The following is a 142,048-nucleotide window of genomic DNA, read 5'->3' as shown; positions in this document are numbered from 1 at the left end:
GGCCAGAGGTTGAGAGGAAGAAAAGGGTCAAAAGTGAAAGCCAGGAACAGCAGCAAGGGTCACAATAGAGACCAAGGCTGGGGGAGGGAAAAAAAAATGGGGTATCTATTGCAGGGCTGGGGAAGTGATAAAGGAGGGGTGAGCTGGAGTGACCGTGGGAGGGTGAAAAGAAACGGTGGCCATTCTGCAAAATTGAAGCGGCTTTCTCGTGGTAGATGCCGTCGTCATCCTCTTTATGTAGATTTCAATGATGTTGGTTGGCACAAGTGGATCATTGCACCCAGCGGCTACGATGCCTTCTTCTGCCTTGGAGAGTGTCGCTATCCTTTGGCTGACCACATGAATGCCTCCAGCCATGCAGTGGTTCAAACTATGGTAAACTCTGTGAATGGAGCTGTGCCACGGGCCTGCTGTGTCCCCACTTCCCTCAGCCCCATTGCCCTGCTCTACCTGGATTCTCAGGACCGAGTTGTGCTGAAGAATTATCAGGACATGGTGGTGGAGAGTTGTGGCTGCTGGTAAAGGGCTGGAAAACCTAGACACAAGGACACTGATGCGTGGAATGGGAAGTGATGTGGCAGTGTGAAAGAATAGTCATGTGAAAGGCCAGATGGGAGAAGGGGGGGCAGAAAATCAGCCAGAAAACTGCAAACAGAGACTGGTGGAATCACATGTAGCAGCATAAGAAATATGAGTGGAAAGGAGGGAGATAAGGGAATGGATGTAGCAGCTAAATCATCATTATCAAGAGCAAGAGGTCAGACATAAAAGAGTGAGAGAAACCTAAAGACTGCCATATAACGCATTACAAATGAACAGAAAAGACAGGAAAGAGGCAGAACTGCTAGAAGAAAAGTTGTTGTTAACTTGCCTGAAATTACTTTACTTTTTCCATTTGGCAATGACGCAGCTTCAGATGATGAGCTGACAATCTGCTTGTTCTCACATCAGAAGCTAGTTTTCTGCTCATTGACCTCTGACAGAGTTGTCCAACAGGTGTATGCACATGCACATTGCTTCCATGAAAGACAGCTAACATTGTAAGCTGCCAAAAGTGTCTCTGTTGGCATACATTTTAAACTCTGGTGCAGCATTTAAAACAATTCTGTCTTTTTTGTGGACTAACTGATGATTGATAGAATTAACATTATGACTATGGCACCAGCATGGTATCAAGACAATATACGATAGTGTTGTTTCTGCAGTATTTGAACGAAGAGGAAGGGTTTGTCCGTTTTTATGAAAGGTAATATAATGTCAAACTGTCCCTTACAAGGAACCACTACATCACAAGCTATTTAAAACAACCACAATAATGCTAAGGACCTATTATGCTATTATTTGAATGTACTACTATCATTATTATTTAAGAAAAAGAGACTTTTTGTAAATTTTGTTTGCAGACGTGAAAAAAATCATGTAATGGTTGTCTTGTGATTATACAAAATTCCTCTGAATTCTAACTTAAAAGCCACATTATGTATTTAAAAGCAGCAATATGATGTATTTAATCTAGAAAATATTTAAGATACCTGCACTCATCAGAGAATACAGCAAACTTAGAGCCTGCCATCCACATGAAGTAAGCTATGGTAGCTTTATATCAATACAATGTTCAGTGTTTTGAATTAACAGCCTGTGTTACTTCCTGCCATATTATTGCTTACATTTTGGTGTAAAACACGTGGTAGCAGCCTTAAGTGGTATTACCTCTAGAAGCTCAACTAACACATCAACTGAAAACTGTATTGTAGCTGCTGAAGTGTGTAACAACAGGTGTCTGTGCTATAGTTGTGTCTGCATGTGGCAAGAAAACAAGGAAGACTGATATCAGAACTGGGACTTTAGTGCCTTTCGAACAGGGGCTTTAAAGTGTTCTCTGCTGAGCTTAGTAAATGTTTTTTAAGTGTTGTATTTTTCTCTCTAAATGGAAACATTTAAGCAGCAGCTTGTAAAATGTTTTGACCATATACCTCTAATAAACAGAGCAAACAGCACAACTGTCATGTGTCTTTTCTTCTGCCTGAACCATCCTATCCACTAGTCCTTCATAGAACATTTGTCTTGGCCTAGAACTCACTTGATGCCATGTTCAGAAGGATAAAGGGGCCAGAAAGTCCTACAGAGAACAAAGATCTACAGCTTTGTGTTTATAATACTTCAGCTGAGGAAGGATCTTCAGATTCTGAGATTGAAACAGCTGTGAAGTTTAAACAAAGGGGGAAGTATAGTCTTTCTGCTGCAAATCCTTTGGCAAAACCAGCGAACCACTGCTTCACCTCATACTGCCACCCATGAACTGTGCACACATGCAACTTCACCCGGAAATCATCAGCGGAGGCAGAAAAGAGATTTTGATGTAAGAAAAAAAGAGACAGAGAAGTAACAGTTTGCCCACTGTGTTATTCTTCAATGCAGGGGTCTTTGACCTCCACATTCCTGTGTGTTTGAGACGCAGACCCTGCCCTTCCAAAGTATTTCTACATTATCATTCTTTAGGTTTCATTTTAGTCTTTCTTATCACTTCAGATCTGGAAATACTCACCTAATTTAACAGATGGTTTGTTTCACAAAACCATCTGGTTCTGTTTAACAAACATTTTGTTGGAAACTGTGGGGGGAAGTTGGATGAGCTATCTTTATTATCATCATTAGTCTCCATTAATCTTGATCAAATTCAAAGCTAGTTGGGACAAGGGCAAAAACATCCCCAGGAAAATCTGTAAGAGATGTTGTTTTCTGTTCATTCAAAGCAGAAATACTCTCCTGTTCTGAAAACTGATGCCATCCACTTTAAATCTCTTGTAGCATTTAATATATTATATTGATGCACACGTCAGAGCTCAGCTAACACAGTATTACCAACATAGCTACTATGGCGATATATTTAGCGAGTTTTCTGGCCCCGCCATCGACTTTATTTTTTGTAATTAAATGCATTTTTCCAGACATTACTAGAATCAGCTTTAGGTGGCAGAAGTAAGTGGCTTCCATAACATTGAGTTTACAATATCAATGTCTGTGTATATTATTTGATTAAGTCGTCCAATAAAACCCATTTAAATAAAAACATATTTTTTTCTTTTTGGGGCAAATATTGATACGCCATTAAAATGTGTTAAATCAAAATTAATTCATTAATTAGATTATTTTTTTAATCAAGTCCACCCCTAAAATATACAGACTTTTTATTCAAGGGCTTGAACCATGTAACTAAACAGGTGTAATTTTATACACATCTGTGTATTAGAAATTATACCGTAATGATGCCAGGGTCTGATTATCCAAGAATGGACAACCAAGAACCTACTGAAAAAGTTGTTTGTGACATTTAAATACAAGTGCCTTGCCATCAAAGTGCAGCTAACTAATTAAGAACTGACATTCATCTCTTCATCGTGAGAAGCTGATTTTTCTTCTGAAATGACAGAAACATACTTTAATTACTGTAAGTGTATCAAAGACTTTGAACTTTCTTTGACTAATGTGAGTCTTGTAACTGCAGCTAGTTTGCCTTATCAGTAACAGAGGGACTGATCCAGCTAATTAATTAGCCAGAAATTTGGACAGATCTATATCTTTGATATTCGAAATAATATTATCTTGAAATCATACTATTGTTATTATATTTCCATACTGACATCAGTGGCCAGAAAGTTGCCTAATAAGTCCCACCTACTGGTGGAAAGTGAGACAGTGGGTCACATGCAGCATTCTTAATATAGAGTAAGTCTCCCTCGTCCCAGAAGGACCATGACATTAAGGGTCAAAGAAGATTTTAGGGTGTCCTGGAGTGTCTGGAAGTGGGAGGTCAACAATAGATAATTTAGGTTATGTGGGTTGTGGAGTCTTTGTGGGTTGGCTTTACTTTCTACAGGTGCTTGGAAGTTGGAGATTAGGTGGTCTTTGCTAAGCCATCTTTGCAGGGCTCATTGTTGCTCTGGAGGGAAAGCCTGCCACTGTATGGGGTGCTACTGTTGCCATAGGGGATCTGACTGGACTCCATAAATATTCAAGTAGGATGCAAATGTCAACATTACATCCACACGAATCCCAGGATGCAGGTTTTCAAAAAAGAACATTGCACATTGTAACAATGTGAGCTGCGTTATTAACTTCATATTTCATAATTTAAATATTATGATAGTATTTCCCATTCATTTCAGGTTATTCATTTAATTATAAATAATTTAATTGCACAAGATTAACATTTATGAATTTTTAGAAGCTTTTATTTTTCTTGTCAGGATACGGCCTTTCTCATTCTTAGCAGTCTTCTGTTCTTCTGTCCAAGTTTTCCTCCACACTAGCAAATTATCTTTAATGTGCACATTTGTCCGCTTTTTTGGTTATCCTAATGAGTACTACAGGTTCATACCTTTCACACCTACAGCATACTGAAGTAGTTGAACAGGCATGAAAATGGAAGTATGAAAAGACTTCCCATAGATGGGGCAATAAGGAGCACAGATGTCGGTCCAACTCCACACGATGTTGCACATACACATTTAGCGTGAAACAACTGTTCAGAGCATAAAGCTGAAACTATCTAAATTCACTTTCCCTGCATATTTCACCTCTCAACACCTGTCTCTTGCACACTGATATGTGTGTATGTAGGTGTGTTTGCATCTGCAAGAGGAGAAAACCAGAACAAAGTGAAGAGACAGCTTAAGACATGCACATAAGATGAGTCATATCATATCATATCCACAGATGGTATGTTTGGATTAGCGCCAACACATTTCATCTTGTGTGCTGTAGCACATCATTGTTCACTTGATAGTTGAGCAATAGCCTCTGGCCTTTTTCCTTCATGATCCTGCTCACTCTTTCACCTACAACCCATCGCTTATTTTGCTTTTCCCGACTCATCCACTACTCTCATCCTTCACCACCCTTTTTCTAAATCACAGATAATTAAACCTGTTTTTTATCTCACCTTATTTGTCAGCCACATGCTCATTCTAAACGGTTTTTACTTGCCAACCTTCTTCTTGTTCCAGGTGCTAGATTAGAAATGACTGTTAAATTCTCCATTCATCCCCTATGATGAAAGTAGTAAAATAATAAACCCTAATTGGTGAGTTCAGTTTACTATGTATACCACTATTTATTTAGAGTTTTCTTTTTCTTTAATTGTGTCACTGCTGGGTTAAAGTTTTTTTTAGATCAAAGTTTAACCTCTCACTCAGTGAAAGTCATATTTCTGTCACAATCATTTGTCTTCTAAACACATTTTCTTGCTCTTCTTCTGTCTTCAAGATGCTTGATGGTGATGCTGTAGAGCATGAACGTCGTAAGATCTATTTTAGGTCATTTTGAGCCACCCTAAAATGTTCTAAAGCCCTCTTAAAAAATCATAAATGTATTGATTTCACCCATCATTTTCTATACTGCTTAGTCCAATTCAGTGTCGCAGAAAAGCTGGAGCCTATCCTAACAATGAGCAGGTGAGAGGCAGGGTACACCCTGCATGTCGCCAGTCCATCGCAGATATTGATTTTCATATTAGCTGTAATGACTGCGGTGTCAGCTGTGTTCAGGGATGTCTGGAACGCAGCGTAGTGAAGTTTCCCATCTGAAATCCCAGCAGCCAAATCTGGTCCGTTTATCACCGCTCCAGGGGCTGTATTTATCAAGCGTCTTAAGAGTGCCATTTTAGTCCTAAATGCTGAGAAATTGTGGAATTTAGCCCTACTCTCAACTTAAGAATAAAAGCTATTTATCAATTTTGTCAAGTCTAAGAATCATTCTTACTCCTCCTACTCTGCCAGAGGTTTCCTAAGTGGTTAGGAGTTGCCTGTAGAACAGGGCTAATCAACTCAGTCCCACAAGGGCCACAGTCCAGCAGGTTGTTAATGTCGCTCTGCTCTAACTCACCGGACTCAGATTAATGAGTCATTGCAGATCTTCATAGGCTGTTGGATTCATATAATTTGAGTCGGGTGAGTTAGACCAGAAGGCTTAAGACGCATTTAGTTGGTTTGAAATTTCCTCCGATACGTTTCTTTTAATCACGGCCTGTAAGCATTTTGCTAAATTTCCCTTTTATGATGTATTTTCTTTGGTAAACTAATTCTACAACTAGGAGTATCTCCTCCTCTTTCCAGTTTGGTTTTTCTTTTTGATTCCATGTTGGTTTCAGCTATGTGGACTGTGACTACGGTAGAAATAGAGTAGATCAATTAATTGCACACCAGCTTCAAGTTAGTTGCCTAATTAATGAACTGGAAAGGGAAAGCAAGGTAAATGTGTTTGTAGCACATTTAAGCAACTAGGAAATTCAAGGTGCTTTACATGAAACATACATCAAGTAAAAGCAGCAAATGCAACATAGAAAGATTAAATACAATGAAAGCGTTACACAGGAAATAAAAGTAAACAAATTTTTTTTTTTTTTCTAAAAAAGGAGTTAATTTAGGAAATGTTTAATTTTGAGTTATTGCCAATGTAAATATTTTGTATAATTTTGTTGATTATTGTCAGAATATTTTTCTATTGCCCATTTAATGATTCACTGAGATGTCTCTCTAAGATATTTCGCTATTCTTAAAGAAATGGTTCCATTCAGCGATTGCTCAATTCAGTGTACTTGGAGGTGATGTCTGAAATTCCGTTTACGGCACATAGTACAATCAGAATCCCGTTCTGAGACTGAAACCTCAGTAAAAGTGTGAGTAAGACACTTGATGAGTAACTTTTAACTGCAGCTTTTAACAAGGAATTGTTTTACTCATGAGTGTTCTTAGGAGTAATTCTAATCATTTTAATAATAAATATGGCCCCAGGTTTTTATTCTCACCTTTCACTCCGACTGCAGCACCTGCATGTCACACCATGAGTCTGTGGATATACAAGGAGTCTTTTTAACAGTGAAAACTTGGTTGTTATTGATGCTCCCTGTTTTACAAGTAAAGACTTGCTAGCTCTGTTTAATCTTTTATGATTTTGAGTTCTGTTATTGGTGGTTACCTCTGAAAGTAGCGAGACCAGTTTTTTCTCTAGCTGTTATCATCAATGAAAAAGAAAAAAAAAAACTCCTTATCACTCCATCATTCCTTTCACCGTATGCAGACTGAGACAGGACAGGGACAGAAAGGACTGAGACATCTGCTGAAAAGGCGAGTCTGATGAATTTAACAGGAAATCTGACCAAAATGTGGAGTTCTATTATTCAAATAATATAAACAGCTAAAATTATGTTAAGCTGCCCATTAAAGAGGACATGCAGATGCAGAGACAAAGAAAGTGAAGCAGATGTTTGGAGAAAGAGAGCAAACAGATCCAGAGCTAGAAGAAGCAACTCCCTCCACCAGTGGGTCTGAATTAGGTAACAAAGCCACCGGACTAAACAGAGCATTTCATTAAATTCTGTGTCAATAACGAAGGTGAAGACCACCTAGGTTTGGAATTTATAAGTAATAAGTAAACAGTTTGATCCTTTTCTGTATTTTCATTGGTCAGATTTCACTATGAGCTCTAAAATAACTCTTGGGTTATTAAGTATTATTCTACATAAAAGTAAAACTACAGTATAAAGCAATTTTCTTGCTGAATCAGTTTGCAGAGAAGAGATGGTGACCTGTGACAGGATGCTCGGTGGCATTTAAATTTAGCATTTATATTATTATTTCCGTAAGAACTCAGCGGAAGAACTTCTCTCATGTCCCACACAGCTTTGTGTCTAAAATAACATTAGTGACTAGAGATCATTACAATAACTACTTTTCATCATTGCTTTTAACTAAATGTTGTCATGATTTCACCTCTGACTTTAAGGAGCAACTTTGAGGGCTAAGCCCCCCTTTCTTTACATCCTAGAGACATCCCTGCTGTAGAGCTTAAAGGCAATATGATGAGTCTTATCTTGTTATGTGTGATCTGTCAGTTTCAAACCAGCTGCATCCTTGACCTGGACAAACAGAAAAAGCTCAGTCCATAAATCATACAGAAGGAAAATTAGCAGCCGTGGATGACTACACACGGAACATGGTTGCACTTCTGACCAAGTGTCTGTGTTTGTCTTTGATATACAGTATGTCAGATAGCTTAGATAAAAAACTCTTGATACATGCATGTCATCTTTGAGCATTATTTGATTAATTCAACCAAAATACTTTAAATGAAAACAGTTCTTTTAAGCAGCTGAAAGAAGAATGTATGTTTAGTAAATGCCTAAATTATTTGTAATTCTTCTTTTTTTAAATCAGATTTTATTTTATTTTTTAACTCTATGGGCTTAGTCTATTTAGCCAACTTTGATAGTTGTGTTTGCCATCTAACTAAGTTTTATGTTTACTGTTTTTGTTTGTTTGTTTGTTTGTTTGTTTGTTCTTCTCTGCCCCACTACATTCCACAGTGCTACTTTGGGAGGAAGGATCTGGGTTTTAAAAGATTGCATTCTTCAACAAACCATGATGCTCCTGCCTTAAACTGAGCAAGTTTTGCTGCCTAAGACTAAGGAAACAGTGAGTGAGAACCAGCTAAAAGAAATTATTGTCTCACACAGGACTTTTGTGAGACAGGAACCAGTGTACAAAAGAACTGAACAAAGGAAGTTATACCTCCACTATGCTGCCAGCTCCCCAGTGATTGCTGTTTGATAACAGGACAAAACACCCATTCCTGCATATTGAAGGAAACACTCAAGAACACATAAAATAGCTAAATGAAAATTATCAACATTACATGTACGACAATGTCTTAATTTGGCAACTGGGATATTTCCAGTCTCAAAGCCTGGGAATCCCCCACAACTTTTCAACAAGCAAAACTGTAGTTACAATACCCATGTGATAAATTTGCTCAGATGTAGTTTGAAAGAAATGGCATTGATTTGTGTGAGGATGTTGAAAAATTATTTCAAAGGGGGTACAAAGATAAAAAAAAAAAAAGTTTGTGAACCACTGGTGTAACCCAGTGCCTGCAACTTTAAGAAAATGGGATGTGTACATGCTGAACAAGGAGAGTGTAGAATGATTGTTTCAGGAAGGATTTAAAGCTGTCAGACAATAAGCAAAAATGCCATTCTGATGGAGGCGTGCTAAATTTTCTTATGTTACCTCATGCATTAGACAGAAAATCTGACCACTAATAGGATTAAAGACGGGCTTTAACAAAAACTTCTCCCTTTATGAAAACTTCTTGTTAAAACAGATTTACCTGAATCAGCTGTGTCAACACACAAGCAGCAGATTAAGTCAAGAAAATATGTGCTGTTGTTGCACATACCAAATATTTAGTGTTTTATACCAGTAAGTGTCAAATGTGAGTGATGTCATTCAGGTGTGAGCTGCTTCATGGTTCACTGCAGTGTAGACGGATTGTTGGCAGAGTTGATGAGGACGGGCCTGCCATTCTTCCCACCCACGCTGACAGAGACGGGGGCAGCCGCAGACAAAGACAGCCTGGTTGTTCCCTGGTGTCCCCTCCAGACTGACAGCCAGCTTCCTCACTGAAACAGAAACGACCATTAAACCAAGTGCTGAGTCAACTGTGTAGCCCACCCACTGTACAAATAAAACATTTATTGGTGCACATTTTCTATTACTACCAGTAACAGCTTATACATTTTTCTATTAAGATATGATAATTAAACAGGTCTGGATTTTTGTGATAAAACTATTTGTGGAAACAAATTGTTCTGAAAACTTTTTTCACTAAAGATAAAAAAAAAATCCTTTATTGTTACAATTTTTTATGTATTTCTTGAAGAAAATACCCCTTTATTTGCATGTAAACTCCAAAAAAGTTGGAGCATTGTGTAAACCTTAAAATAAAAGCTGTGTGTAACAACTTATATAACACATAATACATTATGTTCACAACAGAACATAGAAAACTGTTGAAAGTTGGACATTTTGATATTTATTATGTGTCTGCTTATCTTGATTTAATGGCTTCAATAAGTCTTAAAAAAAAGTTGGAAATAGATAAACATTAGTCTGTAAGAATAAGCGTCGCAAAAAAAAAAAAAAGTAGAAGAAGAAATGTGTTAGGTATAATTAGGTTAACTGGCAACAGGTCAGCAACAAAACTAGGCCAAAAGAGCACTTTAGAGAGGTAGAGTCTCCCAGAAATGAAAAGGGGCAATGATTCAACAATCTGGAAAAAACTGTGTCTACAAATTGTGGGGCAATTTCAGAATAATGTGCACTGACCTAAAATTGTACAGACTTGGAATGTTCCATCAACTATATTACAAAAGTTCATCAAAAGATTCAAAGGATCTAGAGACATCTCCGTACAAGTGGGACAAAAATCAATAATGGATGCCCAAGATCTTTGAGCCCTCAGGTTTTCACTGGAAATCACAGTATGGGTTCAGGAACACTTCCAGAAACCACTGGCTATGGACACAGTTTGCCATGCTATCCATAAATGTAAGTTAAAGCTCTATCATAAAGAAGAAGCCATATGTGAATATGATTCAGAAATAACTTCTCTGGGTCAAATTAAATTTAAAATCAACTGAAGCAAAGTGAAAAATAGTTGCTTGGACAAAGGAATCAAAACTTGAAAATAATTTTGGAAGTCATGGAAGCAGAGGCGATCCATCCAGCTTGTTGTTCGTGCCTGTATCTCTGATAGTAACTGGCTGCATCACTGCCTATGGAACTGGCAGCTTGTACATCTGGATGACGAGTCTTTTAAACAAAATATTCTAAAATCCAGACTGTCTGTTTCAGGAAAGGCCGAGCATATTTCAGGAAGACAGCGGTAAACCACATACGGCATCTATTACAGCGGCTTGGCTACCTGCAGTCAAGCCCTTTCACCAGCCAAAACATTTGGTCCTTAACAAAATACAAAATGAGTTGCTATTACATTGCACAATATATCAAGAACAATAATATGTTAAATATAAAATCACTACAAATCACAAGAATTACAATAAATACATAAAGACCTAAAATTAAATGCCTCTGTCATCTGTTGGAATCAACTTGTATAACTCATACCAGAACGTATGTAGCTAAGAGACATAGCTACATAGTGTGCTGGTAGTTCTTTGTTTTTATTTTTATTTTAACAAAAGATAAATAAAAGCCAAAGTGACAGTGATATATCAGCAGCAGAGGATCCAGGGCATCATGTTTACTGCCAAGGCCAAAGACCTTTAAAGGGTAGAAAACATTCCCTTTTTGACATCAGAAAACAGTTTTCAATCACACTAACCCCCTTAAGAACACTAAACTGCAGCTTGATACATACAGTGTGTCACACAATAAAATGATAGCATCCCAAATCACTGTAGCAGATGTGAATGGATCTACCAGTTGTGTGCTGAAGCTGAGTTGGTGGTTGAGTCTGGAAGACATAAAACAGATAGCGAAGGTTTTGGGTTTCGCCTCAGAAATGCTTCAAAGAGACTCATGCTGAAACTGAATCAGCAAAAATAGACCTCTGGGTCACACAGTGAAGCAGGTGCAACACCAGGAAGGTCAGCCGGAAGCAGGCGAGTCACAAGCTAGAACACCAATCCCTGAAGTCAAGGGAGAGCCGCTCTGTCAAGCTGTCTGAGTCCATGTGTGTTTGAATGCAGAGATTGTATGAGGAACAGCTGTTTTCCCAAATTCACCTTTGCCAGACGTTTCTTACTGTAAATGTGAACTGCAGATATTATCTTAATCAAAAGTGATTCCAGTTTAAACAGTCTCATAACCAAGCATGTTCCCTTTTTTCCCTTCAGTTTCCTTTATGCATCCATTTCTTCATTGCAGGCCTTTTGTCATCTCCAATTTTCCTCCTCCCATTCCCTAAAGCTTAAGGATGAAAAATTAGATTTTTACAGGTGTTTCACAAATGCAGATGGAGTTGAAGCTCATATGGAAATCGCATTAATTTTTGTCACTCCAGTTTGCTATTGCTAACTTATTTTAGCAACACAACTTCATTTTTAAGGTCAGAAAAAGGAAAGTGTGCACTCTTTTGCTTTTAGTGTTTATCTATAAAGACAAAAAAAAACAATGAACTGCTTTTCACCATGTTCTCAAATTAAGTAAATATTATTTCAAATGAATACCAGTACATGATATGATGCAGTGTAATTATCTGAGAAAAACTTTCTACATTTTGCACACACCCTGTGTGTGTGTGTGTGTGTGTGTGTGTGTGTTTATTTACACACTAAAAACCCTAAGAGGTGCTCATGAAGACAAGTTAATGAATTATGTATTGTTACTGTTTGACAAAGTGCTGAGACTGGTGACAGTAACAAAAATACTCCCAACTACAATAAATATCACTAACAAGTACTATGGCACAACAGTGACAATTTACAAGTTTAATTACAAGTGAAAGTACTGAATAATATGAGTAATGAGAAAGAGGATATGAACGGATGATGAAGGCCTCCGATTAGACTAATCAAACCACCAATAGCATCTTATTTGTTGTGTTTTTGCTCATGTATGATTGACATGTAGTTTACTTTTAGAAAAAAGTAAGCCCTTTCAAATGTGTGTGAATGACATGGAAAGGTTCACAAAGTTGCATGCATTTATATGCATCACTATGAGATCATGAAATCATTTTAGCCCAGTCAGAAAAAATCTGACACGTCACTCATCTTCTGTCCTCTCAGACCTCCATCATTCAGATCACAAGGCTTAGACGAGTAGGAAGATAGCAACTCATTAACCTGCTGATGAGACAACTGACTAGGATGTGCCTGTGAAGAAAAAAAGTAAAAGGAAGGATCAAGTGAAGAAGGGAGGCAGAGATGGTAAGGAGAAGGAGAGAAGCTGGTTGACAGCTGTTGGTCTGTTTACTTGGAGGATATGACTCTTCTCCAGATGTTTAGCAGCACACTGAGTAAAAAGGAGCTAGAGAAGAGCAGGGGTGAAGGAGAGAGGATGGAACAAGGATGTGAGGGATCAGTGTTTTGGTTGCCAGGTTGGACTCAGTGTGGTGTATTTTACAGCTTGCTCATTTAAAATGATACATGGTTTGCAGCTGAATTCAAATAAAGTATCACAACAGAAAAGTAGGCCCAGAAAATGAAAACATGCTCAAGAATTTACTTTAATTTCTTAGACGGGCAAAATAATCAATCAAATAGGAAAATAAAAACTGTGGAAATAATTAAGAGCTCATGTCATCTTAAAGAATAATTTAAGTACTTTTTTCCTTCTGCTTCAATGTTTACCTCTAATCTTTTGCACCTTTTCCAGGTTTTGTGACCTAGAGATTTTTCTGGTATTGACCTCTTTGTTTGTTTCTTGCATGTCAGGAGGAAGAGGATTCAACCACAGGATTGTGTTGGCTGTTAAATTCTGTGGAATGAGAGTAGCTCCTGTAGATCTGCTGAATCAGAGGAAGCTGTCGATGTATTTCAGTGACGTTTATGTCAGACACAAAACCTCCTTTCTAACAGGCAGCAAGAGGAAGGAAGGCAGGAAAACCAACAGGGAAAATCGAGGAAGAAAGTGACAGGAGAGGGAAATAAGTTAAAGCACAAAGTGAGGCCTTAAAGTTATTGTAGTCTTGATCCTCCATCAGAGCCACCTGTGCAAAACTTCTGAGGTGTGAGAGTGTAAAAATGGAAGAACATTAAACTTGATTTTAAAAAAAACATGCATATACTTTTTATAAAAAGACAGAAAAAGGTCAGTCTCTATTGCTTTACCTTTCATCCATTCATATTGGCAGCTTTGTACAGAAATATTTTTCATTACATTTTTTTTTCTCTCTGTTCCTGACTCCTTTATTGCAACTGCACATGTGTCTGAGTCTGAAAACAGGACTGATAACAGGCACATGAATAACTAGGGCCCATCACTGAGCAGTGGCAGTACATGATGCTCCTGAGATGCATTAACACAGACTGGAGCCTTTCCAAACTCCTTCCAGAAAAAGTGAGAGGAGGAAAAAAAAGACAGAGACAGTTGGAAGGGAAGGAAAAAAGAAAGGGAGGGAAAAGGCCTGGCATAAAGATTAGATTAGTACTTTAAAACATCTGTGAACTCGTCCGGCCTAAGCTATTACCCCAAGATCTAAGCCAGATCTCACCATTTCTTTCCTCCACTCCTTTAACTCTGCAACTCATTTCTACTCACACAAGGGAGTGTGGATAGAGGTCATCCACTTTCTCTGCCTTCGGTCTTTTAGTCAAAAGATTAAGATAGTGTTATTATACTGGTTCTTTTATTTGTTTGTTTATTTTATCAGTATAAAAACGCTTTAAACTGTGTGAATGAACACTCACTGACAACATTTTGGGCTCAGAAGGGTCATTCTGGCTCACCTCAAATTGGTTGCTAATTTGTTCCTCCAACTTCTTAAAATAACTTCATCCCTGCTGCAGGTGTAGTGTAATGCATCACATCAAATCCATACACTGAATACAAAACACCAGTTACTGGTTTGTGAATACTTCTTCCAAAGCTTTGAGTTGAGATCCTGTTTCTTTAAAACAAACCGTTCTGAACTGGGAGCATCTTGCACAGGGACAGGATTGGCGTAGACTAGTAATTGGCAGCTGAAAACAAAAGGCCCCAATCAAGCCAACAGTAGCCAACATCTGTCTTATTGAATTTTTGTTGCGTTACTATTAGGATTGTTCTGCTGCTCTTTTTAACTGATTAAATATGTTGAATTGGGGTTGAATCTGTCACTGGACTAAAGATAGTGAAGACAGCCTGATAATTGTGACTCAGTCAGCTCAGGACTTACCAAACAGATGTTTGTGAAACATTCAGAGTATGTAAAGTGTTCAGTTTTTCCATTCTAAACACATCTTTTGTCTCCCAACTGTGTTTACATCACTTTATGCACCAATTGGGGAGGAAGTAAAAGTCAGTTGGAGGAAAAGGTTTCTTTAATTCTTTTCCCCTTCAGCAGTTCAGCAGTGGACTTGTTTCCAGCAGCACCAGCAGTAATTCCACGGGGAGGAAGGGCGGGAACAGCATCACGACAAAGCGATGGAAAGACTGATATATATATCCTATAATCTCCACTGGTGGGCTGCAGAAAAGCAATTATTCTGTCTGATAATTAAGAGATGAGCTGAAATTCTTGGGGGACCAGAGGAATGCTAATCCAAAACCACAAATTTGGATTTATTTTCACATGAATTGCAATATATCTTAAAAATGTTTCATTGGCACAACCAATGACCTTTAGAAATAATGTTTCTCGATTTATATAAATGATAAACCTACATATGTCCATAATTTGGCCCAATACTTTGCTGGTAAAATATGGATGCAATTTTAGTTTTCTATAACACACAAATATATTATTGAATGGCTAAATACATGTTTTATGGATATATCCATTGTGATGCTTGTAAGGATTTTAACATTCATGCTGACACTGCCCAGAGAAAGCAAAGAACTAAACCGTATAACTAGTCAAGAAAATCCTACCCAGAATTCCAGTCTGTGAAGTATTCACCACTATATTTGATTAATTTAATTAATTTAACAAAAATGAAGGACTGATTAGTAACTTTATTTTTACTTTATTCTATATTATGCATTTTATGTTCTCTGTAAAGCACTTTGACTTGCACAGTTGTTTAATTGTATTATGTAAATAAATTTGTCTTGCATTGCCTTGACAGGTTAAGAGTCAACTGAAGGTGTGCTGCAGCCTTTATTGACTAAACACACCTATGAGAACTTTGTCCCAACAGCTTCCTTCAATTATAGGACACCCTCCTTCTGATCCTCAGAACCCATTGCCCTGCATGTCTCAGATGTGATCCTACTCCAACACACCTGATTAGATTAATGAACTTTAATCAAGTTCTTTGCACGGCTGTTAATGAGCCATTCATTTCATTCAGGTGTGTCACCTCTAAAACATGCAGGGACGTGGGCCCTGAGGACCAGGACTGAGAAACACTGATCTAGACCAAGTCACAAATCTAATGACTTGAGTACTAAAGTTCACCTGTCTTAGCATCTCCTCCTCTTTATTCTGTCACCTGACAAAATAACATATTGATGCCTGCTAAGGAAACAAGTTTTTACTTAGTGACTATTATTATCACCATCATTAGTGACTAAATACCCTTTTCTTTCTGTCTTAAACTTTAACACTGACTCAAACTGAAATAACTATGATGCCCACCTTTCCTATCTTTGCTCCAGAAGTTCTGACTGACGATACAACCACTGTTAGCATCCCTCTGTCATTAGCTAGCTGCCAGAAGTGGTGCCTCTTCAACATAGTGAGTGACAGGAGGGACAGCAGATCCAATCAGAACTGTTTAAATTGGTTATTAGGTGGGATTTATAGCAGCAATGTTACTGGTATAGGGCACATGGATGGATCTCTGCCTGTTGCATAATGAAAAATGATAGGGAAAACTAAGTTGCTGGTAGTGTCACGTCCCTACCGTATCTACTCAATTCCACGCCCACGAAGGCCCATTTGTGAGTCTGAAAATAAAAGCATGCATTACATTTTACATACAGTTGATTCACAACCACTAGAGGCTGCATATTGTTTGTTTATTATATTCTGTATCATCCTTCATGCACATGGCTATTTTGTGAAATAGGATGAACTTGTATAAATTATTATAGTTTCAATGCATTTCTTGAGAATCTGAAGGAAAAAAAAGGTGAGAAAGTCCAAATTTGAACGTCTGAGGAATTTCTGAGTAATGCAAAAGTGTGAGAACTACACATGACTACTGAATTAACATCTGAGCAGATAAGCGCAATAACCAGATCAACATCCATTGGGGCAATGTGCCATATCCAACAAAAACAACATTATGACAATCAGCATTCTCCTTTAAGATGACAATGGAGCAAAGTCAAAACATAACTAAACACTTGAACTGAAACAACAAGAATATCTGTTTCAAAAACAGACATGTCAGCATTAATTTAATCATTTCTCATGTTTCCCTTTATCATGAAAAAAGAAATACAATGTGCTAAATGTCAGTCTGTACACCACACTTTGCAGGACTATGAGGAAAGTATGGGCTGGGGGTAAAAAAAGAGTAAACTCACACTTATTTCTAGATTTTACAGATGCCGAGAGCAGCCGTAATCATCTATAATTCTTTTTTTTAATCGCTATCTTGAGATGAGTTCATTCTAATGAGATGATTAAGTTGTGTGTGTTGAAAAGTGTGTGACACCTGATTTCATTAATCAAGTCCCCATGACAGCTGATAGGAGGGGCAACAGTCATGGTGTTTATGTGTAATTATGTGTAATTATGTGAATGAGTGTTTGGTAAAACTTAACCGTCAGACAAGTCACAATTTCAGCCTTTGTCAGATTTGATAGAAGTAAAATCGGACGTATTGATCAGTGATGGATGTTGCTTGATCTGATGTCAGCTTGCATCTGTTGCTGTACTGAAGCATCCCAGTACAGAACAGCTCTGTACTGGGATGCCTCTTGGACCCACCAGTTAAGGTTGAACATAATGGCTAAGCTCTTATTGAGTGTTTGTCTCTCTGTGTTGGTTCTGTGATGAACCAGGAGCAGCTCCGGCCCCTTCTCAACTCTGCATTTGAATAATCTGTTATCACAAGAAAACATACTTGTTCTTTCAAAAAATGAGATAAATTATCCCATTATCACGAGAAAATGGTGTTAAAAAAACATGTGAGCTCAGTTGCTTGCTTAATAATATCTACTATTACTAACACATTTTTTTACTGTATTTTCGCCATTATTTTACCCATACTTTTATTATCTGTATATGTGCTCTGTATTGTTCTATACTATGTGCAATGTATTTCTGTGTGCTTCAGGGACTGCAGATGGAAATTAGCTCATGGAGCTACAATCTGGTACAAAGCCTTTTTTTTTCCTCTGTGATTAATGCCGCTGTACTTGGTCCCTGTTCAATAAACTAAATAAGCTAAACTATCAAGCAGAAGATGGAGTTCATCTCCCATTATACCCAGTGTTTTCAAAACTTAGACTGCAGATGTCTTTTTATTTTTTACTATTATAAAATAGCATTAAATGTGTAAAACCTCTCTAACATAAATAAAACAAACTTTTATTGCAATGAATACAAAGAGAGAACTTACTATGTCTGACACAACGTTCAATTATGGTTTCGAAGTGCAGATGGTAGCTTGTGTCTAACTAATCCAGTACTAATGTTTTTGTTGAAACAGAATATTCCTCATGGCCTGTTATATGTCTACTTTAGTTCCTTTAGCAGTTGTATGTGGCTTCCCTGTTGTTAATATCTATTTTTCTCTGGTTGTACTGTAACATAAACTTCACTTTAAATCAAAATCTACCTTTTAACGGACAGCATTACTTTCAACCAGATGTCCAGCTGAGATCAGTGGTTAACTGGAAGCATGTACCTTCTTTAAACAAAAACAAGCTGCACATAGTTCGGCAGATTCCCAAAACTGGGCCTGAGTCAAGATCAAGTGTGTGTGTGAGTACAAGTGTGTGGGGATGCTATGTACCTCACATTTGGCAGATTGCAACAACAGCTAGTAGGAAGGAAGCAGAGAAAAGCCAGCCAAGAGGCCATGGAGCATTTCCATTTGAACACTTATGGGATATCAACAAAGCCTGTTGTAATAGTGAGTACTATAGCAGGTGTCCATATTATACTTATTTTGAAAGTTCCTAGCAATAGACATGTGGTGAAAATCACTTAAAGACTTTTACTTATCATGACATAGTATTATGTTTTAGTTGGAGGGAAAGAGAGAGAGACACATCCTGATTGTGGTTTGGTAACAGGATGGAAACACTAAAAACATGTCCTATAAACATCCCTCACACTCCATTTGAATTCATTTATTTAGGAAGCTGTTCAGGAACTCAGAGCTGGGAGGGTTGACTCCATTAAATCACCAACAATGGTAACAACAGCAGGAAGGGTGACTATAGCCATTATATCAACATATACAAAAGGAAAAAATGGTAAGAATATTAAGAAAACCAGCTATTGCAGAAAATAATTGTTTGAAAATGCTGCTGTTTATATTGGACTTATTAAAATCAGCTGTGCGCTATTCAAATGTCAGTCATAGAGGATGTTTGAAGCACTCACAATCCCATAATCTATAACATACTAAATAAAAATGAATAATCTCAACTAATTAATTTGCCAGGTCACATTTAAATCAACTATAATAATTCAATGACAAACTATCTAGATATTGACTGTTTTATCTCTATTGCTGTTTATTGAATTAACATATTGCATTGAGATGTTCGTAGGGTCTGTTAAATCAAATAGCCTTTCTTTCAGTCTTAGTGTGTGTAATCATTTTATACAAAGAGGGAACAAACACATGAAAGTTAAATTTGAGAAATAAAATAAATTATATAAATAAGGATGCTTTCGAGGAACCAGTGCTTTTATCTGCACTGATGTGTTATGTCAAATATTGCCTTCTCAGGAGCTGCTGTTTACTGTGCTCAACTTGCCATACCCATGCAGGAAGTAATCTCTTGTCATGATGAAAACCAAGCCTGCATGTTTCCCCCCTAAACTCATAGTGCTGGCTTCAGGTATCACTTATTTTAAGATTCAAAGTTTTACTGTGCATGGCTGACTTTGTTCTGTCAAAGAGTGCTGCAGGTTTAATTGTTCCTCTGCTATAAAAGGAAAAATAAATGTCAAAAACAATCAGTTTTAGCTATTTGTGATTTTGAAATATCACAGCTTCCTGCCAAGTTAATGTTTCTTCTTGCCTGGATCTGTCCGCCCATCCCTTTCCAGTCACACTCTCACCAAAGCAACAGCACCATAACATAAATCACTCAGTTTGTTTGTGACCAAAATGAGAAAAGCAAGCCTGAAGCTACACAAGGGCATCTGTTATACTCTCATAAAACACACAAATATCCACATGCACACACAAAAACTAATGCAAGCCTGAGAGCAACCTTTAGTTGTCAGCAGAGAGCCTAAAACCTGCAAGAGGGTCGTTTTAAGGCCAGGAGAGTAGAATATGAGGCACTGTGAGCTTATAATTAGTGAAAGGATGAACCTGAATGAAAGAAGAAATTTGACTAACTGCTGCTGTTGTGATGACAGCTTCACTAAAAACAGCACTGATAAAGACCCAGTAAGCTCACTTACTGAAAGTAAGCCTACTTTTTTATGCTGATAAATGAACTGAGTTGCAAACTTCAGATTTAATTTCAAGTACTTCATAAGTGTAAATCTTTACATTGAGCATACTTTCAAAAACTATGAAAACTTAAGTTTTCCTGCCCCAAAAAACAAGTGTCCCCCATACACACCACCACATTTTGGATTTTGTCAAAGATGTCTCCAAAAAAGACGTGGAAAAAAAAACATGAAAACATTCTGTTCTCCCCTAAATACCCAGTGATCTTGGATCAGGAAGTGATACAGTTTGTTTTATCCTGGCCAGCAACACAGTCAAGAAATCTTGAATTTGTTCATCAATTACATAGATGACCATTTTAAGAACCTGGCTTTGCAGGGAGACTAAAGCAAAAAGGTTAAGGCTGTTTCAGCGCAAACAGGACATGAGTCTGAAGCTCAAGTGGCAGCAAAACTCCTTTAAATAAATGTCATGTGTTGACATTAGGTATCTGATCGCTGTCCAAGTAGGCTATACATACAGGCATGGAGACTGCATCATTATTATGCTGTCAGCTTTTACATTCTGGGTCAGATTATGGAGCTGTGCACGTTACAGTTATTCCCTTCCCCGTTCCTTCTGTAAACCTCCAGGAATTCAACCAGAAAACTCTTTAGCCTAATCTTCTTGTTCATGGGAGGATGTGACCCCAAGAGAAAGTTCCTCCTCATTCTGAAATCCAAGCTATTTGGAGTTGTGATGGGTGCAAAGCTAATCTATAGGTAAGAATTAACCTGAAATGATCCTACCAGGTCCACTTTAATCACTTTTTTATCACTTATATTTGAAGAGGTTGTAACACAACTTTAAAATAAAGGTTTTTTTTTTCTCAGCTATATGCTATAGCCTGTGAACTGCTTTCTACATTAATGCCATGTAGATGGTTTTTTCCAGTACTCCAGCAAACAGCTGCCTTGAATAACTGCAGTCACTTTCAGAGCTTAGCTTCATGTGTGTGGCACCACTTCATTTCCAAGGCCATTCTGTTATTATAATGTTGACAATGGCACAACCTGTGAAAACTGTAATAAATTCCCTATATGTATTTGTTCCTATACTAAACAAATCCCTCGCTCCATGCAGTAAAATACCACAGTAATTTAGTTAATGTATAAACATAATGCCAGAGAGTCATGATCAGTTTAATGAGGGTTACATGGTTGTTTTTTACCAGACCTCAAAGAAAAGGACCAGTATGAACATCACTTTATTAGTTATTAATCATTTTAAAACATTTAACTGGAAGATTGCGGGTCTGCAGCCTAAAGCACATCAATGTTCTGCTCTCTGACTGACATCGTGTACTGGATGTGACAGAACAACTATGTAGTATCACAAAATATTAAAACAACCACAGAAGTCCCACTCTAACATCATCAATGGAGAACCAGCATAAATGACTGTCCACGCCATCAGGTGTGACTCTGGTCAATACTCAGAAGGCTCATTTGCATCTTCTTACAGAGAGCGAGAGGACAGACACTGGAAGTGTAACTGCTACTGTTACACTAAGATAAAATTTGATATTTTTCAGTGCGATTTAAACCAAACAGATTAAATGTTTATGGTAGATAAATCAAGTCATAAATTCCTAAGTGACAACATGGGAATTGTTACTGCCAAAAGGTAAATTCTAAAAAGTCTCAGCTGTGAAATATGCAGATTTTATTGGTGAACTGAGCTGTACAAATTGTCCAATAAAAAAAAAAGGTGACATCGTCTGGCAAAAGTTATTACATGTACAATTTTTGTAATCATAGCCAGAAACTGCTATTATAAAATGGACAGTAACCACAATGGCGAAGGTCCATCTCTTCTTTTTTTTCATGTCTGTCAGCTCTCATAAGCTGGAAATCTAACTAGCTAGAGCGACAGGAGGAACCACTGCCTTCCACTTCCTACGTGTCAGTTCTCAGGGAAATGGGAGGGCTGGGAACAGGAAACTCCAATAAACACATCACAGACAGACGGAAATGAATATTTAAAGAAATTATGTGTGTAAACGCCTCTTTGTGTGTGTGTGTGTGTGTGTGTGTGTGTGTGTGTGTGTGTGTGTGTGTGTGTGTGTGTGTTGTTTGATGAGGTACCAGGGGTGCAAGGAGGAGAGAGAGAGTGGACAGGAAGGGAATTACATATTAAACAAAGCTATACAGTTGAGATTAGTGTGACACAGAGCCAAAACAATTTAAGGCCACTAGAAAAAAAAGAGACAGAAAGGAAAGAGAGAAAAACAGATGGAGGAATTAAAAGTAGGAAGGGATGTGAATTTCACACAGGTGGGATGGACGGATGGGTGGTTGGTTGGGTGGATGATGGAAAATCTTTTGTCCTTCATTCTTCCTCTAATGACGTGGCATTAGATTTGCAGTGACTCTCCTCTGCTGGTCAGTCCCCACATGCAGGTGCTCAGAGCCACATCAAATTCAGCCCTGTTTAATATCTCCCAGGATTCACCCTGTTTTTAGAATGTTTAAAGGGGAAATGTTTTGGTTTTTTGGGTTTTTTTTTTACTGGAAAACCCTGTGGACATATGGTAGTCATGCCTATTGGCTTAAGATGAAGTGAAGATGTAACATAATCCAAATAATTAATGGTGTGTGGAAAGCAGAGGATGGTATAAGAGAATATTTTTCAATTTTGTCTCCTTTCAGTCCCACAGTCTGTTTCTGCCTCCCTTTGCATGATACTAAATAGTACACCAGGTCATTATAAGGTTCCTTTATTCCATCAACTTTTAGTATCACAGTTAGTACAAATTGTCCATTGAGTTTTTCTTGCTGGTTCCTTCCAGATTATCTCTCATTCTTATTAAATGAAAACTGATTTAAATATTCCAAATAAATGCTGCCAGATAAACACGATGAAATGAATCAATCTTCTGTTTGTGTTTTGTGATATTTAATAAGTTTAGATGACTTCTGTGACAATGCAGATCTCAGTATTCTGGTGTGGTCTGTATCTGCCGGTGAGGCTGTGGTGGGCATGCTTCTCCCTGGTGATCAAGATCTGCACCTGTTCTCAATCTCTTTGTCAGCAACAATTTATCTTCCTGGTCAACCTTCCACTTGTTCTCAGGTTGTTGGATCCTCATTGTAACTAAACCAGGCTGTTGAAATTGCTTGAAACTGTGACTCAGCTCTGTTTTATCTCAGTGTTTGTCTCTCCGTGTCCCTCAGGAAATCCACCCTGCCTGACAGCTCTAGTCACTCTGTCCGTCGGTTCAGCTCCAATCTGGTTCCTTGCAAATTCCAAGAAGCGCTCTATCTCTCTAACTTAATTCTGTGTCTGCATATAAATCTTAGTAACAGTATTCAGCCAGTCAAACAGCAAAATGACAATAATATATCATAGCTAACCTTTCTTACTATGAAACATCATCATTTCATTGTTTTATCCTATAACATCTGTGCCACAAATTGTTATCTAAAGTCAACTACAGGTTTTACTGCCTTTGTCATCGTTAGAATTAAGAATAAAAATAGAGTTAGGTGTAAAGAGTGTTATCAGTCAGAAAGATGGGAAATATAACCTACACAAGGTTGTCCACACTGACAAGCAGTGAAATACAAATAGGTTAACCCCTAAGTTGTCTAAAAACACAAGTGTCCCTGTACATCGTGGAAGGATGATTGAGCTGATAATTAGCTGTTGATTGGTTAAATAACATAAAATATTAACTTTTTATATATATAAAAAATGAACTTTCACATGGCTTCTCCTATTTTACTTCAAAACAAATGTATCTTTGAGTATCAATAAAGTTACCTCGACCTTGACTTTTTATGTTTGATTTTGTTGTTTCACTGAACAGCAATTAAACAGGATTAGTGGCTTTGCCTTGTTTTGGGTAGTTTATAGCAAATTTAAAAAACTTCATTTTACATTAAAGAAATAGAAGGAAATAACAAGTGTGGGTCTCTTCAATGTCAGCCTAAATCTCAACACCTTGCATGCAACTCTAAAGTTCTCTTCTCCAGAAGGGGCTTCATAGCAAACAGATTAGTGTTGTTACATTTGTAGATACTTACATAAGACACATAAACACAGATTTGACTCAGGAAATAACTTCGTCTCTCAAAGCAGTTTTCTTTTATTGAATGGGAGTGAGCCCAGATAGTTGCTGAAGCAGTCATGGAAAAATAATCACAGCCTCACAGGCAGTTTTCTCAGGAGACAACGAACTCTAAGCTCCGAAAGATGCTGGGACCATGGGACACCCGGCTTCACTGTCTGCCCATAAGGTTTCATAATTAAAGTGGATCCACTCAGTAAGTGACTCACTGTCCAGGTTCTGTAGACACCTTGCATTAATAGACTCTTTATTAACTTCAAATAGTAATAAGGGCAAGTCATTTTCAGCATATTTGTTCTGTTATTAAGGCTCAGTGTGATGTTAGAGTCACTGTCATTTAAGAATTTATGACTCAGAGAAAAGTGGAAGAAGACAAATGAGCTATCAACGGTTGAAAGAAATTATCATTAACAGTAAATATTCATGAAGATTTGGTCATGAAGTTTGGATTGTTGCCCATGAAATTAAAAGATCTAGATCACTTTCATAACATATGGTAGTAGTCAGTAACCCTTGGAGTATTTTGTAAAAGATTAATTACTTTCCGAAGATCAGGAACAGTCTCTTCTAGGTTGTCTCTGACATCTCTATAAAGCTGAGAAAAGGGGGAAAAAACACAATCCTCCTAAAAGCCACATATATAGATTTATTTCTCCTTTGGGAAATGAAGAAAGGATCTTTGTTTTACCTAAAGAAAGTTTGACGGCCATTATTATTTACCTGTCCATGTGCCAGGTCAAAAGATAGAGTCAAACACCTACCTCTAAAGTCAACAATCAGCTTCAGACTTGGAAAATACAAAGAATTCTAGTTAGGAGCTTTGGTGTCTGGTTTTGCTTTCAACACTTGAGTATGTTTGGCTCATTTCTCAGCTTCCTCTGCTCTTTCTTTCATCTCGTCTCTTTTCTCGGCAGCAGACTGCAAACTTCACTGTTAGTAGCTACTGTTGCTAATAAATATAGAGAGCCTTCAGCCTGTATCCAGACAAGGATCCTCAAGAGAACTCTGCAAAAACAAATGGTTTGTCTCAATGATGACAACTGACGTGATGAAAAAAACTGCAGTTTACAGTCACAAATGCTGATCTGGTCTCAGCTGAGTGGAAATAAATTTTGTTTAGAAGCAGCTCAGTGTGTGGGGGGGCATTATACTACACAGGTGAAAGTCAGGCTGCAGAGATATGTACTGGTAACAGCTTGTGACTCCTGTCCTGTCCTCCTAGTGTGAAGAGGATGTTGAGAGGTTAAACAGAATCACATCCAATCTGTCCAAGGACAACCTGTTGGGAAGGTCCCTGCTTAATTTGTCTTCCTGCTGCTATATGATTGGCTCTTTGCCACGCTTTAAAGTGAACCTGAACAGTCAAAATGTCTCTCTCTTTCACTTCATCTCTCATTGTCAGTACATAAGGGTAGAAGGCAATTTGTACAGTGAGTTGCCTCTAAATTTGGCAGTGAAGACACTGACAATGACAAGCAACCCACTGTTTTATTTAAGAGTAATACACATTTACATTTTTATGATTTTATTTAGGTGTTTTTTCACAGTATTTTTGTCAGTCCATGCAAGGCAAGGCAAATTTATTTGTATAGCACATTTCATGCACAAGGCAATTCAAAGTACTTTACATAAAACATAAAAACGTTACAGCAAGGTGCAGGGAAGAAAAAAAAAGAAAGAAAAACAAAGATTAAAAAAGATAAAATTGATTACATAAAAACAGCAGGAAAAAGCTCAGATAACGAAATAAAGTTAAGATTTCAGCGTAAAGAACCAAATGCAGATCTGGATTTTGCAGCAGAGAACAGGTGGGTCTTCGACCTTGATTTAAATAAACTAAGTGTTTCAGCTGATTTGAGGCTTTCTGGGAGTTTGTTCCAGACATGTGGAGCATAGAAGCTGAATGCAGCTTCTCCATGTCTGGTTTTGACTCTGGGAACTGATAAGAAACTGGATCCAGATGACCTGACGGTTCTGGTAGGTTCATACTGGGTCAAGACGTCTCTGATGTATTTTGGTCCTAATCCATTCAGAGCTTTATAGACCAGCAGCAGAACTTTAAAATCTATTCTCTGACGAACAGGCAGCCAGTGTAAAGACCTCAGAGCTGGATTGCATTTCCTCCAAGTCTGTTATCCTCTCTATATGATGCCCGATTTTAGCTTCTGTCTGCTTAAGGGTCATCTTAGGAGGCTGAGTTTCCTCTGATTGGTCAAGTGGCCCAAAGAAAATCAGGAAACTCTGAATATATATGTAATTTCTATATTATGTAGATCTAAAGTGTCGTCCTCTGATGCTCCTTTTTAACTAAAGTGATTCCAGCACTTAGAGCCAGTTCTTTCTGTTTCAGTTGTCAAAGCTCTGGGCCAAGCTGGTGCATCAGCTCCACCTTTCTGTTGATCCACAGTAAAGAAGTACTTAGGTTAGTGGCATGGACAACAGGTTGCTGAAATCAACAAGACCAACTAAAGCATTGTGACCATTGTGTTTGAAAAAAAATCCAAAACCCGTTTAATGAATCATAGGCCTAATCCAGGGATCTGCAACCTTTACAAACCAAAGAGCCATTTTTCCCCTTAAACCAACTAAATAAAACTTGTTTAGAGCCGCAAATGTAACGAGACCTTCTGAAAAAAGACAACAAAAATCTTTTATAAATATTTACTTTAGGAAATTTGTTGTCATTTTTTAAGAACCATGTTTTTATTTTTATTTTTATTTTTTAAAATAAAGAAAAACATAAAATGTTTGCAGAAAGAGGACAGACTTTCTTCAATGGGTTGTAGATATTTGTAGAACATAAAAACATTTGAAAAAAAAAGAAGCCCATAGTTTCCAACCTAATAACAAGAAAAATAGATTTAAAAACAAAATATTATTAGTACTTTAATGTCATTATGTTGTGGAAATTCAATGCAACAATTCAATGGGGAAAAAAAAGAAAAAATTGCTAAAAATCTGCATTTGTTACTATATTTATATTTAAAAACATTAGTTAGTTCTTTAGTATTTTAGCCATGTATGCAGAGTCATTGTGTAAGGTCCTGAGAGCCACTTGCGGCTCCAGAGCCTAAACTAAACTAAACTAAACTAAACTTTTTAAAAATGTATTGACAGTGTTTGCAACAGCACATATAACAGTTTGCAAAGTAATTCGACAAATAATATAATCTGTGGAGATAATTTATCATGTGCATGATGGTCCACTACAGATATTTAGAATACACTAGAGGGAGGTTCTTACAATATCCTGGAAAAGACATTTAACTGGATAGTGGAGTTACTCTATGATTGTCTTCTGGCTGTAGAAAATCAAACTGGTTCTGGCACCTGGTCTAAAATGGTATGTGAACTGCTGGCTGTATAGGTTTAAATTACCATTTGCTACATTACACAATTACAAAAGGCTGCTGACTATATTTCAGCTTTTGAATAATGTCGTTCCAGGAATCTGGGACATGAAGAATGTTCATTTATTCCTAAGCATTCAAGATTTCTGACTTGTGGGCATTTGATCATAGCTAACAGTAAAGTCAGCTGTTTATTATTACATCTTGAGTGTCAGTATCATCACATCTTGAGAAAAGTGGAAATGTCGTCATTAAAGCAACTGCAGCTATATGGCAGCAGAGTTATGCAATAATTGTTATTTTAAAGACATGTAAGAGTGACCTGAAGCAACTCAAATGGTGATATAATGTTAAATTGCAGCAGCTGCTCTATCTTACCAGTTTTATTTGAGAGCATACCAAAATAAACGGGGGCAGCATGAGACTGTTCCTTGCTAATCAACAAATAACCGACAAAAAGTCCTAAACACCAAACAGGCATTTCATGCACATCAGGATCACTGTTTACTGTGAAACTGAGAACTCCCTTAGATCTTGCATAAAGAACCTTTTCAGTCCGTTAACAGGCACAAAAGTGCTTTGCACACTCAATGAATAAATAAATAAATAAATAAATAAAATTGATATTCACTTTACAGGTTATGACTACAAGCTGTTTACAAAGTAATGTAGTTGAAAACTAGGAAATATTAGTGATTAGAAAAATTATACAAACACACACACACACATATATATATATATATAAACACCACCAGTGTAAACACCACCAGTGTGGACACATTTTTCAATTAGATTTAATGGGTAAACCTTTCAATCTTTCATTCTCTAAATCTTTAAATCTCTACTAAACCTCTTTTAGCCCCTATTTAATGCCTTCTATTTCCGGAAGAGATGTGAAGAAGCACTTCCTATACTAAATTGAGCAGTTTGAAATGAGTCATCACTGCAGCCAAGCAGTTATTTAGTAAGCATGTCAAGCTCTGTAACAAACAGACATAAATAGAAGACCACAAATGAGATTAGAAAACATAATAAAGACAGACCGCCACAAGATACAATCTAAGGTATATGCTGCCATCTGCTGTTCGTCCTTTTCTGTGCTACCATCCCAGTCTGATTGCGAGTAAAAGTGGATAAACCAACTGCTGATTAAACTGTCTTCTAATATAATAGAAAGTGGTTGAGAGTGAAATATCAAATAGAAGCAAAAGCAATGAAATGGAAATACTCATGTACAAGTGCCTCAGCAGTATATTTGCATTGTTAGAGTTAGAGTAAAAAATACCTTTTAAAGCTGAAAATCATATATTTTTTATAGTTAATATCTTACGCTTTAATCACTAAGATTGAACTTGAAGCCGAATCTAAACTTTATCTATTTTTTTTTTTTTTTTGTTTGTTTTTGACTTCCCTAAATTTAAACAGGTGCAGCAGTGAGGCAGGTGTCAGTAATCTATTGATCACTGTTTGTCTCATATAAAAAGTTTCCTGGCTTCTTTTATACCTGCTGTCTCAAGCGGGAGTGTGGTTCAAGTGAGTGTTTTTATTGGAGTAATGTGTTTTATAGGTTTTGTAAACTGGTTTAAGTTTGACAATCTGACATTGCATTTGGTTCATTTTAATTTGATTCACTAGTTTCCTCCCCCTTTTTTTTTAACCCAAGTAAACCATGTCTGGCCGGGGCAAGAAATCTGCACCCAAACCAAAATCTAGAGTGACCCGCTCATCCAAGGCAGGACTCACCTTCCCAGTGGCGCGCATCCACAGGTTGCTGATGAAGGGCAACTATGCACACCGAATCGGCGCTGGGGCTGCAGTCTACCTCTCAGCTGTTCTGGAGTACCTATGTGCTGAAATCCTGGAGCTGGCAGGAAATGCTAGCCGTGATAACAAGAAGCTGCGTATCGCTCCACGCCACATTTTGTTAGCTGTACAGAATGACGAGGAGCTTAAAATACTGCTTGCAGGAGTCACAATCTCAGAGGGCGGCGTAATTCCAAACATCCAGGCAAGCCTGCTCCCAAAAAGGTCGAAAGCTCCGAAAGAAGATGGATCTGCTAAAGCGGTTCAGTCTCAAGAGTTTTAGAAATTTCTAATGTAAAAAAATTTTAACCTTGATATTAAAGATTTTTTCCCCCCAATATATGACTTCAAAGTATTCAGTTGGGAAGGCATTATATTTGCAGCTGGAGGGAGTAAAATTTTAGGAAATTTAATTTCCTATCTACTTCCTGCAGCCAAGAAATATATTCCACTAGACTTAAGTCACAATGCCATACTTGTAAAGTCTTACTCCCTTTTGTGTGCAAGGTGAATTTGGTTGAAATACCATTTTGTCAAAATCTTAAGTGGTGATAGATCCAGCAATAGTTTAGACCAGTGGTTCCCTACCTGTTTTTACTTGGGGGGAGAGCCATGAATCCCCTGCCCCTCCCCATACTGAAGCCATGCTTTGTTTTATGCTTTCAAAAGTGTGATTCTCCCCATAAATGTATTCTGGCTGAGTCTTCCTGTCCTTTTGATGAAGCCAAAGTTAAATTAACATATAGATTTTTGTTTTGTTTTTTTTCTTTTTAAAATAAGGAATATTTGTTGCCATTAACACAATGGCTCCTAATGTTCAAAGCATCAGGGACCCCTTGTGTTCTTTGGGGGGTCCCTGACCCCAGGTTGGGAACCAAATCAACCTTGGTCTTAAGATCATTGTCTTTCAGTTCAACTCTGGAAGGACGACTTGTATTTGGTTATATATGGATATAGTTTTTATTAAATCAAAAGTATGGTTTAAAAGTTCATTCTGAATGCCAGGAGTGTTTTAATGTTTCAGAGTGAGTCACAATTTCACAAATTAACCCATTTCAATTTAAGAGAAGTTGCATTGGAGGTTTTTCATGTACTTTTTTGTATACTTGTGTACAAATGTCAAAAGTGCCATGGTCGTTTTTTTACAAATGGTATATGCAAAATGTATGTTTGTTTTGGAAATTTGATGCTTAAAGAACTCTAATAATCTCAAAGGCTCTTCATTTGAATATCTGGATATTTTTCGATAGGAACATGCTCTGGATTAAACTGATCAAAATGTCAAATTAAACTAAAATATTCAAAGCAGCATAGGGTTGTATAGGCTACATGCCATGTAGCCCACACGTGCACACATATTTACATACCAGATAATTTACATATAAGGGGGCTTGTAGGATATGCAGATATAAGACTGCTTCATTTTACAAAAATCGAAACAGCACGAACAGCGTTTGGCAAGCTCAGTCGCCTGGTAATTAGTATGGAGGCCAATTCAGTTTAAGTAATTAAACCAAGACATTTGAGGCTTCTATTTCTTTACTTAACTGTTTGAATATATTTACTTATGAACAAGTTTAGTGTTAATAAACGTATTTAAGACTAAATATCTAACCATGCTGTGTAACAGTTTTTTCATCCTGCGTCTGCTAAACGTAACCCCCATGGCTAATGACGCGCTGACGTAAGACGTATGAACAACAAACAGTTGGACTTCAACAAGCTAGCGAGGGGTAACGCTGGTCAAAAGGTTCAGCTGACTTCACTTGGACCACTAAGATACACACAAGCCTTTGTGGTAGGAAAATAGTAACTGTAATCGTGAAATAGCTTTTTTTTTTTCTTCTACCGACACGTGTAGCCCCGGTACGGCCCCATAGCGCCGAGGTTAGCCACCGAATCATGTTCAGTGCTCGGAGTGTGACGCCTGTTTTTTTCCTCGCTGCCGCTTGCCGAGGTTTGTGATGCGAGCAGAGTTGCAGCACGGCAGAGGGTGAGACCAGCGCTACTGTGGGAATATTTTTCTTGTCACGGAAGAATGGATTTTGTCGTGGAAAAACGGACGGGCTCACGTAAAGAAGCAGACATGCGACCGCACTCTGGCCTGGATGTCATTGTTGGACAACAACTTTAGCAAGCTAGCAAACGTTAGCTCGCTTTGATTCACGTTGATGACTTGGTTTTGTGTCGGAATATAAACTCGCTTTGCTAGCGTAATGGAGGCGCCCAGACTGATTTGTCCGTGTCAGTAAATTGCCCTGGTCCTATTTATTACTGCTGGTAATGTGCTAACGACCAGGGAACCTTTCCTCGGTCCCCGCTTGGACTAATACGACACGACTGATAGAAATGATTAAGCCGTGCTTAACCAGCCCGACAAATTGCAAAGCAAAGCTGACTAGTTTGGTTAATGAATAATTATTGAAACAGTATCTGTTTTGCACAGATATGACACATATGTTGTTGATGTATGAAATTGCACTTTAATTAGTTGATTTATAAGGATGCACCAAAGTCACCTGTGACGTGGTTTTTTTTTAAACCGATAAATACCCCCCAAACAAACAAGATTAAAGTCAAAGTATAGGGAGAATTTCTCAAACACTTGAAATTAATTTTGTCAAGGATTGTAAAGGACCAAATTGAGTGCTACACATTGTTTGTAGGCAGTGAACAGAGACAACCTTATCAATGTCAGTTGGTTCCTAGTCACTGTTTAACCTACAATCCAACCTATGTGACACAGTTGAAAGCTAAGTGTCATTGGAAATGTAAACATGAATATCGAAGAACAATGTCTAGACTTATGCAATGTCAAGACAAAAAGCAATGTGGATGATGATCATAACACTACTAACAACACAGAAGGAGTCACTCCTAGAATCTCTGAACTGATGATGGACAGTAACACAGAAAAACAAAACGCTGTTCCCACAGTGGCCTCTGAAACGTACCTGATGCCTCAGCTCACTGACAACCTCCAGGCTGCTGTGGAAGATAACCACCAGGCACAAGACACACTGGAAATTGATGAAGTCAATGGAAATCGAAAGAGTTGTGCACAGGATACCCCAGCTGTAGTTAATCCAACTGACTTGATTTTACCTAATGATGAGCAGCAAAAGAACAATATTGAGGAGGAGAAAATAAAGGAAGATAAGGACAGTGATTCTTCAAGCCTCTTTGCAGAAGTAGGATATGATGGTGGGGACATGGACATAGGTGTGGATTTGAGTCTTGATGAAAGTGGAGTGTTGGAGGCTGAATCAACAAATGTTCAATCGCTCTCAGATATTAATTTGGACTCAGAGTCCACTCCTCAGGATGTCCCAGCTGGCAGAGTGGCAGAAAACCAGTCAAATGCAAACCAGACCTGCAGCAAAGTGGCCTCCACTACTGATGCTGAACAGGATCCCTCAGTGGAGGAGGAGGAGGACGGGGATGATAAACACAAACCAAGTGGAAAAAGGGTTACATTTCCCTCAGATATAGTCTCTGGAGCAGTGGAGCCCAAGGACCCGTGGAGACATGGTAATACTTGTCTGTTTCTGCATGTCTGTATGTGTGAATGACTTTCTTTTTTCTCTCTCTCTTTCTACTTGCTTATTGTGCCTGTGTGAACATGCCAAGTCATTAGGGTTTACCAGAATGGATACTTGCAGGACAGTTAGCATTTTTGTCCAGCTGTAATCTAAAAATCCATTGACTGTTAAGATTGGATTTTTAAGGTCACCTGTGTCTCAGGGTGGTGACATTAATTTGTGATAGGTGTGTTACAACTCAGGTCTGAGAAGAAAGTTGCTTTGTGTCTTTCTTCAAAGCTTGTAATCTCTTGGAGCGTCACACTACAATGCCTGTTGCCCTTAGATAACACCTGTGCACTCACGACCTTGTTATACAGAGGTTCTAATTGTCAGATAAATAAAATATAACCCATAGCCAAATTAAAACGGCATTTATAAATTTAGGTCTAGGCCAGTGCATTATTGTGAGTAAATCCAACCACTCCCTGAGGTGTGCCATTTTACCACTGCAAGTTCCTGTTTGTACAATGGAAACATGTCTGGGGAAGCTCACAGAAGATGTGGCACTGCCTTTATTGATGTAAAAAAGACAGTATTTAAACTTACAATGAAGAGAATTTTTTACATTTAATTGTTTATGTAGCTCGTAACTTGGATTTAAGAATATATATAAGCAGAGTATGCTAAGAAGACGATACAGGTGGACAGAAAGACAATATGTAACAAACATTTTGCGAAAGCGGTTAACTATGATTTCACTTGGAGTACATTTCCTAAGTACTTTTTAATTTTTCTGTCACTTTTTCTGATATATGCTTTAGGGTTGGGCGATATGTAAATTTTTTTCAATCGCCTATCGCCAGTCCAGCAAATGGCGATAGGCGATATATTCGCGGACGTGACGTCAGAACTTTTTTGCGCGCTGAACACCTGTTGAAGCAATTTAGAAGACAAAAATTCATTGGACTGAGTTTAAGACAGAAATCTTGTAAATGCAGTTGGCTACTAGGTTAAACGAAAAAAGAAGCCAGAATCTTTTTTGCACCACTGTGGTTATTTATTGTTTTAATGGAAGCGCACATGCTCCCAGCCCAAGGAGTTAATTTTATTTTCTATTGTTTTAGGTTAATCTATTGTTTCATTCACTTGGCCGAGTTTGAAAAATTGAATCACTGTAAAGACCCCATAAATAGGCTACAGTTATAGGTGAAAATAAAGAAGTTAGTCTTTGATTCCCACCATTGTGGTTATTGATTAAATAAACGTAATTAATTTCCGAGTAGCCTACTTCTGTCATTTTTTCTTTCTGTTAAGTTTGAGTAGCCTAAATTGGTGCTGCAATTGGAGGCAGGTCACAGGCGGGGTGGGAGGTTATGCACGGTCCTTTAGTGTGTGCGCGTGTGCACGAGACTTCTGAAAGAAGGCAGCACCAGGTATGGAGAGAGGCTGGATGATGGAAAAAAAAAAAAAAAACTCCCGACACCTGCTGCACGAGCCACAGCGTGCGCCTGCGTTGTAGCTAACTAAACGTGTTGGCTCATGTACATACATACATATATATATCTCTCTTAATATCGCTCTTATATAAACGATCGTCGAATGGCTCAGCCTATCGTCGATGGTCAATACATTCGTTCAATCGCCCAACCCTAATATGCTTATTATCAGTTGATCCAGCTGTTACCAGGTCTTATTTGTATGTTATATTTGTGCTTTTTTTTAGTCTAGTTCTTCTGAAATATGGTATTACAGCTTTTTTTTTTTTTTTTCTTCAAATGTATTCTTTTTTTCTTTGTACAGTATGGTGATAAGGCTAGAAAGTAGTGTGTGATCATGATATGACCATGATTCATGCATTTCTTCATCTAGAATAGACTCCATTGGTCACAACACTGAAACAGCAGTCAACGTAGTGGCATGGTTGACTACAGTCTGACGAGAGGACACAATGCCTTAAGTATACTGTTACAGTCTCTTTCAAACCACAAATTGTGTGCTTCAAAGGTTAGCAAACAATCCTTTTTTTCTCTCTCTCTTGTTCCTGTTGAATAAAACCAAAAATTGAGGTCACACTAAGGTATGGTTTAGTGGTGCAAGATTTCCAGGTAAGGAAAGGGGTGTAGAAGTCAGCTCAAAGGCATACAGGTTATGGTGCGTAAATAGTACTGCCTTTACTCTTGTAATTAATCAGCCAGTCATTCAGAAAGACAAATATGTTCTCCACCATTCATCAGAATGCCCATAGCTGTGTATTTCTGTAAATTATATTATACTCCTTAGGAGCAAAGTCTAAGTAAGTTTGCAAAGTTTTTTGGTTGACTGTAGTGTAGCTAGGCAATTTATGGATTGTACTTTTCATGTATTTCATTTGAGTTCCAAAGGTCCTACTGATTGTGCTTTCGATAAAGACAAGCAGCTGATGGCAGTGAAGTTCACATGATGTGGAATGTTCTGTTTGTAAATAACATAGAGATAACACAGAATCATTGTTTGGTCCTTCAGGTTGAACAAATACTGAAAATTTAAAAGTGGATGTAATTTGACAAAAAGTCCAGTTATGATCATAAAGAGATCAGTAGATCTGGCTTTGCAAATATGAGGATTTTGTTGGGTCTTTTTGTTATGTATGGACCCCGTCTCAGCAGTTACTAGCCAAGAGGCAGGGTGTCCCTTGTCATTGTTAAAATCATAACTTTATTCAGCAGTTATGAAAGATCTAATTGGGTTCATCAAAATGAGTTTTCTCTGCTGAAGTAGTGCTAAGCTGCAGAAACCTTCCAAGAGTAAACAAGTCATCTCAGACAGTAAAAGGAAAAAGTATACTCTACCTCACAAAAAATAAAAGAAGATAGAAACTTGTGTAGGTTATTGTAAGTCAGCTTAAACCAGCTTTTTTCTTTAAAGTTGAAAATATTGCTCCGCTTAAAAGCTGCAACGTATTTGTTACCGAGGATGACTTTGATCAGACACGATCAGTAAACATAACTGATAGCTCTATATTTAGTACATGATAGGAAAATGTAAATTACCCTGGTGACTGAAGAGTTAATGTTTGAATATATATTTCCATTTGCATAATTTTGACTTTGTATGCCACCAGATGTTGAGCTGTATTCAAGAGGATGACTATGTCAAATAATAACTATAGGACAGATGGCAGTTTTTATACACAGTTCCCTGTGCTTATAGGCTCAGATTGATTAGACACATCAAAATAATCATAACTCATTTGTTCATTTTCTTTGATTTTGTCAGTGGCTTCCAGACTCACTAACAACGAATGTGTTTCCGTCTTTATGATGTTTTGTGCACTTTTTTCTCTGCATTTGTCCCAAGCTATTTTTTGTGGGCTTTCTGCCTTCAGTGAGGCATTATGTTTAGTCTTTGAAGAGGGAAACACAGCTTGATCAAGTTAAGAGTTCAGGGGACTGACTTGATCCATGCTTTCGTTCAGTGCTTTGGGTCCTTTTATTATCTTGGCTATAGATCACAATTAAATGAGCTTAGCAGCAGACAGAATATCACTGATAGGGGTTGATCTTTGTTGCATGTCCTGAAAAAGAAAACTTGCAGGTCTGGTGTTAAGATGTTTTTTTAGTATCAGTAAAATAAGCAAACTGACAAAGCTCATAAACTTCTTCTGAACTGCTTCTTTTTTTATCTTTTATTAATCTGGCAATGCCTAATGATCTTACATCTATCAAACAGACTTTTTTCCAGCCTAAGAAAGGCCCATTTCAATCAGAAATACTGGTAACAATAGAACAAAATTATTGTCTACTTGTGTCCATTAAATAACTGTTGGATTAACAAAGCTTTAGTCATGTTTAAGTGATGCACTGTCAATGCCAAGATTTTTTTTCCAGTTTTTTTTTTAACTGTAAATAAATTCACATTTAGGTTGACAGGCTGTTGAGCAAACCTACAACCCTATCAGTAAAGGACTTCACTTTTTGACAGTCACCTGTAAGATTTTTCATTGACCTCCTTCTGTCTGTCTGAAGGCTCGTCTGGCTCTATTAGGAGTGAGTGCAGTGCAACAGTAGTTCCTAAGATCATGTAGGTCTTTTGTCTTCACATCTTGCATCAAGTTCACTGGCTCCCTCCTTTTTCATTTGTCAAAAATCTAACTGACTTGAGCTCACAGAGTTTGTAGCTTTATCCACAAAGTATAGTACACGGTAATTGTACAGGAAATTGTATATTGGGCAAATTTTCAAGACAAATATTTTGCTTAATTAGTGCCAGAACATTCTTGAAGGAGTGAATTTCTGTGTTGCCATTTACAAAAAAAATCTAGGCTTTAGTAACAAGGAGTCCCAGGGGAACAGTAGTAGGCAGATGGGGTGTCAAATTTCCACATCCACCTCGGCATTCTTGTGCAGAATTGTTGACTTGATCTGTGGCATCAATAGGAGTGCAGTGTGAGGCAAAGATAAATAATAATATTAACAAGAAGCAACTCTGCTGTTAAAATTGTATTTAAGGTTCCCTTTATTCCCAAACATAACCATAACAGAAGTAGTAACAAGTAAATTTTTTTTTGTTTGTTTGTTTGTTTTTTTTGTTTGTTTTTTTTTTTACAAATTTAGTTACATAATATTCTTGGGAGTTTCCCCCCCCTCTTCCCCTTCCTCCGGGATGCTTGTTCTCTCCCTTCAGGCCAGGACAAATACTGCATCATATCCTGAGATACCTGGAGTTCCCATCATGCTGCATAGCTTCCCTCTCTCCCCTCACTTCTCTTCTTCATTTCTTTACACTCCTATCTGGGCAGATCAGTGCAAGTCAGGTTATATCAGTAGTGCAGCTCATTATGGAATAGTTTTATCAAGCCTGACGTATCTGAAAAGTTAGGTATATAATTTTTTTCCAGTTTATCGCTCATAGCACACACTTTTAAAACATTGAACTTAGTTTTGTCAAGCCAAACTGCAAGATAGTTTTTTTTTTATTAGTTTGTTTTTGTTTTTTTGTTTCTTTTTTACAGCATAGAGAAAACTACTAGTGTGTTTTGCGCTGGGGTACACTTGCAACTTTATTATAATTCATCTTTGTACAAATAAGTTTAACCCTGGTATTTGCAGTGCATGCATACTTTCACATAAATATCTCTTTATCTTAGAAGGAACCAAACTCTTTGTCCTATGTACTTTCTGTCTCATGTTATTGGACCCAAGGCCCACTTGGTTATATAGGCCCTCTGACCCATGAAATGTTATTTGTTGTAGCTGTGGACCAAGTTACAAACTAGCAAGAAAAGCTTTCAGTGTTTAATGTAGACAAAGGCATTAACAACCAAAATGTCGGCTCAGTATGTATGAGCAGTTGATCAGTATTAGATTTTCTAAGCATATTAAACTTTTGCCATAACTTATGTTGAGATAACTTATTAAAAAAATAAATAAAAAATTATATATATATATATATATATATATATAAATTTTTTATTTATTTTTTTAATAAGTTATCTCAACATAAGTTATGGCAGTGTTTTATATTGCATTGCAGTAATGCTTTTTCATTCTACTGAGATCAAATAGTTTGAGATAAAGTGTTTCAGAGTTCAACTACCATCTGGTAATGCCTTGTGTCATTAATATGTCATTTTCCATTAAAATAATAAGAGCTTGCATTGTCAAGGAATAGAGTAAGACAAATAAAAAGAGAAGGACTTTTTCTTTAGGGAAGACTGTTAGTTTCTTGTCCATAAGATTAACATCATCAGTGGTCAATAGTACAGGTTGACGTATCAGCAGAATGAAGACAGGCCTCGTCTATAAAACAGCCTTTCTGCTAACTAATGATGCCAAGTGATATAAACAGTCTTCATGGATATACTCTACTTTAGACACTTTTTCTGAAATTTATTTCTTTTCTGATTTCTATATACAGGCCATAGGTTAATCCCTACTGATCGTATCCCCCTATCTTGACTGTCTCTAATTTATGCATTACACCTGAGTATTTCTGCCCACCTGTACAAGATACACAACTTTGTTTGCCTTGTAAATGTAAGGAAAATGTGGGCACGTATCTACATTTAATTTCAGCTGAATCTGGATTCTGTTGTCATTTTGACCTTAAAGCACAACCTTTTTTTTTTTCTTAAAAACAATGTTAGTCATTTATTGTTAGGGGTAAAACCATTGTGGTGTCTGCATTTAGACTTTCTGTCCTCGTCAAACAGGAATTCCCTGCTCTTCCTTCCCATACCAGTTCTTCTTCATTTTGAGGTGACTGAAAGTTACAGATATTATCTTTGATGTCTACAAATTCCATGACGTTCCTCTTTTTAAAAACAGTAAAACTGTAGGTCTCTTGTGTCACCACCCAACTGGTCCATCTATCATTCATTATCAGCATGAAAAGGCCAAGAGAGAAAGAAACTACTGTTAACAGGAAAAAAAAAATTACATGAGCATGTCAGTCATTTCAGTGTCTACCTGTAGATGTTGTGTTTGTGTTAATATGCAAACAAAACTAATACGTTAGGATCTATGTTGGACTGTGACTTGTAACTGCAAATTTTCAGTTTGTGTGTTTTGTTGGAAGCTAAATGTTTGCGGGTGCTAACATTTTTTTGTGTTCTTCCTCAGCCTGCTACATTTGTTAATTATTGATCTGCATGCAGTTAGTTGCAGAACGTCCCAGAGTTTGAGTGTAATCAGGCAGGTAATTTGTTGCAATTTCAAAATTTTGCAGATGACCTATTTTAAGCACTGGCTTGTATTTTACTAATTGTCATAATCTATAGGCTTTACAGTTGGCTTCAGTGTTACAGACCCTATCTTTTTTGCCCCACTTCTGACAACTAGGCAGCCAGCTGTCATGTGTGAATGACGCTGCTGCCACAGCACAGCAGTGTGAAATGGCAGTCAACAGGATGGAGAATGGGAGAGGGAAGCTATTTTTGACACTGGCACTTGCATGTTAAGAACAAGCTGGCAGTACTTCTGTCTTTCAGTACCAACAATTTCACATTTTTTATGAAAATTTCACTTACTGTGTTGTATATCTGTCGATGTGAAAACCCCGACACCTGATTTCATTCCATCAGTGGCACAAGATTTAACCTCAGGACTGCTTATGCATGCTCACAGGCTATATGCGTAAGACTGTGAAATGATTGCCATTTAAAATAATAATAATAATAATAATTAAATGGGAAATATTTAGAAAAAAATATGAATATTTTAATTTTTTTTCATATATTTCACATAATTACATTATTTATTTTTCCATGTATGTATTTTCCCCTATTTTTCCTTTTTTCTTTTCCCTATATATTTTCTTTTTTTTTTCCTCACATTTTTTCTTTTTCTTTTCTCTGTATACTTCCTTATTCTTTTTTCTGTTAATTTCTTGCATCCAAGCTGTCAATCATCTGCTTTGGGGCGGGGTTTCTTGTTCACACTGACAAGTTGAACCCCTCACAAATGACAGCTCACCATGCTCTGAGCCAATGGGATTTCAGCATGAATAGACAAAAATGTGTCCACTACTATATATATATATATATATATATATACAGTATATATATATATATATATATATATATATATATATATATATATATATATATATATATATATATATATATACAGTATATATATATATATATATATATATATATGTATATATATATATGTGTGTATATATATATATATATATACAGTATATATATATATATATATATATATATATATGTATATATATATATGTGTGTATATATATATATGTGTGTGTATATATATATATAGAGAGAGAGAGATATTATATATTATTATTATATTATTTATTCAGCTCTAATTGTCAACTATTATCTGTTTCTAAAACTATTTTGGGTTAAAAGTAAGCTGTGTCATTCATATTAGACCTATAATCCCTTGTTTTAAGGTTTTTGTCCGACTTTTTTAAGATGGCTCTCTGTTGCATTTCTGAATATCCTAACATTGCTCAGCTGAGGATTGCAAGCAGTCATGAACACACAGTCATTCCAATCTGACCTGTGCACTCTGCTAATGTAGACTACAGTTATTTGAATCTTCCTCTGAAACACAGTTACATTTTGTAGTTGGATTACACAGCGATGAAAGTTTTACATTATTCTACTTGTTCAAATAAATTCAGGGCCCGTCCACTTCCCAGTCTCTGTGTCATGTTCTGGTGCTGTTAAAGATGGCATCCTGAAGATGGTTACAAGGAGAACTCTGTTACTAGACAGATGGAAATACTTTTTCCACACATTGAGTTTAATGTAGGTGTGGTCCAATTGGTTTTATTCCAGTCTTATAATATGACATGGGAGAACAGATGCCTATTATGTAATTTACCTTTAATCCCAAGGATGTTTACACTTTGTAACATAAATCAACTTTAACACTATGAAATGTACAAAAATAGATTGTTTTCTTTAGCTTTGTCAGAACCAACTGTAACGTTGCTTCTGTGTAATTCGAGTCCCTCCAGATAGGCGTATTAATTCTTTTCAGCACATAAAAAAACAAGACGTGTGTGTACAGGCCCTCAAGCTTTGGCTTCAACTTAAAATGCTTTTAAAATGCAAAACCAACAGTTTGACATTGTTTGCCTTGTTCGTGCAGTAGTTGGACAGGTGTGAATAGGTGGAAGGAAACAGTAGGCACGGTTCCAAGTCTTCCACCAACTTTGTACTAGTTCCCCAGCCTGTTTTGAGTTAAGACATTACACAACAGGGAATACATAACCAAAGAAAGTGAAAAGACTCTTCCATAGAAGTGCAGCAAATTCTCTGAGAAGCATAGTAGCAGCAATTTATGAACCATCTCTTGAACAAATAACACATAAACTTACAGAGAAGCTACTTTATTTGTTCAAGTGCAATAAAATTTCAGGGCAGCCAATATGTCTATCTCGAACTCTCCAGCAGTTTCTTTGCAATGGATTTGATATTGCAGATTAAACTAACTTTATGAAAAAGCATCTGTGTAATAAGTTGTAATACTAAAATAAAACAGCTTGACAAGATTAACATCTGCTTTTCAAATTTTTATCATTTCTAACTTCATGTTTTACATGATGATATACACGTTACTTGTCTCATTTGTTACAGTTAGACTTGTACTAATGAAGTCTGCTACTAAAGCCCATGCTTACACTGTGGGTAGTCTGTGGATCAGTCTATTTTGACCTTTTGTGGGTGGTGGCAGGGCCTTCACTGCAGCTGTGTTATGATGAGAAGAGCTGTCTTGTATTTTTAGCTGCTGCATTTAACAAGAATGGAAATACATATTATTTGATGAGTTAAACTCGCATTGAAGGAGACTTATGAGGCAATGTTTACTGAAAGTAAATGACACAAAGTTAATTTCCTAAATAAAGAGAAATAACCGACTGAAGCTAGTTGAAAGCTGATGACTTTATTTAATATTAATCAAGGAAATACTCTTATAAAACCTACTTGCATAATGTGGGAAGCTGAATCACAGACATGAGATTACAGCCTGTTAAGTAGCAGCATGAATATAAATTAAAAATCAGAATTTAATCAATTTCTGTAGTTTGAGTAAAACTGCCATATGAGAATGAATGAATGTAGCTTAAAAACTGTTACATTAACACATTGACGTCACCTAAATTCTGTAGCGCAATCAAGATTTAGATGGGAAATATATTTTTTTGCCATATCACCCTGCTCTAAATGTACAGATTTTAGTCACTGCTGCAAGACCTTCATAATGTTGCACAGTCTACATAATTCCCATTGTTCAGTGGGTTCAGTTTTTTTCAAAAGCTGAAACCAAAACTAGGAGAGCAGGTTTTACTGTTCACATTTTGTGCCAGACTGCAGAAATATTTGATTTAGTGTTGGTACAAAGTTAGAAGCCACTTTTATGTATATAAATGTTTTTTTCTTTCTTTTCATATTAGCAAACTGTTGCTGATGTTATGTACCTCGTATTTAACTGTTATATTTTCTAATGGGGGAAAAGACAAAATCAGCCAGATGTTTGATAGATATTTGAGACCAAAAATATTATTTATCAGCCATCAGGTACCCTGATTTCTAAAATTCAGCGTCTGCCGTTAAAAAAACTTGTATTGCTCAGCCTCCATGCAACACTGTCCTCTGGATATATGAGCTTGTACTGGTTGCCGCTCTGCCTGTTGTTCAGGTCTAAGTAATTGATTTATAATTTATGACGGGTTTACCTTGCCTGACGTCTGCAGTTTTTTCTTGTCCCAAAGACACCTACCCCGCTAGCTGTGAATGTTTACAGTAAAACAGGTGGAACTGAACTGGTATTAGCTGCCTTGTTAGTTAAGCTATGAAGGCAAGAATCACAATCAAGTATAGAACATAAAATGTATTTAATATTGCACAACCGCATCCAATGGTGGTCTTTTTATTTTATTTTATTTTGCAGTTTCTTAACCAGATTAACGGAAGTACAGTACATGTATTAAATAGACTTTCACATACATTTAATTTTAAATTATCTCAAACATGTGAAATCACACGTAAATTGATGTTAGAATTTTTAGGGTACAAGGAAAATTTAAAGCAGAATAACAGGGATTACATATTGCTAAGACTTAAGACTGAAATCATGTGTAGCTACTCAATCATGAGAGCTATGTGGGTGCCCTAAATGCACAGTTTGGCTTAGTGTATGAACATTTAAAGAGTACTTTTTGTGTCTGTGTAAACAATGTGTAATTATGGGTTGAGAAACAGCAGTTAGCCACATGCAGCTTACTGTCTTGGATGTTTATGTTGGAACATATAGCGGGATAGTGGGTAAAGTTACATATATCAAAGGTGAAGAGTTAAATGCAAATATTTGAAACACACTGACATTTATGTATGAAACCTCAATGTTAAGAAGGCGATGCATATCTATAAATTCAGAGTTGAGGCTGTGCAGTTTTACTGGCCACAAATTAAGCCAAGTTCTGATTAGACAGCTTGAAATGAACCTATTAGTTCTTACTTCACAGTTATTGTATGTATGGTTCTTATAAGTGTCTTCATTCACCAGTATGAAATTAGCTGAGGGAAACACAAAAACCATGTTTCCATATTTTCCGCCATTTAACAGTTTACTGAGTGTACTGACACTTTCATGTGTAATATTACACATTTTAAATTTGTTTTTATTATTTACCAGGGTAATATGATTCAGATTTTAGTAAAGTTTTTTTTTTTTTTTTGAATAGAAACTGAGTATTTGTTATTAAATGTTTCACTTTAATCCACGTGACAGCTCGTTAATTGCAGTCATGAACAGATTCTCTATTGTATGCACTGTGTTCAAAAGCACATAACTTTTAACCATCAAGTCTGCATAATGTAACTTCTGTCAACCTTAGTCAACAAAAAAACGAGGTGCTATAGGTACGTCTTTGTTTTGCTCACGAGCAGCTGCAGCAGTTGGTGTTTCTTCGTGTGACGAGGAGGATGGTAGCTAGCAGCAGTGAGTTTGTCACTTACTCAGAGAGGAGATGTCTCTCTTCTGTCCCCTCCACACCAAAATTATGAATGAAGGTGTCCAAGTCCAACAAGGGACTCCGTTGCATGTGACTTATAGTACCTGGCCACTGGCTCACCTCCATAAATTTAAACTCAGAATGGTTATCTTCTTTCCATTAACATATCAAAATTTGATACAATAAAAGACAGACATTACAACAGCTTTGACTGTTCAGTCACAGCACATCCAGTGGCTTTTATTTGTCCCCTGTTTCCTTGCTTGATTTGGAATATTTTTATTTTACCTTTATTTTAGTGTTTTTTATTTTCCTTCTTTGGTTTTGTTTTTGAGGGTACAATATACTATATTCTGCAGAACATCAATTCTTAACCTGATTTTGAAAGATGTGGATTGAAGCAATCATTTTCCGTCCCTTAGTCCTCCTCTCGAATGCCTCCTCATTGCCACTCCCTCCATACGTGTAGCAGCAGCTCTGGACTGAGTGCAGTAAAACAATGATCAAGCAAGCAAAAATGCAGACAGCAACTTTTGCTCAGCTTTCAAAGAGTCTACAACATCAGAGCTTATATTTCTGACTTCTGTTTGTCACTCTGTCTCTTTGTCACATTTTACTTTCAGTTCTAATGATGCATTTGTTTCTGTTGACATGGTCAATCTCGTGTCCTTGCACAGCTTTTTTGAGCACAGTAGTGTTAGATTATTTCTAAACAAAACAAACAGGTCCTTGTTTCTTTCTAATTCTGTTTCCATTTCCCTCTTTCTTTCTGTTTCTCTAATTAATGAGCTCAGTGAAAATACTGTGTAGTAAGCATGGAACCTCTGCACCCCTTTCCCCACCATCCCTCAGGAAATGTTTACACACTTGCACCACAGCGACTGCACAATAACACTTTTCCAAGGACACTGTGTTCACTGAAACGCACAGGCTGTACTCAACAAATTTACAAGACCTGCTCTCCTACACACCAGTTGCAGCCGTATTTAAGTTAAAGCTACAGAGCTGTGTCCAGATCATGTTTGTAGGTGAAGCACAAATGCAAACTGCCATTGACTGGGTCAAATAAAAACAATCCAACAGTTGTGATTAATCCCAGCACTCATAAATGTGCGAGATATAATTAACAAAATAAATAAAATCATATATATTTATATATATAATGTATTTATTTATTTTTATTTTCATGTGCACAAAACCATTAAAGTTAGTGCTTTTTAAGTCTGTTTCCAGTTCCGCACTCAGAAGTATGAATGTTTGGCTATAATACTTATGTGACTCAAAAGACGACTTCAAGGTAATGAAAGGCCATCCTTATGCAAACACAGACTCTGTTTTAACAGCAGTCTTGTAGAGCATGTGGTTGTTCTTGTTATATTACACAGCAGTAATTAGAGTAAAGACATTTGTTAAAATGGCTTTTATCATAGCAGCCACTGAGATACTTTCTGGTTAGGAGCTCTCCTAAGCAAAAGATTAGTCAGCTGGACCAAATGAATCATGTTTGGGGAGGTACAGTAACATTAAATTCCAACACACTGTTACTTTTAATTAGGTATTTTGTGGTGAAGTCCAAATGTAAACAGTGATGAAGACTCCAGCACTACTGGGAACAGGTTTTCCTACTTTTTGGAAATGAAAGGGTACATGTTTATATAATGATTTCTCATCTGTTACTTGTTATATTAGCGCTAGATGTGATTCAGCAAACCTGGCGTAATCTTTTTAAACTGAGTGTTTTAGTGTTCTTTGTTTTATTTAACACAATCAACAAATTGAGCAGTTTGATTTATTTATATGTAAACCACTCATTAATTGTGGACATGCTGGCTCTTTTGACTGACTGAACAAGGCTTGTGCTTGATAGTGATATCCATAAAAAATATTTTAATCTGCCGCATGCAAACCTAAGAGATAAATCTGAGTTTATTTTGGCTTTCTTTGTTTTTTTCTTCGTACAGATAATAGTCTGGGTTCTACTCAGCTTAATTTTTTGCTTTCTAGTCAGCAGGCCTAGTCCGTAAGTGTGCATGCTGCACATACAGAAGGATCATTGTCCAGAGTGATTTCCATTAGAAGGAGGTACTCGGTCTGGATCTAAAAACAAGGGCATTTTACCCAGTTCTTATATTCATGTGATGTTAGCTCACACTCTTATCTCATGCACACAACACAGCTTCAGACATACTGGAGCATTAGTCCATAGCAGTTAGTCTCAGCTCTTGTCTGGCTTTGTAAACCTGTGTGCTTCTCCTGCTGCCAAAACCTGGGCTAGCAATGCCCGGAACATTTTTAGTGGCAGGGGTAGGTGATTAACTTCTGCTGGTGAAAGACAATGCAGGAAATGAATGCATCTGAACGATGAAGGGGACAAGTTCTCATCTTGGCCAGAGAAAATGCTGATTGCAGCAAAAGTCAGATTCTCAGCGAGAGCAGCCCAATCGTTTATACAGTAACGCTAGATGCATAGGCTGGGCCAGTCTTCATGCAACTACAAGTCAGATCATCCTCTTTGTGTCTGTGTTTAAATGTTTTACCTTTCTAAATTCCTGCATAAATGCAGTGGTTTTTATGTGTTTCAGTCATTATTTTTCTCTGCTTGAGTGCCTCACTTCATCTCTCAGCTGAGTCTCTGAGCCAGAACAGTGGCTTTGAATGTTGCCCAGTCATCTGACTGGAGTTAGCCCCTGCAACAGCCTGGGATGGCAACAGCAGCTAACCCACACACAGACCAAGAACAATACCTCCTTTTTTGCTGACTTAAGTAGGGGCACTATAAAAGGAGCTACAATTTCTGATCCTCTAAATTAGGAGAGTGCTCCCTCAGGCTGAAACAAAGCTAGAAGGTCACAATAAAACAAAGAATATTTTTACTCTGTCCATGCCCACCACTTTGTTATGCAATGTGTGATCAGCATCATAACAGATTTAACCATGTTTAGAAGCAACAAATTTATTCCAGATGCTTAATCTGTTTGCTTTGCAATTGATGGCTCTAAGAACTACAGTATAACTTACTGAGTTTGTACTGGTGTCACAGTTCAATAAATTAATGTGACCAGTGAGTCAACTACTGTGCTCACAAGAATAATAGACATCAGTTAGCTTAATGATTTGACAGTGTTTGCCAGGGTGTAGTTTTGACACAGCCCTGTTTGAATTACATGTACTTAACACACCTCTTAAACGAATGCATTTGACATTCAATGTTACCAATTTAATGCCTAAACTGCGCAATAGAATTATGTGTAAATAGGAATAATGAGAAAAAGACCAGTAGATTACAGTTGCTTAAGGCTGGGAAGAAAACACAATCTGCATTATTTTTAGTTTTTACTCATTATTTTTTCTGTCATTCTTAAGTGTGCATGCATTTGTATGTCAGAGAAACAGATGTGCACAGATAAAGCAGTACTAACCTTGTGAACCTTTTTAATGTTTTTTTGCAGCTCAGAATGTGACTGTGGAGGAGATCCTCTCATCCTACAAACAGGCCTGTCAGAAACTCAACTGTAAACCAATACCCAAAGTGCTCAAACAGATACAGGTAAGCACCAACTTCACAAAAACATGTTAACCTGTAGCTGTAATACTGGCAACATGTGCTGTTAGAATCTATTTCTCTGTTTCTTCAGTGAGAAGTAGCTGCACGTGAGTCAGTGTTGTGCTATATTTAGCATTAATGTTATGTTAGCAATTTCTCGTCATTACTTGTTAGAAAATCCCACGAGCAAAACAGCGACATGTCTAATAAGCAGGGTTTCTACTGGTGGCATGAAGGCTGCCAAATTTAACACCAGCGACTTTATAAAGTTTATAAAGGGTTGTCATCACGTGACTAAAGGAGTTTGTTGCCTTAAAGAAAAGTGCAACAAAACCACACCAACAACAAACTCTGGCAAATGCACAAGCCTACCTGACATGCTTCAACGGTAGTCTTCTGTCTTCATCAGAGGTGGCACCTCTGAAGTTCTTACCTGTAAAGCCTTGACCAGTTACTTTACCCCACAAAATTGCTGGTAAAGGAGGTTCTACCTCAACAGCTTCCAACCTTAAAAGACTAGATGAAATTGTTTGTCACAATACAATGAAGCCAGGTTTTTTTTAAAGATGCTTTTAGCATTTAGAATCTGATGCATGCATACAACATCCTTGACCAGATCTAGACAGCCACAGTTTTTTTTTTTTTTCTAAAAGTTTGCCAACCCCACCCCTCCACCCCCTTTCCCCTTATGTGGCAGTTATTGAATCAATTAGCCCAAAAGTAAACTTAATAAGACAATGTAAAAAGACTCTGTAATCACTAATGTATTATAGTTGGGCTTGTGATTCTGCAGCCGGCTTTAAAATGGAGTTGTGTACGGTGACTCTTCAGTAATATTACACATGACTATTCTTTTCAGAGTTCTGAGATCTACATAGTAGATTTGCATGTTAAGAACCACAAGGGAAAAAATAGCAACATACCACAGGGCCACAGGACATACAGCACCTGACACTAGTGAATGGATTGCGCGTTAGATAAACAAACTGAACAGTAAGGAAGTCACTTCAGTGCCAACAAAAAGCCTTTATTGTGTTTCTGTTTACGACATGAAACACAAATTTCCAAGAGTTAAATCTGAACCTTTTTTTCTGGTCATGACAATGCTTCAAAAACCTGGTAATGTGTGAAGGCATGATGACTCTGGGTGTGTTGTGGTTGTTTCCTTGTATCCTAGCTGTGGACCTTTTTTCACAAAACATGGTTTGCAAGTCATGAAAGTAGGGAAGTGTTTTGTTTTTAACTCCACCTTGTTTTGTGAATAGCCAACACACTCATGTCCTGTAATCCTTCTACATTAGCAGTTCTCCAGATCCAGTGGGGGAAGATTCAGGGCCGTTTGTGTATTTTTATGGATCTCGTGCCATTGTATGTGAGCTGACGCACATGCTTGTTTTGCTTTTGTTTAGTATTCAACTGATTCCTTATGTGGGAGTTGTTCCCACTGAATGTCACATGCCTGAAGGAGATGAAATGGGAATAGATGAGCAGAAGGATTTGTTCAGCATATAAAGCATGTATATATATCAGGGCTGTCAAAGTATTAAAATTCCTAATCTGATTAATCACCACTTACAAATTAGTTAATCATAATTAATCAGCAGTTGCAACTGTCTGAAATATGCCTGTTTTTAATGTAAAAGAAAGAGCAAGCCAATACTTACAAATATTTACTGTTAGCTGACCTTTCCTTGGGTAAACATCAGATGTCCAAGGGTCAGTAAATGCAGCATGTAATGTACTTCTATTGTTCTGCATAATCTCTACCATGCTCTAGATCAGATGTCACTAACAAGTGGAACACGGTCCTGGTCCGGACCCAGGACCTGTCTCATTTGGACCTGGACCTAAAATATTAAATCTGACACGGTGCTTTTATTTTAACTGGCTCAGCTTTTGTAGTCATCACGACAGTCGTCAAGAAACATGCAGACCAATTGTGTTTGAGTTAAGGCATCCCATGTGATTAACTCAGCCAATTAAGTCTGTGAAGCTGCCTGCGGTAAGCTTTGCAGCACTACAGCGCAGATAGACGAGAGTTTAAGAGGCAGATAACAAGACAGTAGAAGGAGAAAGAAAGCAGCTACATAAAACAACGGGACAGATAACCCATGGATGTGAAACAGGAAACATGAACACAGCAGTCCTTTTTTTCATGAAGTAGTGTCAAATAGGAAATATGTATAAAAGAAAAGCATAAAGAGTAGTTAAAAGTATATTGCAGGGCTTATCGTGTAGCCCCTCTAAAAATCTTTTCCGTGAAGCTTATAGACATCAGTTTCACTGTCTCATAATATGAGAACACAGTTTTGATTTGTTTTTGGTTTTATCCCAGGTCTTTTGAGACGAGTCATGTATGTCTTTTTTAATTAAAGTTTAAGGTATTCGACATTCTTACTGCATAAACAGACAGTATGTTTGAATATATATATATTTATATATATATATTGTTATGATCTCCCGGACCTTGGCTGTAAAAGTTTTTTTTTTCTAGCTGGACCTCCTAAGATTTTAGTTTAATACCCCGGCTCTAGATCATAATGCAGAATTCATACAGCCCTATTTTACCAGCCATCTCCATGGTGATAATATCTGTCATAAAACCACCAGATTGATGGCTGAAGTTAAACAGTCTGTATTGATGAGAAAACGCTGATAAAACTGATGTGTGGGCAGTGATAAAAGTCCTATAGCATCATCACCTACAGTAAACAACTGTTGATAAAATATATCTTTTTATAAGTTTTTCTTCACTTTTTTACATTAGATGATCACTTTAGTTGTAATAATCAGTTCAGTCTGTCCGTCCAGACATGATTACCAAATACATTTTCTTAAAAAGCCAAACAGAAAAGAAGGTACCGACCTTGTGTGATGATTAGTCTGCTGACATTATAATCATAGTCAGACCATGAGACCAAATGACGTTTACAACAGCAGCTTAGCACTGAGGTGTGCATTTCCACGAATAGTTGAGATGTTATCCCAGTGTGTGCATCTCAGCTGACCTGGCATGTGGTGATTCCTTTGCAGTTAAATGTGCTTTTTTTCTTCTTGTTGCTTGTTGCTCATCAGCACCATCACTCTCAAATGTGCAAAGCTCAGGAAGAGGCCTAGTTAAGGTTTGAATGGTGTGTGTACTCTGCAATGACACAGCAACCTGGAGAAAGTAATCATGTGTTTTAGCTGCAGAGTTCAGCAATACCAACTCTTGCGTTCTGTGAGTCTGACTTGAGGTAAATTAGTTTGAACTGAGCACAATCCCACAAGAAACAGGGAGGCAGGCATCCACATGTCAGAGTTATGAGATTTATTCTTTGAATTTCCAGACTAGGGAAAAAAGAGGCTCAAAATCCATATATGGAGTAGGCTTTGTTTTATTATCCCACTGTGCCTTCTGACACATTAGCATGAAACATATTGCTGTCCATCAGCATCTCAATGTTAGAAAAATAGTGGGATACATTGCTCCTTACAACCAGTGGAGTTGATCTGTTTAACAAACTGACAGTTACACAGTTCATTTTATTTTCTGGAGGCAGGGCAGTCAGTTGGCTCACTCCGGTAACATTTAATTTCTGCTAAGTCATCTTTGCAGTAACCAGCCACATACATGGAGTAAACGACTGGCCAGTGAGAGGTGGGGTGGCAAGAGGTACTCAACTACTATTCCCCCCTCTTTCACTCTAAATGCTCTCCTTATTAAGTCTGTTTTGCAAACGTGGCACCTTGCCAGTGGCCTTACAGGTTATGTACCTTAATGCCACATGTTAGTTGTGAGGGTCACTATTTAGCAGCTGCATGTTGAATGCTGGTTCAACATTACCTCCCACTGAAGTACTAAAACTTGGACATTTGGTATCCTTGTGTGAGATTTCTGTTGCAGTTCGCTTCAGGGCAAGTGGTTGTCCTTTATTATGCAATGCGTTATATGTACATATGTACTTTTTCTTATTATGCAAAAACATGTTCTCCTTAAATTCGGGGGATGTATATATGGTATAATCTTAAAATTTAAGTAGGAATTCATTTAAAAAAAATAAAAAATTAATTTAAAAACCATAGTAATCGAAAGAAAGAAGAAAAGAAAAAAAAAGAAAGAAGTCCTCCCGTGCAGCCATATACGTGCAGCATTATCTGTTTATCCCTTATGTCATAGTCAATGCAGCACCTCAGTTTGTGTGAAGGCTGTTATAAACTTTTTGGAATCATGAGTGAGTGAAATGAGGCCGTATAATCATGTTTTCTGATGAATGCAGATCATTTAGGCTTTAAAATTAGCAGCTTCCTGTTGCCAGCGGGTGGGGCTTTGGCGTAATATACGGTAAATATTTACATATTGATGTGTTTAGGAATAGATTGGGATCTTGCCTGTCACTTTTGCTGTATATTGCGCATTTTATGTTGGGAGTTATAACAAATTTGTGTGTCATGGAACAACATCCAAATTTGAGGCCCCTCCCCCTTTATACACCAACTCCTTTGGGAAAGTTTTTGATAACTTTTAATCACACATGCCTTTACAATAGTGTTTCTCAATCCAGGTCCTCAGGACCCACTGCCCTGCTTGTTGTAGACAAGAGAAAACCCTATTTTAACACACCTGAATTAAATGAATGACTTGTTAACAGGCTTGTAAAGAGCTTGATGAGGAAGTTTAGTGAGTTTTGGGACATTTTCAGGACCCCAAAAAGGCAATTATTTTGGGACAAGAATAATAAACGCTGCATTTCAATAGGAATTTGCACTGTATTCCGTGCTCATGCTAAAAATAAAGCCTACTTGTATGAAGCAGCACCACTATATTCAAGTCAATAACACAGCCAGGGCACTGCATGCAGCCAGTAGAGTAGCAGCATATATCTTTGCCACCCCAGGCTTTTTATTTTTTTTTGTGTGTGTGTGTGTGTGTGCTTTTTGTTCAGAAAGTGCACTTGAACTACCTTAAGTGATTAGCATTAATTTGTTATCAAGTTGTTTGTTTAGCGGTTATACCCAGGCTCTAAGAATGTATGTTTGAAGCTTAATTCAATTTAATTTATTTCAACTTAAGTTATTTTGTCTTTATTTGTATGCATTTTATTAAAAAGGGCTACTGAGCTGATGGGCTTCTTTCCTCAGACTAAGATTTTTATCTGTTTCTTATTTTTAATTAGGAATTTACTGACAGATGATCAGACAGGTTATATAGGATGCAAAATATATTAAAAGAAAGATGTCAAATTTTGGAAAATGAAACTTTGAGTTTCCTTTTCATTTGTCACTCTTTACATGACTGTTTTTATAGCAAAGTAACATCTCATTATATGTAATGAGAAAAACAAATAATTACTGCTTTTTAAGTGTATGTAATTATTCACTACAGCAAGGTGCTGAAAAAGCTTAAAGTGCTTAAATTTGACTTTGAGAGAGGTGTAAGAACCCTAGCCAGTGTGTGAATAAACAACAACATTTTAACATGTTAAAATCACAGACCTGGGGTCTCATTTATAACCGTTGCGTACGCACAAAATGGGGCCTGAAACTGGCGTACGCCTCTTTTCACGCAAAGGTTGTGATTTATAAAAAACAAACTTGACGTGAAAATGTGCGGTCTTTCACGGCAGCTCTGACCCATGCGTACGCTGGTTTTGGAGGCTGGGGGAATTGGCGACACAGATGGAGAGGTGGGGAATTAACAACACACTGCATCCAGAGTCCTCTTGTGGCAGCGTGGGGTCCTGTCACCATGTCTCCAATTAATTTTGCGCTCTGGCTGTATGACCGCAGATGTGATTTCGGCTCACTGGTCAGCGTGCATGACTTCAACCCGGCAAGAGTTCATAACCCGTCTCCGCTGTCTATGCGTCCTGCTACACTCTTCCACATCTAATTTCCCTAAATATCAAATATTAATAGATAGAGAATAGATATACTTTAAAGTATAAGAAGAATTCATAACAGCAGTGTTATATGCTGCACAGGTGAGCTATAACCACACAGCCTAAGGACCTTCCAAATAAATAGAAAGCTAAGAAAAATAAATCTCCTATCAACATATAATCAATTTGCCACTCACGACACTTACTCTTATTTGTCACGCCACTACTGTGGCTACCAAACAAAATAATTTTTCGACTCTCCACCTCACTCACTAATGCATCGATTTCTGCCTCTGAGAAGTTGCGTTTTTTGGTTCGCTTCCCTGCGGTTGCCATTGTTCATGGATCACAACATGGATCAGCTGGCTCATTTTAATACACGCTGAGGTACTTTGCATTGACCATTTATGGTGGAAAGTGGGTGTGTAGTGGGCGGAACATGAGCCAAATTCACCTGCGCAAACTTCAAGGACGAGTGTGATTTATAAAGGGGAAATTGCTTGCACCTGTGCGTACGCACGGTTTTATAATTCAGAATATTTTATGGCGTACGCCAACTTCCGGTTTTGGGCGTAAGTACACTTTTAGTAAGAATCCTACGCACAGTTTTATAAATGAGACCCCTGGTCCGTGACCTTGACAGACTCGGACCTAACTTTCAGCAGCCACATTAAAGCTGTCACTATGAAGCTTTTTACCAGCTCAGAAACATCAGCAGAATTATAAGTGTAGTCTGCCAGAAAGACCTAGAGAAACTCGTCCCTTCATTCATCTCCAGAAGACTAGTTTACTATAATGTTTTTTTTAACAGGTATTCCTAAAAAGAGCTTTAAACATCTGCCTCTCATCCAGATGCTGCTGCTAGAGTTTTAACCATGACTAAGAGATCTGAACACATCACATTGGTTTTAAAATCTTTACACTGGCTTCCAGTCAGTTACAGAATAGATTTCTGATCGTTTACAAACCCCAGAACGCTTTAGACCCAGAATACATCTGTGATATGTTCAGAAAATATAAACCTAGCAGAACTCTTGGATCTAAAGACTCTGGTCAACTAGTCCAGACCAGAGTCCAGACTAAACATGGAGAAGCAGCATTTAGCTTCTATGCTGCAAACAAGTGGAGCAAAATGCCAGTGGAGATTAAACTTTCACCAAATGTAGACACTTTAAAAATCCAGGTTAAAAACATGTCTTTCCTCATGCGCCTATGCATGAAATCTGCACAGTAACTTTTAGCATATCATGCTTTTAATCATTTTAATGTAATTTATGTTTGTATTGGGATGTTTGCTATTTGTTTCTGCCTTTTACTACCTTTTGATGCTTTCCTTTTTACAATTTGTAATGCTTTGAATGTTTTATGTAAAGCCCTTTGAATTATCTTGTACATGAAATGAGCTATATAAACATGCCTGCCTTAACTGCTGTGTGGGGAGATGAACGCCACAGGAGTGTTTTGTTTTCCTATTAATCTCTACCTGTGTTTTCCCTTATGAAAACTCAGTTTCTAAACAAATAAAAATCCTGTTTAATTTCAAGCTGAAATTGCTTGGCAGAGGGACTCTGGGGTTTACAGTAAATGCATATTAAGTAACATGAGGACACCAGATAGCACAAACAGCTACTCTATGTAGTTCATCTAGACCACACATACACGCATACCACCTCCCATATAGCAGCGGTTGGTGCGTGATGCACTATTTTGGGTGCAGGCAACGCTCTCTGTGAGGAATTTACACTGATTAAGTCATATTTAATGATAGTTGCCCAAATCATTGTAAGTGAAAACTGACATGCTGATACGTTTTGCCAAGATGTGCAGGTTCTGTTTTATACAGTCAACATTTATGAGTGCTGAATATTGTCATAGCCTCTCCTGATGTTTGCATTGTCACTGTTCAGCCTTTTAGATGTGACTGGCAGTTGTCACGTAGCATAATAATTTTGTTGGATTGTGTTGAGTCATGCAAGAGGCCGTGAACTTTCAGTACAACTAAACCAGCATCATTACATTCAGCCATGGCAGTGAGGCAGGAGGGCAGGGGTTATAGAGTTCATGCTGAATGGACTGGACAGTCACCTAGAGACGGGGATTTGCTGGCACATAGTTTTGTGGGCAGCACGCTGTATGTTTTCATGTTTGTGTGGGTAGTTGACCAGGGCAAGAGATGAGAGACCACCTTTTGTTGTGTGATGTTGTAGACAACACTATAGGTAGACGATGAAGATGAACACCCATATACACCCAGGCTTCATACTATTTACTTTTGCTTTGCTGTGAATACTTCAACATTTCAACTGCATTACACAGACATGCACCCCAGGATCCCTCTTAGGAACTCCAACTTTGGTATCAGCCCTGTTTTTTCAGTCTACTGCACAGTTAAAGCCTAACAGCACTGGGCAAAGTTACTGCTGATGCAAATCAAATATTTCATGCTACATCTGCTTTATAAAACCACAGGGAGCCTTTTACAGCAAAGCGGCCATCGAAAGTGTAATCTCAGAAACCACAGTAAATGTTGTTTTTCATCAGTTTTACAGAGCTTCCTCAAAGATGGTAAAAAAAATTAAAGCTGTTTGATTAAAAAATATAAAGTTAAGGAGAGCCTCAAAAGCAAATCAGCATCTCACCAAAATGTCATCAAGGTTTCTTGCTTAGCTTGCAGGAGCATCCTGCATTTATTGAACAACTGGAGTAGACATGACTTTGCCCTGACGTGATAAATTGTCCTCATCAGAGTTTCTATCAATGGGGCTCAGTCAGCAACTCAGATTGTCTTGAATTAATGTGTGCAGCAAAGGTTTGCCACACAAGGTTTGCTGTGTTTTCTTCTGTTGTGATTTATTGATATGAAAACTTCAACATGGAACATGCAAAGTTTGCTTCAATGACGAAATAAACAAAAGGAACTTTTTTTGATCCTCTTTCTTTTTGGTTTGGCAGGAACTGAAAGACCTGACACAGCGAAACGAATGCTTAGATCTCAAAGGTAAGCACAAAAGACACAAACAATGATGTATGAATGTTGAACTTTTGTGTAGTTACATAGACTTTAAAATTGAGACATTTTTAAAATATAAAACTTTCAACCTTATTTCATCTGCACTGTAGATGATGATTAACAAACCATTTTCCGTGTCTTTAGGTGAGAAGCTGGACTACAAAGCCTGCGAGTCTCTGGAGGAGGTTTTGAAGAGAGTCCAGTTTAAGATAATAGACCTGGAGCAGACCAGCCTGGATGAAGATGTAAGACACCTTAAAAACAACCAACCTGTTTCTTGTTCCGTCATTTACCCTCTTTAATTGTTGCTTTCTACAGTCAGTCTCAATGTGACCATCTTTTCCACTCTGCTGTGGCAGGATATGGAGCGTTTGTCCATGGTTTTCTCTGATTACCCCAAATGTGCCCTTGTGTAAACAGAATTAAAGATGTCCTGAGTGTAGACATGCACAGATAGATAGCATCATACACTGGTCCTGACCATTTCCTGTCCCACTCCAATTATGCTGTAAAATACTGAATCACACTGACACAAGCGAGTCCGACTGGATCTATTTCTTTGAGTGGAAGGTTCCCTTTAATTATGGCTCATTATATAATCCCTGTCTGGCAAAGCAGTGTCAGTACTTTCACCTTTTAACTGCAGATTTAATTTATTGTGGTTTTTTTAAGGTTTGCTAATTATTGTTCTGTCCTCTGAGACAATTTTAGACTTAAGGATTTCTGGATTGGCCTAATTTTATTTATATTTATTAAAGTAGTCAGTTAGATTATGTTTTTTAATGAAGACACGGGGGAAAAAAGTCTTGTTTTGTTTACATCATTCATATGAAAAGACTAATGTACATTGTGGATGAAGCCTGACTAAGTATTATGATTGGATGTAAATTAGCATCTACATCACCTGTTTGTCTTCACATAGGTGTGTTATGGAGCTTATTTCTTTACACTGCTTCACTGCTGCAATTTAAGCCCCACAAGATGGCAACAGAGACAAATCAACACGTTTAGATCAGTGGATCAGACTTTGCTGAGTTGTCCTGAAAAGCAACATGCTGCAAAATTTAACATCACCTGAAATAAATGTCATAAGCAAAACTGAGAAGGTGAAATATCTTCTCACTGCAGCGGTGGACTATATTTGAAGTAAAAATAATTTAGTGCTGCAAAATTGTGAGGCTTCCTACAGATAAGACACTTGTGTGAAAACATGAGAACAATAAATCCTGAGGGTTTTGTAAATGAGTTTTCTATTTATTATGACCTTTAAAAAATCCAAAGCAGTGCAGACTGACATACAAATTGTTTCCAGCATTGTGGAGCGCTTCCCCAGCAAAATAAAGTGGCTGAATGAGTCATGGACCGAGTCACCAGAGAGCTGCATTTCAGTCTCAGACAAGTGTCTCGTCTTGAGCTCAGATGAACTAAGACTGTTGAAGAAAATGTGGAGGGGGGCTGCTGGTTGAAATGAAATTAAACAACAAAAGTGACAGACCATGCATGTAAGTGGAAAGAGGATGGGTTAATGTTTTAAGTGGGTGTGAGGGGTATACAGTTGAGGGTTTGCTTTGGCAGAGACTCATATCTGCAGCAGTGTTGTGTTGTTGGGAATGATTTAGGAGGATGAAAGAAGAGAAATAGTTTTGGAAAGATGTTAGAATCCTGTGGAGAAAAAGGCTTGGAGAGTATGATCACAAGCTGGCTGTTATTAGAGTAGGTGTGACTCATCTTCGTCCGCCCTGTAGATAAATACACTTGTGTATGCTCAGTCATGTCTCCCGCTGTATACACAGACACACAGAGAGGGTTGAAGGTTAGGAGATGCTATTCAGCAAGTAGTCTATGTGATTTGTGATTTGGTTCCCGGCCTGAGAAGGTAATTTGATCATGTCCTGCAAAGAAAACTAAACCCCTACAGGAGAGTTTATCAGCAGTTGCGTTTCTGTGAAATTAAGCTATTTATGATTTAAAGACAAAACAGCTTTTTGCAATTCAGTTATCAAGGCCTTCATTAGTAAATGTAAAGTAATAGATGAATGAACTGCACATTTACAGCACTAGGGCTGCAACTAATGACTATTCTGATGGTCGATTAGTCACTGACTATTAAAACGACTAGTCGACCAATCGGATTATGTATCTCATGATTATTATAAATGGCTCTTATTTCACTTTCAGCTCTGAAATCTTGCATGAGGTTGTTAAGTAAGTCCGACGTGCCTCCTCTTTAAATGTTTGAGCATTGCAGACGTACTTCCGTGGTACACAAGGTCCGCTTTACAAATCTCATATGTATTTAATTTATTTTGTAAGTTTAACGTGAGGTTATCCCAGACTGCCGCCATTTTGTTCCCTAGTCCGCCGCCATATTTTTCCCCTGGCAGACTTTATTGCAGATGTGCAACTAGATTTAAAAAAAGAAGAAGAAGACGATGTCTCACTCTGTAGTTTTTTGTCCCCCCCCCGACAATAGTCGACGGCTAAATTCGTTGTCGACTATTTTTATTGTCAACTACCACACTACCACAAACAACGGACAGTATCGTTCCCTGCAGTTTATACTACCGGTATAATTTTTCACTATTTCCCCAATTACTTGATGACCATAAAATGAATTAGGCTTTGTTTTTTGTTTTTTGTTTTTTTTTTTCATTTACAAGCTAAAAAGATTTGTAATGGTTCCAGTATCTTAAATCTGTAAACTTTCTAACTTTCTGTGCTTTGTATTACTGCAAACATTTTTAGATTTGGAACATAGAGATGCTTATAATCCAGTTTTGCTGAGCGGACCAGTAATGACACTTTATCAGCTCTTAAGTACTTATACAGATTAGAGCTGGGTTAAAAGAAATCATTTAATCGATGTATATATTTAAAGTTTCCTTTTCTAGTGACAACTGTGGCACTACTCTCGTGTGACTTACCGATGCTCTGCAAGATCTTACAAAAACACACAATACTGAACCTTTGTTTCTGGACACCTGATGATAAAAAATTCTAATTGTATGGCTGGAAAACTATCAGAAACTTCATAAATGAGGAGAATAAATGGTTTTTGATTGTGTCAATTTTGTTCACAGCTGTGTAACCGCACCAAAGTGCTCAAATCAGCTTTTCTCACCAAGATGATTCCAGTTTCAGTTTTTTTATTCACCATTGGATTATATTGACCTGTAAACTATTTATCAGCTTATTCTCTCGCATTAGCTGACACTAAGACCATGTGCTCCACCACGTTCTAACAAACACTGAAACCTCACCATGCACATGCATACTCTGAAATAAACTTGATGATGATTGTTTAATGTAGACAATGATCTTTCAAATATTGTATTTTAGAAGTTCATGTAGATGCATCAGATAAGATTATTACAGTAATCTGATTACTCCCAGGTATCTGATTTTGATGGTCATGCAAATGTTTTTTGTTTTATTAAAATAATTTCTGAGCGTGTCTTTAAAATTATATTTTATCTGTAAGTATCTGTAAATGAATGGATATCTAATCGAATCAGATTTAACCAGAATCAAACCGAATCGGACTGTTGTGAATCAAATCTTAATCGATCACCCAGCCCTAACACAGATCCTGATTAATCTGAATATATGCTGCTTAATATGCTGTAGTATTTAATTATACCTTTGTCAAGGGGTATGTTACTACTATATTTTATTTACATTTACTCATATCGATTTAAACATACAGTTCTTTCTGCTGTAATGGATTACTTTTACATTACTTTGAAGAACAAGTGTTGAACTTTTAAGGTATTTGGAGTTCAGGAGCCGATTTTTCACGTGCTCACCATTTTAAATTCAACTGGGTATTATTTTTCTTTGCATTAGTAAACAGCAACACGAACACATGAACTTACAGAATCTCCTCTCACCCCTGAGGTCCTGATGGGATACACCTTAGCGGTTCACCCCTGTCCTGGGGGATTGTTTGCCTGGCAACCACCACTGTTACTAACTACATCTTGTAACACTGCTTTAAAGGTTTTGACCATTTGATGAGCTGTGAGATTTGTTCAAACTGTTTGGTTTTGATTTAAAATGCCACACTTGTTTAAATATTTTTACTGATATATTGTCTTTCTACTTCCTCTCTGTATGGCTCTCAGGGGGCATCAGCTCTCTTTGACATGATAGAGTACTACGAGTCAGCAACACATCTCAACATCTCCTTCAACAAACACATCGGCACACGGGGATGGCAAGCTGCTGCTCACATGATGAGAAAGGTAAAATGTGTTTTTTTTTTAAGGCATTTGTGTAATGATGTTAACTAGGGAACAGATTGAATTCTGGCTTAATTAATTTCTTTTTCTTCAGAGTGGATGACGAAAGTATCTAATTATTACATACTGTGACCAGTGTTTCTCTGTTTTTTCCACTTTTTAATGCCCAGGATAAAAAATATGTATAAATAAACAAATCTTCTGTCCACAGTTTAACTATTAGTGCATTGCTTTCATTAACATAGCCTTTCTGATTAACACTTGCACATAAGAATTCATTCTTTGCTTGCTCATTTTTTTATGTTATCATTTAGTGCTGATAAGAAGCCAGCTGAATGCCCAGCTGAACACAACATATCACCATGTGTGTAAAAAAAATTGTTTCTGTGTAAACAGCTGTTGCTCTTTTTTAAATTTAAACATGTGAAGGAGGAGGAGATGAGACGGTAACAACGCTGATGTTGCATATTTCTATTTTTTTAAGTCTATATTTAGGTGGAAGCTTGGAGGGGTGCATAAAAAAACTCTTAAGTGAATGAAAGTGTGTTTATTGTTTTTTATTGTTTATATTTGTATGAATGTTTTAGCTTGTCTGAATTTCATTGTGTTTAAGTCTGTCTTTGCAACATTCTTCGGTGGTAAACACTGATTTGTTTACACACAAATTACTTTGTCATACTTTTATTATTTTTTATTTTTTTGGGGGGTCATTGCTTTTTCAGTGGGAAAAACAACAAATACACGAACAGTTTTAGTAATGACCCATTTAAAAAAAAAAGTCCCAGTGCAATCATGTTAGCAGCTAATTTGCCATTTGATCAGCGCTTGTACAAAAAGGCACTGCTGCCGTCTACAAGCATCAAATGTGAGATGATTTATGAACGACTGCCTGGAGACACCACACACACACACACACAGGGTATTATGCAATGCTTGTGGCGTAGTCTACCAATACAAAGCCATAGCTCATTTCAGCAAAGCAAATAGATCTTAATCATCTAATGTTTTGGCAAGTTCATGTCCTTGAGATACTCAGATGAGGCCTTTGATTAAGTAAACATAAAAAAAGCCTTTATCTGATCCACAGATGCTTTTCAGGTTTACATTTTCTTATTTGCAGATAGGGTTCAAAGTGTTGACTCTAAAGTAATTATAAGTGCACGTATATAGTGTCAGAAATGAAAGTAAAGGGACTCATCTGAAGACTGCAGATGCAGAACTGTAAAATGTGCCTCTCTGCATCTGCTAGCCACATACAAAGTCAAGAACTCCTTATCAATTAGTCTTCACAGTAAGGATTGATTGGTTCACCTGAGGATATGCTCAATAATTTTTCCTGTGTTTGTGTTTCCCCCTCAGACAAGCTCACTGCAGTATCTTGATGCCCGTAACACTCCTCTACTGGACCACTCGGCTCCTTTTGTTGCACGAGCACTCAGGATCAGTGGCAGCTTGGCAGTCCTCCACCTGGAGAACGCTGGCCTGTCTGGCAGACCGCTCATGTTACTGGGTAAGATTGGCAACAGGCTGGAGGGGGCAGATAAAGATGCACAGGGGGAGGAGAGGAGGAACCTTGTTTTTGTTACAGTCCCCGCTTTCATGCTTTCATTTCAGGGAACAGAAATGTAATCCATGAGTTTATTCTTGTGACTGAGTCTTTGTTTTTCTTCAACCACTTTTCTTTGGTTGTTGACTCTGCGGTCAGCAACGGCTCTAAAGATGAACATGAACCTGCGGGAGTTGTATCTGGCAGACAACAAACTCAATGGCCTTCAGGACTCTGCTCAGCTTGGCAACTTGCTCAAGTTCAACTACAACATTCAGATCCTGGACCTGCGCAATAATCACATTCTGGACTCTGGTATGCAACATATATGAGGCACTAACACCATAGCCCAGTTGCACTGATTCATGTATAACATTCATGTGTTATTAGGGTAGAATTAATTGGTATGCATACATTTCAGTGGCTTTTTACAAAATCAAACAATAGCGTGTTGAGCCAGGGGACAGTAATAAGTAAAATCATATTTAATATTGTGTAATTTATTTAAAAGTGCCATTAAAACACACAGATAAAAATCATCTGTTTGTTGTCCCAGGTCTGGCATACTTGTGTGAAGGACTGAAAGAGCAGAGGAAAGGCCTCGTCACTCTGGTGCTGTGGAACAACCAGCTCACACACAACGGCATGGGCTACCTCGCTGCTGCACTGGTATCTACACACAAAAACACAGACTGTGTGATAGTAAGACAAGTTTGCACATACTCAAGAGGTGTTGAGAGGACAATTCTGGCTGTGTGTATGTAACAAAATAACGAGGAAATTTAGGGTTATGCTCTGCTGTAGCTCACTTTTTAACCTCCTAAAAGTCTAGGGCACGTGGATTTCAAGGACCGGTTTTTCACTTCCCTGGTCTTGACCATCTTAAGAACTAATAACACAGATGACTTTGTATTAATTGCCCTCATGAGAAGGATAGCTCATATTTACATAAATTTTCCCTGGAGTGACAGATGTGTAGGTGAAGAATGTGTGTTATGACTGAGTTGACATTTTCATGAAGGCCCTTTATTAAGACACCTGCCTTTATGTGCTGTTGTGTCTCACGCATGAGTTGAGGAAGTGAAGACATGCTGTAGCCATTACAAGTTTGAACTATGTATAAAATTCAGTGATAACAGAAGATTGATTAATTGGAGTTGATTCCTGAACAATCGTGTTATTTAAATAATGTAAGGCGTTTTATAATTGAGATTGCACAGCTACATATTTTAGATTTTGGAATTTTAACCATCCATAATATTAGAAGGTTGTCAAATACCACCTGCCAGAACTTTGGCATGTTCTAACAATGTGATTCTTTGTTTTTAACCACATTGTGCCAGTGTTGTTCAGCCATACGATGTTGAAAATTAATTTGGGTAGATGCACAGGGAGAAGGGGAGCATTATTTTTCTTTCAGTCGTCAGTTTCATCAGATTTATTATCCACTTATCTAAACACAGAAGTGCCTGAGTTTAAGTCTGTGATTGACCATGTTTCTTTTGTTGTGTCTCAGCCATGTACTCAGAGTCTGGAGACTCTGAACCTCGGCCACAATTCAGTGGGTAACGAAGGAGTCCACAAACTGAAAGACGGCTTGATTGCCAACCGTTCTGTGCTCAGACTGGGCCTGGCTTCCACCAAGTTGTCCTGCGAAGGTGGGAAGGGGTGTTTGTGCATGTATGAGCGCGTGTGTGTGCATGTACACTGATCATAACATTTGCATCACTCTCCTCGTATATATTCAGAAAAGTTATGGTGAATTAGTTACAGAGGGAATGAAAGATTTTTTGTAGATGTTTTCTTCGGCCCAGTGAGACGTTGTAACATCTGCCTGAAGGTGGTGAGGTGGGGGTGTTTGTAGTGAGTTGATTATTTTACTCGCCCGATTGATGACGCGGTTGAGTTGTGTTTTCTGTTCGATGGTGAGATGGCTGAACCAGGAAGAAACACTGAAGGTGAGTATGGACTCAATCAGTGATTTGTACAACGCAGTTAAAAATGACTATTTAACACATAAATCCTTGCTGACACAGAAAGCCCTGAGTTTCCTGAGCAGGTGGAGACGCTGCTGGGCTTTTTTGTAGACCGTGTCGGCTTGTTGTTTGAAGGACAGGCACATGTCAATTTCAGTTCCAAGATATTTCACACCAGAACCTGCTCCACCTGTTGGCCATGGATGCTGATGTGTGATGATGTGTGAACAGAGGTGATGGAGAGTTGGCCAATCCAGAGATGTGTTAGAAAAAGTTTGGATCAGACTGATGACTGCTGGTTCTCAAACAGAACCTGGGTGTTGGTCAATTGGGCCACCAGGGCCATGTCATCCGCATACTTAAAAAAATTGGTCCTCCTCATGCCACCAAAAGAGTTTTGACCAGTCAGGGTGTGGACAAAGAGCATCAGAGGGTTTTTTTGGAGTTTGTGGTAGACGGACATTAAAAGTTCATTTTCTGGATTTTGGCATTTCTGACTGTGTCCTGTTTTTGTAATATTGGGATGTAGGAGCCGTCGCTGTGGCCGAATTCATCGCAGAGAGCCCCAGACTGCTGCGTTTGGACCTTCGAGAAAATGAGATCAAGACCGGTGGCCTGATGGCCCTCTCACTTGCTCTTAAGGTCAATACTTCTTTGCTGCGTCTCGACCTCGACCGGGAGCCCAAGAAAGAAACTGTGAGTCACGCTTTCATTGAACTTATAAAAATCTTGAGCTTTGAATGAAGGGTGAGGATGGTGTCTTCCAACCAGAGCTTGGCTAACAGGCAGCTCCACTTACAGAAACATTTTTACTAACTACATAGATTCCTGTAGAAGTCTGGTTCCATCATCTTGGCTGGAGGTGGTTTCAGATTTTAGGGAGGCATGAAGTGCACTGCGATGAAAGAACAGTGTGCATTGTAATATTTAAACAAGACAGAACAAGAACAGCGTAGTTTAACAAATAATCAGAGCAACAATCTTATGTCTTTATTATCTTGTTGGGCACTGAAATTGTAAATCAAATAAAGATTTAATAAATCACCTCCTAACATGCAAACTGTTTTATCAGAAGATTTTTGCATTAGCAGTTTTTACCACACAAATGCTTCTTTATTAACTTTGTGTCTGGTGACATATTTATCTAACTATGGGCCACAGAGTCTCATTCTTTGGCAGTGAATTTGTCCTCTTATTGTAATAATCATGGGCATTATAATCCTTAACTAAATCTTAATTTACTGTCAAAAACAACTGACTGAAGACCGTGGTTACCAGCTGTTTTGGGAAATTCCTCTATGTATATTTTTGTCTTACAGGTGAAGAGTTTCATTGAGACACAACGTGCCCTGCTGGCTGAGATCCAGAATGGCTGCAAGAGGAATTTCATCTTCGCTAAAGAGAAGGAGGAAACTGAGCAGAAGATGAGGTTGTCGGCTTCCATGGCAGAAATTGCCACCGAGGATGGTACTAGGGAAGAAGAAGAGGATGAAGAACCAACACTGGAGAAGAAAGAGGAAAAAGATGAAAAAGCAGAAGAAGAGGAGGATGAAGTGACTGGAGATGAAGGGCAAACAACCAACCAATCAGAAGCAAGCTCTGAAACAAGCGTTCTTCAAACAAATCTAGAGTCTGACTCCGACACTGAGGATGAAGATGAAGAGGTTGTCACAAAGTCCTCATCCACTTCACACTCTTCCACTGTCTCAAGTCCTCTCAAGACTGCTCCTCAAACCCATTCCGGGGTCTCGCTGTCCCCCCTCAGTGCCTCATGTCTGTCCTCACCTCTGTCTGCCTCACCAGCTGTAGGGCCAAGCGTCATTTCTGGGATCACCGTCACAGAAGCCCCAGTTCCTCCAGGCACGCCTCCATCTCCTGGACGATGTATATCCGTCTCAAGCCCTGGTAGGGGTCATAAGATCTTTATGGTAACTCGGGTTGAAAGCCCCCTTGAGCTGCAGCAGCTGCTACAGCCTCAAAAAAGTACATCTTTAGCTCCCAACCAAACAGAAGAGGCCACAAAGAAGCCAGCAAACAAGAATACACCCATGACACAGCAGACACAGCCCCCAACCATATTTCAAACTCCCCCACAAATACAACTGACTCCTGATGATGTGAAGGAGAGCTCACCTGCTATGTCTACCAAGGGTAAAGTGACAAAGGAAAGTCCTGTAGCAGGATTAGAGTCTAAACTAGATACTACACAGACCAGCAAACTAAAGCCACATTCAGTAAGTCAACACACAGAGGATAGGCCAGCCAAAAATTTAGATGCAGATGCAAGTCTACAAACACCAGCTCAGCCTTCAAATCCCTCATCACTGCAGGCTGTAACTTTTCAGCTAACAGGAGGAGTAACAAAGAACTCTGAAAGCCCTGAACCTGACTCCAGCTGTGTAGAAGGAAACAATGAAGAGGAAGAGTGTAACGCACAAGATGGTAGACAGGTAATGCCCCCAGAATGTAAACAATCAGATGAACTGCATAAACCCCAGACTAGTTTACCTACAGAGGAGCACCTCTTGTCATCAGAGGAAACCATTTCAACAAGCCAGACAGGGGGAACTCCTCCACAAGATGAGCAGGAAGCACCAGTCAGTTTTTCAGAAAATGAAACATTCAGTTTAACACAGACAGAGGAGCCAAGCCAAGAGGAATCAATGCCAAAGCAGCAAACAAAGGCAGATGAGCAGGAAGTGGTGCCTGTTCACTTGGTCCAGACTCACCAGCAGGCACCATCTGTCACTCAGGGAGGAGCACAGGTGTCAAATCCAGCAGCAGAGGACACCTCTGAGAGTCCCGATCCCACCTACACTCAGACAAAAGCTGATGCTGAAGTGAATCCAGACAAAGAGGAGGAGTCAGCAGATGAAAGCTCTATAGACGAGTGTTTTGCTGAAGTTATGGAAGAGGAAGTGGTCAGTTCAGCTCTGCCCAACGGCCTGAAACCTGAATTCTCCCTCCATCTTCTCGACTCCGAAAGCCCAAAGCCTGGCAGCTGTGTGATGGAGCACGGTGTGTACTTGTGGTCACTGCTGTTCTTTAATTTAAGCCACATGCTTATTTTGTGTGTGAAAAGTTTAAGATGTGTTATGTATCATTTCTGCAGTGAGTGCCAGCTGTGGACAGGAATTAGAGGAGCTGCTCCTTGAGGCCAGCTTGGAGACTGGGAGAGATGCACCATGAACCAGTGAAGTTAACATCTGTATGTACATGCATTCAGCTAGGTCCATTATCATACTGTTCAGTAGCTGTTAAGTTTACATGAAAAAGATCTATAACTTCAGCCTCAGTCCCACGTTCAGAGACTGAAGTCTTCTACTCTTGATCCCGTGCCATTCGTGTCTATCAGGAGAACTACTGCTGTGCACACTTGGTTTTTGCATCTCTCTTCCAGATAGCCTGTTTTTAAGTTTTGGATGTGCTTTCTGTCAATTTTCTCACACATCTGCAGGAGCTTTGTTTGCCTATTAACATCTACAAAACTCATCCCTGTCTCAGCTCATCAAGCTGGCTTTATGGTAGTGCAGGACAAGCATGCTGCAGTGAAGATGAGCTGTACGGCAGGTTGTAGCTTCAAAATTTGCTGTGATCTCATAGCAGTGTGTAAAAACAGCACTCCGCTACGTTGTGGTTCATACTGGGAACGTTGCTTGTGAGGATTGTGATGATTCCTATTTTGGCTCCTATGCTAACAGACTAAAGCGTCCAAAACGGCTGCCTTAAAGGGGTAGTGCACCCTATAATGTGTTTTTTGAGCTGCAAACAACACAGTATTTCTTAATTGTGATGAAAACCACCTATACTGTTGATACAATTTGTAATTTTTCTAATTTCTTTAAAAAACAGGATTTTGTGGGTCAAAAATGGCTCATAACCAGGTTTTAGTTTCCGATATGTAGAGCCATACTTGAGCTCGACATGATGCTCTGGTGCTTCTCTAGGTCATGAGAAAATTATAAAAATCTCACTGCCCCCTCCCTCCAGATGCAAATAGACAGGTCTTGCAGGCATAGAAAACATCAACGCATATGAAGGGATGTGAACTTATTTGATGTAGATTTGCTAGTTTCAGACTTCTATCTTTCACAGAGTTTCTGCTTAAATATTCCTGCAATGGGACGGATTTGTGCTTTTGAGGGGTGTAAAAGTAACACCGGACTTTATTCTTCACTGCTGATCCTCCTCTCCAACAGACAGCAGCTCAAATTGTAACAGCGACTACTACTGGCCAGTGAGCTGCTGTCTGTCATTCAATCATATCTTCCTGTGAATTTTTGACCTGCCCACTCTCCGCCCCCTGATCAACCCACATCTCGCACCACAACCCTTGCAGTTTCTGGCATTTTTCAAAATTTGGCAGTGAGTGGAGTTACTCAAAAAGTAGGGGGTGTAATTACACTTTACCACATACCTACAAGAGTTTTGGAGTTGTGCCTATTTTTACCTCGAGGGAAGCATCGGGAAATAGGTTCTTAGCAAAATACCCAGCAACAGCATTTGTTGACCTTCATGTTGACCTCACAGCTGCAATATTACACCTTTCACCATAGTTTTATTATGCAGACAATGTCACAGGCCCTAAATAGGCTTATTTTATGTCCTTGAATTTCAAGTCATATCAGCCATTAATTACACAAAACTGTGTATTTATGGACGTTACTAGAGGATTTCTGTTAAAAACTATTATACATGCAGTTGCTGTGCTGCAGGAGTGAGCTCAGTGGTTAGCCATGTTAGATCTGCTCTTTCAGCTGTAGAATATCCTTGCTTCACAGTACATTGTATGCAAAATGTGTTTTAATGATATGTTGTATGACTTAGAAACTGCAGCTGCAAAATTCAAACAGAACGTTGCATGTATTTGCAGCCAAAACTGTGTTTAATGTGGCAGAAATTATATGGCTTCATAAACCACAATGTGCAGCCAGTGGTTTTCCCTCAGGGAAGAATGAAGATGATGGACGTTTAAACGTCATTTAATAACTAACACTGGCTTTGAAAAACTTAATCACAGTTATGTTTCATACTGACCGTGTTTCTGATGAAGATATTAAGACATTCTTTAATAGAGTAATTTGTTTTTTTCCACACACCACCAGTCATGCGTCAAATCAGTGTCTTTTCTTATGTCCTTAATTATGTTAAATTATGCAAAATAATTACATACAAGTCGTCATTTATAAATTATTAGAATCTATTGTAAATTATTCTATGCTACTTTTTTTTTAATCAGATACTGATTTGTTTATTCTCTTTTTTAACAGGGATTTTGAGGGCAGGCGAAAACATCCTTCAGATGGTTTGTCAGGCTCTTCTAACTACAATGTTTTCGTCATTTCTTTGACTTGACCACCACAACAACTTTTCCTTAAAGAACAGAGGACCCAGACTTGGAGTTATAGAAAATGCAAGTAAAGGACAAAATCAACTTCTGAAGCTCACCTGTGTCAAATACCAAGTCCTCTACATCCACACTACATCATCCATACAAAATGGGAAAGAGAAATAAAATCACAGTTGTCACTACATTTTGTTGGTCTGCCATCTTTACACACAAACAACTACTTCTCTGAGAAGAGAGGACAAACAAAGGAGGGAGGATCTAACACTAACCAAAGACAGAACCCAGACTTTTCCCACAGCTCTTACTTTAGCTCCTCTGTAGACTGTTGGGCAAATGACTAGCAGGTGAAGTTCTTCATGGCTGATGGAGACATAACAGTGATGATGAAAAAAGTGGGGTTCACTCAGTAAACCAAGCATCAGTTGTGGACTCTGCTGATTTGACCTGATGGCTTTAAGCATTTGAGGTGGGAGTATGTTGTTGTTAAAAGGCTTTTATATCAAGAAAGATGAGGATGTTCACGTCTGTTTAAATGTAAACATTTCCTATGTCTCCCTCATTTCTGGCCTCCTCCTCCTTTCCCCATAACACATTCTTAAGGGACCTCTACCAAAGTGACCTCCTTCCTGTTTGTTTTCTCTGCCTATCAGTAACCGCTGCACTCACTTGCTGCTCAGACCTCTCAGATCTGACATGGCAGAGCTGCAACCCCCGTCCCACTTCCCTCCGCTAGGAAAGTACTGTTGGAAAGCCTAAGTTGGTCATTTATTCCCCACTGAAGAAGAAAAGGAAATGTGAATATCCAGCAAGATGTCTGCCTTTTTTTTAAATTATCTGCAGGTATAGACTCCACCACTTTGTTCTTGCAGTCATTGTTGTGCAAACCTTTACAAAAAGCAGTCTGATATGTCCACCTCCTCCCTCCTCGTCTCCCTCAGTCTTCCACTGTACTCTGTCTAATTTCACCTCTCTGCTCCTCATTCAGTTGCCTTCATTCTTCACCTTTGGAAATTTCTTATTTTTGTTTTTTCCCCTGTTTGTCTTGTTTTTTTCTTCCTTTTCTGGCTGCTTTGAGAAATCAGTGGTTTTGTATTTATTTTACAGCTGTTGGAGGCTTTTGTTTGTTCCCTTTTTCCCCATTTTATCCTTTATTTTTGTCTGGGGGTCGCTTTTAAAGCTGACTATTTTTTGATGTATATTTCATATTCAGACATAGAGCAAATATTTAGATTTTTTTTCTTTGTTTTTGGGAGGGAGGTAATCTATAACAGAAGTGTAAGGTAGATGAAACTGAATGGTTGACAACCGGGGTGCATACTGAAAATAAATACAAAGAAGCTCCAAAGGTCGACGATGTCCTTGTTGCTTTGAGGCTACTCTGCTGGGTGAAGCTGTGGCCACAGGAAGCTGCGGATGTCTTGTTTTCCCACAGACCTGAAGGAGACCACTCTTAACACCAACACAATTTTCCAAAGCAAAGCAGTAAAAATGAACGTTGGATATCAACATGTCTGTGGAGAGCTGGTTTTTTTGTTTATTTTCTCATTTTCCCCTGAAGCAAATACAGGCAGGTGTATTTTCTCTTGTTCTAAATGGAGCAGTGTTCAACCTTCCTGCTCTTCTCCACCCAACAGATAGTTGGCCCCCACTGTTTGTAATGCTTTAATTTTTAGAGATTTTTAATAATGATTTGTTAACTTAATTGAAATGTGCTGGTAATCACAAAGATATGTATAGCAAAATTTGTTCCTCTCAAATAAATGCATGTAATGACTAATGAGACGTGTCTGTGTAATGAAATCGGGGGAAGTAAAACTAAACGCTGCCACAGAGAAAGATGCCGCATAAAGTCTGGAAGCTTTAATAAGGTGTTTATTTGTACTTTTCTTGAGCTTTACCATAAAAATTGTGTTCACAAAGGTATAGTGACACATAGTCTGAAACATGCTTGAAAACAATCTTAATTTTTTACACATGCAGCAGAACTAGGCTTTTTTTTCATTAATAAGAAAATTAATATCCCAATTGTGTTGAGGCATTTGCTACTGTCTCAATATTCTGTAAGGCTAGGATTCCTTTATTCCTTTTGGACTCAAGGTGTAGAGGCCATCTAACCACTGGATGTCTCTAACTCCCTGCTGAAGGACCCTGAGTTCTACCTGATGGTGTATGTTGGTGACGTATGGCTCTTTTGTCTTTATTTAAGCTATTTTAAGAGATCTGAAAACTACTAAAACTATACACAACGCATCATGTTGTGTCTGTCAATTCAGAGCTTTAGCCATCTGGTGACTGAAGCATAAAAAATATTTTAGTTACCAAGATCTTGTTTCTCAGAGCGTTCTTTGTTTAATATCACGAGTCTGCAGCTGTGCTCAGAAACACAGAGGCGCGCTTCCATCAGCACGTTCACAGAGGTTTGATTAAACGTTAAATTTTAATGTATCGTGTCTGTTACACCTGGGTTCGTGTTCAACAGATTTTCACATAAAGAATACTTGGAGACTTTTTTGACCACTATATATAATTCAGAGACTCATACCGTCTGGAGAGCAGTGTTTTGACTCTGCTATAGTCCTGTATCATAGTGTGAATGTTCACTGGTAGCTGAATATTTCTGCTCACTACTGAGAGATTTTCTTCAAAGTGCTTTCAAAGTTATCCATAATCAGATTGAGCATATTCATTAACATGATGGAATTTCTTTTTCAGTGTGGGAGAAAGCAACAAAGTATGACTAAAGTCATCAAGGCAATCTTTCTAATATTGATCAGTGTGAAACAAAGCCAAGTGAAACTGCTACAGAGCACCACACAATCTATAGAAAAACATTTTTTTCTTGAACAGTCTCTTATCAGTTAAGAAATGTAGGTTGATTGTGGGCATAAAAACGTGAATAAATGAATAAATAAAGCTACTTTGTTCAAAACCATGTAAATTTTTTATTTCCTTTAAATCTTTGCGTTTGTTTCCACTATAACTTGGAATAATTTAATGTGTTTCACACATATAACCCTGAGAGGAAACATACATATATAGTCACTCTTACTCTTGTGAGCACGTTGCAGAACAGCAGAGATTCTGACTTTTGGAAATGAAAATATCTCCTCATGTGAATCTCATCACGAGGTGGGAGGAGGCTTTCCTAGTGTGGTGTTATAGAGTACAGGGTGGGAACTCTGATGTGTCTGTAAGAATTCCACAGGGCACTAATCCACCCCACCCATTAATCTTCTGATACTACAAAGGGGGGGGTTGTGAGAGAAAGTCCGAAGTTATCACAATGTGATGTGAAACACTCAAAGATACTCGGATATTAGCGCTTGGAAACTGGTTTGTTCTGGCATTTATGCTACAAAAGCAACTCTAGCCGCAGCTACTGGTGTTTCTTTAGAGAAGAAAGTTTGCATTTCATGTTGCCTGAAGTCACTTTTTCAATATCAAACCAAAGTCATGATAATTTTTTTGTAAATAAATATGCCGAGTAGCCAGATGTAACTGCGATGTGTCCCTTTTACAGATATGTAAAGGTTCCTAATGCACGAAATAGTACACGCTTATATCACATATGAGTTACCACTGAGTTCCATATTGTGACTTGTTCATATGTTTTAGAGGTCAGACTTGAGATCTATAGGGTTTCTTCACTAGAAAATATGTTGTAAAATTTTGTCCTGCCACTTTCAAGGATGTTGACTGAAGGTTTCAGAACTGCTGGCCTTAGTGTATGCAGTCTTCTAAATGGACATTTTTCTATGCTACATGATTAAAAATTAAAGTTGTGTCTATTATTTGTGTACTTATGTAAAAAAGAAACTGTCATAAAATCATTGTTTCTGTAAATCACTGTAGGTTTTATATGTGTCTTGTTTAGACTTGTTTAGACTGGATGGTCTATTTCATTCTCAAAATGGACATTTGAAGGAAAGATATCAGCAATAATCATAAGAGAAACTATTGTTGCCAACCATCAGTCTGGGAAGCGTTATAAGGCTTGGTGGCTGCTAAGACCATTGGAATTCATGGTTAAATAAAAAATAAATAAAATACTTTATTATACCTCTGTATACCAAAGTATGTTACAACATCAAGTATCCAGCCAATGCAGTTGTTGAGATCTACCTCTCCCCTGCAGATTAGCAGCTGGGGTTAGTATTACCAGAAGCTAACATTGTCATCTAAAAGCTGTCCAAGCCTCTTGCAAATGTAACGTTTTAGACATACTTTGTTTTAGAAAAATCCTTCAAAATGAGTATTGAATTAAGCCCATAGCCTGCATATAGACATTGAAGGTATCGCTACAGTATGCAGGGATTACATTAACATCATATACAGTGTAGTGCTAGCTCTCACAGTTACTGTTATGAGTAAGATTGTGATGTTTCTGTGTTTTATTATTGCATGAAAGCTGCAGATTACTTTGTCATACAGTGACAGGCAAAAATTAGCACTGAAGCATTTACCAGCTACAGAGCTGCTGGGTTAAAAGTAAAACAAAGCTGTCGTGTTTGTGACAGCTCTTTTGGTTTGGGGACAGAAGCAAGTGATTAAAATGCCTCCTCGCCAGGTCTTTCCTTGGGCTTAGCCTTGCCTCAGGAATGTGTTGGCATACTGATGGAACAGTAGGGATTTATCTGTGGATTCAGCCCATATCTGGCCTGTTGGTTCGCAGCCCAGTGGACTGAAACAAACACAGGAGCAGGGACTGATAGAAATGCAGCATCATTCATGTGATCATGAGAGGGGGACAGAGCGGGTGCACCATGTCCACAGAACTCTAGAGAGCTGCAGCACAAATATCCGCTCACATTGTGAAGCTGCAGCTACAAGATGGTGAACTTAGTTTTGCATTAGGGCTGAAAACAAAGGCAACAACACCCACCAAGCAGCAGTTCCAAATGTGTTTGGATTTTCAATTTGAACTGATTAGGGCACCTAATTCACCTTATTTCTATCTGTAATAAAGTCAGTTTTAACTATTTGAACCTAACATCATAACACCATCCCTAATACTTAGTTAAAGTAGCAGCTCTTGTACAGTTTCTGTTATGTCCCAAATGGAAACAAACAGTCTGGTGTCATGAAAATAACCACCACTGAGTTTACAGTTTAGTAGGCCTGTTGAATTAGTTTTTTTTGTTGTTTTTTGGGGTGTGTGTGTGTGTGTCAAAAAAGAGAGGGATAAGAGTTCACTTTGGCCCCAGATTTTAAAAGTTTGATCTTTCATTGCTGTTCAGATTTAACCCTTTAAGACCCGACCCATGAAAAAAATGGTAAGAAAAGTCCAATTTTTTTAATATGAGGTCTTTATTTGGCCCTTTAACAACTTGTATCAAAAGATTTACATTTTTTGAGGGGGGTGTCTACTTATTACCATGTGATGTTTTAAAAATATTATAATGTTGTTTTCTGCTTCTGGGTATCTATTAGGGGACAGAGGACAAGTATCATATTGTGTTTAACAGGATTTTGAGCTAAATTTATACCATAAATTAAAGCACAATGTCTCAGAAACTGTATGAGACACATATGTCACATCGGGCTCTTATGGGTTAAAAATGTCAGCGGTAGGAAAATGAGTGAGTCAGAGGGCCCAATCTATGGTGTAACAAACACAACAAAACAGGAATAAAAAGTAAATGACAACAGAAAAGACAAAATCTCAGAAAATACACAAAAGAAGCAAGAAAACTAAGAGCACATATTTTCAGAAAACACAGTAACACAATAGAAAACTTAAGATCATCCAAATATGCAAAAACATTTTACAGAATGCAGCAATCAACCAAAAACACAACAAATTAAACATTTTTAAAACTTGTCTTTTTTCTTCTGTTCTATTTTGTTCCTCCTCAATGTAAACATACCACCATCAGAGTGTAGTGTCAATCTGTATGAAGTACAGCTCTGTGATCTTCACATTCACTTTTTAACACAATTAAAGTTTTCACTGCTGTTTGAACAGCCAAGAAAATCCCAAATCCTTCCAGATTTCCATAATTTTGTTAAGAAAAAACTCAGATGTTCATCTGTTCTGCCTACACATCCACATAAATGCCAGCTCAGCAATGGTGGAACGTCGACTTCCGGAGTTTGCCCAAAGCCAGGTCATCTGACCAATCACCTGTTTGTCACCAAATCAAACACACCAAGGCCTGGGGTCTAACGTGTTCTTAGAAAATATGTTTTATCAAATGCTATACTTTCTAGAGAGAATTTCATTGCTGTATTTTCTCCAGTGTTCGGGGCCAATGTGATATTTATTCTTATGTTAAGTAGTAGTTTCACACTTTTTCCACAGTTGTTTCTAGATAAACTGTAAACACAAGTTTAAAGAATCTCACACATCCTCCTGTCTAGTCTCAGTTTTTTCAGTGTAACCTCACTCACGGATAAAACACTGGCACTGACATTTTGAGCAGCTTTCTTGGTCAGAATCAAACTGTAAGGCTTCATAATGCTGCTTTAGTGGTTGGATTGTCTCACCTTTGTATGTGGTCTGGTTATGTAATCCTGACAACACAATGGGGATTTAATTAGTACAAATTAGCTTAATTTCATCTGCTCAGAGAGCATATGAAGAGTGGGTGGGCTTTGTCCAGAATGTATTTTGTCCCACCAACGTGCTGAGGAGGGAATGCAAACAGGGACGACTGAGGAGAGGACGATACCGCCCGCCCTCCATCTGGCTCACATGACTGCGATTAGAGCAGAGGAGGAGTGGTGGTGGGACAGAGAGGGAACGATGGGAGCATGAATGACATTTTTTCTGATTTCACTGCACAGATCACATCCAGGTCCAACTTGATTTTGGCTGAGGGTCATCCATTTCTCTGGGGTAACAAAACTTCACATTTTCTACTTTTGTGTTATTTGTATGAAATATGTTCTACATTACAAACTGGTTTGTTAAAATCGTACAATCAGTAGTAAGAAAAATACATAAAATGCTGTGTAGAAATACTTCCTTACTTGTACATTTTTTATTAAATATTATTACATTGGCCTCAAAGGTTCATTTCAGAATATACATATAATGGAATAACATTTATAAATGTTTTAATGTATGCTTTACCTTCTGAGAGAGGTGAAGGAGATATGCTCAGTGGTCATGAGAACATCATAAATCATTGAGGCAACACATGGACTGATAAACACCTTAACTAAAGGAGATTGATGTGATGTATCTGATAAACACATGCTTTATAAAATATCGGCTGTTAAGAGTTTTGGTTTTCAGCTTGTTTGAATCTGTAGATTTTTCTTTCAACAGACTCATTTTATGTAGACAACAAACATCCCATTTCAGCTGCGATTGGAAATATATATTGAGAATTATCAAAACTTTGCTATTTAAATTCCTTTTGAAACTTTGTAAAAAAAGTGGGATTTTGACTTTGTGATGAGAAACTTTGTATAATACGTTTGTTTTTGTTGTCACCTCTGATGACAATTCAGCAGTGAAATGATTTGCACCGATGTTATTGAAAGCTTCCTGTATGTTGTGAAATTAAATAAACATACTGTAAAGAAAAAAATGTTGGTCCAAAGTAACCAGAGATGTTTGATTCTGATTGTTAGGGGGACAAAGTGTTTTCACTGTGTTCTTTGTGCACATTTCTAATTAATTTTGTTTTCCTCTCAGTTGCAGGTATGAGGGTGTTATACTGGTGCATGCTGGTAGTCACCATGCTCCTGCTGTTGTGTGAAATTGTCATCAGTCAGCTGTGTAAGTCTCTCATCACCATGGTAGATGGCTTCTACACCCTCTTCATCCTCATGCACATGGCTCTTCCCCATCCTCAGTCTGCAAGCATCATCTCAACTCCAGTCTCTTCTTTGGGTTCTCCCCCATCTCCTCCACATGCTTCCCTCTCTTTAGCAGCACTGCCTCGCTCCCTGCGAGCAGACTCACCTGTCAAACCTATACCTGGTACCCAAACCGTCCCTGGAGGGTCAGACACGTCAGATCAATCCAACCACGAGACACCCTCACTAGTCAACTCACACAAGCTCTCCTCCCCAACAATGTCTCCTAAAACTCAAAACTGTGGTCTGTCCTTCACCAACAGCAGGATCCAGTCTGTGGGTGTCTTCATTTCTGCCCTGCTCCTGGCCTCTTTGTGCATCTCTTACTTCTTGGAAATCATCAGCTTTATTCTGAAGCCACACCCAGTGCAGCACCCCGTGCTGCTGGTGGTAGTTGGAGCTGTCAGTGTGCTCCATAAGATGCTGGTGTTTGGGCTGAACTGGGATCAGCTGAAGGGTGAGAGGACCATGAGTGGCAAACAGGAAGTGACTGAGTCTTACTTTGAAGTGAACCACAAAGGTAACACACATGAGAAATTGTAGACATTTTGCAGAAATAAAAGAAAAAGAACACTTACACACTGCTGCTGGTCAGACAGCTAAGTAAGCATGGACTCCAAAGAAAGATTAAAGGGGGTAGTCTTAGAAAATCTGCAGGTTCACAACTTTCAAATTCCAAACTATCATTTTAATCACATTTGCATACACATTCCAACTCCAAAGAAACTGTTTGACATGATGGGGAAGTGGAAGAGAAAGCAAAACATTGATGTTAGTGTAAAGCGTGCAATTATACAATGAAGTGATAAGAGAACTTTACAAAGGAAGAACAAGTGTGTGTTTAGGAGACTGTGTAACTGTTTAGTGTATATTCAGCTGTAAGTCTGTGAGATCAAACTGCCCATGCTTGTTTTTCATTCCTTTCTTTGATTCCCACAGTCTTGCCTGAAGCAGACTCCAGAGGTCAGGAGGAATCCAAAGACATCGTCCAATCAAACGCCCAGTCTGCTTCACATAACTTTTTCCTCAACCGGGCACTTGTCTTCAGCAATCCAGGAACTTCCAGCATCCCTGATACTGACAGTAAAACTTTGCAACAACTACCAGAAGTCTCCTGTGAAGAAGCGAGCAACATTGCTGGTTTTAAGTGTGAGAGTCGTTCAAAAGATGTTGCAAAGAGTCATAATTAAAACTCCTGCTTGAGACAGCCTGGTAACAAAGTTTAGCTCTTTAAAAGGTATCTTCTCTTTTCATATAAAGTTTTCTGTTTTCTCCAGTTCCAGACCATAAAAATACATTTAAAACCTCCTCAATCTGCAAGTTTTCCGCCCTCATTGAGACACCTGCACCAAGCAACAAGTGGCCAGTCTGTCCTCTGTCCTTCATTCTTGTCATCCGGGGACTTTTTACATCCCTCCTGGCCCTGATCAACAGTTTGATGACACTGCTGATCGCCCCGCAGCTCCTGCACAGCTCTGGAACCTGTAGCATCTTGGTTTACCTGGATCCTGGCCTCTCTCTGCTGGCTGTGGTCACTCTTGTTGCCACAGCTGTGCCACAGGTCAGCTTCTACACTAATCAGACTGCATTTCATTGACTCTCTTCACATGAATCAAATGTAGCACAAGGTGCTTTGCAGAGGGTCGCTGCAAACAGCAGTAAAAACAGCTGAATACACCTGAACTAACCATTGTTGATGTTTATCTGGTAAATCTCTGCAGGTGTACAGGTACGGACTGCTGCTGCTTCAGGCCTCACCTCCACATATTTGTGTCTCTGATCTTGGACGGAGGATTGCGAGCGTGCCTGGAGTGCAGGCTGTGCATGACCTTCACGTCTGGCAGTTAACTGAGTCCCTCATTGTGGCTTCTGTGCATGTACACTGCTATACTGGATTTCCAGTACACAGGTGATATTTATTTTTGGACTTGGTCCTAGCTTTAGCATTAAAACCACTGACTTATATTGCACACCTCATCGCTCTGGAGGGGGATCATTCTTTTTGAGTGCATGCGTATATATCTAGACAAGTGTAAGGGTGTGGAGACAGACATAGCTTTGTTTTTATAGTTTAAATTTTATTTTATTTTATTTTATCAGGTTAAAGGTAAAAATTTAAATAGGTTTGTATATTGCTGTCATAGCTTTTGTTCAAGACCTATGAAAAGATCTTCATGCACTTAAAGCTAAGATTAGTGTCAGGAATTCTGAGAACCATCAAGAATTTTCTGTACTTCTTAAAAAATTACTTAAAACATTATCAGGTTTATTGAAAACACCTGACACTAATTAAAACTTCAGATTAGTTTATCATCTCAGAGATTCTCGAACTTTGTTTTCACTCACAAATATCAAACAATTGAAATGTATAGATAATTATCATCAGTGAGTAAAATATTTTGTCTATCTTTATTTGGTATGCATGCAGAAGTCTAAAAGAGCTTTCAGGTTACATTTAACTATCAGTGAATTCATCAGGTTTTGAGACCAAATCCAACATAATCTCATACCAATGCATTTGAATAGCAAACTACTGCAGGACCTTTTTGAATGTCATAAACATTTTTAGCTTTTTTCTGTCATTTTACGCATTAAAATAATACATTGAATGCTTATAGTTTGCGTTTAAGTACACAGCTGAGTATCATCCTCTCACAATACATGGTGTACAAAACTACAAAACTGCATAGTACTGATAAGCAGCATGGTTTTTAGTAATACGATTACACCTTTTTTATGAGAAGTTGCCAGAAAACAGTCATATTTTGTGCAAACACAACGTCACAAAGCAAGTAAATGAGATCTTTCTTAGGTAACTATTTGTTACCTAAGAAAGATACTCATGTTATAGAGTCTGAATATTCGTCAGCTAGAACTTGCTGCATGTTGTGCATCATCACAGAAGCTCAGAGGCAGTCCCAGCTTACTCTGACAGCATGTGACCAAAGAGACGCATATTCTCACACACATATACAAGTTTTGTCTAAGGAAATACTCAATGTTTTATTAATGCATGATAATTTAACATTTAAACAGGTGTGCCGATGTGATGGCAGGTGTCACTAAAGTGCTGCATAATGTGGGAGTGAGCTGCTGTACTGTTCAGCCAGAGTTTGCTTCCTGCTCTGGGTCCCCTTCAGGCAGCGAAGGGAACGCCTCCCCTGTCATCCACAGAGAGTACCTTTCCTCACCTCCTCTCCCAGCCTGCAGCCTTGCCTGTGGAAAAGCTTGTGCAGGGAGCATGTGTTGCTCTCTTCTAGAGGAGGACACCCAGAGTGTGCTGACACCACCCGCTGGGGAACTAAAGGAAGATCCTCAGACTCTGGTCTTTGAGAACACCTTCCTCTGAAAGTATCCAAGCCCTGACGTAAAGGTGAAGATGGTAATTGGTGCTATAATTATTGTTAAACAATATGTCTTGAAACACTGTTAGCAAGCGTTCTGTTGGTTTGTTTCATTAATAGGTGCTATTCCAAGGATTTTAATGCAATATCATAAGAAATTCTGTGAAGGCTTTTGTGTGTTTGTGTCAATGTATGTTGTTCTTTTGTAGCTAGATACAAGCTTGTATTGAAATGAAAATAAATTAAAACTATATTACTATTTTAACTACACTCTAACCTTTTTGGAACTGAGGATATTCATTTTTTGGAGATATGAGGAGAAATATTTCTCTATTCTTGCTGATTACGAGATTTCAGCTGCTTCAGAGTCTGTGGTTATCATCTAATTCTCCTCTTTATGATGCTCCAGACATTTTCAGTAGCCTCATCTTGGATTTTGTAAATGTAACATGTCTCCCCAAATTCCAATACTTACCTTTACCTCAATAAAGCCTTCACACATATATGCAAGTCTCTTACCCTCAACACCAATCAACCCCCATACTATCACACATTATGGCTACAACCTGGATAGTCTACAGAAGTCTAGGCCAATTTATTTCTCAAAACTAGCTGAGATGTGATGTTATCTGATGACTGTCTTTCTCTACATCTTAGATGAGATTAAATCCTGAGAACTCAGCAGTATTTCTGTGCAGAGGTGGTGTATGGCTTCCTCTTTGTGTAATACAGTTTCAGGTATGCATTTTTAGATGCATCGGCAGACTGTGGAGACTTCAGAATACTTTCAAGATTGTTCAGTCTCTCAGAACAATGTTATTTCAATATATTGACTAACTTTTCTGACCTTTTTGAGTATATATAATTCAATATGTATACAGATGTATTTTAATTTAGCAATTTCTTCTACCACTGTATCTCTGAAACATGTGTAACCTATAGTATACTGTGGCAAAATAGTTAGCTGAGAAAACAATGGCTAAATGACTAAGCTGAAATAAATTACACAAAAATATTTCTTCATGAATGGAATCCAATTAGAAGATAAAGTTGGCATTAAAGCATTAAGAATTAAGAACAGTTATACTGTTATACTCTATAGCATTTCTGTGCAAATTGTTGCTGCAAAAACACAACCAGTAGTTTATTAATCCAATGGAAAAAAAAGTCTGTGTTAGGATGCAAGAGTCAAATCGTACTGCAAGTTTTTTTTAGCAAATATTCAGCTCTGCCTCCTTGAAAAAAAGATGAGGGAATCTAAGAAACAATGAGATAACTGGTTGCAGTACCATTTTCAGTGACAGATGTTGCTTTTGCTTGGTCCCTGAGCACAACTTTTCCCAACACAGTTTTATATCAGATATCTATTTGATGAGAAAGTTTTTGGAAGCAAGATAATCTTAGTCACTTATTTAATGATGATAAAATCTTATACTCTTACACTTACTCTGAATTTGTTTTAGCCTTGCAGAAACACCAAAGGAACATGTTGTAGTAATACAGCATATTCAGTCCTGATTTGTTGTTTTTTTCAGAATTTGTAAAATGTTTTATGTTTCTGTACAGCTGGAGCAGCTGGTTGTCTTGTTGTTTGGGTTTGACTGTACAGTTGTCGTGTTTGTTTTCTACCTCTTGCATCTTTGTCTCATTGTTTCTCTCTTCACTCTCTCATTTTCTCTTCTGTTCTCTCTTCTTACTTTTGTCCCCCCCGTGCAGATCCAGCATTAACATCTAAATTCAGCACTTTAATATAAAAAAAATAAATAAATCAGAATGATACTTAAGCATCAAGCAAAACCATGAAGTTCCTTTTGTCAAAGTAAATTTGTTTGGCTCAACACGGCAGCCAGATCATCAGTCTGCTGTCAGGATGTTGGACAAGGCAAGGAATAAAAAAAGAGAGACACTTTCATAATCACAGACTGGGAAATTTTTAATGTTCTAATAAAATGTGCTGATAACTTCCCTTCTGTGTTGTCTTTTCCTGATTCTGTTGATACTCCTGTAGGATGAATATGCTTTTCATCAATCAAAAACAATGTCAAAAGTATATGTTGTCTGTTTCAAAGTACTTGCATTTTTATTCCACATGTTGTGGAACTTTGCTGGAAAAATGTCTTGATCCTACCGAGCAAATATCTGTAACGGAAGTTTCTTTTAAGATTATAAACAAATGTTACCTTACAAATTACTACAGTCTAGAAGTCTAGAAAGTCTCTTGTTTGGTTTCAGGAATTAATTCAAAGACTATTATGTAATTAAACCAATAATTTATTTTGCAGATTTTTACATTCATAAACACAAATGACTAATTCTATGCCATATTTGATAACTTTTGAAAATTATACCAAACAATGCATAAAAAATGTGCACATTTTCCTCTATAATATTTCTTCAAGCTTCTTTTCAGTTCTCTGTTCTATTTGGACTCAATATCAATGCTTTCTCAAACCTGAATTTCTTAGAAGTACATAGAGTTTTTATACTGATTTGCAAAAATGAATAAATACTGTTTGCAGTACATATAAATATAATGTTTCTGTCATTGCTTCTGCGGCTATCCTGAGGCCACTCTATTTCCTAGAAGCAAGTTGTGCTTTCAGGCAACCAATCAAATTCTACTTGCTTTGCATAACATGGAGCTCATCGAGATATCGTCCTCTCTTTTCTATTTTTTAATAGAAACATAATACCACATATGTAGCATGCCATTGTAACTTCTATATATAATATATAATTTATTATAATTTCATATCATTAAATTGAAAACTGACACCCTGAGTGAAATATATACTAATACTGTGAGGTATAAATATGCCAGGAATGACTTTAGTGAAATGCCCGGATGATCCTCGGTGGTCCGGGGTGCGGGCTTCAAACCCGTAGCTGCTTAGCGGCAGAGTGGTTCAATTCCACCTTTCGGGCGGAGTAAAACTATGTTTTATAATACTTACGTGGAAATCTGTCAAATATGTCTTTGATTATTCTTTCTATTAGCCCTTGAACATGATCGATATCCTCGTGAGCTAACTTCCTGTATATCATTGCACTTCACAATAAAAGGCCCACAGTACAAGAAAAAAATAAATGATTAAAAAAGGTAAAGCTGAACTGAACAGTAAAGCTTTAAATAACATTAGTTCCTTATTTTTTTGTTTCATGGAACAGTGACGTTTAATGTTTGTTTCGTGACCAAGATGATAATTGATTTGACAGTTTGTGTGTTTGTTTGCAAATATTGTTTTCTCTAAGAAAGTTGTGTTGCGTCTTCAAACAATATGTCCGTGGTTATAAGGATGTCTTGTAAGTAAATATCACAGAAAGTGCTTTGAAAAGTACATCCGGTTTACCGTTAACAGTAAAATGATTGACAGTACCCCTAAGCAAATCATTTTTGAGAATTTGCTGTCCGGCAGCCAATCAAATTCCAAACGGACGTTGTCTTCCGTAGCGAGAGAAGCATGATGTCCTTGCCTGCTTGATTTAGGGTTAACGTGGATTTTAAAAATCTTCTTTGCTTCGTGGTATTAGTTCCTGGTAAGATATTTTAAAAGTGCTTCTATTAGAGATTTGTTAAAGCTTCGTTTCAGTTAAATCTACAGATGGGCTGTTGCTCTGCTTCTGCGGGGCTCCTGCTAAGGAGTAACATTATAAGACGGGATCAGTTGGCGTTCTGTAAATGAATATTTCCAAGCTAGCTAAGTGAGTAAAAATGTTAATGGCAGTTATTTTTAGAGAAATTCCTTAAACATGTTTGTTTGATGTAAAACTATGGAGAGAAGAACAAATAATATGCTAATAATATGCACACAAAAAAATAGAAATTGGGCTGGAGATTTAATAAATGTTGTGAAAGCTGCTGTACAGCCTACCTAAAATGTACAGAGCCTTGCTTTCTGGCTTGTTTGATATGCAGCATAAAATCTAAACACTGGGATTTAGGTGTCCTGAAGTGGTTCCTCCTTTACTGCCCAATCAGTTATGTTTCATTCACACAGAAAAAAATTAGATCAAACGTTTCCAAATCTGAATCTTGTTGGTTGATATAATAAGAATAAGAAACCTTTGTTATTCCTTCAGTGGGGAAATCGCTTTGTTGTAACAGTACAGGTGCAGTAAGCAGAAGTGTGCAGGTGATATAAAAAGAACACACACAATAAGTAGTGATAGGTACAGTTTATGGTCTGACCGTGTGAGTATGTACAGCATATTAATATTTACATAAACATGTGTATAAATATATAAACACAGTTTATATGTGTTCATTGTAAAGTCTGACAAATAGCAGGGAGGAAAGACCTGCAGTATCTCTCCTTCACACAGCGAGGATGGATCAGTGTGTCCCTGAAGCTGCTCTCCAGAGCAGACAGGGCGTCCTGCAGGGGGTAGGACTCATGAGCCAGCATGGATGTCATTTTACCAGGACCGTTTTGCCACCTACCTCCTACACCAGAGAACAGCCCAGGACAGAGCTGGACTTCCTGATGACTTTGTCCAGCTTCTTCCTCTCCCTCTCTGTGATGCTGCAGATTCCACCACAGTCATAGGAGGTCTTTAGACTCCAAAAGACCACAGTGTCCTCAGAAGATACAGCAGGCTCTGACCCTTCCTATACAGTGTGTCCATGTTGTGAGTCCAGTCCGGTTTATTGTTTAGGTAAACACCCAGGTAGAAGAGTCCACTCTCTCAATGTCCGTTCCCTAGATGTTCACCAGTGAGGGGACAACAGACCAGCGTCTGTGAAAATCCACCACCATCTTCTTTGTTTTCCCTGCATTGATTAGGAGGAGGTTTTGCTGACATGTCAGTCCTCTGCATTCCACGTCGTCGTCCTCAGTGATCAGTCCAACAATCACAGTCATCTAAGAACTTCTGTAGAATGCAGCTGTCTTGATTTATTTGAATTATTTCAAATAAACAAACTGGCAACAAACATTTATCAAGATTCACTTTTAGTAAAAAAAAAAACAGTACCTCCTATTCCTCACATGGGAGATTTGTATGTGTGTGTGTGTTCTGAAATATTCAAAGAACTGAACAATTTTATTGGGATTAATCTGTATTTTGTACACACATGCACACACACGCATAAATATATATATATATATATATATGTATATGTATGTACACATATATTGTGTGTGTGTGTATGTATATCTATTAGAAGTTGAACAATTATTTGCAAACTATGATCAAATAATTAATAAAAAAAATAGAGCTTACTTGTAAACCCAGATAATAGTATGTAGGCTTATTAGCGGCAAACAAATAATTCAGTGTGTAATCATTTAAAATCAACGTTCACATTTCAAAAGCAGGATTGTCATTGTCCCACAACCAACACAGTTTTAACATTTCTGCTCGTAGGTGAGTTGTTACAGACTAAGGAGAACTACTATTTTCCTATGGACTGCTTTCTGTGATGTTTTAACTTTTGGCTTTCATGTGTCTTTTTGCTTTGACAGTCTGAAGAAGAAAAAAGAAAGAAAAAGAAGAAAAGTGCACTATGCCCCTTCATAAATACCCCGTCAAACTCTGGGAGGCACTTAAACTAAAGCAGGGCATCTATGCCCGTCTCCCAAAACATTACCTGAAGTCCCTCGAGCACAAAGAGCCCACACCTGTTCACTGGAGGTCCCTGGGAGTCCAGTACCGAGCCAATCCAAAGACTGGGCTGAAGGAGCGGGTTCAGGACGTCCCAGTTCCCATAAACTACCCCCCAGAGTCCCAGAACGGCCTGTGGGGAGGAGAGGGCTGGATTACAGGCTTCAGATATGCCAACAATGACAAAGTGAGTCTTCAGGAAGATGATTATTTGATTATCATGCTGCTGTTAATTTGGTTACTAGTAAAATATGTTTGATTCCTCTTTGATGATTGGCTATTATTCCAAGGAGTCTGGTTGAAGAATAAATGTGCACAAAGGGGATGACACCATATTGTTCTTGGAACTGCTGCCATGTGTTTATAGTCCTGTCATGTTTGCTGATGTCTGAACTGACTCTTGTTTAGATGTCCAATCGTCTAAAGAAGATCTGGAAACCACAGTTATTCAAAAGAGAGCTGTACAGTGAGATCCTCGATCACAAGTTCACCATCCAAGTCACAGCTCGCACTCTGGACCTCATCGATGCTGCCTTTGGCTTTGACTTTTATATCCTGAAAGTACGTGAAAAAAAAAATATCCAAAATGATTTTTCCCTGACTGAGCTGTCCTTGTGACTCTGATGTGTAATTCCTTTCAGACACCAAAGGAAGACCTGAACTCCAAACTGGGAATGAACCTGAAGAGGGCAATGCTGCTTCGCCTGGCACGCAAGGACACAGAGCTTTACCCCAACAACCCTGTCAAACGAGAAAGCGTCTACAGCAAATACAAGGTAGATCACAAGTGCTTGAGATCTTAAATGTGCTGGAAACTCAGCGTGACTGCTGGGACAAACTTACTCTTGATGTTTATCAGGAAAGTTAAAAATCAGATGTTTTTTGTCTCTATTCTTTTTGCCTGAGCAGCAGTTTGAGATCCCAGAGGAGGAAGCAGAGTGGGTGGGTCTGACTCTGGAGGAGGCTGTGGAGAAACAGAGACAGTTGGAGCACAAGGTACTGAGTCATTCTCACACCTACAGTTACAGTCATGGCTCTTTAACCTTACAAAAGACATGATGCTCTAAACAAACATGAATAACACATGAGAGAAGCCCTCTGCTATGTCTTTTTTGTTGCCAGCTTCTGAATAATCAAATTATCCCTTGAGCACACTGCAAAAACAACTTTCAGCTGTAGATGACCGTTTGCGGTGGCTCGTTCGGTGAATTTGTTTTGGTCTGTCTCTTCTCTCTCAGGAGCCTGAGCCTCAGTTTAAGGTCTTTGTGGACCAGCTGGTGCAGGAGCTCCAGATGAAGAAACTCATAGAGCCACATATCTTAGAGAAGAAGTGAAGGTCTCAAGTGGACAGAGACTGAAAGTTAAAGTAGGTTGAACTGTCAGGCGTCTCCAGATGCTGGTAGGAGTTTGATTCATTTCATCTCTGTTTCACCAGTGAATGCACATTGAGAGGATATCTACAGTTTCTGCATTTTTTTCCCATCTTGGAGCAACACATAGGTGGACGTACCACAAACAACACTCATGTTGGACTGATGTTTTTTTATTTCAGTCTTATTTTTTCCCTGCTGTATTGAAGAAATTTGAGTGACTAAGGAAAAAGCCTCCATCAGTGTAAATTCTCCCCACCAGCTGTCATATTGGGGTACATATTTAGGATTTCTTAAAGAAATAAATTAATAAAAGTATCTTTTTTTCTTAAAACGTGTTTTGCTCATTTGTTTATTATAATCAGTTACATGATCAGTACTGTTTAAATTGATGTAACAGAGTTTATTTACGCCTGTCTTTGTCAGTATTGTAGATATAAAAATGAAGCAGGCAGTTAACTAGCTTAGCTTGTGCAACCAGAGCCTTAAAAATGTACCTAAAAACACATACTATCTTATTAAGATGCATAAATCAACATGCCTAATATATGCACAAGTCATGGGTGCATTTAAATAATGAAGCATTAATATCATGTCCCTCTTTCAGAGTATGTAACTATGCAAAGCAACTGAACCAAAGCACTGGTAATATTAGCTGTTTTTCAACCTAATTACTAAAATGTTCCTTAAGGATCAAAACTGTGTTTAAATGTTCTTTGATGCAGTGATTTACATTCACATTTCAAATGTTAACTAAAGACACGAGTCCTTCTTCCCCCTTCAGTGACAGTGAATAAGCATGTTTCCCGACATGTTTGATTACTGTTTGAACTTGTGCAACATTTGTGGACATTATTTATGTGTCTAGTCACCAGGTGGAGCCAAAGTCCTTTCAAGCAGTAAAGTTGTAATGGTGAAAAAAGATGGCGGGCAGCTTGTTTGATTTTTTTTTTTTTTTTTTTTTTTAGGGTTTAAGTCCTCACCTGACAATCAGAAAGTCCCTAGTGGGGCTTCTCCAGCTCACACTCAAATATTCCTGAGCAAGATAATAAACCCCATATTGTAAAGAAGAGCACTACACAGACTTAAATCTCTATAAACTAAGAATTGGTATAAGAATATGTGTAAATGAATATGTGTCTGTTTACCATTTAACTATGAAGCCTTTCTTAAAATCACGTAATAAATTACTTTCATAGACTAATAAACTACATCCATGGAACCAAATAACACCACCTGTCTGCCTGCAAAAACCCACTTAAATTATCCAAAGCTCCACAATCTGTGAAATTAAAGTGTCTGTCTCAGGGCTTATTTCTTTAGAAAGAAAACAGTACAGAACAATTGTGTTGTTGTCTATGACAGAATCAGCACATGGCCACATATCCTTAAAAGGTCTTTGAGTTTACAAATGGAAAAAAGGTGTTGCGGTTTGCAGGGAGGATAAAAACGACTACTTCTTGTTTCATTGGTTTCACTTTCAGCTGTATTGTGTCAGTTGGTGTCGTGGCTTTTGTGGTTGCAGCTTGCTGCTGTTGTGGCGTGGTGAGTCCCTCCTGAAATGGGGACTCCCGTGGGTGTTGTAACCAGGCAACACAGGACAAAATTGATACCTGGCACCTGTAAACAGAAAACTTAACTCCTTATATAGAAACAGTCTTTAGCAGGAATTACCCCCTCTCTTAGTGGCTGTCTGTAGTGTAAGTAAATAAACTCTGAAACTGACACACAATGCACCAAATTTGGTAATTTTTTTTCCCTCGTTTTGGTTTAGCTGATTACAGAGGACCATTTGAGGGGTTAATTTTTATAAATGAAAATGATAAAACATTCAATGTTAAATATTAAACAATTTAAAACCAGGCAGTGTGAATGGGTGTGTATTTAAACAGACGTTTTTGCAGCACTATGTAAAAAAAGTATTAACACTTCTTATTGTGTCATGTTTAGGTGTATAAAACTAAAATGGAAGCACTCATTTCTATCATTTACATGAATGTGTATTGTGTGTCAGTAATAGTAATAGATTAAATCATCTGGCACGCAGGGTGTGGTTACAGTAAATGCACCTATTTTAATGGAAAGTTGTCATCAGCTCATCTGAAAGATGCAAGAGAAAGTTAACATTTCAAATTAAAACCAAGGCCTCTTATTGGATCTTTTTGGATTTAAATTTTTATGTTTGATTATTGTTTTCTAGAGGATCACTACAAATTCACCCCCCACCCCATTTACCAAGGTGATAACTGTTATACGCACTTGAACAAAGGATACTAACATCCTTTGTGACTCTCCATCACACATGACTCATTCTTTCTGCTCATTATTCCCCAGAGTCTCCAAAAACCAACCATCTCCTTTGCAGGTAAACCACATAATCTTAATTGAAGCAGACCATTACTTCTCAGGCAAACTGAAAACCAAATGTGGTTGTCTCTTGTATCAGCACAAATATAGCTGAATAAAGTTTTGTGCTGATGTTTAAAAAGTTTAAAACATTTTTTTAGCTAATTTAGTTGTTTTATTATTCTATCATATATTTAATTTGTCTTTTATGCTTCTGTTATCATACGTTTCATTTTTTATTATAATTATTTTTCAGGGTTGGCAATTCATGTGTCGAAAACCTATCATTTTGTTATTATATAATTACTTTCTGTGGTATTTCCAAGTAGACTGGAGTCTTTCTGAGTTACTATGCAAATGCTTTTTTCAGTTTTCATTTAATTACATAATTTTTTTTTTTTTTTTCTTGCAGATTCATGACGTTTGAGTTTACCTCTGAGTACAGAGAAAGTTAACCGACTTAACCTTTCCAAACATATTGACAAAGTGTTTTACAACAGCAGAAATCAGGGTTGCTAAGTTCTGGGCCAACCTTTGGGTTGAACATTGCTCTGTTAACAGAAGCCTGTTTTTAAACCCACCAACTGACTGAGATGGTTTATTTCCTACAGAGGGAAGCTATGATTCATGTCTGAAGACCTTACTTTCCAGCCTAGCTTTTTCTAGTTTTTTGCTTTCATTGTTAAGCACTTTGTGATATTTATCTTGAAAGGTGCTATATAAATAAACAGTTACTTACTTACATTACTTACTTACTTTGTTCCATCCAGTTGAGAAAAATGATCATTTTCATTATAGGGGAGAACACTTAAGGAGAGAAGAAGAATTTGAGATCATTTTCCCGCATTTAAAACTACCCAACTTCTTGGAAATGGTTTAGAAATAACCCCTCCCCATTTTACATAGATTAATATAAAGTCTGAGAAATATTGCAGGTTATGTCACAGTTTAAAGATGTGATTTAAAGATAGTGTAAAATAATATAGTAATAATAAAATAATAATAATAAAGTTATCTGTATAGCTTTGTAAAGAATGTTAAACCAAAGGGTTACATTTCTCAACTTCTGAGGAGAGGGATAAAAAGCTACTCTGGTTTCCATTGCAATAATAATAATAATAATAATAATGGATTTAAGATAAACCTCTTTCCCTAAAGTCAGGAAAAAACGTCAGTGACTAGCTAAGTAAGATTAGCATAGAGACCAACTACATACAAAGATTAGCCTGGTTAGCTTAGCTTAAGATAAAGATTGAAAACAGCAGTAAAATTGCTCAGTTTTCTTACCAGATAATTGTTTCTTATATACTTGTTGAATACTGTCCACTGTCTTTGCTTTTATCTTAGAAAAAGCTCAGTCTAGATTAGCTAAAGGAAAAGCTAAACTTTAATAGAAGTAAATGAGAATCTCTTTCTTTAAGTCAACCACAATAATTGTTTAATAAATATTAATAGTGTATCAAGTGTGAAGTTTTTATTGCACATCTTACTTTGTGCAATGAGCAGATAGAATGACCAGGGCAGAAAGTTGTTGGTGTGGACATGTCCAGGCAGGTATGCTAGTACCCTTTTACAGGAAATGAAGTGCATCTCTCCCCCTACACTAGCTCAAAGGTCTTGGAAACGAGCCCGGTGTGGAGTTTCCCAGAGACTGGAAGGTGTGTATTCAGTTCATATCATTGATGGCAGGAACCTAAAGGCAACACCTGCCCTCCCAACATATGACAACTGAGAATGTTTACACTGTAATTACTGCCACCATTGTCCTTACAGCACTGCACCAGCTGTGTACTGCTGAGTGAAAACAGCTTTACAGGTTCTAAGAAGGTTTGAAATGTAATTGCTCACTAATTTGTGTAGATTAAAACATTTATCTGTAGCACTAGCCTAGAACGACCTAATTTTAGATTAACTATGAATTAATCTTAATCTGCCAACCAAAGTTAACTGGAACATTTTGACATTTAAAACATTTTTATATTGTGAAATCAAAGGTTAAGAAAATAATTATTTGATTTTCCAGTTTTTCTCAATCTGTAAGGTTTTGCAAAAACAAGTGAAGGTTACAAAAGATGGGATGACTCAGCCGCGACCACACAAGCTTACTAAGCTTAGTAGGAAAAGCAGAAATAGCATTTTCTCACGGGCAGGTGTTGCAGCTAAGCTTTTGTAAACAACACAACAGTAAGGTCAAACCGCCTGATGACACTATATCGTAGGAGTTTCTCTCTAATTTCTCTGACCGACAGGTTATTCAAGATTTCCTTACAATGCTGATGACATTAAAAGCTGAGATGCGAAAAAGGGGAAAAAAAAAACATTTTCTTCTTGCTGCTGCCAAAAATAATTGTTTTTACAAGTGAGAGAGCAGGTTAGGAATGTGTGTGGGTAGCAGCTAAAGACAGATCACACTCAGAAATGCCTACTTCCCTTTTTTCACTCGTCAGTGACACAGGAAATAATGATCCAACAAAACTAAATCGCTTATAGTTTATTATAATTTTCACATATTTACACTACAGCCAAGGGACACAGTTGGAAATTTACATGCTTAGCACGAGTGTGAAACTATTGAACAAAAGGAACAGACACAGACAAAGCTATGAATAGAAGGAAGAGTAGTTTCTATTATATTTAAGCAGATTAAATATTAAACAAGTACAATGGCCACATCAAAACAGCAATAACAGACCTGATAAGCTGGTCATAAAGACTTTGTGATAGAAAAAAAAAGTTTTTATGTTGCCCGCAACTTCAATAGGAAGTTGGGTCTGTTTCCCAAAATCATAAAGAAGCGCAAAAAAAAAAAAAAAAAAAAAAAGATATTGAAACAGTGTGACCTCAGTAATGGTTCACTACACTAGACAGAGGTTTATGGAGGTTGCCCACCCCTCCCAGCTTAAATGTACGCTGACTGTAAGAATATCTTTTCTCTCACTCCCAATTCTTAAAATTAATGCTTTCAGCATTTATGGGAAATATTAAGAAATGTTGGCCTGCTGCTGCAGCCTTGACCAGCAAGGCTTTTGGAGTTAATAAGAAGGAAATAGAGTTGATGTGTAAAACTACACAAGTCTACAAATACATTACACAATGTTAGCAGCTGGAGAAAAAGAGGCATTTTGCTTCTTCATGGTATGTGACATGATCTGAAGTCACTTGCTTGCACATGACATAAATTTACAATCTAACATCTACATGGAAAATACAAAGCTGGTTCCAACTCTTATTTCAACAGAGGTAAGAGATGGCCTCTATATACACGACCCTGACTGTCCTCCCTTCATAGTTCCTCTTCTGTTTTCACCTGCACCATGCCTTCCTGTAGCTCTGATTGAGGATTCTGGATCTCATTGACCAGCATGTTGAACTGGAAGTCGTTATACTGGGCAAAGTCTTGTGGGTATGAGGCAAAGGAAAAGGTGGGGTTGATGTCAGGAACTGGGTCAAAGCCGCTGGATGGGACAAGGTTTGGATCAGACAGTATGTTGGAAATTATAGGCAAGTTTATCAACTGAGCAACAGTCTCCTCGTCAATGTCTGAGTCCCCGAGATCGCTGTACAGCATGGCCTGGTTACCGTGTTGCCTTTCATCAGGTGACATGGTTTTAATGTCCTGGAAGAAACAGAAGCCATGGTCTGATGCAGATGCACTCTCTGCAGAAGAAGAAGAAGATACGGGTCACGTTACAAAGAAAATACAGAATTATGATGTGATGGTTTCTTTTTAATTTTCTCCTGTTGATTAAGTTTAATAATCTTAATTTAGATATTTTAAATGATTTAATTAGGATATTTGCAAACCCTTTTAATAATGTCTTAATATTTATTTTGTTTCTGTGTTCTTTTATTGAACTGATATATGTGTGAAATGCACTATACAAATAAGCTTGCCTAATTTAAAAAGAACATTATCACTATTACACACAGCTGTGTTTATAAGAACCATAGTGAACAGTTTTGATGTTCTGACTCAACTTTTATGGGTGTTGTTTGGTAGGAAAATTATATCTGCGAGCAGTTCAACAGAACCAGAAACTAAAGCCTGCAGAAATGATACTTTTTACTTTAAATTTTATATTAATCCTCATATGTACTGTATGCATATGCTAAATAAATGCTAGAGGTTGTGTGGCACAATATGTGCAAATAAACGTTTGACTTGACAAAGAGTCAACGTAATTTTTCTGGAAGATTTGTCAGCAATAAAGGATGCACTGTAACTTCCCTTTCATATTATCCCCTTGAACACCCTTGATCCTCAGCCTTTAGAGGCAGAGTTTTGTAAGTGCATATTTTCATAATCAGTTATCTTCCTGTAAAAAATCCTTACAGCATAACTTCACATGAACTGTGGCAATTTCATTTCTTCATTTACATTCCTGTACATTCCAGTTATCTGCTTTGGTAAATGTTTAAATCATCATGTGTTCTGCTCATAATACACAGAGGAACAAAAAGAAGATTTATCTTAAAACCCCAAAATTGTTGGGGTGTATTAAAGATAATATTTAAGAGGTGATGAATCATTTCTAAAAAGAGACTGATGCTGCATGTTGGCTTGTTAGAGCACAGATGTGGTTAAAGACGACACTGTTCCATTCACATTTCTCAGTAAGCCCTGTCAGTGAGCAGACATTTACAGTAAGCTTTTCAATCATGAACTGATGGTGTTAGAAGATAAATAAATGTCAGCTAGGTCCTGTATTTTGCCTGATGGATTATCACCACACCTGACATCTGTAGCCAAGCAGGAACACTGAGGATTACCAGCCTCCTGGTGAGGGTTTGTCTTCAATGGCTGATGCTGTTTATTCAGAAAGCGGGTGTAAGGCTGAAATCATTGTGTGTGTTTTTTGTTTTTTTTGGTTTGTTTTTTGATAAGATTTGAGACAAAATGTTGCTCAGCATCAACAATATTTTAAATTATGTCTCAATGCCTCTACCTATGTAGATCTCTTCTGCACTTTTTCAACAGTGGACTTATTTTAGATGAAAGAATACATAAGCTGAATACTCTAGCAATGAGAAACACTACTCCATAGCAACTCACAAGACAGTCTGGTCTTGACGTGTCGACTGTTATATGTTTGCTTATTGTCCATATAACTACTGAAGCTAAGCGCATACCAACTTATTTTGATTAATTTATATGAGCGTTTTTATCAGTAGTAAATAGCTTTAATCATTGTGTTATAGATGTGTTATAAATTGTAGGTACCTTCTTATTACTAGACTAAAACTATTTGTTTCAACTAAACTTTGCTTTGTCATGCTTGACAGAACAAAAACAGGCAGCAGCTTCACATTTCAGTATGATACAAAGTGGATAACAGCCAACCTGGTTGATACAAGCAGTGTCTTTGACTCATATTCAGGTGGTATTAGAGATAATTCTGGCAGTGAAAACCCGAAAACATAAACACAGAACTGAATGATGAAGCCTTACCTGTTGCACAAGATTTATCTGAGAAGCTGATGTCTCTCTTTAGTGTGGCTTTCTTCCGCTTCACATCATATACATCTAAAATTGAATAGTTCAAACAGACTTGGATTAACGTCTCGTTGTTCCTGTGGAACCTGTTCTCTGTTTAACATTTAACAAACACATAGTGATAGTTTAGTCAAGACTGACCCCACTTGTGCGGCAGGTACGTAAACGTGACAGACTCGCTCTCCATCTGGTCTGAGACGCGACGTAGGACGACTTTGACTTCAACCTCTTCCTTGATGTCTTGGTCCTGGTAGGGTGGAGTCTTGAACACGATGGCGATCTGGCGGTGGACGTCTGTCTGGGCAAACTCCCCGTTGGCCTTCCATGATTCTCGCTTGAAGAGGATCTCTATATCATCTGCGGTTTAAAACGTTTTTATATTTTTTTGTTATTCATAAAAAAAAAGAAACAAACTACCTAAAAGTTGTTGCCAGTTCATCATCTTTATCCTGAGAAGTCTAAGTGCTTCATACGGCTTTTAAATTCAGTTTATTAAACTTTAACCTTCACATAAAATATCATCTTTATAGCGATAATTGTGAAGAGTGATTTATATATAAAAAAAATCAGGGAGCAACTTTTGTGAATAATGTTGACTTTTTCTGAAAGTCTCTACTAACCTTTTTGCACTTTGTCGCACAACATGAAGACCTCCATGCCGCCCTTGCAGGAGCCTCTGTACTGGTTCAGAGTGCAGATCTTCAGCTCTGATGTGGTTGTAGCCTCTTTAAAAGCCAAACGTGATAAAGCATGAGAGTCAGGAAGTACATTTATTTTATCTGATGCAGGTAGTTATGCTGTGGCAGAGTCATGACGGAGCATTTGGTGATATCTTACTCTTGTCATAAACAGGTTTGGAGATAACTGGGCCAAGGGAGTCTTTCCTGCCGTCCTCCCACTCAAGCTCACACTGAAAACAAAGACGCACGGCATTCATGTCCATGTCTTCGATGCCCTTTGAGTGACCAGCTGATAGATGGGAAAACACAATGTTAGGCACGGTGTGTGATTTGTGGAGTTTTTTATAAATATCTTAGAGTGTCTGCTTGCTTTCTGCTCACTTTGAAAGGGATCAATATTCTGCCGCCTCCTTTTCTCAAGTGAAACTTCTATCTCTTTCCGTCTCACACACTGGATTCCAAGATTTGCAAAGCTGCAAGTTGAGACAAGATAAAAACAAACACGTTAACATTTTCTGAACATTTGACAAAAGAAAGGAGAAAATAACTTCAGACAAAAAATGGATGGTCACCTGTGACGTCTGTTGCTGTGAGGATTGAATGAAACCACACAGATTCCCAAATCAGCGGGACAGTCTTTACCCACAAGGCAATGGGGGTGAGGCCGATGTGGGAGGTCTTTGGTCACCAAGGAAACAGTGACTGTGACCCTCTTTAGGCGATCGATAGGCCCTTGAATCTGAAATAAAGGACAAAACAAAGATAAATGAGCAGGAATCAAAACGAGGGAAGTGAACTATGAACCAACTGTTTCGCAACTTGCTGGCAAATCTGAGAATTGCAATGGTCAGATGAGTGTTTTATTACAAGGAAAGAAGAAAAAGGAGCTCTCAAAAACAATAAAATACATAACATTAAACAATGAAATAAAATGTGCAGCAGAGGCTTGAAACATATTGTAATGAAGAAGAACTGATGGCCTATATTTTTGACTCGCCCTCATCTTTTTTCCTATTCAAATGTTACTGTCTGTAGGTAATAAATAGGTATTTTTCATTTAAGTCACCTGTGGTATCAATGTGATGTAAAAGAACCTTGATATGAATATAAAGCAAGCATGTGCGTGAGTCTGTATAAGGTGAGGATGGGTAGAAGGGTGTTTGTTAGTATGCAGACAGGGGATAAACCTTCTGCGTTTGACCACAATCAAGCTGGGATTTGAGGGGACTTTCAAATTGATTCTTACAACCCACATCCTCTCTGCTCCACCCTCTCTGAACAGGGGTGCACACCAAAGATGTTTAATTGTGACTGAAACCTCCCAAACTGCCTCTGAGAGCTCGTAAACCCCCTTTAAAAGTCCGAAATGGAAACCAAACTTGTACCTCTATTGTGGGTTGAGTCTTGTTGGTGTCGGTGCTGGACGCCCCCAGGATGCTGCCAGCTGACCGCCCCTCGCACTCGTAACGAAATCTCATGCCTCTGTCTTTGGGCTCCTCCACCACCACTAGTTTTGGCTTGTCTAGAAGCTGTTCCAGTGTCTCTGCACCGCCCTGGTTCTGAGAGTAATAGGGGGTCTTAAAGGAGGAGGAGCCTGGAGCACGACCAGCGGATGGGGTTACCCGGGATGGATAAGCTGATGACATCTCTCCGGAAGGGAACCCTGTAGGCTGTAAAGTGTGGATGTTTGACAGTTGAGAAAAAATACCAACTTAATAACAATTTCAAGCTTCATTTAATCTCTATCATTCAGGTGACAACATGTTTAAGTATCCCTTTAAGGAGATTCTGAGTTATCTTGAAAACACAACTTTAGTCATGTTGTATCCCCAAACATAACACCTAGATGGAAGTAACTGATAAGAACATTTATAAACATGAGTGCTCCCTTGTGGGAATTAATGAGTATTTTAATTATCTTGGGTTTTATACTTATTTTATTTATCATTTAATCAACTAAAGAAAATAAAATGAATGGCACAAAGACTACTAAAGATTTCTACTTTCACATGTTTGTAATTTTGATCCAGAAATGTTCATACGAAACAACATAAGCATATAATCAGAGAAACAGCCACAAAGCAGCTTATTAGTTAGAAAAAAAGAGAGCCAGATGTTATTCAGGTATTCCACCAGACAACTCTGCTGCAAACCTAAGCAACAAAACTGACTCACTGCTTGTTTTCTCTTCATACATGTGCTTTCTATCACTGCAGTGTTAACCATGTGCGCTTTGACTCCTCCTCATGCATTTCATGTCTTATTTTTTCCGTTACACCACAGACCACCAAGCTTTTCCGTTCTCACTCACATGTTGTGTTTAATATCGTTCACTTTGCTACTTTTACTTTCTGTCTGTCTTTCTCCCCAGACTTTGCTCACTGATCGCAGCAAGTTAAACCTCTGATTAGCCACATCAAGATTTTAAAGACTGTAATGAACACATTAAAGATATTAAAGTTTTAGTCTGTCTTGAAGTATTGGTTCAACAACAGATTAATGATCAAACCTGAAGGGAACAGAGGGTAAAAGAAGCTGACTCCTTTGTCACCCGTGTAGCCGTTAATCAGCTTGGGAGCTCAATAAAGCGTCGCTGCAGAGATCTGGGTGATGCCTCTGCATGAGATCATCTTTCACAATATCCTGTTGAACAACAAATGTCTTTTGCCAAAGTGGCTGCGAGGGTGTTAGCTTGGGAGTACCTGTTCACCGTAAAACACTAAACCTAAACAAAGGCCTGGCAGGCAGAGCCACCGAGCAAGAAACAGGAAGTCAGCTCAGCCTGACGTTGATCCACCAATAGCAGACGCAACTTGGGGCGGAAAAATGTGACCTTTCACCTCTGGTGGGTTTGGCTAGTAAACAGAAAAGACGGCAGACTGAAAGCAGGAGTCGGATTACAGCTCTTCGAAGACGTCCTCCTACTCAGCCTTCTCCTGCAGAGAAGCTTGTGGGATTTTAAACTTAACTATAAGCTGTATTTATCCACAAACTTTAGCACCAACAGGGGTACAGATCATTAGCTGATGGAGGGTTGAACATATTTCCTGGTGCGCTTCATTGTTACCTGTCTGTGCAGGCTACAGCATCACTATTGTCTTATCTGATTACAGCACTGATCTACCTGTTGCCAGTAAACCACGTGCTTTCTGCCAAGAGTCTGACCTGCTATGTTGCCCAACAGCTGCTCTGTGCAACTACAAAACATGCAACCATCTGCACACTGCACACTGCAGTTTATTCCACCAGCCTTTATCTTTAAAAATAACAAAAACAAACCCACTCTGTCAGGAAAGATGCAGTCACATGACAGAAAAGCACAACAGGGGCATCTTCTGTTGATTTTTATACAAAATTGCCTTCAAAAGCAGCTTGATGACAATATGAGCACAAAAAAAATATACTTTCAATCCTTATAATGCCAGAAAATTGAGATGAAACATAGGTTTCTGTCTTCAAATGATGTAATTTTACAGCTTTAATAAGCTATATAATTACATTTAAGAAGTCAAACATTTAATCTGGAATTATTTAACCATATAGGATTAGCAGTTCCTTTAATCAAAGAGATAATCTCTGCTTTCATGATTAATCTTTTATTACTCACAGGGTGTCGCAAAGCACACTCATTTCATTCCCAGCAAGTATAAAAGATATCCATGAAGATTAGCTCGTTTATTTCTGCCAAGCACCAATGCATGGACTTGTTAGCAATGACATCACTGTTTTATGTTTTGTTTTTCAATTTAATGTCTTGTGAAGAATTATAAGAAAATTATATTAGTACCATGTTATAAATATTAAAGACAAGCTAGATAAAAAGCTAAATAATAATAGATATTAACTAATGACAGGATGGACCATTCCCTCAAAATATTTTATAAATAATGTTTATTGCATACAAAAAAAAACAACTCTGAAAACCTACTTCCTATTTGAATTAAACTCAACTTTTTTAACCTTTACAGAACAAAAACAGGCCTACTTACTATCTTATTTTCAAAACTCCATTTTTAAAGCAACCTGAAACTGATATTTTATGTATTTTCAGTCTCATTTACCCCAAAATTAACCCCTCTGTTTCCTGAGCAACGCTCAACCACTACGTGAATTGGAAACCAGACAAGGTCAAAGCAAGACAAAGCACAACACTTACACCAACTCAGCACACAGAAATAACACAACCAAAGCTTACTGACCTTAGGTGCAGAGCCTCTTGGCACCAGCAAAGGCTGGGATGTTGATGAGGAGCTCTGCTGGAAGGTGCTGTGGTTCTGGGTGCAGGAGCTCTGGGACAAAAGGTCTGGAGGTGGAGGTGGAGGCCCAGGGAGGGTCACTGCCTGGTGCTCACTATACACTGGCTTGATGATGCTTTCAATCAGGTCTACAGTTGAATAAATAAGTAAACAAAGAAAAATTAGCTTAGCTGGTGAACTATATTATGAAATGTGTTCACACACACACACACACACATTATATATATATATATATAATGTGTGTGTGTGTGTGTGTGTGTGTGTGTGTATGCATGTGTACAGAAATAACATAAGACTATATATTTCTATGTGTAGTTTATACTGAAGCATGCGACTCATGATCTGAGTGAGTTTTTGTTTACGTTTTCAATACTCAGGAAAGATAGCTGTAGTGTGCACAATGTTGTGGTCTGTCATGTCTGACACTTGTAAGGAATTGGTTTCCTTTAGCCTTGGTATTGGTATGTAAATACACCAGGTGTAAATATGTACAATTCAAATTTCAGCATTCTTTTATTACAAATGATTTGTAATTCAACTATGTTTTATTAAATAAAAACAACTTTTTTGCACTAATGTGAATATTTGCTGGCTTTCTCATCCCTGAATAAGTTACTTGATTTTCTCCAGGTTTCTAAACTCTGGTTGACACAAATGAATCAATATGAACGTGGAAATTTGGATAATTTCAGACATTTTAATGACTTTTACTGTCACAGAGGTGAGAAAATTGTGTTTTGCTTTATTAATAATAGAAATAGTGTCAGATTTTAATAATATTAAAAGCTGAAATATGTCCATCTTGGAAGTTTTATTAGGGTTAGGTAATGTCACCTTTTAAATAAGGGTTAGGGTTTGTGTTGCAATCCAGAGTCACCTTAACTAACCTGCCAAAATAAGGAAGCAGACATTGTTTACTGCTGCTTGATGTCAGCTCAGGGCAAACTCTCTGCAGTAAAGCCTTAGTTACATCTCACATAAGTCCACCTTTGTGCATTTCTAATAAGAAACGAATGAAAACCAGACTCACCTAAATCGTCTTGAGGGTTAGAAAAGCAGGTATAAGGACTCGACAGGCCTGTTCCAATCCCGGGATTGGGTGTTGGCTCCTCTGCTATGATAAATCACACGTCTGAGTTTGATGTCAGCTCACACACACAAACAAAAACACATTATGACGGAGTTCTAAACATACCAGAGGTACTGTTGAAGATGTCCATGTCTTTCATGGCACGTGAGAAGTGCTTCAGCACCTTAAACTCCGCAGTAGCGTCTTTGAATTATTTTTAAACCGGATGAATCCAGGAACCGTTTTTCTTTTTTCGATCAGAGGTCGCGGTTATACTTCAGGATTTTCGTCAGTCTACAGACTAACTATAAATGTATCTAATCTCCGAAGCGTGTCAAACCGTTTTAAAGCCATGTGTAGAATGACGGCTAAGACGGAGTTCGCTTCGGTTTTGTGTTAGCGGAGGCTCTGATTGGCTGCTTCTCTGCTTGGAAATCCCCCCTGAGCGTAACGTCACCTCTCAGACGGGAACCCCCCCTGGGACCAGAGCCGCCAAGCTGCTGCAGGTTTGAAATAAAACCGAGGCCATGTTGATTTGAATATTCATCAACTTCATCCCAAAAAAGGCAATGTGAGCCATAAAAGCAAATAGTTTACCATTAGGTAATCTGAAAGCACGTGACGGTGATTTTTGACTTTGCCTCCTTCACCACACATGCAAAAATATTTGCAACTTCTCAAATGAGCCTCGATGTCAACTTGTATATATACATTTATCATACTAACAGGCAAAGTTAAACTGTTCTTAGTTTTAGATGTTTTTCATATATTCTGGTTGCATCATCTCGCGGCGTTTCTTTATTTTCCTCAAATCTACGGGAGAAATCTTCCAATTTATTATCAGTAACTTTCAGAATTATTTTATTTAACTATTTATTTTATTTTATTCTAATTTAATTTAATTTTTTTTTATAACACCTCCGCGGATGAAGGTACGACCCTTAAATGACATGAGAAGGAGAACATCTAGGTTCTCCTTTTCTCTAGATTTGATTAAATTATGAAGTTATCAGGCGCAGCAGCGACATCTGCTGGTCACACAGAGAAAAGCTTATTTAGAGGAAATGGAAACCAAAAGTTGAGGCGTTTAGAGGAAGCAGTGACGCAGCAACTGCAAACATCTTCTGCAGCCACAGGCAGTGATGTTACTGATGAAACAGATTTGAGAAGTGGTGACAACTTTAGGTGGGAAGTCATATTTTGAACGGTAGATTGCCAACCGAAGTTAAAAAAGTAACTAATTTATGAACCTTTTCGGTCCTGAAGATGTATACTGGTTTCCAACAAGGGAGATTAATTTACAAATAGAAAAAGAATTAAAATATTTCATATTAACATGTGAAAAAAATGTTATAAGGCAAGAAAGTGACATGCAGATGCTCAGTTTAGTTTGGCCCCTAAGATCAAAAGCCTAGATGTTACGATATCTGAGCTACAGGTTACACCAACAATCAGGTATTAGTGTTACTTCACTTTCTTGACAAGGTGAAGAAATGTGCTGCTTTCTGTACAATTTTTTTTCTCCATTATGTCAAACCATCTTAAAGGTCCCATATCATACATTTTTTTCAACAATTTCATATGGGTGTCAGAGGTCCAACAACATTGTTTTCTAAGTGTATTATTCCAAATTCAGCTTTGGTCCTTAATCTCAGCCATTCCAAAAGTAGCTCTAGTGAGCTCTACAGAGAATGGGCTGTTTCTGTGTCTCAACCTTTAAAAGTTTATGAATGGTGCCTGCCCATGCCCTGCTCTTGGAGAGGATTCAGCTTTTGCTGGTGCCCGCTCTGTGATTTTAGTGGGCAGGCTCGGCTAGCTAGGGGATAGTAGTTATTTCCCTTCGTGAGGTCACAAAGGGAAAGATCTCAGACTCACCCATTTGAGCACACATTTGGTAAAAAGTGGAGCAAGCAAGTGAGAGAGGTGAAGGAATTTTCTCATTTTTGGGCCTCATATGCAGACTATGAAGCTATGACTGTTAGAAAACCTGTAGAAAGTGAATTTTGCATATTATGGGACTTTGAAAGTAGACAAAGGGGTTAAATTCTGTCTGTATGACACTTGAGCTGCACTGTGATTAAACTTGTTGCAACCATTATATTTCCAGAAATTTTTCATGCACACATGCACCATTTCCATCCTACACTTAGTGCCATCATTACTGTGACCTGGAGTACTGGGAAAGCTAAAGGCCATATCGATGTTCAAAATCATTTCCACCATCATAGTTCTGAACATCACAGTGAGTGTAAGATTACTGACAGAGGAAATGCTCAAAAAGGGACTAAGACAAGCTCTTAAAGAGGGACTGGAATAATCTACCAGCAAAGTATCTTGGTGCAATATAGAGGCAGTGACAGGTATTTTTTTTTTTTTCCTTTGTCAAATTTTTTTTAAACGGAATTTAAATGAAAAATACAAAGTATTCTGTTATTTTATTTTAATTCCTAAACGTACAGAGAACTGTACACTAACTACACCTCTGTCAAACTAATTTTTCCCTTGAAACATTTGATTTAAGCTAAATTGCCAATAAAGTGACTCTAAAGCATTATCTTTGGGTTCTCTGGGGAACTGCGATGACTGTTTAGTTTTCTGTCAAACTACACAAAATAAAAAAAATTGAAGAAGTTAATATTGTGGATCCTGTTTAAAGCACATATATTGTATTTCCTACAACATCCACAGAGTAACATTAAAGTCACTTTCATGCAAAAATATTGTTCTTGAACGGTAAGAAAAATGAGTAAAAGTTGAAAAAAATAAAGCTTTGCATAGACATTTTCAATCACATGTATTTTTACTATAAACATGAATGCTCAAAAATTATATATACCAGCATGGAACCCTTTTTTTCTTTCAGGCTTACAGCACTTAAAATGGAAAAAAAAAAAAAAAATTAAAAAAGACTTCCAGCAGACTCCTCAGTGTGTCGAGGTAATCTAATTTGGAGCATGAAGGTGAAACGATTTGAATATCAGACATCCAGCTGAGGGGGAAATAAAAATCAGACTTGCAAATTATTTCTTGCCAGACAGTTTTGACATCTGTATTATTAACATGAGTCTGTACAGTTTGACATACAAAAGAATGCTTCAGAGACTGAAATCAAAGTTAAATCATTAACAATATTAATATATTTATATTAATACCAACAAGGCTGTTACTTTTTTTTGTTCAAGTTCAGAATATTAACCATTTGTTTAAAATTAAGGGTAGTAGTCACTGTCTCGTGGGTAGTGCCCTACAGGGTCATCCATCATGTCTCCAGTCACCACCTCTCTTCTTCAGCCTCCACTGTGGCTTAGGATCTATCCAGTTTTGTCCAGCACCACGCACCAGTTTCCAGGCAACTTGAAACACGGTGGAATGGAATGAAATCAAAAGAAAAATTCACAAGGAATATACACAAAGATCAAAAGTTGCACTTGGCCTCTTTCTTCCCTGTATAAAAAAACTGTAGTATAACTGTGACCTGTTCCCCTCCCAACATCTACTTCAAGACATTGTTACCCTCTAAAAAAAAGGTCACACAGAATACAGTACATCACGTTTTTGTTTTACTTCACTTGAACTGCAAAACGAGAGGGTTGGGATGGGTGGGGAACAGAAAGAAGAATTTACCGAGTCTACACTGAAAATGATTCTCTGTGGATCCACACAGAGATCAGAGGGAACAGTTGAACTGCATAATTTTTTTTTCTTCTTTTCTTTTTATCTCTTTCTTCAATTTTGTAGTGACGTCCATAATAAACAGCTGCTCCCCTCCCTGCCTAATTTCCACAAGTCCTCTTCACCCCTCCAGTCTGGGTCAGGGGGCGAAGACAAGTGTGAGGTCTCGCTTTAATCGTTCTTCTTCTCCTCTTCTGGCTTGTTTGTGATGGCGGCAGCGGGGACGGCATCCGCCACGGGGGCGGCATCCGTCGTGTTGTTCTTAGTGTGATCTGCTCCGCTTGTGCCAAACTCATTGACCCTGTTAGGATCAACCCGGTAGATCCAGCGCTGGTAAAGGTAGATGAAGAACACCACATCTGCAGGAGAGGAAACCAAGATCAGCCCAGTGAAATTTAGCCCAGTTTGGATCCGTTATTCCTTCAATTCAACCTGTTTCCAATAAGCTGTTTCCCCGCCCCCTTTTTTTTTTAAGGCATTCCTGTATTATTACGTAAAGCTAAATACATCAGAGAAAGATATTAGGAGTTTCTTTGTTTGATGTATCACACAAACATGGCCTGAGGATGATATTTGTCTGCGGCTGTCCAGTGAGGTAATGCTGGAATTAACTTTAACTGGAGTTAAAGGATTAATTACAATGAATACGATGACAGATTTCAGGGGAAGATGGTAATTTGAACAGTCAGTCAAACAGAATTAGAAGAAAGGATGTGCAATTCTTATTGGATCAGTATGAATACAGAGGAAACATACCAGGTTCCTAAACGAATAAATCTATATCAACTTCCCGCTTCAGAAAGCACAACGCTTATCAATAAATCAAATGAGAGGACAATAAATGTCGTTGTTTTAGGCAATTATTTAACTTCCCCTGATCTAAATGTAAAAAATGAAAGACTAACCATCTCTGAGGCATCCTATCCTGTACATCATGGGCATCTTGATGACAAAGGCAAACAGGTCATCAATAAAAGTATTGAGGGCCTTGTAGGTGAGCATCCTCCATGGAAGGTGGGCTACAGATTTCATTTTGTAGTTGATGAACAGCTGTGGTGTCATCGTAATGAAACCTAAAGACATTAGTAGAGAAAGAAAAGAGCTGGTTATATGAACGATTCTATCACCAAAAGCAGGAAATTAACCAGCAGGCAGCATGAATGACTGTGCCTGTATGTCTAATAATACACATTAGCTGAGGCTATTGGGATTAAGTATGTAACCATAAAGCAAGTACAACAACATTAGGAGTGATTGCAGCCACTCATACGTGGAGTAATCATAGAGAATCATGAATAATCAGTCAAATTTCGGGGTCTTAAATAGGTCTAAATAAAAAATCATTTATCAGAAAGTGTTCAAATGAATACAGATACTAAAGCATATACTTACAGGAAGAGCTAATCATTAATACACACTAACTTGAACTAATAATGTTTATTAGAGATATTTTTAAGACCAAGTGTATGCTGGTTCAAGTAAAATAATCAATCTTTAGGGTCATGATCGTCACATAAAACTTAAAAAATTAGCCTGGATTGAGCATGCTCAGTAATCCCTGCATCACTTCATGTACATATTTCACTAGTGTTGCATGAAAGAATCTCAAAATATATGTACATAATTATATATTTCAGTAAGCCTTTTTTTTTATTTTTCATTCATTACACTATTATTATATTTAAGTTTCAATGACTGACATTCACTGTACATGTTCTTTACAAAAGATATTATAGGAAATGCTGTAAAAAAATACAGACAAACTTACCAAAGGTTAACAAGAAGCCATAAAGCATGCTGAGTACCCATGAGTACCAGCCTTTATGCTCTACATACAATAAACTGTAGACAGCATAGCAGCCAAACAGAGGGTAGAGAAGCCATGACAGGTACTTGAAGGCCATCTGTTAACAAGGGGGAAAAAGACATTTTTAATAAAAAGGAATTCACTTGAGAAAAAGTGATTCTCGTTTATTCACTTGTAAAAGCAGAATTATTTATTTAGAACTGCTTTCTCTCCTAAGCATCTCTTTGTAAACTTGATATGATTTAATAATACATATTTAAATGAAATATGCCCTCTAATGTGTATTAGAAAGCAAAATTCCATCAGTGTGTGGGGACTTGCAGTACTCATTAAACTTACATCGTCGTAGATTTTGGTTGAAGACTCCACATATGTTGACTTGTCTGTGAACACCAATCTCGGAAAGATCCCTGCGATTTTGTTCTCTCTATCTAACTAAAGGAAAGAACACAATACATGATTAATTGAATATCGTAATAGCACATAACAGGATGCTGAAATAATTAAATGCACAGTGGTGCTAGAAAGTTGAACCTTTCAGTAATTTTTTAGGGCAACTAACTTAAATTCCTAATAGTAAATGAAAATAATCACATTAAATGAATGTTTAAATGATAAATGATCATTTATTAATGAAAATTATCCCACATTATTTCACTTTGACAAAGCAATTTTGTTGTTTTTTGCTTTTTTTTTTGTCCTGAATTTCGTTCTTTTGTACAAAATCTGACCTTCATAGTAACTGTTACTTCAAGAAGTTTAGATTTTTTCCCACTTACTGCTGTATACTGACCAACTTTCCTCAAATATATGACAAAACAATGTTTTTCTGTAACCTTTTTGTTATATATGCCGTGTGTGCATTATCAAATTCCTTTCTTCATGCAGGCTTTAAAATCAACTCAAAGTTGTGAATAAAACGTGTTTTCTGACTTACTCTGACATCCATGACCTTGGTGATTTTCCACAGGTCAATAAGAAGACCAATGAAGACGCTGACCTGCACCACAAAGTTGGTTTCGTTGTCCAGAATGTACAGCAGCACAACTAGAGACTGAAACACTCCAAATATGATGGAGCGCACAGACAGACCTTCTAAAGACTGTCTGCTGTTCCAAAACTGGATGTCTGAGGAGAAAACAGAGCTGAGATGAGACTGGATGCAGATGCACTATGCTGACTCTTTTTCTGTTTTTAAATAAAAGTCATTAATTATAGTCTAGCTGTTGTCAGTCTCACCATTTTTGAAGGCAAGAAACTCAAAGATGCTGTGCACAATGGAGACAACAATGGTGAGTCCCAGCAGGTATGGATTGGTTTCCAAAAGGGCAACCTATAGACAAAAAGGTAATGCAATGATTCTCAGCAATGAAGGTCAATAGCTTACAAAGCTCCCCACAGAATGGTACAAGACAAGCCACTCACCAAGGTACATCAAATATCACAACTAAAAAGTCACTAGATTAATAAATATTCAATAGTGTAATGAGATGCAGGTGCACAATATCTCATGAGTAACAAAGTTTGCAAACTTTCAGATAATCAACATGATAAAGTAGCATGATAAATTAGCGCATGAGTGACATCATGCACTAAGAACGCGCCACGCAGAGGCTCACATTTGTTCTAAAAAGGAACGAGCGAAGGGATCAGCTATCGGGAACTTTTTCACACTACCTCAGCTGGCACATGCGATGGCTACGTGGAATACCTGCGCAGTGAATGTTCCAGGAAGTTTGAGAAACTGTTTGAGCAGGTCACTGACACCGAGTGGTATGTGTGAAAAAAAGTTTGACAAGTTAGAACTATATGATTTTTTTTTTTAACCAAACTAGTGAAACTATTGTTTAATCCAGCTGCTTTTGTAATGGATGTTTAATTTCTATTTGCACAATTTTACTAAACCCTTCAAAAATGCTGATTTCAGTTTATTTTGAATATTTCCCAACCAAGTGAGTGGAGCTACTGTATGTTGTTGTCTTGCACAAAAGAACAATCCTAGTCTTTTCCATACAATGAGACATAAGTTGTTTGGTAATTCAGTGCTGTTTTTCTGTATCGGTATCAGACAATACTGAATCTCACATATCGGTGTCAGGAGTAAATCGGTGCAACCCTAGCTGCAATATGACTCGAATTACTACAACAATGGTAAATTCAGCTCGTGCGTGTTCCTGCGATGGGCATGGCATTTTCAGCATAACACCGAAGCAGGAGAAATACTCAGGCTGCTCCTCAGTGTGTTTCCATCTTCACCCTCCCTGGGAGGAAAAAAAAAAAACTAAAATTTTTGTCTGATGTTCGGTTGGTTGAAATGTTTTCAGAATCATGCACTTTGTCCACTGACAGAAGTGTGACCACCTGTGTGTGTGCACGTGTCTGTGTGTGGCATCAGGACGAACTCAGAGCATCACAGAAAGCAGCTCTGACATGCCATCAAGTAAATCAGTTAAACATCAGACTGTCTATTTTTTTATTAAAGGATGAACTGTAAAACTGTTCTATAGGAAATGTGACTTTAAATGACATCTGTTGTGACTAAACGCTATACAAAAACAAGATCAAAATAAACTAGAAGCACTCAGAGCGCAGACTTCCACTAAGCCATTGTCTTTTCTTTTTTTTTTGCCAATGATTGTGGGCATTATTTTTGAGTTAGAAGCTCTAAAGGCGAAATTATTCCCATCTCCCTTTAGTAAATAATCCACATGGACTCTGACTGTTAATCATGGTACCCCTCTTCAATTTTGTGAACCACGAGCACTCACTTTGACGGAGTCTTGGTCTTCATCCGACTGCTCGTAGGTGTCCTCAGGAAGGAAATTCCATGGCGAGCGAGCATTCTGGGCAGCATACAGCTGCCATCGCCACAAGGACAGTGGGCAGAAAGTGAGACGCAGTGGGAGTGTTGTCAGGGTGTCATTGATGGGATAGTAGTCCTTCTGAAGGTTCCAGTAGTCATTGAAGTACACAATGGGGTAGTAGTCACCACTGACTGCATCAAACTTGACATCTAGCATCAGGGAGGGAGAGTAGAAATGTCAGACAATGTTTTAAATTAAACCAAAACTTGATGTATTTTCATTCACAGGGACAAAAGAATTCTGTTGGTCTCAAGATCTTTGAAAAAAATATTTCCAGAAACATACATTGGTCTAGAGGAGGTGGAACAGAGCCTTTCACCCAGGCTGTGTGATCGTCTACCATGTTGATAGTGATGTTGGGATGCCAGTGTGAGATAATTTCCACTGGACCATGACTCTCTGCCCGCTGTGAGGAAGTACAGTTGATCAGACATGAAAACAGTACCCAACAAATAAAATAATAAAAAAAAATAAAATAAAATAAAACAGATTTTTCAGTGACACAGACCGATTTTAAAGTAAAGCAGAGCTTTATTTATGTTGTGTCAAAACAAATGCCACTACTGCACTACAGTAGCAATTACTTTAAAGTAAATAAAGGAAGTCCAGCCATTGCAAACTCTACGTTTGACTCAACACAGCATACTCTGCCAGAAAAAGTTCATGATAAAGTAATCAGAAAGATTAAAATATTAACCTTAATCATTTCAGGATCTGCTTCTGTCTCTCCTGTGAGCAGATTCTTGGTTTTCTGAAACTTTCTTCGCTTGAATTTATTCAGCACTGATGGAGGGAAAAGTTAAAAGTTTAAGTCAGATATTTTAGTGCTACAGCGCGAGTGTGTGTTGTCCAGAGTCTTACTTCTTGTTGAATGAACTGTGGCCAGTCTGCGATACTGCCCCTTGCGTTTTGGGTCTGGGTGGAATCCACTTTTGGTGAAGTAGACGTGTATGTAAAGAGAGCCATTCTGCTGTACCTTCTGCAACCACACACCAAACAGAAGGATGAATCAGAGTTTAAGATACAAAAAAAAAATCAACTGGTCTTTCACTAACGTTTATCTCCAGCTATCGAAACTCATACCAATTCCTTCTCACCAGCCTATAACTGTGTCACATCTTTCGCTCATACTGCACTTTCATTCCGTATTAAGTCATCCCCACCTCTGGGTTGTCCAACTCCTTATAGTGCTGATAGCAGCCATCTCCAGTCTCCCCTGTGGTCCAGTCTCCATAGACCAGGTCCCTGTGGAACCAGAACAGGGCCTCTGTGTTGTTGAAGTCAGAGAATACTTCCTCCTGGGACACGTACACATACAGGTCCTACAGGCACAGTGAGAAAATAAAGGTGTTGATCATATTACTGTGCCAGGAGAGACCAGCCAAGTAGGCAGCTACACTGGTTGACCATCCAGCTGTTTAGGTATGAAGACCTTGAATTGTTGGGTAAATGTTTAACAATGAGCCTGTTTACATGCACACCAAAACTCTGATCATCACCTGATTTCTGGAGTAATCACAGAATTCAGGTGATCATATAGACATATCCTCCTGATGTTCTCCCCAATACTCCAATTTGTTCTTGCATTTAGACCCGTATATCTGATTAATGCTGTTGTTTTACATCTGCGCAAGTGCAAAAAGCTGCGTTGCTTCCGTCCAAAATCAGCCTCTCTCACAATGATAATGCACTCATAATAACTTTGTTTCTGGACACCCAATGATTAAAATTCTAAATGTAGGTGCTGGAAACTTCATAAATGAGGAAGATTAAGTGTTTTTTTGGTCAATTATTTACACTGGTGTGACAAAACTCCTACATGCCCAAAACCAGCTTCTCTCACCAAAATAATGCCAAATTTAAAATTTTTAATATGATATGAATAACGAACTGAAGACTCTCTGCCAATCAATACTATTTTGCTGTGCATTTCTTCATGTTTCATCGTACGTTGAGGTGCATGTGGTTGTGGGATTATTATTGTTAATATCAACATTATTATTGTGGATAAAAAGGGAGTCCTGAAGAAAAAGTTTGGGAACCACAGAAGCAAAATATTAATCTGTAATTATTTAGCACATTACCAACTAATGCTAAGTTTGCAGGTACCGCCATGCTTAACAAAGATGAGATGTTTTGAAAATAAAAGGAAGTGACATGGCCACACATGTACATGCTCCGAAAGAAACCCGATAATGGACTGGTATTGTAGACAAGATTTTTCAAATATCGTATTTTAGAGGTGCATATAGACGTGTCAGATCAAATTATTACATTTATCTGATTAAGCGTAGAAATTTGATTTTGATGTAAACAGGCTTAATATGAGTTCTGTGAAAAGGACAAGTCTAATACCATGAGGGTGTCTTTGGGAAAGAGGTTCCTGCTGGGTACTCTGGGGGCACCTGCTGGTGTGGTGGGGTCAGGAGTGGATGGCCCTCGGCGGAACCAGCTACTGATGGCCCAGATTATGAAGATTCTGGAGGAACAAGTGCAATCACAGTAAAAGGAAAACAGATTAATTCTCGATAAAAATGAAGTTTAGACTGGAGGGGAGGAACTTAAAGCTAAAATTCTAATAAAAATTCCATTTAAAAAATCATTCGTCTTTGAGACAGGAAGATACTTGTCAGGTGTACTTCCACTGCACATTGTGATTACAAATCATGATTCACAAAAATGTTCAAATGTTTTCTTTCAGAGTGGCTGCTGATTGGCGGGAACACTACCTGCTTGCAGAAGGTAGAAGACCAAGCAACAATAATTTTTCACTGTAGGTGATCAACTAATACTAAACCTGTTCAAGCTTTAAAACACAATGTTCATCTTATTCTAAATTAACACTGCTCCTGAGGAACTACATTACCTAATTGAGTATAACACTGAAGAGTCACCAAAATTCACAAACACAAGGAACAGCTAACTAATCTCCGACACTGGACAGTGAGCTGACTCTCTGTCTGCCAGATTAAACACAAGTAAACTCACCTAAAGAGAACTCCTTTAATGACCTGCCATGCATTAGGTGCTTGTTGCTGCTGCTGCTGAGGGTCCTGTGCGTTTCCAGCAGTCTGCACAGTCTGTCCGTCTGTCGTTGAAGCAGTCCCATTGCTGCTAACCTACAGCAAAAAATAAATAAATTAAAAAAAACATGGTCAAGGTAGCCAAAAGAAAGGGGGAATGATGATGCAGCATTAGAGCCATGTCATGAAGAAAAGCTCATTGGCAGCTAAAAGGTTCCACTCATCTATTCCAAGTTCAATGTACTTTGCTGAAAACCCAAAATGGTGATATGATTTAATTAAGATCTTTACTCAGTTTTCCTTAAAAAACTATGTACAGAACACTTTTTAAAGATTGAAATTGTACACTTAAATTAAAAGCCTATGTTAGCCAATAATATGTTAATATATATATTTAAGAACTTTATTACTTAAATTATTTTTAGACTTGCGAGTCCTTGATACGCATTTAGGTGAAGTAATAACAGAAAAGATTATGCTGTCTTAAATCAATAGGAGCACACTGTTAACTCATTTTTTTTAGATTTAAAGATTTGAAAATAAACTGGGAACAAATTTAATAACCATTTTGTTTATAGAAGAATAAACAAGCACACAAAGTACTGTTTTGTTGTGGACTCTAAAACTGGAGGATTTGAGAAGTCTCTACTTCATTATAAGTTGGATCAATTTGCTTCAGCAGTCAAAAATAATTTGCTATAAGCTAATCACCCTTCAAATAATAATTTTTAAAAAATTCTACAAACTAAGAAAACCATTTTATTTAAAAATAAAGTTCTTGCAGCTTTACACATTTTAAAAAGGAACTGTGAAACCTGACAAACCAAGATCAACCAGACTGTCAAAGCTACTGACATACCACTTTGCAACTACTATGACCCACTGGTCCAACAAAGCCTTTGGAGTTTTAGTGTAGTTTAAATAACTCTTAGAAATGTCATATAATGTGGGAGTCACTGCGCATATTAAAAATGAATTGTGGTCAGTAAAATCCCTTTCTATTTTAATACATTTTCACTCCAAGCTGCAGCATTTCCATAACACACCCCCTCCCTCCCCCCAGCATACCCCTCTGGCAAGAACACATTCTATTCAAATGACACAATAGACAAGCACATGCCAAGTCATGAGACTCACTCACTATCTAAACATCTAATCGCCTCTGTTGTCATCAACACAAGGGAAACCAGTAGCTGGCCCCTTCAAACACACAGCACTTTAGGCTGAATAATGTTTTCTGTTTAAACAGGTTAGTATTTATAAAAGGTGACGAATGGCCTTAAAATTGGTGACTTCTACAAATTAGAAGGTTAATAGTATGACATTGGCTGAGCACCATAAACAGGACAGTTTAAGGCCATGTAGTAGTTCAAAATAGGGCTTTTCATCCTCACGGCCATGTCCTGCTGTGTTTAAATAGAAATAAATCTATTATCAGAAGCATGGGTCTTTCTCTCCTGGTGGGATCACCACAAAAATTAAACAAATACATCACAAACATGCTTTTAAACAGAAACAGATTATCTCCTCTGGTTTAGAATAATGATTTACAATTTGCACACCCTGAATAAGTATTAATTATTAACCACATATCCATGGTTCACAGTAAATACTTCACACCAGATTATCACTGGGTTGGGCATTAAGAGATGAAAAAGTTCAGATACCTGTTTATTCACAGAGAAGCAGATTTCTCTGGTAATGTCTACAACACAAAGTAACAGTAAATATATATATATATATATATATATATATATATATATATATATATATATATGTGTGTGTGTGTAGTGTTGAGGTCACTGGAAGAACACCTTAAAGTAGATCAGACACCTGTAGTGACACTTACTGGCACCGTCCCAGATTATCTCTACAGAAATGTCTAACATTAGTGTGCCCCAGCAGCTACACAAACACTTCTAAAACCCATTTATTCCAACAGTGCATTTTATTGCAAAAGAGACACTTAGTACATATTGTACTCTTGCCCCAGTTTCTGCTACACATGTATTCAAATTGCTTACAAACCAGAGCTAAGCATCTATTTTTTCTGGAGGACAAATCCCTGAAGGGCTGTAAAAGGTTTTATTTACATTTAGCTGCAGATGAAAAAGATATTTTTTTTCTTAAAGTCAATGTGGATATGAGACCCATTTCAAAACTGTTTTTTAGATAGTTGTAAAAGGACTTTGAGGCCTCTGGTAATGTATAAAGAGCAAAAAGTTGCTTAATGATATTCTCTTTTATGATCGTATTTATTTTTGAAAACATAAAAACTTAAATTCAAGTTATACACAGTCAAAACAAATGATGGACTGTTATTTGCTAGACCTTAGTTTTCTAGCTTGTTGCAACTAGGATTTCTGTAGGTAAGCACATAGGAGGCAAGTGGTTTGTCTCCAGGAAATGGTGAATCACTGTGACCTTTTAGGTCGTAATGAACATTAGTTACTCATGAAAATGAAACCACTTCTTAAACAGTAGCAACTTTAATTATTTAAAGCCACAAATTATAAGACTATTAGCCTCTGGACACGAATCTGTCAAGTTATCCTTTCCATCCTATAAAAGACTAAGGCACTTAGCTGTGTCTCCCATTATGTATTTCACTTTATAGTCAGCTCACATTTCTTGATGTTTGACAATTTTGTCAAATATGAAAAAAATGTTTAATGGTCGTTTACTGCTTATTTTTCCACCTCTCTGTGATCATTTCCATTTAATTTCATGTTGTTTTGTGTCAGTTAGGGATATTTGGTCTTTCAGGAAATCCTGTATTTTATCCCTTTGACATGATACTTTTTTCAAATTTACGTAGCTTCACCTATACATATTGCAGGTGTTTTGTTTCGTTTCTTGGTAATTTATTAACAGGATAAGACTATGGGCTCCTGATCTCTTTGGCAAGGAGGCCCAAGTATTCAGAAATATGTACATGCACAAAGAAACTGCTGACATTTTTTCATTTTCCAAGGTTAGGCAATCATGTTGATGGCTACTCTGGTTGTGTCAACTACTGTCTACTGCCAAATAAACATTCTACTTTTGTGTTTGGAAACTGTAGATTGAGCCGATAGTCAAATCTATTTAGTGGATAACAGATTTAACAAAATGGTCCAAAAACAAGAAAAAAAATTGAGAGGAATCCGTTCAAGACTGGCCCGGATAACCAAGCCAAGCTGCGCTGTTCAGATCCGGGCCTTGTGATTGCTAACTGTCACGCTGCGGTAGACAGCTGGCTCACGTTAATATAAAGTCAACTAATTATCTTTTTAGTATTAGCTTAATTTTTTTTGTTTTTGTTTTCTGAGTCAACACCTTCCTCGCTCCGTACCTCATCTAATTAATAGTCAGTATTTCTCAACACAACGGCAGGAGGGGGCCGTTTTAAAACCAACCGGCACTGACAGCGTCACTGGGGCTCGTGTAACGACCGCTGAAACGTTTAAATGTTATTTTTCCGCCCCATTTCCTTCGAAATATCAAATTGAACCTTTTCCCTGAAGGTGACAAGTAAACAACGCTGCAAGAGTGTCATTAAATTTTACCTCGCCGTTGCTCACGGCAGCTTTAGTTGATTCGGTCCCCTGCGTCGCCATCTTTCTTCGTCTTTATCGCGAACACACCACAGGGCTGGCTGGGAAACTGCGCTCAATAACGCGAGAGAGCAATGTAAGCGTCATTGGTGTGACGTACATCTCAGTGATGAAAAATGTGAGACGATAAATATTGCAAACTACTTGTGACTGATTAAGCAACTTGAAACGTACAAGTTACACATCACAGTCACGCATCAATGAAAATAAGTTTTACTAATTTGAAAACAGTTGTTTTCACTAAAAATGAATACTAACTTTCACCAAATGTAGACATTTTTAAATCCAGGTTAAAAACATTTCTTTTCTCATGCGCATATGCATGAAATCTGCACGGAAACTATTTAACTTATCTTGCTTTTAATCATTTTAATGTAATTTATTATTTTATTGTCTTTCCCCACACTGAAATTTTATATTTTGCATTTTATCTGTTTTATTTCATTAATTGCATTTTTCTTTTTTTTTTTTTTATCATTGCTTTCTGCACCCTGCTGAAATGTTTTATGTAAAGCACTTTGAATTGTCTTGTACATGAAATGTGCTATACAAATAAATTTGCCTTGCCTTGCCTTACTACCAACTTCCTAAATTGTATATAAACTATATAAAATATTACTATTTAAAGTCTAGTTTTGAAATTAAATTTCAAAAGGAGTTATCATCATAACATCTAATTGAAATAAGTTTTTTTTTGTTTTTTTTTTTTTTGGAAAAACTTATCTTGTTAATTCAGAAAAACAAAGCTTTTTTTTTTTTTTTGGGAAAAACTTATCTCGTTAATTCAGAAAAACAAAGCTTTTTTTTTTTTTTCAAGTGAATGCAATACGCTTCCGTAATCATCCTCATTGCTGCACTTATATTTTTATGCATTTTACTAAACATAAACGTGAACCACAGCCAAGTGGTTTAAAAGTTAAAAGGAATGACTGAAAGGGTAAAACAAACATCAAGTTAGCAATGAGTGTAATACATCAAAGAAAATGACTCAGTGTAATAATCTCTGATATCTGACAAATAGTTTTTATTATGCATTACCCTTTGGCACATAGTGACAAGGCGCCTCAGATCAATGGAGGTCTTTAAAAAGCGGCCTCAACATTTTGTTCACAAGACAATACAACATATGGAAATAGTCACTGTAGACTAAGAACAAAAACAAAAAAATTGTCAGCCAGCAATTAACAAGAGTGAGCAGAAAAGACTGCTACAGGATGAGAAAAAAAAAACATGTTTATGTTCAACTACAGAAAATGCCATTTAAAAAAGCCCTGCTCATTAGGTGTGACCTGAATTGGATAGTTATTCGACATTTTAGAAATATTTTAGTTTAGTGCTCATTTAGGTTGAAAATGTGTGTGTGTGTTTTCATTTACTGGGATATAAAACAAATGATTGATTTTACTTATGGATTCTGACACATTTAAACAGAAGTGAAAGTGGTTTAAATTAAATAAGTAACATAAGATTTAAAGGGAAAAAAGAAAAATTGTTTTAAATTGACAATTTGAAACATTTGAATATTAACAACACACATTCAAGTTTGGACAATGACATTTTTAACAATAGGAATTTAGTTTTTAAAAAAAAAGAAAAAAAAATACTTATATTCATTTGGAAAACTGAAAATTGGACCATTTTATATTTTAAACATAAATTTAAGGAGTTCAATAATGATTATAAAGCAAATATTTACCCTTGCACATAGGTCATATGTATTTTGTCTAAAAAAGAAGGCTGTGAAAACCAAGATTTTCACTCAGAGATGAAGGGTGGCACCCCAGACTCAGAATACACTTGATAAGTTTTTCTTCATTATAGAAATATCAGCTAATGTGGATATATTGCCTTTTCTCCTGGCATGACACTCTAATCTGTCAATCATAGCTGTAAATGAATAGCAATGAATTTATGTAAATTCTTAGGACATATATATAGTTGGGTAATGCAAGTCACAATGCCACACTTCATATGTTAGTGTCAATATCAGCCAGGGTTCATTGTCCATTGAAAAAAACTGAGACACTTCTGTACATTCATTTTGAAACACACTGAGGTTAACTGAATATGGAGAAATAACTGGTTCACAGACAGCAAGCAAATGAACAAAAAGTACACGAAGTGAGAAAACTCAACTTAAACTTCATTATACTGCAACAAAAACCCTCTGCTTTGTCAAACACCTCTAGATTGAACTGCTCTTTTGTAAACATCTTTAGTTACAATCACAGCATAACAACGTCCTCTGTCATGTTGGAATAAGAACTTGAAACTAAAGTGCCTTTGGAACATGCCCCATAGAGAAGCAAAAACAATAAAAGGACTCTCCATCTTCTCTGTTTGGTGAACAGATAACAGTTTGAGGTTGGCGCTTACATTTTTGGAGCCAAACAAATAAACCAAGCAAACAAAACTACACAGTCCTACATCTCGTCTAAACCGTAATCCTCCTCAGGGAAGTCTCCCACGGTCACGCTTAGTGGTTTCACAAATGCACCGTATTTGTCTCCACATTCAAAGTATTTCTTCCCCTCGACACTGTGAAGGCAAAAAAAATAAAAAGTGAGCCAAAATTAGGAAACACATAACTGATTTCAAATAAAGAAAGAAAGAAAGAAAGATGCTCTTACGTTCCATTGTGTTTTCCCAGGGGTTCGTCATACTTTACACCAACCCAATAACCTGGCTTGAAATCGGTTGTACCTACAACATACATGACACTGCATTTATATCAGGCACAACAAACAATAGTTTCAGGAGTGTATTTTCTTGTTACACCCTTTGTTTATTTTTTTTCCTTTTTTAAATGAACTTATCTTTGTAGTTTCTGTGTTCTGAAAGATCATGAATTAACATGTCCCTCGTCTGGATTATTTTAGGCCATCTTATCATCACTGCATGCACTGAACAAACTACCTGACTTAGAAGTTGTTGTCACACATGCACTAAAATGTTCTAGAGATGTCCCAGAGGGGTGATGTGTGCAAACTCAAATGTCTGCTTCTAACTCGAGATTTCTTGCAGAGATTTTCCACCTAATCCTAAATTAAATCTGCAGAACATCAGCAGGTGAGCAGCAAACGTGTGAAAAAACATGATTGCATGCAAGTAAGTATATGTGTGCTCCTTCATTGTCCTTTCTGCTGACCAGCATGCTGCTCTTTTCAGACATGGAAATTTAAATATCTAGATTTATGATCCTGTATCCTGTGTCTAGGCTGTGTTTATAGCCTTTTAAAAACATGACAAACATAAGACTAATGACTACATCAATCTATTAAAACAATTTCTTTCAGTCATTCGATGATTTGTTACTTTTTGTGCCTCATTCAGACATGCATGCAAAAGCTACAGAGAGGCACTGTGCACATGACTGGACAGTTAATCAAGTGAGGATTAATATAAGAGTCCTTACAGAGTCACATTTTTCTCATTACACACAATCACTTTACCTTAACAGTTCAGATTAGCATGCATGATGCATGCACTGGGTTAAACATAACATGGGTTAAAATATTTATATATCTGTTTTTAATAGTTTGAATGCTGCACAAAGGTGTGGTGGTTGGCACTGGTATGAAAACATGCATATAAGTCGAAAAACATACATATAAGGTTAACTGGTGATTTTAAATTGACTAAGAGTCAATCTGAACATGAATGGTTATTTGTATTGCTTATCTTTGTACTGGTCTTGTGCTGGACTGGCAACCTGTCCAACACAGGACCATACAGGACTTATATGTCTCTTGTTTGGCAACTGAAAGGCTCTAGATTTTTCAGCTGGCGCTTAAATGCCCAGTTTTCTCTTCTTCATTTACCTTACCTACTGAGAAATAACAAAAATAAAAGGTCAAAAACTTCAACATGCTACAGTTAATTATCAACAATAGAACCATCAAGGAGGAAATTTTGGATGGCACTGTTTTTTTTTTTTATAAATTTAATAATGAGATGTCAGATTCCTTTGAACAGGTCATAAGAATCCAGATGAAGCCCTTGCTGCTGTACGTGCCAGCCCCATAAATGTGACAGCAGCAGTTCACATTTATGCTGTTAGAAATTACTAAAAAATGTTACTGGGTTCAATCTAATCAAATTGCTCTCACAAAACATGACAAAAAACATCAGGAGTGTAATTCACAGATTAGAATAATATGTTCAGTTGCCACAGTATTAATGGAAAATGGTCCATGTCTGAAATGGGCTCCAACAGTCTGACAACACTCTGGAAATTAAATAGACTAATAAGTGCATAACAAAGTAAATAATCCAATAGCTAATCTAGGTCTGCTCTAACTTGTGGAACAAAACAGGTCTACAATTCCTCCTCCGCTGCCCTTGCAAACCAGGAAAGACTGGCCTTAATCAACATAAAATACAACAAATCTGCTTCGTTGGGGAGAAAAGCACATGTATCATGTGGTTTAGACTAATGCTCCATAAAAAGTAAACAATTTAAACCACAATCAAGCTTTTTCAACACTTACCAACATACATGACGGTGCCAAGTTTTACAGGCTGCCCAAGTACCTCCACTTTGCAGCGACTACCAACAGAAATGGCATCAGCAGCAGCCTTCTGTTCGGCGTTCCGAGCCATGAGATCAGCTTGCTTCTTCGCCATTTCTTCTTCATTGAAGCGACCAACATGCTGTTTTTTCATGAACGACCTTGCTGAGTCTGAATAAAAGTTGTTTTTTTTATTACATTTTTAAAATACAACATTCTTCTGACAATTGTCATAGACAGTTTCAAACCGAGGGACATTTTTACCTGTCCTTTTATCATAGGCGTCATCTGAGATCTCAAATTTTTCCACTTTAGAAACATCAAGGAGCTCACCCATCTGGCCTCCACTTCTGTCAATAACCTGTACAGAAAATTACATTTAAAAAGGATATAGACATATTGGTTTTGCATGTTTCTGCAGTCAAAATTTGTGTAAATGATGTGCAGCAATGACCATATGTTAATATGTTGTATAAAGTAAAAAGACAGATAGTATCCAACCACAAAAGAACATTTATTTATTATTATTTCTTTACTGTCTGTTTGCTTCTAAAGATGTAATCTGCCTTTATAACTAAATGATTAAATGTGTCAACTGAATAAACATTCACATTTGAACTACGGGCAGATTCAATGTACATTCAATTTGTTTCGAACCCTCTTGAATTAATTGGAGACCAATAACAATGCCAATATTTAAATATGGCAAATAACTGGTCTGGTTTATCATTTGCTGTTATACTAAAAGCACTCAAAAACTTGTTTTGTACATACATGTATTCGGCAATTGTCATCCACAGGATAGGAACCCAGCAGCGCTTCATTGTCATCCATTTTTTGTAAGAACTTGCCAGAGACACTGAAAATATCCAGGTCCATGAAGGAGGCAGGTGCACCCACGATTAGCTCCAGTTTGCTCTAATTGCAAGGCAATAAACAGTGGATGTAATACAACATTTTCACAACATAAGTGGTCAAGATATGTCAACACAAGTTGTGTGGTTTTTTTTGGTGTTGTTGTTGTTTGTTTTAGGTATGTGTTAGGTGATCCTCACCTTCAATTCCGCAATAGTAATCCCTCTATTGAACTTGCTCTGGTTCTCAAACGAGGAGAGGGTGCTTGTTACCCGTACTTTTACAACGGGATTTGTAACTACTGTTATTTCACTGTCCATCTTTAACTGTTTGAACCCAGTTATCGATCAAGAACTACAAAGGGAGACAAATAGTGTGTCAATTTAGGAGTTAAACTTAAATCAATACAACATGTCATAGCAGCAAACACATACTTTAACTGAAATTAACACTTAATTTGATATACTTAACTATTACTTTCCCATTTGGTCATTAGAACTTAGCATAGAAATACAACGCCAGCTTTTTGTTCGTGAATTTATTCAACATAGTAAATGTAATCGCAAAAGTTCAATTTTAAATGCCTTCAGTTCGGTAAACATTTTTAGATTAAATAGCTAAACAATGCTAGCTAGCTCTTTAGATGGTTAGCAGCAGCAGTCACGTTGGATCCACTGGCAGACCTCCGACGAACGGTAATGTTGCCGTGGTTACTTACAAACGTGTGTATGTTCTTCGATAGTATTTCAAATCATCAAGTGTCGATGTTTAACCTGAAGAATTCATCCCTATACTGTAGTAAAAAAAACTGTAAAGCAGTGCACCAAGCTCCGATTTGTGATAGAAATACTGAATATCACTTCCTGCCACTACGCCCTTCTCTGGAAGGTTCTACCCGCTAGAGAAGAACAAACCAATCACGTCTGACGCAAAACAAGTTTAACCAATAGAATTGCGATACGACGAGACTAATTAATCGGAAACGCCTAGTTAGCTGTAGATTGACAAGAACAACAACCAATCATCATACAGAAGTGAATGCGGCCGTCAGAATGGCCTCATTGTGGTGCTAAAGTCAAAACATAGTTTATTTTTATTAAGCTATTAAGCCTTAAAACATATGATTAGGGTTGTAGTATGAATACGCATGTGAAATTAAAGTACTGTGATATTACTTATTTGTTTTGAAACTATATGGGTAGAATGTTATTTTAAAAAGAAAAGGAAAAAATCAATGTAATTTGTAATTTTCTCAGTTTACTTTCCCCCATCACATTTTGACAGAAAGAGAGCAAATCACATAACCTTTAAAATAATGTTCCTGCAAGAGAGAAATAAAGAGAAAGCAAAAAAAAAAAAAAAGAAAAGAAAAGAAAAGAAAAGAAAAGAAAAGAAAAGTCTGTTTAGCTGTTTACGGACATGCCTTACTTCTAAAAAACACCGAACAGAGAGAAGTGTACAAAGAAAAGAGAAGATCAAACAAACAAAGGGCAACAACTAAACACCACACAGACAGGAGGGGAGGCAGAAGACAAGACAAACCTTCATCCAACATGCCCACAGTGATATCCCACACTAGGCCTCTCTAGCGGTCAAGTGGAGCCCGCACATTCATCTAATCACTAAAAACTTTATTTTTTCATAATACATAAAAATACTACATATCTTCCAGGGGCATTATCTGAAGCCTAGTCAATTCCAAGAAAATAATAATAATAATAATAATAATAATAATAATAATAATCATTTGTATTAACTATTAATAAAAAAATGGCATTTGTTGCTGCTTTAAAATTTGAAGTGTTCATAATTTATGTTTTAGGAAAAATATAAACAAACTAACAAATGATAATAAAAAATGGCATTTTACGCGGATAGGTAATTACAAAATAATATTGAATCTGTTTTATAAGGTAAATGCTGTTATGAGCGATGTCTAAAAAGACCACTATAGATGTTAGTTTAACCAAATATATTATTATTATTATTATTATTATTATTATACCTTTTGGGGTATTTTTTGTCACTTTCTGCACAGACCATCACAGTTGAAGCTGATAATACACTCTGCTTTTACTTTAGACTTACTTTTATATAATTACCAAGGGTTAGGTTTAGAGTCATTTTAGATTATAAATATATTTATTATTTGAATAACAAAACACATGGAGGTGTTAGCATTAGCAGCTTTTGACAAAGGGGCGTGACTGGTGATGGCTTGCAGGCACATTCGTGGTTTGGTCTGCTGGCGGAGGATGGGAACGTGTTGCACGGTGGAGGGAGGGAGAGACGGGGAGGAGGAACTGCTAGTGGAAAAAAAAAAAGTTAAAGTGAAAATGGCTTCCTTGTCTTTGGAGTCTACAGAACAATCAGAGAGCAGCCCAGAGGAGTCATCGGCAACGGAGTGCAAGGAAGAGAAAGATTCCTCCCTGATTTCGGAACAATTACTCCAAAGTTTTCAAAAGTCTGCTTTGAGTTTCTCCACTGACCAAGTTTCATGTCTCTGCGAGGCCCTTCTGCAGGCGGGCAATGTGGATCGCCTGTGGAGATTTCTATCCACCATACCTCCTTCGTCCGAGCTGCTACGTGGCAACGAAACCCTGCTGAAGGCCCAGGCACTGGTGGCTTTCCACCGGGAAGAATTCAAGGAGCTCTACGCCATCCTGGAGAGCCATGACTTCCACCCGTCTAACCATGGGTTCCTGCAGGACCTGTACCTCAAAGCCCGCTACAAGGAGGCGGAGAGATCCCGGGGCCGCAGCCTGGGCGCAGTGGACAAGTACCGGCTCAGAAAAAAGTTCCCCCTGCCCAAAACAATCTGGGACGGAGAGGAAACCGTGTACTGCTTTAAAGAAAAGTCCCGCAATGCTTTGAAAGAATGTTACAAGAGCAACAGGTACCCCACTCCGGACGAGAAGAAAAACCTGGCCAAAGTCACCGGGCTGTCCCTCACACAGGTCAGCAACTGGTTCAAGAACCGCAGGCAGCGGGACAGGACCCCGTCCGGGACCCACAGCAAAAGGCAAGATCAACAACACTACAAACACGCTACTCATCCAGCCTTTGTGCACACAGTAATGCAATTCAAAAGCTATAATCCAGAACAGCTGCTTTGAACTCTGTGTTGTTTGAAAGCAGATGGCTTTGTTAATAAAGATCACCTAAAAAGGCGCTAAGATTATCAATCAAAGCCTTATAAAACAGCCTACAAAAAATACATGTGAAGAAGATCAACTATCGTTAAAACAACCTTCAGTCAGAATATGGAGAGGAACTGACTTTTGACAGCAGTGCAGTCACACAACTGAGACCAGAAGCATGTTGCTTTGTTATGAAATGTGAGATCTAGAGGACCCACAGTGGCTCAAATTTCCTGAAACTCTGCACTGCTGCCTGCAGACGGAGGGTGACGGAGGTTAGGATACAAAGCTTTGAGTGGAAAAGGTGGGGGTGGCAGGAAAGTTGGCTAAATAATCTCTCAGGTTAAAATCACATTTTCACAGACTGTTCACAGGCTGTGTGTGAAGAGATAAAACAGAGCACAGAAAATTTATCTTATCCGACTAAAGGATTTGTGGTGGTCTGCAAGGCAATCTGCAATAATGACCTGGGTGGTAAAGTTTCACATATCAACCAAACAGAAGCCCTAAAATGAGTTACTAAGAATCTGATCCATCGTTGTCCTTATGTAGATCATTTAAAATAAAGTGCTTAAAATTGATGAAAAACAGGTGGTAAAACTGGAAAGAAATATATAATTTAAACTAATCTTTAAAATGAAGTAGTCAAATTAGGATGTTTGAAAAATAAATATTTAAACAATTATGTTTGTGTTTGTGAAAGATAAAAGTCAGAGGGGTTATTTTTTTATTTTTTAGTATGACAACGGGTCATATTCATAATACATAGAAACCACTTGCACCATTATCTAACAAAAGTTTGGTTGCCACACTTTAGCACTTCAACATGCTACAAAAAGAAAAGAAAAATTTTATCAGCTGTTGGGTGCATACCATAGAGGTTAGAAATGCCTTTGAGCCCATGGTTTTCTCTCCCACTCTGACTGGACCTTTAGAGTTTGTCACTCCCCCGATTTCATTCCTAACATTCCCCATCTCCCGTCAGTGCCCTTTGATATTACGGATTATTTAAAGAAGAAAATGTGATCATATAAAATGTCAGATTTTTTTTTACATGGCAAAACAATAACATTTATTAGTTTTTCAGACTTAAATAGCTGTTGAAAACTGTGTAAAGTTGTAAATAGTGATGTAACATGCAGTTTCTTTATTAACTGGACCAAGGAACACCATTCAGGATTTTGGGACCAATGCCAATTAGGACTTCAGACATAAACTGTAAATGAAATATAGAAGAAGTCACTCGCTGTTAAAAACTATGTGAAAACGCCCATGTGCTATGCAGAAGAGATAGCTTCTGGCACATATTACCTGATCCCACAAGAAATGCATCCTGCAGCAAAGACTAAATAAAGTAAGGCTGGGCGATATGAACCAAATCTTATATCTCGATATTTTTTACCTGAATCACAATACATGATACATTTCTCGATATTTTATTTATTTTTTTATTTTTTGTCAAGTAACCAAAGAGACAGTTCTAATTTACAGTCTTCAGTGCAAAATATACTTTTATTAAGGATCAGCAGCACATGTGCATTAAAACAGCTGACTGAAATTAAAGTACTTTTCAATGACCAAAACAAAAATACAGCTGTAGCAAAATGCAAAACAAAAGATGCTTTTAACTCAAAACAAGCTATCTCGATATAAACGATATTCCCTCCTTCTATATTGCGTCTGATAAAGTCTCGACATATTTGAAAATCTCGATATATTACCCAGCCCTAAAATAAAGAGCCCAAACAGGGGTAGATTTCTGTGTTGCTTGTCTTTGCTGGAGACGGCAACTTAAATCTGATGCATAAATTACAACTTTTCTTCTAGACTGGTAAATAAAAAGCCTGTCTTATTAACATTATGGATGCAGCTTCATTTGTAGCATTAACTTTTCTCAAATGTTACCACTATGCCTCTAATTCTGTAAGAAGGGCTACAGTGTTGTTTGCTTCTCTGTGTCTCTGTTGTTTGTTCTTTGTGTTAAAAGCCTATGCTAGGTGTATAATGTGAACTCTTGTATCTATGTCATTGTGCCTGGCCTGGAGTTTAGCTGCTGTCAGATTAAAGTTGGTGTCTGATCAACTTTTTGTTAGATGATACTTGGATATTGCTTTGCTAATATTTTTTAGTTAAAACTAGAAGCAGACCATTGCCAAGCCATTGTAATTTTTTTTGCCAATGATTGTAGGCATTATTTTTGAGTTTGGGAAAATTTTGCAAGGATAGCTTCTATCTCTCCATAGTAAAGAATCCTTTAAAAACATCCTGGATCCAGGCAGTGAACCCCGAAAAATCTAATTCCATTTCTGAGATTTCCTGAAAATTTAATCAGAATCCATCCATAACTTTTTGAGTTATGTTGCTAACAGACAGACGGACAAACCAAACGCTGCTGAATACATGACCTCCACCTTGGCGGAGGTCTTGAAAAGGGCGAGTAATAATCTAAAGGTAGCAGAGCCAATGAGTTTTTTTTCTCTTTCATTGTCATTTATGCAGCTAGAAAAAAAGAAAAAGTACTTTTGAATAAAAAAAAAAAGTACTAGAAAGAAGTGTATACATACACCTCATCTAGTGAAACTCTTCAACCTTATTGTCGTTATTTTTGAAATCCAAAGTTAGAAAATCCACAAATGTGGAGTCATTAGCTACATTTATGACTGCAAAAAAATGCATTAATGAAGTACCAAGCTCATTTCAATTTCATTTATATTGTGTCAATTAATAACAAAAGTAATCTCAAAGCACTTTAAATATACAGGCTAATTCAATCCCATGATAATAAAATGCAGTCCAAGTAATTGTAATCTAATTAAATTCATTATGATTTATGTCTACATAATCTAAATAAAAAAATAGTTTAGTTAAGGAAACCAACAGATGCATGGGATCTTCTCTTTAATTCAAGTCCCTATCCTGAGCGTGCATTAGGCGACAGTGGAGAGGAAAACTCCTGAAAGAAACTGACCTTAGATGTTTTCTACCAAAATATTAAATGCGTTCTTGTGAGGATATGATGCTTTCTTACTTACAGTGTAACGGAAAACGTTTTTTTTTTAGTATTTGACACACAGATAAAGACAGAATTATTGAGAGATTAACCAATGATTCCTATAAAGCCCTACTTTTTCCAAACATTTCTGACATGTAATGTCCAGATTTTTCAAGTATTTGTGTGGTACGGATTAATATTCACATTCCTGAGCTCCACATGCTGAAATAAGAGAAAAATAAGCCATCTAATGTAATAAATGAAACCGACTCTGTTTGCCTTTTCCTTTCATGTAACATATATGTTTTCTGTAACTTTCAGTGAGTCTGATGGGAACCACAGCACTGAGGATGAGGCGAGTGCGATGGAAGACGCCCCCGATAAACCAGAGGATGCTGTCGGATCCACAGCTTCCATCATCTCCGTCTCCACTGTCCCTTGTAACACAGGAGGTCAGCTCATCCTCAACGGGTCCAGTGGCTTCCTCGCGGCCTCCCAGCCTTTACTCCTCAATGGAAATTCCCTGATCTCCGGTGCCGGTGCCGGCGTCATAATTAACGGGCTAAGCTTGGGTGATTGCCAGACAGTCACACTAAGTCCTGTTGCAGCCAGCTCTCCTTTAATCCTGAATGGGGCTCAGGTTATAACCAAACCTGGGATCAATGTGCAGCAGCAAGTAGCTTCTGGGGCCAAACAGGAAGTGTCATCTGTGGAGACCAAGTCCGTTGTTCTGAGCACTAGCACCATACCAGTCTCAAACCATCCAACTATAATTTCCCCTCCTTTGCAAACCAAAACAGACAGTGGCAATGAAATGGATTTCATCCTTGTCCCTAACTCAGAGGGCAGCAGCCAGACAGTATCCCCCTCATCTTCATCTTTATCCCCCTCCTCACCAAGTATGTCTTCCCCAACCAGTCTCCCTTCGCTAGTCTTGACACAAAACCCCCAACATCATGACACTTCCACCCTCCCAGCTTCCCTGTCATCTGCAGGCATGGTTATTTCCAGTTCTGCAGGGTCTCTCTCCAGTCAACAGGGAGCGTACGTTATCAGTCCAACTTCAAGCTCCCAGTTAAACCCCTCTAGCTCTACAGTTTCCTCTAGCAACGCCCCCTCTCAGGTCATCTCTTTACCCCAGGTTGTACCCTCCATCCAAGGTATGCCAGTATCCCATCTGGCCCACCACTCTTCAGGACCCCAGGTATCCCAATGCCCTCAGCTTGTCCCAGTATCCCCACTCACCTCGTTGGCTTCTCAACTCCAGAGTTCCCATACTATAAACACAGAAAGCAGACTGGGACAACAGCAGCAAGATGCTTCAACAACTTTGTCTGAATGTGCCACAACCATCGTTTCTATCTCGCAGCTTAACAACAGTCACCTCCCACAGCCACTGATGATGCAGCATCTGGGAGACCAAACCACAAACTCTACTTCCAGTAAAATGCAGACTCCACAGGTTATCTCCATATCCTCTCCAACACAAGTAGTTCCAGTTCCTCAGGCCAAAGGTAGCACGCCAGCACAGTTAGTCCCGCTCTCCATGCCTCAGCTGGTCCCAGTCTCCTCCATTCAAACTTCCACCAATATTTCTTTCCCCCAAGTGGTGCCTGCCAGCCCCTCTCTCTCCATCCCCTCTGCCGGAGTGCCCTTACAGATCCTGACTTCAGCTTCGGCAGGTGGGGGAGTAACCCAGAGCCCTCTCAGGATAAACCAGCTGAGGCCCATTCAGAGCGTGGGCACCCCAACCAGTGTGGCCCCTGCAGTGCAGCTTCTAAATCCCGGGATCATTCAGCTACCCTCTGCTCCCCCAGGTACACTCATTTCATGAGATATTTGCAGATATTATAAGATTACTTGACTAAAAGAAAAAGAAGTAAACACTGTTGTATTCATTTCTCAAGTTTAATTATCATATGTGATCATTTGCTTGTTTTTTTTTCCTGATTAAGTAGAAAAACAAGCATTAAAATCATATACGACAGAAATGGAGAAAACATCTAATGAGTAAATAGCTAAAATGAGAAAATTCACTATTTTTCTTCAAAGATATAATAAACTGTTTATTGAACTTGCAGTAGTTTGGTCAAATTATGAATTTAGATGGTTATATTCTTATGAATTTGCCTGTAACATTTTTTAATAAAATTCTAACATAAAATACATCCAGCACCAGAAACAATGGATTGACTGGTTTCTACCTTACTGTAGGTAACCTCCTGCTTGGTGGAAGCCCATATCTGAGTGTCCAGCAAGGAAAGCTGATTCTGACCATCCCAGCTGGCATCCAGCTCACCAGTGTGCCCCTGAAACCCGTCCCAGATTCTTCACCTATATCTACAAACGGAGCAAGTCCAGCTCTCAACCCCACTGCTCTTCCTGTAGCCTCCCAGCCCTCAGCAACTTCAGGCTCAACCTCCAGCAGCCTCACTACATCTCCACTGAATTTCATCAACTCCTCTCCACTGTACTGTGCTCCAGAGACTCCAATCACACCCAGCCAGACAGCTGCCATCCCCTCCTCTCACATCCTGGACCAGCTGACCACCCCAACAACACCAAACACACTCACCCCAGAGAGCATGCTCACCCTCAGTCCCATGTACAGTGGAGTAGCAGCAAACATCCAGCTGTCCCAGCCAGCCTGGAGCCCCGTGCCCCTTTCCACTTCAGCCAGTCTAACTATGTTCGATATCCGCAGCAAGGGGGACCTGCCTGTAGACCCGGCTTTATTAGGTTTACCTGGAGGAGAGTCGCTGCTCCTCGGGAGCCCTTCTCCAGAGCAAGATGAGGAAGCTAGCTCACCGCTGGGGAATACAGAGGAGATGGATGGGGACTCTAAAATCCTTACTCAGCTCCAGTCTGTCCCTGTGGATGAAGAACTGGGCTTGTAGTCTGTTTACAGGCAGGGGCTGGTAACCATGTCTCTAAAAACAAAAGCAACCTGGACTTCTTCTTTTGTTTTTTCTTTTAGTGACTTGAGAGATTTTACCTAAAGACCTAAAATATTATCATGGTCCTCAGCTGGCACTTTCTAGAAAATTCATCTGGAGCTCAGTTTGAAATGAATGGGCAGGATTATATGGAATATTCACCTGCTGCGTCAATATCAAATTATTCCTCTGGGTTTTTAAGAGGGAATGTTGCATCTCTGAGGTTTTTACCCAAATATTTTTATGCCTTGATTTATCAGATCCAGACAGAAGAGACAACAAGGATTAGTCAGCTTGGCCCACTTACAGGTTATGATGTTATTTCAGCTTCTTCTTTGCAGTTCTGAGGAATGTGAGCCAAATACAGCTAGACCAGGTCTGGATCTTTTTTTCTGGCAAGAAAAAGTAGCACGCTCTGGATCTATCATAATGATGAGACCCATCTGAAAATAATCTCTGTCAGAACTCCATATATTAAGGAGATTGTTTTTTTTTTTTTTTCTTCATGCCATCTGAATGTTGCTCTACCGACACTCCAAGCACTCAGTGACAATTATATTTTGCATTAACAGAAGTAAAGTATGTTGAGTTGAATATGAAACTTTAAAATCGAAGCTTTGAGGGCTATGCAACAGTATTCTACAACTACAAGTAAATTACTGAAGTGGCTTGAACATGCAGGCTAACTGCATTTAATAACAAACTGTTAAGACTTTCTGCAGTTTTTAGGTGGGGTGCGGCCTCACATTGGTTTAAAAAAAAAAATATATATATACATACACAGGAATCAAGGGTTTTTGAAAGGGTTTCAACTATGCAATGTGTGTTTAGGTCTTTATAGGACACTATGTCAGATAATGGTTGAAATAAAAAGCTACAACACTTGGGAGATGAAATGAAGCATTACACTAAAACATGAGCTGTGATCCTACAAAGTGATGTTTCTTGCAGCCAAAATCTCAGTATGTTGATACTGATAAGTGCCTTTTTTATGTTTAATGACTTTTTCTTACTATTTTATAATTACTATGTAGCCAACCACATTTCTAGACTCTTTTCACAGACATATATAGAGTTTGTTTGTTTTTGTTTTGTTTTGTGTGTTTTAAGTTTGTTCTCCAGTGAAAACCAATGTGACACGATTGGCTGCATAGTCATTACTCAATCTAGTCTTTTTGTATATTTTGCACATTTTATCTACACTATGTTTACGCTGTGCTGCCCTGTTGTTATGGCTGTAGTTGGACTTAAAGTCTGTTCTGATATCCTTCCTCAGCGGGTCAAAGATGCAAATCAAACAAAATGCTGAGTTCTGGATTGAAAGGCTTAATCACACAAGCTTTCTGCTGTCATAACACGGGCAGCGGTCGAAACTTTGGCCATTTATGGTACACAAACATACACTATACAGTGTCACATCTAGTTACAGTTATGGCCTTTTTTTGTTTTTTATTCGTACATATGTCTTTTTGTACATTTAATCTATTTAAAGCATGTACCAATCAGTTTCTAGATTTAAGTGAAAGAAAATGAGTCCCTGTGGAAAGAACACAGATAGGAAATGATATTCATTTTTAACTCTAGAGGTCACATTATTATGCAACCAGAGTTATTCCAGTCTCAGGATAACAGGTTTTGAACAGAATGCTAATTTTGAAATGGGCCATGCCTTTTTAATAAACTTCTAAGCCATTTGTTCCCACTTGCCTTTAGGTAGCCGATTTAATGCCTTCGGCCATTCAATGTTAGAATGAATTTCGTTGGTAGTATATATCTGTTAGGGGTGAAGGGTGGGGTTTCCATGTTTTTTTTTCTTTTTACCAAAGTATGTCAACATTAAAACCCAAGAGGGCTTCAATTTGTAGCCCCATGTTCATTTGTAGCATGAGATTTGTTTTTATTTTCTCATCTGACACTTAGCATGTGTGACTCCAGACTTAACCAAAGATTTTGTATGTTGATTGACTTTTTAAATATCTTTTAAAGGGATCATTTGTACTTATCATTTAAAGTTTACTCATTTTTGTACTCAAATGCATTCTATTTTTTATATTTACATGATATTGTAATAAACTACATTTATAAAAGGCTTTTTGTTTATCATCAGTATCCATATCCACTATGCTTTGGAACTGTGGATTATACTCAAAAGTCAAGCTATTTGTCAGAAGAATTTGCTTCTAATTTGGCAAGAAAATTTTATTCAAATGCATTCTAATCTGTGAAAGCAGCATGCTGTATCTCTGGTTAGTACAAAAGCAAAAGCTCCAAAATGTGTACAAAGGTGTTCAAGCATATGTTTGTACAAGAGGAGGACGGATGTATGGTGTGTTATTATAGCCCTGATGGTCTCAGGTTACCTTTGCCAGGGTATGAAGATGAGTAATACTAAACACGCATGCAGGTTCATCTAGTTGGTGTTCATAATGCTCCACAGAGGATTCAACTCTCTCCTGTGAAAACTTCAAAGAAGCTGTTAGGAGGTATTTTCACACACATTTCGATCTCAGGGCTCCCTGGACTGCCATCCTGCTTCTAGAGATGATCTTCACAGCGGAGCAGGTCATTTGTGTTTGTGAGGTCCTTCTGCAGAGCGGTCATATGGATCGTCTGGCCAGTTTCCTCCGCACTCTTCCTCCCTCTTCCTCCACTACCCCGTCATGCCTTGGGGAGCTAGAGAGTGTGCTGAAAGCTAAAGCTGCAGTGGCCTTTCACCAGGGGCGCTTCTTAGACCTCTACACGCTGCTGGAGGGCTTCCACTTCTCCCCACGCAGCCACCCTTTTCTGCAGCAACTCTGGCTGCGAGCCCACTACATGGAGGCCGAGAGGCAGAGGGGCCGGCCCCTGGGAGCTGTGGGAAAGTATCGCGTTAGGAGAAAGTTTCCTCTGCCACACACCATCTGGGATGGAGAGGAGACCAGTTACTGCTTCAAGGTAGGTGAATCAGATCTGACCTCTGACTGTATTTTATGGACAGGTGGATGCATGGTATCTCTACAGTACATGAGTCTTCTGACTTCTAATTACTTTTTTCTAATTTTTAAAACATTTTTCAGACATCAGCTACTTTGCAGTCTCAAGTTTTACATGGAAGATGTTATTTTCCTCTATATCTGTTAGCAAATAATTAAAACTTAATTGGTGTTTACAGTCAACAAGTCAGTCATTTTTCCACAAACTGGGAAAGATGGTAGATAAAAAAAAGCCATATTACTTGCACAATTATTGCAGAACTAGCAACTGAAAAACAGTACACTTCAATTTAAGCTATCAAATTTCCAATCAGGAGAAATCTCGGAGTATACTCAGGGGGTGGTACCGTCGTCAGCCTTATCCTTCAACCCGGGAGAAGCGAGAGCTCGCAGCGGCTACAGGCCTCACAGTCACACAGGTCAGCAACTGGTTCAAGAACCGCCGGCAGAGAGATCGGGCCATGGATGTTACCAGGTCAGTGACAGGACAGCTGGTTGCTTCCTCAAAGAGAGGTTGTGTTTTCATCATTTAAAACCCACTCATGTAGCAAGATCACCTTATTCTTGAGCAAAAATTACAGTGCTGGAATGGATCAAGTGAACCATTTGGAGAATTTAATAAACTGAATTAACAAACATTGACAAATTTTTCAGAGGAGCCAAGCACCCCTTAGCTCACCATCATTTAAACTACGCTGTAGTTTTAGCTCCATGAATCTCATTTGTACAAACATTTTAAGACATGATGCTTATCAGATTCCCATAAATTTGTGCCATAGGTCTAAAGATATGTATGAATCATTTAGAGTGAAATTATTTCTTCAACTGAACACAATCACTGTCTCAAAATAGTTGTACATTTAAAAACAACCATATGTGTAACCTCATTAAAGGTTAAGTAATATTTAACTACTTGGAAATGAGAATCATTGGAAGATCAAAGTATTAAAGTATTCTTAACTTAACACCAGTTTCCACAAAGAAAAGCAGCTGTGTGTTGGCTGTGGCAGCTCATGGCAACAGCTCCGGCAGTCTGTAGCATCTTGTGGCAATTGCCCGAAGTACCACAGCATGTTGCCGCTGCCACAATTTGAGCCTGCTCCTGCTGGCAGAGCAACACTTCTCACAGTAGATGTGAATGAAAAAAACAGTAAATAAATAGGCCTACTCAGTATTTTAGTTAAAGTATGTTATGTGCACTTCAAAATCTTCAGTTGCCTTGCAATTGTTATACTACTCTACAGATATCCAGTATTCAATGAGAATAAAAATTTGCACCTCTAGTCAGCTACATAATAAATAAAATCTACAAATCAGTCCAAAGATCCCATTTTATCTCAGTTCATAATATTCCATGAACAATTGCTCCTAATATCATAGACCAATATCTACCTGGAAATCACTGTCTCAGATTAATAAATGATTGCTTTGATTGTTTTATAGTAAAGTAACAGCACCCTCTTGTGGTATAATTACATGGGAAATTATTAACTACTGTGTTTCATGTTTTTTTCTGATGCTCCTCAGCGCTTCCTTCAGTTTCCAAATACAACTCACTGGAGGACCTTCAGAAGAAGATTACCCATCTTCTGACAATGATGTTTCTCCTCAGGGAAGCCCACATCCTCCACCCCTCTTTCATCCTCCCCCTCCTCTTCATCATATTTCTGGAGGCCATTCAAACATTTAACTTAGCCGACAAGTTCTTCTGCTCCTTCCTCAATCTAAAGTCTTTTTCTTTCTTTCAGTATAGTTTATTATCAAAACATGACTGAACAGACACAGTAGCAGGACTTCAGTTTACACAGAACAGCACATACACAACATGTAGCTGGATACCCGTTCATATATCTACCATAAAGCCGTGTAATCAATTTTCACACATGGCAGAGCAACATTTTTAATAAACCAGGTTTTTTTTTTTACTTGTTTAAGGGACTATGCTGGTGAATATTATCATGTGTGCTGTATGCAGAAGTGACAGAATGTTTCTTGTCATGGTTTGTTTCAGTGTTTGTGACTTTAAACATTTTCTTTGAATGCTTAAACATATGAATAAAATAAATTTACATCATGGTGAGCTTCAAGTGGTGCAAAAGTGTTGGATTTTTGCTTAAGCAACATAATTATGTTAATAATGTAATGTAGTGAGCACTTAAAAACGGCCATGGTGAAAAGGATCTTCACTGATCTGAAGGCAAAGTTGGGATAAATTATTCAGACGAGCCCGCTGTCTTTTTTCCGGCTCATCACAAGTCTTTCTTTAAGAAGGCAAAGTGTTTTTCCATCAGATTAACAGAGTAAATAACTAATAAGGCTGATAAGGCTTTTTTTTTTTTTTTTACCTCCACAGGACCAAAGAAAAATATTAATTTAAAATCGACCCACATTTCTAAGCTGCTCCTTTTGTACAACACTCTTCAGCTTGTACAGTAAGTTTAACACTATTAACTTCATGTGTCCTCTAGACAAGAGTATCCATCTCATCCAGCTGAACAATCCGGCAGGGATAAGTCTTTGGTATCTGATATTCCAGCTCAGCTGAGCTTGTCTCACCAGTCTTACACTCGTGCTCATTTCTCATTGGTTCTGAATGGACATCCACCACCAATATCTTGTGGTTCGTGTTCAGAAACCCAGGTACTCTGCCAGAAATACAGCCATGATCTTTGTGAGATTCTCCACAGTTGGACGGTGCATGTTCTCCTCTGTGTCGTCCAGTGTATGCCAGAACTGAGGGAAGGGAGTAGCGATGATATGCAGCACAGGGACGCCTGTAAAGTTTAACAAAAAAAAAAGTTTTAGTAATGATGGCTGACAGCTTGTGTTACATAGTATACTTAAAGCTAGGAGCATGGGTAGTTTTTACTTCTTGTCAAGGATAGGAAGCTAAGAATCTACCTGAAGATGTATTGTGGAAGCTCACAAAAGCACACACTTTGCTGTTGCTCACCTTTGTGAAGGAAGGGGATGTGGTCATCTTGCACAGGTCCAAGGTAAACATCCTTCCTGAAGTACGTCTGCTCTGAGGGGTGAGACATCAGCAGACCTTGTCGATGGAGTTTCTTCTCTGAGAATGAGAGGAAAGAGCTGAGATCTGACAAATGATAGGGAGGATTTGAAATATTTATGATAAAAGTTACAGCCAGAGCATACCTGCAGCAATCAGGCGGTCAAACCAGCGTGCCGTGTTATCGAAGTGATTTGCAATCAGTGGATCAGGACCACCGAGCAGGTCCAGCAACACAAAGAGATCCTAGAGAAAAAAATGTATAGTAGTTTAATATTTTTTACAAGTTTAAGATTCATACATATATATATATATATATGTATAACTCATGATGCCTTCTAGTCATGGCTACCATGTTCCCTTTAGCAAAACAAATAAGTTTATCTGGGATTTTAACCCGGACTTTCTCTATCTCTCTCTCTTTTTTGTATGTTTGGACAGCTGGAACTGACATAGACCATCTTGTTTGTTTTGTTGTGTTTGTTTTTTGACTGTCGATTTTGATGTGGATGAACTACAAAACCCTTTTGGGATAAATAAAGTTTTCTTGAGTGTATTTACCTTATGTTTAAATATATGAAAATTTGCCAGTTTTTTTGTATTTTCTTAAAAACGTATTTTTTTCCCATCTAAACTTCAGTCAGGGCCATTTATGTATTTTTATCGCCTTAAGTTCTCCAGGGGATTCCAACATGCTGATTGAGTCTCATTTTACAAGCTTAGCATTTTTGTCATGATATTTAAATATTTAAAAAAAAATGCATTTGCTAATAAGCCAAAAGAGAAATAGAGTTGATATTTGAAATATCATGCTTTGCCACTAGAGGGCGTTACAAAGTTCCCCAAACTTCCCTGAGGACTCTCCAAAAGGATTAATAAAGTATTTCTAAATGCAAATAATACATGATCATGGGTTGTGTCTGTCATGACTTGAGTTAATTTATAAAATTTGGAAACAAAATTGAAAATCACTCATTACAACAAAATTTTTTCATAGATATATTTCATCCTGCAAACTTAGAAAACGTCATATATCATTAAGATGGTCTGCAGCCTTTGGTCAGTTCAGAAGTCCCTTCACTACTTCAACTAGAAGCACTCAGAGCGGAGCGCAGACCTCCACCACCCCATAGCGTCACTCACCTGAGAAAAAATCCCAAAAGGACCAACAGCCCACCCAGTTACCAGCTCCAAGCCAACACTCTTATGTATCCTTCAAGCTAATATCACTATTTCCAGCACCAGAATAGATACCACATTTAATTGAGAATTCTTGACCTTGGACACATGCTCCTAGACACCAAGATGAAGCAAATATTATATTATAAGGTATATTTCATCAACTTATGAATTCAGTTAACTTGTTACAGCGGCTCACTAAATTCAGCCTTGTCATGTATAATTCAGAATGTATCTGACTCGAGGTATCAGGGACAACCACAGTGAGTGTGTATTTGTGTCTGCAGTGTCCTCACCACAGCTTGGAGCATGGTGGCGTGCGAGGGGGCTGCAGGGTGAGGCATGTTAGCCATGAGCTCTGCTAGGTGACGAGAGCCGTACAGCGAATCTGTGGCTGTCCATTCTTCAAATGACTCTTCGCCGTCAAAAAACACAAGCTGAAGAGAGACTGGAAGTTTCTGGAAGCAGATAAGCAAGTTAATAAAATGCAGAATGTCAAATTTAAATATACAATTTCATGTATGATCAATTTAAAACTGAACAAACAGAAAACAAGGCCAGTTTTCTTATTCTGCAATACTGTCGCAGTGTGTATTCTTACAACAACATCGTACTGTAAATCACAGTCTCTGGAGAGAAAGTGTTACATACAGATGACTGCTGCACTCAGAATGGAAGCTAGAGTCAGCATTTTTCTTTCCTACACTGCAGCCTCAGAGGCAGAGCAATGAAAGGAGAGTGTAAGGGGGGAGAGAAAACACTCGTCAGCATCTCACATCTTTACACCTCACTATAGGTGGAAAACAGTAATGCATATATAAGAACACAATCTGTCTACTTCTGCTCCAGCTGCAGTCTGTGCAGGACTTCCACACACCTGCTGTTTGAATGACTTGAGCTGTGAATCCAGAGAGGTAGCGAGCTCCAGGATCATAGCACAGGGGACTGCAGAGTCACTGGCCCCCAGAAACACCCTTTCTGAGGCCTGTGGGTCTGGAGGCAGGACTTTAGAGTCATAGTGGCAGGCCATGAGGAGCCTCCGCGAGGCGGTGGGGTCCAGAGTGGCAACAATGTTGGTGAAGGTGACCTGGCCACGAGGCGTTGGAGACTGGAAAGAGTCCAGGTCTATGGACCAGCCAGCAGACAGTGAAGACAGGGTGGAGGTGATGTGCTATAGCAGAAAACAGGGTAAAAAAATATATATAAAAGGGAGGTGTGTTTTAATAAGAGGAATCTATTAATATTTACACACACCTGCTGTACAGTCAGACTGCCTTGTGTCCCTGGGACCCTCTCTCTAAGGATTGGACGCAGGTGAGTTTCCCACAAGCGAGTAATGTCCACCTGAGAGCTCAGACGGCGGATTTGAGCCGGAGACAACTTACTGGGCTTGTGGGACAACTGGAGGAGAGAAAAGATCAGAGATGAGAATCAGAAGGAAGAAGAAGATTGGTGTGAACATAAAAGTCAGAAGTAAAGTAATAAAAGATTACAAGTGTTAAAGAAGTTTGAAATACAGGCTTCAAGATCTTAGTTCTTACTTTATAACATACTGTGCTCTAACAAGATGTTTAACTGAAAAAAGGAGGCACTCAGAACAAACTCCACATCCTTTTTGAATTAATATGGTCATTCCTTTTATCCACATAATCACTGTTACATCTGTATGTTTAGTAGTTTTTCCTCCCTTTCCCCCCCCCCAAACATAAAAGATGTATTTTATTCACACTTTCCTTGTCTAAATAAATAGAAAAAGGACAAATACTCAAACACAACTGTTTGTCAGATTAAATATGTCATCCTGAGACTACAACACACCATTCCATTGTTCTACCCAGACTGTAATCCCCTTTGCACAAATGTTGCCTGCTCCTCCTTGGACTTGTAAAGAAACAAAGCTGCATTGACTTGACTATAAATGAACAAGGGTGGATAAAGGATGCAGTGGGAAATGTGATCAGAGGCACACCTGAGAATCTACTGTAATGAATTTTGTCACGCAGTTCCTCTTTAGTGGAAATATAAAAGAAAAAGTAACCTGATAAATATTTTTGGATTAATTCAGATTTATTATAAATGTATTATATGTGTCACTGACCCACTCCCAAATTCTGTGTGTCATTTAGGTAGTTTTGACCTGGAAGTTGTTTCCCTGTCTGACCAACATATTTGGGTCACAAGATCCAAGGTATGAATGGCTGTGAAACTTGAAGTAAATGGTAACAGTAAATGTAGCATGACTGCAGTAAAGAATATCACATGAAAAGTGGCAAATAAATAAATAAATAAATATGCAAATTTGTCAACACTTTCACAGTGACCGGGTGGTTTTCCATCACTATTTGCTTTATTTTATTATGAGGTGTTTAGATGCCATAAATGCATTAACTCTTTTCTGCTTTCAGAAATATTAAATCTGTGTTTTACTTGTTAGTCGTTGCCCTTACCCTGTCTTTGGTCAGATCTGCAGCTGGCATGCGGTTCACATGTTTACTAGCGGTCTCGTTGGACAGGTAGACTCCCAGCACTACCGCCAGCACCAGGACCCCGAGGAGACAGAGCAGCAGTATCCGGGCGCGGGGCATCCGCACCCGGTCACAGCCAGGGAAAGAGGCGCCGCCGTTGCTCTGCTGCACGTTCTTGAACCGCCGACTAGACCTGGACATGGCTGCAGACAGTCTCTCTACTATCGTCCAGTCAGTCCCAAGAACAGCTACGTGTCCAAACCTACTTGTAGAGCGACGTAGGAGGGAGTTTCACACAGGAAGCGGTGAACACAGCGGAGAAACAGACTCGAGGGAAACATATGGTGACATCTGCAACAGCCCGTAGTCCCGCTTCAACATAGCGATCCATCATTAGCTGCTATACGTCTGTCAGTTGTCCCATACTTCATTGCGTTTCTAGCAGCCCAGTTCTACGAAGATATGGCTGTCTTTGAGGCTTTTTTGGTGAAGCTAAAATCCGATAAACATTATATTTCACATATACACCGGTTTTGTGACAATTCCTGTCGTCCACAGACTCCCCCTTCACAACTGTGTTAAAACTAATTTAAATTCAATACAGCAACACATGACAGAAACATGTGACCTGTGCCAGGGTTTCCTGTGCTTTAAACGTGTCAACGTGTCATTACCCTCTTTTGGCCGCGGTCCACGTAAAAAACACGAACATTATTGTAACGTTTTCATCACGGGACGCCCCCGTAGACAATGGTGTTACTTGTTTTGGCCTCTTTAAGTGGTTGGAGAACAGTTGTACAGTGCGTTACCGCCACCTAGCGGTTGGGAGATGAACTGCTATAACCACAATGGTAAACGACTTATTACTTACTTTGCACTTTATTTGAGTACTTCAGTATTTCAGTATTATTATGTACCTCTAATATACTTTACTACACACACACATATATATATATATGCACTTTGAGATTAAAATTTAATGTCAAACTACTTCATAGCATACTGTTCTCTAACAAGATGTTTAAAAAAAACAAAAAGAAAAAAAAAAACAAAGAAGCATATGAACAATCAGTCAACCATTTAATATTCAGAATAAATTACAACTTCAATTTAAACTGTCCTATTCAATATACAGTTCACATTTGACATCATTAAACAAAGACGTCTAACACATAACAAGTTTATTATAGAGACATTGTAATTTTATGTTGTGGTATACCCACCA

The 142,048-nt window shown here is 38.0% G+C and overlaps 11 protein-coding genes and 1 non-coding gene across 18 annotated transcripts in view; 8 read left to right on the top strand and 4 right to left on the bottom strand.

Annotated features, from left to right (window-relative positions):
- bmp16 (bone morphogenetic protein 16) overlaps positions 1-1,997 on the top strand; it is a 10,938-nt gene extending 8,941 nt beyond the window's left edge. For both annotated transcript variants that reach the window (XM_041995411.1, XM_041995412.1), the window contains one exon: positions 1-1,997. This exon is cut by the window's left edge and continues 554 nt beyond it. In XM_041995411.1, coding sequence (XP_041851345.1) covers positions 1-522 — 522 coding nt within the window. In that variant the 3' untranslated portion in view covers positions 523-1,997.
- A 26,961-nt stretch (positions 1,998-28,958) lies between these two features.
- Positions 28,959-29,641, top strand: LOC121645513 (late histone H2A.2.2-like). The gene is made up of 2 exons (XM_041994006.1): positions 28,959-29,035; positions 29,166-29,641. The coding sequence occupies exon 2, from the start codon at positions 29,172-29,174 to the stop codon at positions 29,586-29,588; it is 417 nt and encodes a 138-aa protein (XP_041849940.1). The 5' UTR covers positions 28,959-29,035; positions 29,166-29,171; the 3' UTR covers positions 29,589-29,641.
- A 1,354-nt stretch (positions 29,642-30,995) lies between these two features.
- ppp1r37 (protein phosphatase 1, regulatory subunit 37) lies at positions 30,996-71,606 on the top strand. The gene is made up of 13 exons (XM_041994005.1): positions 30,996-32,836; positions 47,751-47,848; positions 56,659-56,704; positions 56,861-56,961; positions 60,841-60,960; positions 62,317-62,467; positions 62,663-62,818; positions 63,060-63,172; positions 64,020-64,161; positions 65,009-65,175; positions 65,799-67,497; positions 67,592-67,687; positions 69,750-71,606. The coding sequence occupies exons 1-12, from the start codon at positions 32,083-32,085 to the stop codon at positions 67,666-67,668; spliced, it is 3,624 nt and encodes a 1,207-aa protein (XP_041849939.1). The 5' UTR covers positions 30,996-32,082; the 3' UTR covers positions 67,669-67,687; positions 69,750-71,606.
- Positions 71,607-76,497: 4,891 nt separating this feature from the next.
- LOC121645505 (zinc/cadmium resistance protein) lies at positions 76,498-81,247 on the top strand. 3 transcript variants are annotated; one of them, XM_041993997.1, is made up of 6 exons: positions 76,498-76,667; positions 77,475-78,158; positions 78,578-78,781; positions 78,916-79,199; positions 79,360-79,547; positions 80,675-81,247. In XM_041993997.1, exons 1-6 carry the CDS (start codon positions 76,583-76,585, stop codon positions 80,985-80,987), a joined length of 1,758 nt encoding a protein of 585 aa, XP_041849931.1. In that variant the 5' UTR covers positions 76,498-76,582; the 3' UTR covers positions 80,988-81,247. The 3 variants fall into 3 exon arrangements, with proteins under 3 accessions (XP_041849931.1, XP_041849930.1, XP_041849932.1); XM_041993996.1 differs by having other exon boundaries at positions 78,578-78,787; XM_041993998.1 differs by having other exon boundaries at positions 78,578-78,787; positions 80,695-80,786.
- A 2,574-nt stretch (positions 81,248-83,821) lies between these two features.
- On the top strand, positions 83,822-83,908 carry trnastop-uca. Its single transcript has one exon. It is a non-coding gene; the product is annotated as a tRNA-Sec (tRNA).
- A 483-nt stretch (positions 83,909-84,391) lies between these two features.
- mrpl28 (mitochondrial ribosomal protein L28) lies at positions 84,392-88,290 on the top strand. The gene is made up of 6 exons (XM_041995816.1): positions 84,392-84,519; positions 86,448-86,773; positions 86,995-87,147; positions 87,228-87,362; positions 87,496-87,582; positions 87,825-88,290. The coding sequence occupies exons 2-6, from the start codon at positions 86,489-86,491 to the stop codon at positions 87,918-87,920; spliced, it is 756 nt and encodes a 251-aa protein (XP_041851750.1). The 5' UTR covers positions 84,392-84,519; positions 86,448-86,488; the 3' UTR covers positions 87,921-88,290.
- A 4,488-nt stretch (positions 88,291-92,778) lies between these two features.
- On the bottom strand, positions 92,779-102,204 carry relb (v-rel avian reticuloendotheliosis viral oncogene homolog B). 3 transcript variants are annotated; one of them, XM_041995612.1, is made up of 11 exons: positions 101,928-102,204; positions 101,763-101,843; positions 100,676-100,860; positions 97,862-98,146; positions 97,049-97,215; positions 96,858-96,949; positions 96,634-96,765; positions 96,417-96,521; positions 95,938-96,153; positions 95,752-95,826; positions 92,779-93,959 (listed from the first exon to the last, which is right to left on the bottom strand). In XM_041995612.1, exons 1-11 carry the CDS (start codon positions 101,959-101,961, stop codon positions 93,586-93,588), a joined length of 1,746 nt encoding a protein of 581 aa, XP_041851546.1. In that variant the 5' UTR covers positions 101,962-102,204; the 3' UTR covers positions 92,779-93,585. The 3 variants fall into 3 exon arrangements, with proteins under 3 accessions (XP_041851546.1, XP_041851545.1, XP_041851547.1); XM_041995611.1 differs by having other exon boundaries at positions 101,763-101,846; positions 101,928-102,203; XM_041995613.1 differs by lacking the exons at positions 100,676-100,860; positions 101,763-101,843; positions 101,928-102,204 and adding an exon at positions 98,986-99,250.
- A 2,219-nt stretch (positions 102,205-104,423) lies between these two features.
- clptm1 (CLPTM1 regulator of GABA type A receptor forward trafficking) lies at positions 104,424-116,833 on the bottom strand. Its single transcript, XM_041995247.1, has 14 exons — positions 116,716-116,833; positions 113,133-113,263; positions 112,500-112,623; positions 111,308-111,466; positions 111,006-111,123; positions 110,842-110,927; positions 110,430-110,550; positions 110,049-110,293; positions 108,520-108,613; positions 108,218-108,408; positions 107,620-107,715; positions 107,242-107,377; positions 106,379-106,546; positions 104,424-105,832 (listed from the first exon to the last, which is right to left on the bottom strand). Exons 1-14 carry the CDS (start codon positions 116,764-116,766, stop codon positions 105,645-105,647), a joined length of 1,908 nt encoding a protein of 635 aa, XP_041851181.1. The 5' UTR covers positions 116,767-116,833; the 3' UTR covers positions 104,424-105,644.
- A 937-nt stretch (positions 116,834-117,770) lies between these two features.
- On the bottom strand, positions 117,771-123,020 carry tbcb (tubulin folding cofactor B). The gene is made up of 7 exons (XM_041995167.1): positions 122,848-123,020; positions 122,330-122,483; positions 122,049-122,192; positions 121,539-121,635; positions 121,254-121,445; positions 119,394-119,466; positions 117,771-119,301 (listed from the first exon to the last, which is right to left on the bottom strand). The coding sequence occupies exons 2-7, from the start codon at positions 122,447-122,449 to the stop codon at positions 119,187-119,189; spliced, it is 741 nt and encodes a 246-aa protein (XP_041851101.1). The 5' UTR covers positions 122,450-122,483; positions 122,848-123,020; the 3' UTR covers positions 117,771-119,186.
- A 1,186-nt stretch (positions 123,021-124,206) lies between these two features.
- Positions 124,207-133,288, top strand: six5 (SIX homeobox 5). The gene is made up of 3 exons (XM_041994697.1): positions 124,207-125,151; positions 128,583-130,078; positions 130,476-133,288. The coding sequence occupies exons 1-3, from the start codon at positions 124,343-124,345 to the stop codon at positions 131,156-131,158; spliced, it is 2,988 nt and encodes a 995-aa protein (XP_041850631.1). The 5' UTR covers positions 124,207-124,342; the 3' UTR covers positions 131,159-133,288.
- Positions 133,289-133,428: 140 nt separating this feature from the next.
- Positions 133,429-136,233, top strand: six9 (SIX homeobox 9). The gene is made up of 3 exons (XM_041994700.1): positions 133,429-134,131; positions 134,484-134,644; positions 135,697-136,233. Exons 1-3 carry the CDS (start codon positions 133,739-133,741, stop codon positions 135,857-135,859), a joined length of 717 nt encoding a protein of 238 aa, XP_041850634.1. The 5' UTR covers positions 133,429-133,738; the 3' UTR covers positions 135,860-136,233.
- A 228-nt stretch (positions 136,234-136,461) lies between these two features.
- On the bottom strand, positions 136,462-141,579 carry qpctla (glutaminyl-peptide cyclotransferase-like a). 2 transcript variants are annotated; one of them, XM_041994698.1, is made up of 8 exons: positions 141,090-141,579; positions 140,806-141,016; positions 139,613-139,759; positions 139,236-139,529; positions 138,655-138,816; positions 137,326-137,425; positions 137,123-137,239; positions 136,462-136,943 (listed from the first exon to the last, which is right to left on the bottom strand). In XM_041994698.1, exons 1-8 carry the CDS (start codon positions 141,215-141,217, stop codon positions 136,798-136,800), a joined length of 1,305 nt encoding a protein of 434 aa, XP_041850632.1. In that variant the 5' UTR covers positions 141,218-141,579; the 3' UTR covers positions 136,462-136,797. The 2 variants fall into 2 exon arrangements, with proteins under 2 accessions (XP_041850632.1, XP_041850633.1); XM_041994699.1 differs by having other exon boundaries at positions 140,806-141,579.
- Between the last annotated feature and the right edge of the window lie 469 nt (positions 141,580-142,048).

Source organism: Melanotaenia boesemani, chromosome 9 (genome assembly GCF_017639745.1).
Source record: "Melanotaenia boesemani isolate fMelBoe1 chromosome 9, fMelBoe1.pri, whole genome shotgun sequence".
Taxonomy (NCBI): Eukaryota; Metazoa; Chordata; class Actinopteri; order Atheriniformes; family Melanotaeniidae; genus Melanotaenia; species Melanotaenia boesemani.
The sequence above is the reverse complement of the archived record's forward strand: the minus strand, read 5'-3'. Positions and strand labels throughout refer to the sequence as shown.

Coding starts and splice junctions, on each gene's coding strand:
- qpctla (XM_041994698.1), bottom strand. CDS start 141,217: ATGATGGATCGCTATGTTGAAGCGGGACTACGGGCTGTTGCAGATGTC. Junction 139,760..140,805: donor CAGATCTGACCAAAGACAGG/GTAAGGGCAACG, acceptor TCTCTCCTCCAG/TTGTCCCACAAGCCCAGTAA. Junction 137,426..138,654: donor CCACCATGCTCCAAGCTGTG/GTGAGGACACTG, acceptor TTTTTTCTCTAG/GATCTCTTTGTGTTGCTGGA.
- tbcb (XM_041995167.1), bottom strand. CDS start 122,449: ATGGACAGTGAAATAACAGTAGTTACAAATCCCGTTGTAAAAGTACGG. Junction 122,193..122,329: donor TTACTATTGCGGAATTGAAG/GTGAGGATCACC, acceptor CCTTGCAATTAG/AGCAAACTGGAGCTAATCGT. Junction 121,636..122,048: donor ATGACAATTGCCGAATACAT/GTATGTACAAAA, acceptor TTTTCTGTACAG/GTTATTGACAGAAGTGGAGG.
- six9 (XM_041994700.1), top strand. CDS start 133,739: ATGATCTTCACAGCGGAGCAGGTCATTTGTGTTTGTGAGGTCCTTCTG. Junction 134,132..134,483: donor AGACCAGTTACTGCTTCAAG/GTAGGTGAATCA, acceptor ATTTCCAATCAG/GAGAAATCTCGGAGTATACT. Junction 134,645..135,696: donor CGGGCCATGGATGTTACCAG/GTCAGTGACAGG, acceptor GATGCTCCTCAG/CGCTTCCTTCAGTTTCCAAA.
- LOC121645513 (XM_041994006.1), top strand. CDS start 29,172: ATGTCTGGCCGGGGCAAGAAATCTGCACCCAAACCAAAATCTAGAGTG.
- ppp1r37 (XM_041994005.1), top strand. CDS start 32,083: ATGAATATCGAAGAACAATGTCTAGACTTATGCAATGTCAAGACAAAA. Junction 56,962..60,840: donor AGACCAGCCTGGATGAAGAT/GTAAGACACCTT, acceptor TATGGCTCTCAG/GGGGCATCAGCTCTCTTTGA. Junction 65,176..65,798: donor GGGAGCCCAAGAAAGAAACT/GTGAGTCACGCT, acceptor TTTGTCTTACAG/GTGAAGAGTTTCATTGAGAC.
- six5 (XM_041994697.1), top strand. CDS start 124,343: ATGGCTTGCAGGCACATTCGTGGTTTGGTCTGCTGGCGGAGGATGGGA. Junction 125,152..128,582: donor TCCGGGACCCACAGCAAAAG/GCAAGATCAACA, acceptor TGTAACTTTCAG/TGAGTCTGATGGGAACCACA. Junction 130,079..130,475: donor GCTACCCTCTGCTCCCCCAG/GTACACTCATTT, acceptor ACCTTACTGTAG/GTAACCTCCTGCTTGGTGGA.
- LOC121645505 (XM_041993996.1), top strand. CDS start 76,583: ATGAATGACATTTTTTCTGATTTCACTGCACAGATCACATCCAGGTCC. Junction 76,668..77,474: donor GGGTCATCCATTTCTCTGGG/GTAACAAAACTT, acceptor TTTTCCTCTCAG/TTGCAGGTATGAGGGTGTTA. Junction 78,159..78,577: donor CTTTGAAGTGAACCACAAAG/GTAACACACATG, acceptor TGATTCCCACAG/TCTTGCCTGAAGCAGACTCC.
- mrpl28 (XM_041995816.1), top strand. CDS start 86,489: ATGCCCCTTCATAAATACCCCGTCAAACTCTGGGAGGCACTTAAACTA. Junction 86,774..86,994: donor GATATGCCAACAATGACAAA/GTGAGTCTTCAG, acceptor ACTCTTGTTTAG/ATGTCCAATCGTCTAAAGAA. Junction 87,148..87,227: donor TTGACTTTTATATCCTGAAA/GTACGTGAAAAA, acceptor AATTCCTTTCAG/ACACCAAAGGAAGACCTGAA.
- clptm1 (XM_041995247.1), bottom strand. CDS start 116,766: ATGGCGACGCAGGGGACCGAATCAACTAAAGCTGCCGTGAGCAACGGC. Junction 110,551..110,841: donor CAGATCCTGAAATGATTAAG/GTTAATATTTTA, acceptor ACTTCCTCACAG/CGGGCAGAGAGTCATGGTCC. Junction 106,547..107,241: donor TGGCTTCTTGTTAACCTTTG/GTAAGTTTGTCT, acceptor TAATGTCTTTAG/GTTTCATTACGATGACACCA.
- relb (XM_041995611.1), bottom strand. CDS start 101,961: ATGAAAGACATGGACATCTTCAACAGTACCTCTG. Junction 98,147..100,675: donor CAAGAGGCTCTGCACCTAAG/GTCAGTAAGCTT, acceptor CACACTTTACAG/CCTACAGGGTTCCCTTCCGG. Junction 96,154..96,416: donor GTGCGACAAAGTGCAAAAAG/GTTAGTAGAGAC, acceptor TTTAAACCGCAG/ATGATATAGAGATCCTCTTC.